General features: G+C 42.5%; 2 protein-coding genes across 4 annotated transcripts; one reads left to right on the forward strand and one right to left on the reverse strand.

The window, feature by feature from the left end:
* Window positions 1-29,043: 29,043 nt before the first annotated feature.
* On the reverse strand, window positions 29,044-104,331 carry Elovl5 (ELOVL fatty acid elongase 5). Of its 3 annotated transcripts, XM_087195975.1 has the most exons (9): window positions 104,013-104,143; window positions 88,358-88,486; window positions 53,860-53,925; window positions 50,643-50,830; window positions 36,923-37,000; window positions 35,833-36,004; window positions 34,110-34,234; window positions 31,935-32,069; window positions 29,044-30,903 (listed from the first exon to the last, which is right to left on the reverse strand). In XM_087195975.1, the coding sequence occupies exons 2-9, from the start codon at window positions 88,362-88,364 to the stop codon at window positions 30,760-30,762; spliced, it is 915 nt and encodes a 304-aa protein (XP_087052101.1). In that variant the 5' UTR covers window positions 88,365-88,486; window positions 104,013-104,143; the 3' UTR covers window positions 29,044-30,759. The 3 variants fall into 3 exon arrangements, with proteins under 3 accessions (XP_087052101.1, XP_004868876.1, XP_087052102.1); XM_004868819.4 differs by lacking the exon at window positions 88,358-88,486 and having other exon boundaries at window positions 104,013-104,331; XM_087195976.1 differs by lacking the exons at window positions 88,358-88,486; window positions 104,013-104,143 and adding an exon at window positions 103,485-103,582.
* Window positions 104,332-112,055: 7,724 nt separating this feature from the next.
* On the forward strand, window positions 112,056-119,112 carry LOC110346482 (uncharacterized). The gene is made up of 4 exons (XM_021247633.2): window positions 112,056-112,157; window positions 112,278-112,627; window positions 116,130-116,193; window positions 116,586-119,112. The coding sequence occupies exons 1-4, from the start codon at window positions 112,056-112,058 to the stop codon at window positions 116,727-116,729; spliced, it is 660 nt and encodes a 219-aa protein (XP_021103292.1). The 3' UTR covers window positions 116,730-119,112.
* The last annotated feature ends 25,067 nt before the right edge of the window (window positions 119,113-144,179 follow it).

The raw sequence follows: 144,179 nt of genomic DNA on the forward strand, positions 1-144,179 counted from the left end.
CAGCCTGAACTACATCCTGAGCCCCTGTCTCCAAAAAGAAGAAGGAGGCGGTGGGGGGGGGGGGGGGAAGAGAGAGAAACACAGAGCAAAAGAAAAATAAAGAAAAAAGAAAAAAATCCCAACCTCCCCCTAACAAAAAAATGAAGAAAAGAGAAGTGATTCAAAAAAATTTCTTCATGTTTTTGAATGAGTGGGTTCTTTCCAAGGTCTACAAGTGTTGGCAGTCATCATATAGATATGGTGAGGGATGGCAGGTCACTATAAGTCCTATTTTTCTTCAGAACCTCACATTTTTGTTTTTGAATCCTGGTTGGTCAGTGGTGTCCACCCTAGGGCTACATTCATTCCAGCTGCTCCCAGCTCCCCTGTCTGTGCATCCCAAGTCACTGCTCTCTCTGCCCAGCTTTATGGCCCAGTGATGTGTGAGGTGCCCCCTGCCCCAAAGGTCCCTCTGTCTGAGGCCCCCAGGCTGTGGCAACCATCAAGCTGAGTCATATCATATTAGGAGATGGAGAAACAAACAGATCACTGAGCTCTATGTTGGACATAGGCAGTGAGGCAGGAGGTCAAGCTGGACTTAATGCCAGCTGGACTTAATGCCAGCCCTTATAGACCTGGCCCTCTCCAAAGACCATGCATGACTGGCCTGGCTTTTCTCTATGGAGGGCAGAACCCCCATTGCCTTCCTGGCTTGAGCTTACACTTCTTGGGGGTATATGACTAGCCCACACCCTCTCTATGACTGTCTTGTGGCCATCTTCACCCAGTCACTGTGACAGAGTGACTCTGGAAACCCTGCTCTATGGCTTCTGATTCCCAGAGTAGCTCAGTTTTAAACAACCCCTGCAGTAATGTTTCTGGCTAATCACTCGCAAATGTGGCCGGTGCTGCACTGGGTTTCTCCTCAAGGTCTAGCCTGCCTTGCAGAGGAGTTTCTTTCAGATTAAAACCCCATGCTCTCTTTGTAGTTTGCAATAACCGAGGGCATCTCTTCAGGCTGGCATTGCAGGCTCACTTTGCTGCTTCTCTTTGGGGCTGCTGATCCTCTCCAGTTTATCTTGTGCTGTGGAAGCAGGACCCTGCCCAGAGCTGGGAGTAGCATTCCAGACTGTTTCCTTCTTTCCCTTGCACTGTCTTGAGATTTTCCAGGTTTGCTGTAGTTTGAAGTTTTCCTGTCAGCTCTTTCTTGATTCCTATATGATAGTCCTATTTTCTTTTATTTTTATCATTTATTTATGGAAATATGGGGATTGAAGTTGGGGCCTTCACACTGAGCTACATCATCAGCCTTTTTGGAGACACATCTTGTGAAGATGCTAAGTTTTTAAGGCTGGGCTTTCATTCATGATCCTCCTGCCTCACTCCTAGAATGCTGAGATTACAGGAATGTGTCATCAAACCTACTTATTCTAATTTTTTTTTAAGGGGAAGAAAGTGACAATGACAGCAGCTGGCAATCAGAGATGCAGGGCCACTGTCCTCTGGTAATGGTATATACCTGACAGGTGCCTCAATTTCTCTGGAGTCTTTAGGGCTTTTTTGTTGTAGTGGTGGTTTGTTTGTTTAGTTTTTGACAGTATAAGGGATTGAACCCAGGACCTAATGCATTCCAGGCAAGCACTCTACCACTGAGCCACACCCCATCTCTGGAGTCTTCTGTTCTTATTTGCAAAATGAGATATTTAGGGAGTCATTAAGATATATCTCAACAAACCAAAAATTCTGCAACTTCAGAATCGGCTCCTAGGAAATCAAGATGGAATATTCTGATCTATCTTTGCTAATGAGAGGAACTAGGTAAATAAAGAAAAAAAGATTCAACAAGCCTTAAAAACAAGACTTTTAGAAGTCAAGAATAGTTTTAAGGAGAAAGCACTTTAATGAATATGAAGGATAGAAGAGGCAGTATTGCATCACGTCCCTAAGCTACTATAATAAATTACAGCAGTGGTTTAGAAAACAGGAACAACTTTACATCTTACAATTTGGGAGGCCAGAGATCCAACAGGGTCACATGGGCCTCAAACCAATGTGTAGGGTAGGCTGCGCTCCTTTCTGGAGGCTGCTGGGGGATCCTCTCCCTGCCTTGTGCTGTGGTTTGGATGGTTTGGATTGGGCTAAGGGTGTGGACCCCAGCATGGTGCCATTGGAAGTGGAGCTTCTAATGAGAGGGGGCTTGACAGTAAGTAGGTTTTAGATCTTCCAGGCAGTGTCTTCCTAATGCTAAGGTAGTTCTCATGTGATCTCCTGGTAGTTCTTGAAAGAGGGTTTTATAAAAGGAGCAGGCCAGGCCCCTCCATATCTCTCTGTTTTCTGATTTGAGATGTGATGCTCTGTTCTGCATGCTCAGAGCCTGGTTGAGATTCTCAGTCTTCAGAACTGTGACCTAACTATATCTCTCACTTTAGAACTGCATCAGTCCTGGACATTTTGTCACAATAACAAAAAGCTGATGAATACAGCCCCCTTCTTCCATCTTCAAAGGCAGTAATAATACTTCTGACCATTCTCCACTGTCACATCTGTGTCTCTGTGGCTGGGAAAGATCCTCCCCCATAGGGGCTGATACTCCAAGACAGTACCCCAGCCATCAAATCTGCAGTCCCCTTCCCTCACTGTTGGGTTAGCATGTGTAATGGTTCTGGGCACATGGAGGCCTTGGGGTGGGAGCATCATACCACCTACTACACAGGTGCAGTCTGTTGTGGGAAGAAGGTGGAAGACGCCCAGAAAGTAAAGCATGCCACAAATACTGAAATTAGGCACACAGTACAAAGAAGTAGGTAGAAAAGGTTAATACCAAAAAAAATCCAAGAAAGGAGATAAAGTGTGACAAAAATCAAAATAGGACAGCACTCATTCACAGTGCCAGAAGCATTTTAATTCTTTGTGAAGTAGCTAGAACAAAGAGCAAAGTCTTGGTGTGGGATTATTTTTCTATTTGTTTTTACTGTTGCAGGAACTCAAGAGACTGGAGAGACCAAGAGGTGAAACAAAAGGACTTAGGTGTACACTGACACAGCAAACTCATGTCCAAAGGCTGAGCCCTGAACAAAGGAAGAGCTCCTGTTTTATACCTGCTGCCAAGGGGTTGGGGCATGACTTGGGGGTGGACAGGCAGAACAAAGGCAGTTTGTCAAGCAGTGACAGTTTTGCAACTTAACATATCCCAGTGGCCTTGGTCAGCTAAAAACAGGATGTTATGAGAACAGGAGGTTATAAAACTTTACTCACAGGGACAAAGTTACTGATTTTATCTGTATTAGAACAAAGAACAACAGCCATATTGCATAGGTTGGGGAAAAATTTTTTTTTAAATCCTGCTTTAATATATCCTAACTTCACAAAATACAGACATACAGTTATACATTTTACACTCATAACCTGCCGCTTAAGACATATGACCCGTCTTTTTCTTTGTGCAGTTCTGTACTTCTTGTTTATAGAGACTTAATGTCTTTTTTTGTACAGTACACCTTGTTTATACAGTGCTGTAATTTTTGCTGATTGCATTGTAGTTTTATGTTCCATTATATATTATAGTACTGCATGTAAAAGTTATGCAAATAACAGCAAACACCAGTTAAGGCAATGAGCCAGTCGTGGGAACTTGATCATTAAAGGAGGAGTGTCTGTAAAACTAAAACTCTAAAATCGCTGTTTGAAAAGCAAGGCCATGAAGCTGTCCCCACAGGGCCCTGTGTGGTTTTCAGGGGTGGGAAGAGGTGAGAAGAGCCACAGAAGGGGAGTTGTAGAGGAGCCCCAGGAACTGAGGTGTTTTTTTTGTTTTGTTTTAAACATAAACAATTTACCGGAGCCTGGGGAGGTAGGCAGCCTCTTTCCAGTGACTTCGGGATGTAGCACTAAGGAGCGCAGCATCCACGTCCAGGATGAGAGCATGCTTGGGGCCAAGTGAAGGAGCTGAAGGGACCCAAGGTGGCCCCAGCTGTTCTCAGCGGGGCTCCGTTGTGCCACACCAGCTCGGTCCTTGTCTCAGTCTGTCCTTAGCATCAGAGAAGGTCAGCAGCATCTTGGAGTTCCACCCCCCAGGCTGCACCTTCCCCAGGCTGTCACAGCTGGAAATGTCAGATGTCAGGGCAAAAGCACCCGCTGAAGACACTGGCATGGATGAGAATGAGCCTGGGAGCAGCAGCCAGAGGCTGGAGCTGGTGCCTGGAGACTCTGGGCCTGGGGGTCAGCGGACTCCTGCCAGACTGAGCTGGTGGGCTGGGATGGAGCTCCTAGCATGGCAGCAGCTGTTTGGAATACTGGGCTGGAAATTGGCAAGGCCAGCTCCAGGTCAAAAGACCCAGAGTCTGATGTGCTCAGGGTTGCACTCTAGCTGTGTCTATTTGTTCTACAAGCAAGCACATGTTTTTAAGGGACTATCAAGCTAGTGATGGTGTAATCCCATGTAATCCCAGCACTCAGGAGGCTGAGGCAGGAGGATTTCTGTTAGTTTGAGGCCAGGCTGGGCTACATAGTGAATTCAGAGGCCAGCCTGCACTATATAGTGAGACCCTGTCTCAAAACAAAGAAACAAACAAACAAATTAAAAACAACAAAGAAATAGCCAGACACACAGGTACAGCCTCTGCTCATTGTCCATTTACTTTGCTTTTTCTTCCCTTGGGATTTTTTCTTTCCTTTGCAGTCCTGGGGATTGACCCAGGGTATTCACACTGAGTTACATCTAATCCCCCTTCCTTTAATTCTGTATTTTGATACAAGTTCTCATTAAGTTGCTTAATTGGCCCAGGCTGGTCTCAACCTTGTGATCCTCTTGCCTCAGCCTCCCAAAGTGCTGGGATTACAAGTGTGCCTCACAACGCCTGGCAGGGCCTATTCATTTTATTTATTTATTTGGTACTGGAGATCAAACTAGGGACCTTGCACTTTCGAAGCAGGTGGTGGAACTACTGAGCTAAATCCCCAGCCCATATTTATTTATAAATATAGGACACAGAGCTGGGCTTGATGGCAGCTGTATCCCAAGCACTGGAAGGATGAGGCAGAAGGATCGCCACAAGTTCAAGGTCAGCCTGGGCTACACTGCAAGACCCTGTCTCAGAAAAAAAAAAAAGAAAGAAAGAAAGCAGGACACAAGTGATGAGGGAGGTAGAAAGCTAAATGAGAGCTATGCTTTTGCAAGTGAGGTGAGACCTTGAAAAGCCCACTTAGAGTGCAGATGGCCTAAGCCTGTTTCATGTGCTTGGTCCAGGAGGTGTTGTCTGTAAAATAACTGGGGATCATGCTGAGCTCCTCACAGGATGTTGTACATAGAATTTCCTCTGACAGTCCTGTAAGAGCCAAATGCTCACCCTTTCCCAGATGGGCTAGATGTCATCCTATGGAAGGGCCAGAACGAGATCGCGGTCAAGTACACACTCATCACGCATGCATGACTTTCCCCTGTCCCTGGAGACCTCAGGCGGCCTCGGGTCCTGAGGCACAGCCCCGGATGAGTGGGTACTTTGCCCCAGATAGCCAGCATTAACCAACCAACGTCTTGCAAATGTACGTCATGGCAACAAAACTGGAGGAAAAAGTGAAATTTATGTTTGTTTTTTTTTAAGACTGAAAGTTTGTAGAAATAAAAAGCAACGCCTGGACTTCGTGATTGCTATGCAGTGGTGGATGCTCTGTTTGAATGAGTAATAAAATAAAGATATATAATTCCAGTATTTACATTTATTCATAAAAACAATGTCTCTCGCTTTCATTTCAGGAAAGCCACGAATTATGTTGTTATGGTCAGTATTTTCACATAATTTACAGTAATGCCAAATAAGATTACCTTTTCTGAAACTGTGGTTTTTAAAAAATTAATTTAGAGAAATTTTACAGTAAGAGGCCACAGTGATAGAAATTCAACAAAATTCTTGAAGCAACTCTTTTCAAGTATATTTTCAATTAATTAGTTACTTTTTGGAGCGCTGCGGATGGAGCCAGGGCCTCCCACCTGGTAGGTACTACTTCACTCCATCCCTAGCCACAATACCTTTTATTTTGTACATATTTCTGGGAGCTGGGGTCACACCCCAAGACATGTGATGTCTGACATGTAGTGTCAGAAGCCCATCACCCCAGATAGTGACCATTTCATTGTGTTGGGAACATCCAACACCCTCTGTACTAGCTATTTTTAAATATTGTCAGCCATAGTGTTGTACTGTGCTATAAAACATTAGAAGTTACTCCTCTGCCCAGCTTCACTCCTGTACCCATTAAATGTCCTCTCTCCATGTTGTCCGACCCACATCATTCCCAGGCTCTGGAAACTACTATCTTTTTCTTTTTTTTTTTCCCAGTACCAAGGATCAAACTCAGGACCTTGTGCTTTCGAGGCAGGCGTGGTGCCACTGAGCTAAATCCCTGTCCCTAGAAACCACTATTTTATCTCCACTTCTGTGAGATCAGCTTCTTAGTTCTATCCCTGACTTGTTTCCTTTACCGCAATGCCCTCTTGTTTCATCCATGTTGCTGCAGATGGCAGACTCCCACTTTTTTAATGGCTGAATAAATACCCCACTTGAGCAGGTACACCATGTTTTCTTTATCGACGGACTCTAGGTTGATTCCATGTCTTGGGTACTGTGAATGGTGCTGTAATAAACATACAAGTTCAGATGTTTCTTTGAAATGCTGATTTCATTTCTCCATAAACATAGGCAATAAAATTTAGAAATCAACAAATGGGACTACATCTAACTAAAAAGCTTCTGCACAACAAGTAAAAAATCAAGAAAATGAAGACAGCCTATAGAATGGATGAAAATATTTGAAAACTATCTAGGCAGAGACTACTATCAAGAATATTTGAGGTATGATTAAAAATACAGTGTATATTTACAATTTTTAAATATTACAGTAAAAAAAACATTGCCATTAATCTCTCTCAAAACACACCTCTCACTTCAAACACACTTATCCCATCATTCTTGTCACTTTCTGAAGCAGTTCTGGAAGTCCTCTTTCCTGAGTGTCTTTAGTTGTGCTGCTGTAGCTGCCTTTATATCCTAAATTGATTCAAAGCATTTACCTTTCATGGTCATTTTGACTTGGGGAAGAGTCAGAGGTTTCATGGTGCCAGATCTGGTGAATAAGGTGGATGAGGAGGCACCATAATTATTTTACAAGCCTGCCTTTCTAGCCTGCTGCACACAGCAGCAGCAATCATATTTTTGATCACAGTTTGTAAAGACACTCATGAAAGAGGACTTCCTGAACTGCTTTGGAAAGTGACAAAACCATGAGATGAGTGTGTTCAAAGTGAGGGGAAGTATTTTGAAGGGAAATGATAGGAAGATGTCTTTTATTGTAAAGTTTGAAATTTTTTTTAAACATTCCCTATATTTCAATAACTCCTTATATGAGGAACTCAAACAAGTTAATAGCAAAAGAACAATTAATCCAATTTAAAAGTGGGCAAATTACCTGAATAGACATTTCTCAAGAGAAGATACATAAATATTCAACAAGTGTGTGAAGGATTCTTGACATCACTAATCACCAGGAAAATGCAAATCAAACCACAATGAGGTAACATCTCACCTCAGTTGGAATGGCCATTATCCAAGAACAAAACCGGATGAGATGTAGCTCAGTGGTACAGAACAGGCTTAACATGTACAGTCAAGCTTCAGGACGTATATACAACCCAATGCATATAACAAATGCTGAGGATGGGGGGTAAGGGGAGCACATAGGCTCTACTGGCAGAAATGTAAGTTAGTGCAGCCATTTCAGAAAACAGGGTGGAATTTTCTCAAAAACTAAAAACAGAACTGCCATATGATCTAGCAACCCCCACTCCTGGGCCCATACCCAAAGGAAATTAAATCTATGCCAAAAACATCTGTTTTTGTGTGTTTATTAAAGCATCTCTTACATTTGGAAATGAATCATCAATTTTATACATGAAACATTGTAACTGGGTTGCATGTGATATATTGCCATCATCACAGACACTATTGCAAAGCATTTTCATTTCATCCTATAAACAGCTATCATATATATCATGTTGTCCAAACTCATAAAATAATAGCTTTAAAAAATCTAGTTGGGCATGGTTATGCACACCAGTAATTCCAGCACTTGGGAGGCTGAGGCAGGAGGATTACCAAAGTTTAAGGCCAGCCTGGGCTACATAGTGAATTCAAGGCCAGCCTGGGCTACATAGTGAGACCCTGTCTCAAACAAACAGATAACTAGACCTTATATGTTTGTAAAGAAATTCTGTCACATTTCATGCATATTATGTGTAAACCTACACACATGTTACACATCCTGTAGAGTTAGGTACTTGGGAGGCTGAGGCAGGAAGACTGCTTGATTGACAGTGAGGCCATGCAATTTAAAAATAATACTGTGACACTGTAGGGAAAGGGGGTCTGTAGGCAGGTAGAGGATAGGATAAAGGCCTCATTAGTTTTTCTAGATAACCCTGACTAGAAGGAGTTAAAACTCTACCAGATAAAAATCCTGGGGAACAGTTTCAAGGAGAAGGGTAGAGAAAAGAGAAAACAAGATAGTATAAAAACACAAGATAGTGCAGGTGGCATTAGGACTTACAGAGAGAGGGACCTGACAGGCAAAGCATAGAGAGCCAAGTACATAAAGCCAAGAAACCAAGCCAAGCCGTCCAGCCCCACCTCCAACGGAAGGCAGGGGAAGCAGGGAAGAGGCTGGCTCACTCGCTTGGTGTGTACTCACATCCCTGGGCCAACACACATGTGCCCACACTAGAGCCACTGTCCTACTACGGTAGAGACCACACATCCCTTACTAACTCTAAGTCAACCATGAAAAGGCACTCCTTTGCCAACCAGCTGCCTGCCCTGGAGATAGGGCATCAAGGACAAATAGACAGAAGTTACACAAAGACCACCGAAGAAATGACACAGGCAGGGGTGCCCAGTTTAATTCAAGGACAAGCCCAGGAAGCCAGTCGGGTTAGGGCAAGTTCTGAGTAGGGGAGGCCCTTACCCCTGTAAGGGAGGCCAAGGAAAAGCCCACGGGGTCCATCTTTCCAGGGCCCCTGCTCCGGTTTGTATCAGCTTAGCTGTCTATCTTTTCCTTTCCAATAAAATCTCTTCTATCTAAACTTTGTTCCTTTCATTTGTTACAGGTCCTGAGTTTACCATCCTGGTGAGTTGCTCAGTCAGCAGAGCAGCAGGGGTGTAACACTCAGCCATCACCACATACACTGCTGTGAATATTGTTGTTCCACGTGTAACTCCAGAACAGTCACCTGGATCATGAAGAGGAACAAAGGTGTGTGGCATTTGGACCATGGGAGAGGGAGGTTTGGAGAGCATCCGCTCCCATCTTCTCCTGCTCTCTGGCCCCATCTGCATCTGATGTCAGCAGGAACATGGCCCAAGCCTTCCACTTTGTGGGCACGAGTGCATTGTGTTTGGAGAACACCAGGATAAAATCAGGAGGCTTGGGCCAGGGATTTAGCTCAGTGGTTCCGCTGCCTGCCTTGCAAGCACAAGGTCCCGAGTTCCATCACAGTACCAAAAAACAAATAAACAAACAAAGAAACAAAAAATGATGAGGAGGCTTCCTGGGACCTGAGTGGAGTCAGTTGTGAGTAGTGTCCAGGGGAATAGTGGCCCTGAGCCTCACCTGACTGCCAAGGGACCACAGCCATGCAAAGCAGGGCCCAGGACCCTGCTGCCCCAGGCTGGGTCCCGTACCATACTGCTTGCTAAATAACTGTGAGACCTAACTAACTCTATTTTAAAGTTTGACTCCATCTTAAAATAAGACAGTGAAGTGGCCTTGACATAAATTCCACTTCACTGAAGTCAACTATTCCCCTAGTCTCCTTTGTGCCCATAAAATAATGATAAAATGTCCTTGCTGTGGGACAACAGATAAAAAAGAGACACAGCTCCTAACTCAATCCTCTGTCTGCCCAGAAAACAGATGCTCCTGGGCCCATTATCTATAGAACATTCTGTCAATGTGCTGATTGTTCCTTTTTCCCATAAACTCTACATGTAGCCACCCCTCAACCCCCCCCCCATGTACACCCCATGCTTGCTAAATATCAACCAATCATGTAACTGCTAAATGAAACATCCCCAAACCTTGCGGTAGCCACTATAAAAACCCTGCTGATTTAAAATTCGAGGCTCTCAATCCTGATCCGCTGCATCGGTGACGGTTAAGTGCCCCTGCTCTAACTTAAATAAACGACCCTCATGTGTTTACATCAAAACTGGCCCCTTGGTGGTCTTTGGGGACTTCGCGATCTGGGCACAACATTTGAGGGCTCGTCCGGGATCCCCAAGGCCCTCAGGATTCCCGTACTGGAGGGTTGACACTGGCTGGTGAGTGTTTCTGTGTCTGTAAAGTCTGGGGCCCATTTTCTGGGAAGGTCGGCAAACGGTCTAGGCGGACGCGCTGCGAGGGCCACCGACCCGGGATCCTGAAAGACGTTCCGGGATCTTTCTGGAGGGGGCGGAGTGCCCCGTGAGTACGAGTCTGTGAGACTCCTAGGGGGATGGTGCGGGTCGCTCCCCCGGTACGGCGTGAGGCCGTTGTCATCCCATTTTCTGTATTGTCTCCGATTGGGCGGAGGACGATTTTGTCTTGCTTTCTGCTTTTCTGCTGTGTTTGTTTGTCTGTTTATTGTGTTGACTTGGACTGAGAAGATGGGACAGACTGTGACTACCCCCTTTTCCTTGTTAACAGGTCATTTCAGGGAAGTTAGAAAACGAGCGCATAATTTGAGTTTAGAAGTTAAAAAGGGAAAGTTAATCACCCTTTGCAGATCAAAATGGCCAACTTTTAAGGTAAACTGGCCACCAGAGGGTACATTTGACCTAGAAACAGTCAAAAGAGTTAGAAAAATTGTTTTTCGTCCCCGAACGGGACACCCTGACCAGGAACCATACATCATTACCTGGGAAGACCTGGTGCAGAACCCTCCCTCTTAGATCAAGCCCTTTTTGCCTCCACAGAAGAAGCCACCTGCGGCAGTCCTAGCGGTGTGCGAGAGAACCACCAGAGGAGACTACCAGAGAAGACAAATCGATCCAAGTGCTGACTGTAAACACAGAAGATGAATACCGGTTACACCAAGAGCCATCTCCACCAAACCCTGAGATGAACAAATGGCTTGCAATGTTCCTGCAAGCCTGGGCTAAAACTGGGGGCACGGGGCTGGCTGTACACAGATCACCCATATATATAAAACTAAAGCCAGGAGCGGACCCTGTCTGCATCTGCCAGTACCCTATGTCCCTAGAAGCTCGACAGGGAATAACTCCGCACATCAGGAGATTACTTGCTCAGGGTATTCTAAGGCCCTGTCAATCGGCCTGGAGCACTCCCTTGCTGCCAGTGCGGAAACCCCACTCAAATGACTATCGACCAGTGCAGGATCTCCGTGAGGTCAACAGGAGGGTCATAGATATCCACCCTACGGTGCCTAATCCATACACCCTTCTGAGCTCACTTCCCCCTAGCCATCAATGGTACACGGTCTTAGACCTCAAAGATGCCTTCTTTAGTCTTCCACTGGCACCCAAAAGCCAACATATCTTTACATTTGATATGGCCTCAACGGACAACTGACCTGGACCCGATTACCTCAGGGGTTCAAAAATTCTCCCACCATCTTTGACGAGGCCCTGCATGAAGACCTGGGTGAGTTCCGCCTCCAAAGCCCCCAATTGACTCTGTTACAATATGTAGGTGATCTCCTTATAACAGCTGAGACACAAGAAGACTGCCTAGATGAAACCAAGAAACTCTTAATCGTTATAGGGGAACTGGGATATCGGGCATCTGCCAAAAAGGCCCAAATCTGCAAACCTGAGGTAAGCTACCTGGAGCACATACTTAAAAAGGGGCAAAGATGGCTATCTGATGCTAGAAAAGAGACAGTTCTTAAGATACCTACACCAGACTCTCCTCAAAAAGTTAAAAAATTTCTAGGATCGGCTGGCTTCTGCCGCTTATGGATACCGGGGTTCACAGAACTTGCAAGACCCCTTTATGAGATAACTAAAAACAATCAGGCCTTTCGATGGACAGAGAAACTACAGAAGTCCTTTGATCAAGTTAAGGCTGCTTTGTTGTCAGCGCCAGCCTTAGGCTTTCCTGATGTCACTAAGCCCTTCTAGCTTTACATTGATGAAAACAAAGGAGTCGCCAAGGGCGTCCTGGTCCAGTATCTGGGCCCATGGCACCGACCAGTAGCATACCTGTCCAAGAAACTTGATCCTGTTGCAGCTGGATGGCCCCCATGCCTGAAGATGATTGCTGCCATAGCCTTGATGGTCAAAGACGCTGATAAATTGACCTTGGGCCAGGAACTACATGTGACCACCCCCCATGCCATTGAAGGGGTTCTAAAACAGCCTCCAGATAGATGGCTCAACAATGCCCACCTAACCCACTAACAGGGCCTGCTCTTAAACCCAACCCGAGTTGTCTTTCAGACCCCAGCCGCCCTAAACCCGGCTACTTTATTGCCTGACCCAGACCTAGAGGCCCCACTGCATGACTGTGCTGACATCTTGGCTCAAGTACACGGGACCCGAGAGAATCTGAAAGATCAACCATGGCCAGATGCTGAAGATACCTGGTACACCAATGGGAGCAGTTTTGTTCAAGATGGCCGAAGGTATGCTGGGGCAACTGTGGTCACTGAGACTGAGGTCGTTTGGGCTGAACCCTTGCCCACTGGAACGTCAGCACAGCGAGCAGAGCTCATAGCATTGACCAAGGCACTGACTCTGGGAAAGGGCTGAAAGCTAAACATATACACAGACAACAGGTATGCTTTTGCCACCGCTCATGTACATGGGGCCATCTACAGAGAAAGAGGACTGTTGACAGCTGAAGGGAAGACTATTAAAAACAAAGAAAAAATTCTTACCCTACTGGCAGCCCTATGGCTACCAAAAAAATTGGCTATTATCCACTGTCCTGGGCACCAAAAGAGTGATACTCCGATTGCCTGAAAAAATAATTTAGCCAACCAGACAGCTCAAAAAACAGCCTTAGAGGCTGATCTGACACTGACCACTCAGCTCCCTGATCCAGGGGACACTGCTTTACCAGAAAAACCTCAGTACACTGAAGCAGACTTAAAATGGATGAAACAATTACCCATGCCCCAATGCCTCAACGGATGGTGAAAATCCTCTGATTGTAAAATCATCCTGCCTGAAGCACTGGGAGAACAAGTTCTCTCCAAAATACACCGAGCCACCCACATGGGCACCCGAAAGATGCAGGACCTCCTGAGACATGCAGAGATAAAGATTCAAGATGCCAACTCCAAAATTAAATGTATTGTTACCACCTGTAAAGCCTGTCAATTGACAAATGCTACCCACAACAAAGCCAACCCAGGCAATAGGCTGAGGAAAAACCGACCTGGAACATATTGGAAAGTGGACTTTACCGAGGTAAAGCCTGAAAGGTATGGCTATAAATATCTACTAGTGTTTGTAGATACTTTTTCAAGATAGACAGAGGCCTTCCCCACCAAACATGAGACGGCACAGGTTGTGGCCAAAAAGCTGCTAGAAGACATCTTGCCAAGGTATGGTTTCCCAGTAATGTTAGGGTCAGACAATGGACCTGCCTTCATTTCCAAGGTGAGTCAAAGTTTAGCACAGATACTGGGGACAAATTAGAAATTACATTGTGCATACAGACCCCAGAGTTCAGGACAGATAGAAAAAATAAATAGAACCCTAAAAGAGACCTTGACTAAATTAACCTTAGAGACTGGCAGTGGCTGGGTGACTCTCCTACCCTATGCTCTCTATAGGGTATGCAATTCACCCTATAAAATGGGGCTAACACCTTTTGAGATCCTGTTTAAGATACCTCCTCCCATTATCCCTAACCTTCAATCTGCGGTAATTGCTGAATTTGATGGTCAAAAACTGTTATTTTCCTTAAAGAGCCTCCAGCTTGTTCATAAAGACGTCTGGCCTAAATTAAAAGCCCTGTATGAGTCCAGACCACCACCTGAGCCCCATCGCTATCGACCAGGGGACTGGGTTTTTGTCAAAAGATATCGACAGAGAAACCTTGAGCCTCACTGGAAGGGACCCTATGTTATTGTTTTAACCATGCCCACCGCTCTCAAAGTCGATGGGATCGTCTCGTGGATACATTACACTCATGCCCACCCCGCAGATCCACACGCTGTTCTAGAAGACTTCATCCCATCATGACAGGTGTCCAAAGACTGAGACAACCCACTCAAACTCAAACTGCACCATCGTTAGTCATAATTATGGTAACTGTACTTTTAACATCGGTAATGAAAAGACAAAACCCACATGCTCCTCTAAACTTAACCTGGGTTATCATTAGTACCTCCACAGGTGACATTGTTAACAGTTCATTTAAAGTGACACCACTGCCGACCTGGTGGCCTGCTATAGACTTTGACCTGTGCCTGCTAGCAGCAGGAACATGAGATATTAGAGACTGGAAAACAAAATCAAAGAAAAAGCCTGAATGTGGACAAAATATCAATGATTATGAGATAAAAATGCTGACCTCTTCTGCCCCCGGGTGTAGTCACCCAGTCCGGAGAGCTGTTTTACAAGTCACCCTGTTCTATGTCTGTCCAGGGGGAGGACACAAATGAGCTCAAGCCAATAGATACAGAGGTCCTGATAAGTTCTATTGTGCAGAATGGGGATGTAAATCCATGGGCACTGTCTCATGGACTCTGCTTGTCAAAGACGATTTAATTTTGTTAAAAAGAGTCCCCGGGCCCACTGGCCTTCAAATGCGCCCCAGTAACGGTAAATTCAAGGTTGTTAATGGTACATGCTCAAGGTTCCTCCGTAACCCAGTTAGACTTTCATTCATCAAAAAAAAAAATACACCAGATGAAAATCGGGCCAAACATGGGGACTCCGCCTGTATCAAGATGGTCATGACAATGGGTTACTATTCACTGTAAAACTAAAAATAGAACCGTATGTTGTGGGGCCTCCCCAACCGGTAGGGCTAAATTCTGCACTGATCCCACTGGACCCCCTAATTCCTCCTAGACCCACCAAGCCCCCTCGAATAACCCCACCAACATCCCCTCAGCTCCCCACTCAGGCTGTCACCAAGAAAACTGGCCAGGACCCCCTATGGGGGCTAATAGTTTACACCTTCAAAGCCCTAAATGCCTCCAGGCCTGATCTCACTCAGTCCTGCTGGTTGTGTTATGATATCAAGCCCCCTTACTAGAAAAAAAAATAGCTTACCTAGACAACTTCACTGAGTCTGATAGCCCAACCCGGTGTAGATGACAACAAAAGGGGACAACCAGACTAACCCTACAATCTGTGACTGGACATGAAATTTGTGTTGGCAGTGTTCTGGCCACTCACCAACACCTTTGCAACCAAACCTATCAGTCTAGTCCAGAAAGATACCTTGTACCCCCTTCTGATGGATGGTGGGCTTGCTCCACTGGACTCACCCCTTGTGCACATAAAAAGGTACTCAACCAGACTGGGGACTTTTGTGTAATAGTACAATTGGTTCCTAGGCTATTCTATCATTCAGAAAAAGATATTCTTAGTCATCTGACTGAGACCCCAGATAGAGTCAAACGAAAACCTATAACAGCTGTCAGTTTAACAGTTCTCCTAGGTTTAGGATTAGCTGGGACAGAAACAGGAGTCTCATTGTTAGTGTTACAAAACAAACATTACAATGATTTAAAAACAGCCATAGATATAGACATCGAGAGACTAGAAAGCTCCATCTCCCACCTGCAAGAGTCACTAACCTCCCTGGAGGAAATAGTTCTCCACAACTAAAGAGGCCTAGATTTAATCTTCCTACAACAAGGGGGGGCTCTGTGCTGCCTTAGGTAAAAAATGCTGCTTTTATGTAGACCACTCAGGAGTGGTCAAAAAATCTATGGCCAAAGTCAAAAAAGGTCTCGCTAAACAAAAATGAGAACAAGAACAAAATCAAGGTTGGTTTGAACCTTGGTTCAATTCCTCCCTATGGTTGACCACTCTGATCTCTACCCTGCTGGGACCATTACTCATTTTGTTACTGCCGTTAACATTTGGACCTTACATACTTAACAGGCTGGTATCCTTCATCAGAGAACACATTAACACAGTATAGCTGATGGTACTTAGGTCCCAGTACGAACCAGTTTCTGAAGACCTTATAAAATTGGCCCCCAGAGGCCCATGATTGGTCCTCTATAACTTCATGAGAAGGGGGGAATGTGAGACCTAATTAACTCCATTTTAAAGTTTGACTCCATCTTAAAATAAGACAGTGAAGTGGCCTTGACATAAATTCCACTTCACTGAAGTCAACTATTCCCCTAGTCTCCTTTGTGCCCATAAAATAATGATAAAATGTCCTTGCTGTGGGACAACAGATAAAAAAGAGACACAGCTCCTAACTCAATCCTCTGTCTGCCCAGAAAACAGATGCTCCTGGGCCCATTATCTATAGAACATTCGGTCAATGTGCTGATTGTTCCTTTTTCCCATAAACTCTACATGTAGCCACCCCTCAACCCCCCCCCCCATGTACACCCCATGCTTGCTAAATATCAACCAATCATGTAACTGCTAAATGAAACATCCCCAAACCTTGCGGTAGCCACAATAAAAACCCTGCTGATTTAAAATTCGAGGCTCTCAATCCTGATCCGCTGCATCGGTGACGGTTAAGTGCCCCTGCTCTAACTTAAATAAATGACCCTCATGTGTTTACATCAAAATTGGCTCCTTGGTGGTCTTTGGAGACTTCGCGATCTGGGCACAACATAACCATGCAGGTTACAGTTGGTTCCCCAAGATGTGACCACATCCAAACCCCAGAACAACTGTTTTGAGAAAGGGACGTTTTTGCAGCTGTGTCATTTGGACAGGATCATTCTTCATTATCTTGGTGGGCACCAACTCTAATGACAAATGTCTTCATGGAAGTCAGAGAAGGGTGAGACAGGGAGAAGAGGAGGAGGCAGAGACTGGAGTGGCAGGGCCACAAGCTGAGTTACAGCCCCACCAGAGACCAGAGAGGCCGGGACAACGTGGAACCCAAGAGAGCAGGGCCTGCCCTGCCTTGAACTTGGACTCCCAACCTCAGAACTAAGAGAGAACATGGTCATTGTTTTAGGCTACCAAGGTGCTGGAGCTTTATTATGGCAGGGCTAAGTATGATGCTTACTAACAACAGCTTCATGAGGCAGGAGTGCATGGCAGGCACTCTGCTAGGCCATTTTACAAGCACCATTTCATTTTTACCCGTGATGACACTGAGGCTCAAGTTGGCCCGACATCTTGCCTGAGACCATATACGACGAGTGAGAGTTTGGGCTGGGATTTGAACCCATGTTGGTGTGACACCAGAGACTTTCAGCGTGCACTGGAGCCTTTCTGCTTGGCCATCCAACTGCTGCCACAGAGACAAAGTCACACTTGGGGCTGTTTGCTGCGTGTTGCAAGTTCTTTGCTCCCCCCTTAAAGAGAGGCCCAGCTCTTCAAGTATCTGCTCCTCTGACCTCAGTGCCTTCCTCCACCTGGGGAATGAGGCAGGCGTGAGAGCCATTCTCTACTCCCTGATCACAGAAAGTGGTATTCTCACTGCAAAGAAACATTCCTAACAAACACGGTCACACATAGTTCTTTTAGTCCATTCAGCCTCTGGGTCATCCCAGGTTATTTGCAAATTTTGCCAAGATGAATCAGATATCTTGGGAAAGGATTTGTCCTTGGATAAAGTATCAGTCAAGATGGTCTCTTATTGGTTGCTTATGCTGATTTTGAATTTGTATGAGGACTATCTTACTGCTTCAGGGGGATATTTACAAAGAAAAGTTTGGTTTTCTAAGACTTAAACTATGTCCTCTGGGCTCACTAGACTGTCAGGATATAAATGCTGGACTCTGGTGACGGCAAGATTTAGAAAGTAAGCATTTCTTTCTTTCCTGCAGGTTTATCCTGTCTTTTGGAGGCTAGAAGCAATCTGCTTCTAGTTTTCTATCTGCTGATAAGACCAAAGCTAAGGAGTGTGAGTGTGTGTGTGTGTGTGTGTGTGTGTGTGTGTGTTGAAATTGGGTATGGTTGTATTTATTTTGTTATCTTTATTTCTTTCAAACAAAATCAGCACTCCACTTTAGAGGTGGAAATATTGAGTCTTGGTGAATCTAAAAGACTATTATCCAAAATGACTCACCAATATATTCATTACCAATGCTGTGTATGTGTCCTCTAAGGAAACCGTTCTGTTCAGTGAAAACAGGAGCTATTACACAATGACATTTCAGGCTAATTTTAAAGCAAGTCATGTGTCCCTCTAACTGCTCTGCCTCAAATATGAGATAGGGATTCAAGCAGTACGTAAAACCCCTAAATGGACCAGCATGCTCTCACTGAGCAGTCCCATGGTTGCAGGAACACAAGCCTCGGTTTCCAACCACCACAAGCCTTCATCATCAGGGTGTCAGGGAGGAGCCCTGAGTTCAGAGCTGGGGTTAGGACTGCCCTTGGGTCCCTTGTTCTGCCTGTGCTTTTTCTAGTGGCAGGGAGATGGGACCCAAGTCTGTCCAGCAAAGATGCCCTTGTCCTGCTCCCACCAGTGATGCTGAGAGAGGCCTGGGCTCATGATCAGGAACTGCTTTGGAGGCTGATGCCAGTTATCCCCAGCAGCCCAGGGCTGGGAAGTATTAGCACCAACAGGAGGCAATAGCGTAAATGCAATGGAAATGAACCCCTAATTTCACTTTTCCTTTGCACACCTCAGGCTGAGCTTGTACTCATGATCCTCCTGCCTCAGCCTCCCACGGTGTGTGTGTGTGTGTGTGTGTGTGTGTGTGCACCATCACACCTGACTCAAACTTCACTTTTATGAACCCCTTCGTCCAAGGCTACTTTATACAACCACTGGGCCCTGGGAAGATTTCTTCCTTTCTTATATTTCCAAGCTGAAACCTACTCTCAGGAAATAGTTTAGCAAGTTCATCTCCATCATGGAGAATAGACAAATGGTCATCTTTGGTGACTATTTGCATCTGAAGCCTTAGAAACAAATGGTTGGGGCTCTGCAAATTCAGGGTCAGGATGATGGGAGGGGGTAGGGCTTTCTCGGGGACAGGGAGTATGAGTGGTAAACTTTTCCTGCTAGGTTAACTTCCTGTTAGTGTTAGAGCAGGGTGGGCATTTTCAAAAAGGAAAAAGTCATGATAGTGTTCTGTGGATGATAAAGTGGAAGCTAAACAAACAAATAGGAGGAAACCTTGAACCCAAAACTCATATTGGGTTATTTGCTTTTTCCCTTAACTTAAAGATTCGGGAAAAGAATTTGTATGTGTGTAAACCACACTCCTTCACCCTCCATCCATGCATCCATGGATCCATCCACCCATCCATGCGTCCATGTGTCCACTGGAATTGTATTCATCATGTGCAAGGTATCACAGAGATAGCCAGGATAAGACAGACAAGCTTTGTCTGAATGAAATTAAGCCAGTGAGTAAGGCTACAATAGACAGTAGCTGCGTGTAGTGAGTGGTCAGGAGAGGCTTTCTATGAAGAGTCCAGAGACTCAGCAAACACAAACACAGGGTGCTCAGTCAAATCTGAGCTTCAGATAAAAGAGGAACTCTTTTTCATTGTAAAGGTGCCCCATGCAGTATGGAGAATATTTGTACTAAAAGTTATTGATCATTTATCTGAATTAAAAATGCGACTGTCCACTCTGACTTTTATCCTGTAGCTCTCTCCTAGGTGACCCTGTGAGTGTGGGGAGGGAGGGCCAGGAGGAAATGTGGCTCAGTGCAAAGGCTCCTGCTTGAGCTGAGCTCGGCTTGCTTAGGAAGACATGGAGTGCCTGCTGGGGCAGAGGAGGAGGCAGGGCCAGATTGTGCAGAATTTCCATTTTATTCTGATCTTTGGAGTTTTCAAGAAAGATTGCAGTACTGCAAATTATTAATTTTCATGTATATCCCAGTTTTTATTGTGTTTCCCAAAGCAAGCTCCACTAACACTGCAAAGAGAACAGACTTTGGCTTGGGCAGAGGCCTGTAATCCAGCTCCTGAGAGGCTGAGGCAGGAGGACTGAGTTCAAGGCCAGCCTGGGCAACTTAGAGGGACTTGGTCTCAAAATAAAAAAATAAAGGGGCTGGGGATGTAGCTCCATAGGCCTTGGGCTCAATCCTCAGTACCACAGACACAGACACAGACAGACAGACAGACAGACACACACACACACACAAAGAAAAAGGGAGAAAAAAAACACAAAAAACAGCAGACTTTAACACTGTTTTGCCAGACCATAGGAATGGCCTAAAGTGCTGCTCGAAGAAGAGACCCAGTGACTTCAATTCTTACTGGTGGGTAAATGGCTATCAGAAAAGTGCAAGTGAGGAAAGGACAGCATGCAGTGCAGGCCAAAAGGAGATGAGAAAAGAATAGAAGAGGGTGTGACGGTGCCAATGTGGAGCTCTGGCAGTCTGAGTAGTTGGCCTGGGTGGGACCTCAAGGCCCGAGTTGTAGGAAGGCCACTCCTCCCTACCCCTGCATTGAGACGGAAGAGGGATTCCTTCAGAATGGGTCAGTGGGGATGGACAGCCCAGAGGCTAAGCAGTCTAAACACGCTGTTTTGGAGTACTCTGGCTGGTGCCCCACCTCAGGCCGAGGAGGGCTTCCTCCTGAGAGCTCCCTACCTCCTTGGGGCAGGTGTGGCGATCCCTGCTCAACTCCACACCTACTTCCTGCAGGATCTGTTGTTCTGCAGCAGCCTCTCCTTGAGATAAAATACAGAGGTAAAAGAGTTTACTGCATTTCCTGAGAGCATGGCTTCGCCCTACTCCCAGATTCAATGCTCATCTTATTGGGTCAACAAAACAGTGACCATGCTCTGCACTTCACAGATGGGGAAACAGTCTGAGAACACTGATTTGCCCCAGGTTTCAAGAGCATCAGCAGCAGAGCATCAACTTGAACCTCTGACATTAGTCTTGTGTCATACCCAAGGGATTGTCAATTCATTTGAAAAATATTATTGACTTGTGCAAGATCACATAGCTACACACATCCCTCTAAAATAAAAATGTTCTTGTTTTATGAAACCACAATTTAGAACCCAAGAGCAATATCTACAAGGGAAAAGAATATTTCTCATTTTCTGACAAGCACTCATTTCAGATAGGTTGAGTCACTAAATGGTGGGCTGATTGATTCCAAAAAAATGTAAGAACACTCCCATTATAACGTAGCAGAAACTTAAAAGACACAAAGAGGAAAATAAAAATCACCAATAATCCTCCCACTCAGGCAGCACTGCTACTGACACATTGATGTGTGTCTTTCCTGTCAAATAGATTGGGGGAAATGTGATGTAAACTGATTGATGACTTGTTTTTCTTCTTTAACGGTATTTCCACGACCATTTCCTCACAGCTGGATTTTCTACAAAGCATATGTGACTGTCTAACCATGGATCTAACCTATGGGACCTACTGGAATTCTGAAGTGGTTACCAACTCTCTTAATTATACAGTGATGCTTCCACATAGTTATTTGTCTGGATCTTGTTTTGAGAAAAACTGAAAGTGCAGGAAGAAACAGAAAATGAGTGGACACTCACTTGCTTTTTGCCTGTGGGTGAAGGAAAGAAGGTGAGGCCACTGCCTTCAAGGGTTGGTTGCCTGCAGGTCCCCTCACCCCCACTTTCCCAGGCTGTCCAGCTGCTGACGGAGGTGCTGTGCCTGCTCAGCACCTGAGATGCTCCTCCTAGGGTGGCAGTGGAGGAGACCCTGTCATAGTCTTTGTGGTGGCACCCACAAAGCTCCTTGGCACACCACGCCCGCCCTTCCCTGTGGGCCCGGCCCCAACTTTGGTGGAAATGGAAAGGCAGCCAGAGAACCAAGCTCGGTGTGACCTCTCTGCCAGAGGGAGTTACTCTCCCTCTACTCTCTCTGATCTGGGGCTGTCTGTGTGCTCCTCCAACAACTACCGAAAAACTGAGGTGCTCATTATTCCCAAACTATAATTTGAAAAATAGCTAAGTCATAAAATCAAACAAGCCTCAACTGAGTGCCTTTAAAAAGAAAAGATCTCCTTGTTGCCGGGTTCTAAAAATAGTTTCCAATGCTGTACTCCACCTTTACAATTATTTTTGACTTCAGGTCCAAATCTGGACAACACAGATCAAAAGACTTTGTACATTGTAGAGGGGAGAGCTCATTAATTCTTAAGAGTGGTGGGATCAGCTTCACCATCATATGCCCCATCTGCTATGTTCTGGCACACTCTTCTGAGAGGTTCAGTTCCTCTGCACAGCTGCAGAGTGAGACAAACACAGCACCCAGGGAAGCCAAGGTGGAAGCTTCCCCAAGAGACAGTGGCTGTGGCATCTGTACTGATCATGCCGAGCTCCTTCATTCACAAAGCCACTATTTCAGATAGAGGACTTTTGTGCACATCTTGGCCTCTGCCTGCACCTGAACGCCACCTACTCAAAGAAACCTTCTGTACCTATGAGATCGAAGACATCACCCCTGTTCTCCTTCTGGGCTGATCAACTAGTAAAGACCTCTGCCTGAAGCCAGGTAGGATATGATGTATCTGAGTGTCGCCACTGCCACACATGCAAATCATCTGTGGATCCATTTGCCCTTGAGTGACATTGGTACCAGCAGGGTAAAATTCATATAAATTTGAGTCTTTATAACGTTTTTTGTTTTTTTTTTTTTGGGTACCGGGGATCAGACTTGTCGGGTCCTTGCGCTTGTGAGGCACGCGGCGGAACCCCTGAGCTAAATCCCTGGCCCTAACTATCACTTTTTAAAAAATCTTCAAAAACATCACCCTAAGATGTAGGGATGAATTCAGTCTCCAGGGCAGGGATTTGCCCATCACATGGTGGCACTGTCGGGAAGGTGGCAGGTGTGGCCGAGGTGTCGGGCCCTCTCAGAACTGCAGCACCATGCATGATGAAGGACTCCACCCGCAGGGCCCAGATCACCCTCTAGAGGTGTGAGACTTCCAGTAACAGCTCCTCCGGTTGAGAACATGACCCACATTCATCAGAACCTCTGACAGGAGGCTGGGGGAACAGCTCAGGGGTGGGGCCCAGGCTTAGCTTGTGAGAAGCCTGGGTTCAACACCCAGTGGCAAACAAAGTTCGTTTCAGTATGCTCTGCAATGTCTGTACTGTGCAGAAGAGAGCACCCTCAACATCAGCATCTGCTTGTTTCCTGCAGAAAAGTTGCTGGAGTTGGCATTTTGTTTGCTTATCATTCCCCAGAATGAGATTATCTTTTCACTGCTTCCCGAGTGGGCACCCGGTGAACCTCATGGTGGAACTACAGCAGGGGTGGGTTGGGGCAGCAGCATGGATCTGAAATGTGTAGACACCCCAGGGACCAACCACTCCTCTCTGTCTTTAGTGTCTAGAAGGAGCTTACAACAAGTTTTATGGCTATGCTAAAAAAATTACCCTATACAGTTGTGTAAGTAAATACAAACTCTAGAACTATGAACATGTGATCTTTTTCTGAAGATTTATTAGACTTACAGATATTATTTGTACTTTTATGAACTGGAAGTTCCATTTACTTGATGGCATCATAGATGAGGGAACTAGTACAAGCAATGTAAAAGCCCTCTAAATGTTTCAAAGAACTGCTAAATGAATTTAGAAAAGCTGCAGGACACAAGATAACATACAAAGAAATTACCATTTCTGTACACTGATAGTGAACTTGCTAAAAACGAGAAATTCCATTCACAAAAGCTGCGAAGAAAAATACTTAGGAATAAATTAAAGCAAAGAAGTAAAAGACCACTATGATAAAAACTAAAACACCAATGAAAGAAATTATAGATCATGCAAAACAAAGAGCTATCCTGTGTCCATGGATAAGAATATTGTTAAAATGACCACACTATCCAAAGAGAGCTAATGCAATTGTTATCAAAATACCAATGACTTTCTTCACAGAAACAGAAAAAAACAATTTATATGAACTACAAAAGACCCAGGGAAACCAAGGCAATCCTGAGCAAAAACAACAATGCTGGAGACATTGTAATACCTGACTTCAAAACAAACTACAAAGCTACAGTAACCTAAAGCATCATGGTACTAGCATGGAAATGGACATATAGGCCAATGGAATAGAATAGATAACTCTGAAATTAATCCATGCACATAGAGCCACTGGTTTTGGACAAAGTCACCAAGAACATATAGAGAAGAAAGGCTACTGTTTTCAGTAAATGTTGCTGGCAAAACTGGATATGTATATGCAGAAGGAAACTAGATCCCCTCCTGCCACCACACATGCAAGTCAACTCAAACTGGATCTAGGACCTAAATGCAGAACATGAAACTAGGACATCACTACATGAAAACACAGGGGAGACTCTTCAAGATATTGGTACAGGTAAGGATCTTTTGGATGGAACCCTAACAGCTTAGGTAACAAAAGTAAAAATAGACAAATGGGATTGTACCAAATTAAGAAGCTTCTGCATGGCAAAGGAAACAATCAACAGAGCTGAGACCACCTAGAGAGTGGGAGAAATACCTGACAACTATCAGCTGACAGAGAGTTAATATCCAGAGAGTAAGTCCTCCATTTATGAATGTTCAAGTTGGGAACAATCAGACACAAATGGACCTCGAATTACGAATGTTCATAGATGTGAAGAAATCATGAAAGTATTTTACCATCATTTTAAGGTAACTGTAATGGTAAAAATAATATATTTACAGTATTTTTGTGTTTGGGTTTTTTATGCTTTACATTGTATATTTTGTCAAAGGTGTATAAGACTCACTTTGTCAGACTCATGAACAAATCCGACTTTTGAACATTCTCTTGGAACAGAACTTGTTTGTAAGTTGGGGACTTATTGTATAAGGAACTCACAAGACTGAGCATCAATATATAAACAATCCAGTTAAATACAGACTAAAGATCTACATAGATACTTCTCAAAAAAGGACAAAGAAATGGCCAGCAAGTATATAAAAAGTGCCCAGGGCCAGGGATTTGGCTCAGTGGCATGCCTGCCTCACAAGTGCAAGGTCCAGAGTTTGATCCCGGTAGCATAAATAAGTAAATAAATAAAGTGCTCAGGCTGGGTTTTGTGGTGCATGCCTGTCTGTAACACCAGCACTCGGAAAGCTGAAGCAGGAGGGTCATGAATTTGAGGCCAGCCTGGACTACAGAGCAAGACCCTGCCTCAAAAACTCAACACAAGACAAACACACACACACACACACACACACACACACACACACACACACACACACCATCCCTCAAACCCTCAGTATCACTAATCAGGGAAATGTGAATCAAAACCACAATGAGGTATCTCATTCAAGTTAGAATGGCTATTATTAAAAAAAGAAACAATAGGGCCAGGGATTTAGCTCAGTGGTTCCGCTGCCTGCCTCGCAAGCCCAAGGTCCCGAGTTCAATCCCCAGTACCAAAAAAGAAACAATATAATTCAGGCTGGTAGTGCATATCTGTAATCCCAGCACTCTGGGGGGCTGAGGCGGGAGGATGGCATGTTCCAGGCCCAGCCTGGGCAACTCACTGAGACCCTTCCTCAAAATAAATAATTTAAAAAGGGCTGAGGATGTAGTTGAGTGTAAAAAAAAGGGGCAAAAATTATAAATACTTTCAAGGATGGAGAGAAAGTACAACTCATACACTGCTGGTGTGCATGTAAATTAGTACAGGCATTATGAGAAACAATATGGAGATTCCTTTAAAAACTAAAAGTAGAACTAAACAATCCCGCTCCCAAGAATACATCTAAAAGAACTGGAGTTAGCAAACCAGATACTTCCATGTCCATATTTACTGTCACTAAGATATGGAATAATAAGGTGTCTGCTGACAGAAGAATGGATAAAGAAAATGTGGTTTATATGCACAGTGGTATATTATTCAGCCATGAAATAAAACTCATTCACAACAACACAGAACAGGAGGTGAAATAAGCCAGACAGAGAAAGACAAATACCACGCTCTAATCTAAGTAATGTGTGGAAACTAAAAAGTGGGTCTCATAGAAGAGCAGAGTAGAACAGTGATCACTACAGACAGGAGGGACAGGCAGGAAGGAATTTGTTCTGTTCTCTACAGGGAAGTAGGGTAACTTTCGGTTTCATCAATTTATACTTCAAAAAAAATTTTTCTTTTTGGGGGGTTACTGGGGATTGAACTCCGGTCCTTGCGTTTGCACAGCAGGAGGTGAAACCACTGAGCTAAATCCCCGGCCCTTATACTTCACAATTTTAAAAGTTCAAAATTCCCGAAGTATAAAAATGGTCCACATTTGATGAGATGGAAGTGCTTATTACTGATTCAATCATCACACTGTATATTTGAATCCCATAAAATGCACACATGTCCCAATAAAAACATTCCAAAGATTTAAATCAGATATTTTAATACTTGGGGATTTCTTTGAAAGATTCTCCTTGTACACATCTTTTTCTCAGTCACGGAATGCACATCCTCACTTTCTGAACAAAGCCACCTGGATGTCACTTAGGAAGGCCATAACCCTGCAGGAGGAAGTTGCCAGCAGGAATGTAGTCTGTGCAGTTTGGTCGGGCCTGGAGGTGTGGCTCTGAGGGCAACTTTCCATGGCATTTGTCCATTCAGGGGGCGGTTGTAACTGGCACCAGCTTTGGAAGAGGGGAGCCACATGACCTCTGGAATGAGCTGTCCTTGCAAAATGCATGTGGGGAGGGTGGTAGCCAGCCCCAGCCATGGGCAGCAAAGTGCCTTGGAGTCCCATCCTCAGGGTGCATGATGCCCTGGGATCCTGCCTACAGCACCCTTGAGCCATTGTGAGTCTGTCGGAAACTGGGAAGGCCATGAAGAAAACACCTGTCTCCAGGATCAAATAAGCTACCCCAGTGCTCCTAGAGCTGAGGCCAGCACTGTGCATGAACTGCTTCAGGAGCAGGCTGGTGGGGTCTGATCACCCAACGACGACACACTCGATGACAACACAGCCTTTCTGCAGGACTGAGATGGCAGCGAGGCCCAAGGGGAAAGAGGGCACAAGGTGCCAGAACCTGGAGCCAATGGTTAGCAGCAATGGACACACAATGCATCAGGAGTCTTGCCAGGGGGCAGGCACACAACTACAATGGTACAATGGTGAAGATCAAAATACAAACCATGGCAACTGCTTTTGTTCCTATTTCTCCATCAAGGCCCATCATCTACAAACTGAGTGTAGAAAAGTGTGGTTAGGTTGTGAAGTGAAAGGCTGATGAGGGCGTAGTGGAAGGTGTTCCAGCTCACATGGAAGGGATCTCAGGCATGGAAACAGCTGTAGGAGGGCGAAGAGCTGCCATCAGAACCCTGCTGAAATGACAAAGACCAAAAGACCAAAAGACCAGAGCCTAACAATCCCCACTGCTTTCCAAACAGAGAAGAAGGTAGATTCTAAAGAACTCTAGACGAGTGAGCTTAATGTAACACTGGCAAGATTTGCAATGTTGACTGTGAACATTTGGACCCCTAAAAGGATTGCTGATTTCTGATTCAACAACTAAAATGTCACCCAGACTAACTCCCTTCTCTCTCTAGACAGGATTGCCACAGCAGCCAACCAGGGAAATGAGGAAAACAGTAGCAGATAATGGAAAAGAGTGAGTGCGCTGAGGCCATAGCCACAGTCTTATAAGCCAGCAGACTAATCCACACTAGGTGTGGCCCTCAGGACTTCACATATGGAATGACCCTGTAATGTAGGGACTAGTATTTACTCCTGCTAGGCAGATAAAAAAGGGAAAGTTAAAGCAGTGTATTTAGGTCATATGGGAAGAATTTCATCTCAGGCAACGTGGTCCCCAACTTGCGCTTCTCAAATGTACCAACGGGAAAAGGAGAATCTCCTTTTTTTTTTTTGGTACCGGAGTTCAAACTCAGGACCTTGCACTTGTGCAGCAGGCAGGCAGTGGAACCGCTGAGCTAAATCCCCGGCCCCTCCCTTTCTTGTACCAGTGTGTCCTTTGCACAAGAAGGGTGCTGTGTAGGAATACACCCGGACTCGATTTGTGCCCTCATCCACTCAAGTCTCAGTGGGAAGGAGACAGATTGTAGTGGGTAAGACTGGGTGATAAACTGAGCTTGCTAATTGCTGCAGTAAACCTAGCAGGAAGAGTCTGAACTACAGGGGAGCCTGTATAAATTCCAGGGATAATTTTTCAAATACCTGACTAACCAGTTCATCACTGGACAACAGCAGAACCATCACTAGTGTGCTAGTGCCAGCACTACTAAGCTCAGTTCCATCCATACCAGCCAGAACAGTATTATAGGTCTTATTTCACTGATCTGGTCTTTTCAGTAAGAAATGTGTGACTTTGATTTCAATTGCTCTGATTTTTAAGTCTTATTTTTTCAATTTGTCCTAGACTTGGGAAAGATCCTCTTGGACCTTTTGCACTCCCAAAGCTCAGTGTAGTGTTTGGTGGCATTTTAAGGTAATCTTTACAAATGAAGACACCCGAAAGTATCAAGCCCACGCTGGGATTGTGCAGTCAGAGGAGAAGGGCAGAAGATGGGAGTCATGCTATGCCTGCTGTGAACATGGGTCGGCTGGGAAGGCAACTGGCTTGGGAGAGGCTGGGGAGGCCAGGAAGTGATATAGCTTTGGGACCAAGGAGGGACCTCAAGTACAATACTCCAAAGCAGAGGCCAGAGCAATAAGGTCGCAAGACTTCATTTTCTAATAAAGTTTTACTGGAACACAGCCCTGCCCATTCATTTACATATTGCCAAAGGGTGTTTTTGCATTACATTGAGTATCTGTTCCAGAGACCTGATGAAGGCCATGTGGGATTCAAAGCCTGAAATGTTTTCTATCTGGCTTTTTACAGAAAAATATGTGGACCTGTGGTCCATAGGGAAAGGCCCTTGTGTCTGAATTACTTACATCCTAAATTCCTAGAGGGTGAAGAGAGTGGGTTTTTTTCCTCCAGCCTTTCAGAAGTAACAGCATATAAACAATATAGAACATAAGCACCGGTAATCAAAAAATGTTTTAATGATTAATATTTAGACATCATTTAACAGTGTAGGTATATCCACAAGAGCTAAGCACACTCTGACGGCACACTACTGAATGCTATCGTTTCTGTATGGAAATAGGTAAAGACATCTGCAAACTAGTACCTAGGGATGGAGAGACATACATTACACACATACACAGTCTAGAGTTGTAAGGTCCATGTAAACAGATGCTGTGACTCCTTCCAAACAGAAAACCCACAAGACTAGTAAGAGAGCCGACTGGCTCTCTTTAATATGAATGTGCAAAATTAAAGCATGGTAAACAGATATTTACATAAATATCAAACCCACAATTAGTTTATACATTGTTAACACCTTCCAAGATGTCATGAGTGGTTCGATGAATTCTGTTTCCCAATGGAGAAGGTTTTAAGAGGCTAAACTTCAACACTTTAATAAAATGACACACGTAATAGTCCTTATTTGACTACTTGCCTTGAGGGTGTGAGACATGATTTTACAATAAGTAGTCTATTATTTTTAAACAAGTAGTTTTAAACAAATCTTTAGGTTCTAAGCAGAAAAAAGTTACAGGTGCTATTAGATTTCCATTAAACAAGTTACTCATCACTATCCAATTTCCAAGTTCTCCTATGCTGTCGCTATCTGTTTGATTTTATCTTAATTTTTAAGGTTCTTTTCCCCCCTTTACTAACTTTAGTAAACTAGGCACATTTAGAAGGAAGTTTGTGTAAAAACAGATAGCATTACAGGAACCAATTCAGACGCAGGCCCTTAGCAGGTGGCTCTCCATGGCTAGGACACGGGACTCTTGTCAAATAGTACATATGCAATCATCTCTCTTTAAAATGACATTCTCTCTCACACTGGTGGAACGCAAAATGGACTTGTTTCCTGTATAAAAACACTTAACACTTCAGAAATTAAAAATGGCCTACTTACCTACACTCTTCCTAAAATCTTGAGGACAAAGAATATATATTTAAGCTTCATCAAGACTGTTTTAGAGCCCCCCCTTTTTACATTATTAATCATGGCACTCAAAATAAAAAAATAAGATCTGTTAAAAAGTTAAACTGACTGCTCCACTAGATTTGAGCCTGCTTGATTGAAAGCCAGTATTATAAAACTGAAGGTGCCGTTTCTGATTTCACATCTACAGGTCACTTGAAATTATGTGTCACACGCTAATTTCATAAATCTCGGTATTTGATTTTTCTAAACAGAGCTATTACAAATGAATACAAACTTGAAATATACCCTAATTTAAACTAATTAAGCTTTGGGCCCTGCTTTTTAAATTTTAAGGCATGTGTGTTTCTCTACTGTAACAGCATTGTACAAATTTACATTTACAATCACATGCATGATCTACAGTTAAAAAAAATTTTGGATTACAGTGTTTTTAAATTGTGAATCACAATTCAGCACCTATCATGTTATAACTAATAAGGCAACAGCAGTGTCATATACTACAATAATATTCCCTTTCCATAGTCTAGCGCAGGGGGTCAATGAGAGCCCAGAAATGTGAGAAATCTTAGCCTACGTGGATAACTGGCATACGTATTCGAGGGGTTTGAATGGATGAAGGAGGCCCTACACGAATCACACTATTGTAGGCCAGGCTAGTACAGCAGCTGCTAACGAGCGTCGAGCACAACGAATTGTGCTTACAATCACAGGCGTGTGGAGGGTTGGGCTCCGCCACTCAGTCCTTCCGCTGCTTCCTTGGCTTCACATTGTTTTCCAGGGAGGAGAAGCTGTTAGTGTGCCCGTTCACGGTGGCCACAGAGCCATTCTGGTGGTCCCTTGGGTGCTCTTTCCGCCGGGAGGCCCCCTTCTTGTTGTAAGTCTGAAACACAGAAAGGCAGATGAAGACTTGAGCACATGGAGCAACTTGTATGACATAAGGTCTGGTTTCCTTTTACAACCAAAACTTATCAAGAAATAATTCAGCTGTGTGGTCAAGTGACCTTGAATAAACAATTTGGCCCTGGCTTCAATCACACTCCCATTTTCTGAGGCTTAGCCCAAGATAAAAAAAAAAAAATTGCACCCAGAAAATCCACTCACATTTCACTTTGCTTGGCCTGTTCAGTACTGGAATGGAGGGCACAGGAGCTATAGGCCAAAGCAGTTGCTCCTCCCAGGCAGCAGCTCTCCCAGCACTGTGTCCCGTGTGTGTCTCCCAGATTTTCCCATTACCACAGTAGCTACTTCAGTGTTCACACACACAGTGCTGCACTGCTACAGGCAACTGGAGAAGAGCCCTGTGTTCTAACCTCCCTTGTAGCTGATGTATGCACCATGTCATTGTCCTTTTGTCCCCTGGGGCCTCTGTCCTAGCTCCTGACCTCCTGCATCTGCCTAGGTCAGTGGGCAGCAGAGCCACCAGGCCACAAAATCAACACCATGCATCATTGGGTGCCAAGGGGTCAGCTTCCTCAGGGACAATCTGCCCAAAATCTGTCCTTCTGTGAGCAAAAACCTACATCATCCCATCATGGGAATGAGCTGCACCCCTAGTCTTGAGCAGGAGTAAGAAAACTGGGATAGACAGGTAGAATATTTCTGTCTCAAGACCATGACATAAATCTTTTCTGAAACCTCATCTAACTATGATGTTTAGGGTAGCCGGGCAGAGATTTCTGCTTGAAAAATCCCCTCTCATGTGTGGCACAGGTTGGAGGGAAGCAGCATGGCATCCTGCTAAACGCTTTAGATTTCCAGTATGATTCATGATGCCCTGTCAGAGTCCAGAACAGAGAGAGCCCCATTTCTGACCCCACAGAAGCCCCCTCAGAACACATCCCCAGCAGGCAGAGTGACAAGTGCTTCTGTCAAAAAGGCCCCGAGCACCAAAGCCTGCTAAGGCGGACCCACCTCATTGTAGAAGTTCATGAAGAGAATGATGAGGGAAATCATGTACCCAATCTGGAAATATAGCCACCCCAGTGGGAACGTGCATGGCCAGATGACCCCGCAGGTGGTCTGGATGATTGTCAGCACAAACTGGATCTAGGGGAAGGAGACATCACTGAGCAGTGACTCAGGCAGGTATGGACTCAAGCCACATGGACAGCAAACCCACAGTTTCTGATCTTTCTGTGGGTACAGGTGTCATCTCATAAACACGGTGCCTATGCTACGTTTATCCTAAACTCTGTGTGTCCCTGCTACTTCAGCCACCTCCACAACTCAAGGACACAGAATAGAGATGCAAGGGCTCTTTCTAAGCATTTTTCTTTAAAAGAAAAGGGAAGGGTGAAGGCTGTGTGTGCAGAGGGGACTCCTGGTGTTGCTGTGGGATGTATGATTGGATGGACCCTGCACCTTTTGGTTTGGCAAAAGTAATGAACAGACTGCAGCTCCTCTTGGCTAATGGCAGTGCTAAGTCCATAGAATGTTCCTAAGGAGTGAGCCTCAGAAGCAAGTGGAACTGCTCGGAGACACAGGGAGGAGGGTGAGGATGGCATCTGGCCACAGGCAGACACACCTTTGGGAAGAAGCACAGAAGTGTAGTTCTGCCTGAGGATTTCTGGCAGTCTCCAACATTTCCATGTAGGCAGTGTCTTCCTCTTGTTGCTTGCCTTTTAAAGGATAGTGCCCTCAGCTTAGGATTAAGTAGGAGTGGAGTTTAAAACAAACCCAGACAGACTGGGCAGTCTTCTACCTTGAAATACAGAGACCACCTTGGCCAGCCCCGTCTCTCGTGTCTGTGTGGGCCAGAGCCGCAGCTGTGTGGCGTGACTCAGCCTCTGCATTGAACCTCTGCAGGTGCTGCATGGAGGCTTCAGGGCAATCACCCCTGCTCGTGGCAGGGGACGAGAGCGAGTCAGGCTGTAGAGTGGCTGGCAGAGGTGATAATGACAAGCACACAGAGGGTTCTGAGGATTTCTCAGATTGTTATTTTTAAATAATTTTAAATAATGACTTGGACTTGAAACAGCTTGGTTTGGAAAACTATGTCAAGAAGGCAAAGCCAGTGCTGACGGCTTGATGTCTATACCTCTCAGTCAGCTGGCTGTGGGCTCTTGACTCAGGGTCCTCATCTACAAAGTGGGGAAATCCGACTCCCATAGCAACCCAAGTTTGGAAATAGACTCTTACTTGGAATCAGTCACTTACTTGGCAGAAGTGCCCAGCATATAGTAAGCATTTGATAAATGTCAGCATCATTAGCAGTAACAATATTAACAATAAGCCCCTGAAAAAAGTCATGAGAACTAGTCATGAGACTAGGGGATCTGTAATCTACTGGCAACTGGCAATGTGGAAAGGCTTAAAAAACACTGGTAAAAAAGGGTGGCAGCACATGCCTGTAATCTCAGAATTTGGGAGGCTGAGGCAGGAGGATCACAGGGTCCAGGCCAGCCTGGGCAATTTAGCAAGACTCTGTCTCAAAAAAACCTTTTTTAAAAAAAAGTTTGGGTGGGGATGTAGCAAACTGCTAGGATTGTGCATTCAATCCCTGATACTGGGGAGAAGGAGAGGAGAGGGGTGAGGGAGGGAGACAGGCAGGGTGGCTGGTGTGAAATAACTGTCAAGGGCAAACAGCTGCCGGCCCATCCTGGACTTGAGGAGGGGCTGTCATCTGAAGCGGTGCATGAGAGTGGTGCTCACCAACAGGTGTCTGCTGCATCGGGTGGGGAGGTCACTGGGCACCTGTCTTAGCAAATCTCCTCACTGCCTACCAAGCTCCACACAGCCTGGAGCCCACAGCTCTGCCAGAACTCCTGGGAGCAGGCAGTCTCCACCCTGGGCTTTGGACTACAGTTGGAAACGCATACCTATACATACGCATGCATCTATGTGCCTATCAACACTAAGAGCAAAGAAAGGAAGCTGGGACATTCTATAATTCAACAGCCACATGCCACGGGCATACTTTCTCCAATGACTAAAATGAGAACACTATGCCTATTTCAAGGAGTTCAACTGGATCCAATGAGAAAAGGTATGGAAGGGACATGTCAGACCCTATCAAACACCAAGTAACCCAGGAAGAGGCGTGTCCAGAACAGGGCATGTCCGAGGCGAATGGGCCAGGTCACTCACCAGCTGCCCCTGTGTGATGTACTTCTTCCACCAGAGGTATGGACGCATGGAAGGGATAGATGACAGGCCATAGTACGAGTACATGAGGACGTGGATGAAACTGTTAAGCGTGGCACCAAAGTAAGCTGCAGGAACAGAGGTGATTTGGAAGGTGACTGTATTGGCATTTTATATACCACAAGTGAGAATGATGCTTTTGAACAGAGATGGTCAACACTGCAGTCGTAAGCACTGCCTGGATGTGTAACAGAATTCACATTCACGTGGGCAGAGAGCCACTAGGATGCCTTAGGCCAGGGCTCCAGTGGGAGCAGTTAGGAGGGCATCTTGCAGGAGCTGCGATTTCACATGCCCTACCCTGGTACCTGCAGGCTTGGCTGCCAGGCTCCTCTAGCTCCCAGAGGCAACTGCTACTACCTTCCATGCCCAACTGCCCCAGACATGTTATTCTGAAGGCTAGGGGAAAGACAACTGAGGGGCAACATGCTAGAAGCAGGCTGTTTCCACACATGTGCTGAGGGCTGGAGAGGCTCTGAAATTACCATCTAATTATTTCCTAGGACTGCAGTGCTCCAGTCATGGTTTTTATTAATAACAGAGGCCAGAGTCAGCTCCTTGGGGATCAAAGGCCCATCTCACCATGACTTGTTTCCTGTAGGGCTACTAGTGTTTCTCAGACTCTGTCCCCTTGACACTGAACAATGAGACAAAGCTACTGCCTTTTCCATGTGTGGCTGGAGGTGCACAACGCTGGTATCAAGGAATGAGTTGTTACTCATGTCACTATGACAGAAACTGACCCCAGAACCCTGGACGAGTTATGTCCATTCTCTGGTCCAGTTTCTCATGGTCCAGGGTAGGGCTGGTTATCCATTAAAGTACCCTTCAAATGGAAGGAGGGGTTGTCTCTACTAGAAGTGGTCAGTTAATCCACAGTGGCAAGGTGCAGTGGGGCAAAAACAGACAGGGAAGGCGCACAACCCACTCTATGGGGTCTGTTTCTTAAGGCCAAAGGAGTTATATTTGGGAAGTCCCTTCTAGTTCTAAAACCTCATGGCTCTGGGAATCGTGGTGGGCTAAGTTAATCCAGGGTAGTGCAATCCTAAGGAAGAAAACATCCATGAGCAGACCCAAAGTTTCTCAAGTTAAATTCTTCAAAAAAAAAGCAACTGAGCCACTTGTTAAAATTCCCAAGCTGAACCTGTAGGTGACAACTTAATTTCTGAAAACTATGAGACTACATCACAAGCTTTCCAACCTCAGAGAACTGACATCAAATGTTGGTGCATGGCACAGAAGTGATCCTGGTAAGCACAGTTACTTAACTACGTGGAGACTTCCTGACATACCATGTACCCAGGGCTGTATTTCATAATCAGCTGTGTTCCTGGTACTCACTGCATGGTGTGACTGCACCTTCCTGGTCTGCCCGGCAGGGCCTTCTACCCAGACAGGACAAGGAACAGCCACCTCTGTGAGGCACAAGGCTGTTATTAATATGGTCTAGGCTGGCATCTGCCTCAGCTATTCCATCAGCTCAGGATGTTCACTAACAACACAAACATTTTGTGCACATGTGCCCCATGATCCAGCATTAAAAGCAACTCAGACACAAAGCCCAAAAGCTTGACCCAGAAATCTACACAAACAGCACATTTTCCGAATGCCTCCCACTCAGCCCTCTGCTCATGCTGACCCCAAAGTGCCCTGCACCAATACTTACAGTGGCCACAGGGAACCCAGTTCATCACAAACCACCAGATATTGAACATGGAGGCATGGTGGTAGACGTGCAGGACTGTGATCTGGTAGCTGTTCTTACGCAGGATGAAGAAGAAAGTGTCCATGAATTCTATGAGTTTGGAGAAGTAGTACCACCAGAGGACACGGATGATCTACAAGAAAAGGGTGAAAAGATTGTTTACCCCCAACATGTCTCTATTGTTGCTTCTGATGTGTTTTACTGACATCCCAGAATCCAGTGTCAACCCAGGGAAGTCAGAGTCTGCTGGCTCCTAATCCCCTCTAGGGATTGTGGGCTCTGATCTTTGTGAGTGCTTTTAACCAAAGAATATGTGGGGCAGGACAGGGGACAGAAATGACAACAGAGACACTCTTCAACACTCTAACAGGAACCAGGAGCTCAGGGCTTACAATCTAGAAGTCACCTGCAGACCTGTTAGTGAGAGAAACCACTGGAAAGCTCTCATATCAAGGGTTGGTGTGGGGCAGGTGACCTAAGACATAGAAGGGACGCAGAATCTGCAACATCTAGTCCCTGCCCATTAGTATGTCCAGCAGGTGCAGGGGGAGACACCTGCCCATGCTAAGCTTGGACTGTCAGCCTCTTAATTTGAAACATCCAGCCAGAGATTTAACTCAGTGCACAGCACCTGGCAAGCATGGGGTCTTGAGTTCAATCCCTGGTACGAAAACAAAAACAAAAACAAAGTAACATCTCAGCATGGAAGTTGGATTCTCTCTGTAACACCATTGCTCAGAGGGCTCTTAAAAGAGTAATTTAAAAAATGTAAGGTATTATCCTTATGATCTCATTCTTGTACATATGGTAAGTGCATGCCTTTTCTCCATCAAGCTTTAACAGGAGCTATTTTTACAGAGAGAAGCTTTAGTTTTCATTTTATACAAGTTCAAGTTCTCACACTGTGGATATATTGCTTATTGTTTTTAAAATGTCAGAGATTTCCTGGGTAGAAAGATGGTCCATTTTACCTTTTGTATAAATTCTCTATGAAAATGCACAAAAGACAACACTTACCTAATAAACACTGCTAAGAAAAGAGAGACAGTACCTTCATATCTGATTCTCCAGCGCAGCGTGTGCCCTGACAGAAGAAGTTGTATCTGCTTTCCCATACTCCCGTCACTAACTGGAAAAGAAAGAGAAACACTCACTCACAGAATCAGAATCATGCGAAGCCCTACACAATTCAACTTCATTAGTTTCGGAGTTTGAAATTTTACTTTGGGCTGTACTAAGGCAAATCTGCCTAAGAAACAAGTAATCCTAAGAAATGTGAAGAAAGAGAAAAATGTTCAGTATTTGAGCCTTAACTTCACAAACGTAGCACGGCTGGCAGAGTGAGAGGAACCTGGCGGCCTCCCTGGCTGCTGCCTGTGGGGTTGCTCCTTTACCCGCTGTCTCAGCAGGATCTTCTGTGTGTTACTCCCTGGCCCCACCCCTGGGACCCAGAGGCCTTTGCCACTTCCCTTGAACTCTGTTCCTCAAACTCTGCAAAAGTACAGCAAGTACAAGGCAGATGTGGACTGCCAGGGCCACTTCTCACCCAACATGTCTGGCATGGGGTCTCACAAGTTCTCAGGTGGCAGTGAGGCTACCAGTCTGGGGATCACATTTTGAGAACCACTAATGCAGGCCTTGGGGTAATTAGGCCAACTTCATCTTCATCCCTCCCTATTTCTGTATCATCCACTGGATCTGTGAATTGGACTTCAGCAGACTGTGGAAATGGTGCCCAGGCATCAGAATTCACCTGTGGCAGGGGCTGGCACTGTGGTAAGAGGCCCCAGAACTGGGGTGCAAGCAGTGGCTCACTGCCCACAGTTAACCCTAGTCAGCAGAGGGCCTGCTTCCTCCTCAGCACACACTGGGAATGAATGGCCAACACGAGGCTAAGGACCTAGCACGGCAGTCTAGGTAGCTTTAATGTGACTGCCCTGTGCACTCCCACGATGCCCAGCCACCACACTCCTAACACCTGTGTGATGCTGTTGTCTGTGTAAAATGTAACTCACCACTCCTCTTCAGAATCTAACACTGCATTTTCAGAGAGTGGTTCCCCCAGCAAAGCTGATACCACCCAGGAGCACGTGGACAGAAACGCCCCAGGCACAAAGCCCAGTGGTTTGTTTTCACAGGTGATTCTGACTGAGGCAGCCCAGGCTGAAAGCTACTAGCTTAAAGCTGTAGCTCCCATCTGAGCTGCACAGCAGAATCACCTTGGGAGCTTTAAAAACATTACCAATGCCTGGCCTCTCCCTTGACTATGAAACTGGAATCTTGAGGAGCCTCTTACAGAATTCCAGGTAATTCCAGTGGGAAACTAAGACCTTGAGCCAGTGGTTTCATGCTATAAAACTTCAGGAATGGAATGGTTTTCTTATATGAGAAAAACTGTGATATTTAAACTTGTGTCTGATTTATTTCACTTAACATTATGGTCTTATAGTGCATCCATTTTCCTACAAATGACTAAAATTTATCCTTTTTTATGGCAGAGCAGTATCCATTATGTATAAATACCATATTTTCATTAACCATTCATTTGCTGATGCCAAAATAAAAATAAAGAGCAAAAAATAAGTTAACAGAAGTGGGGAGGTAGATCTTTTGGAAAAGGGAAGGAGATTTTAAGAGATGAAGGGAGGGAGAAGGAATGGAAAGGAGAAAAACATGAAAAAAAGAATTAAAATGTGTTTATCGTACCAACTCCTTATAATAAATGTAATCGTTACGTGCCACAAACGTACTAATAAAAATAAAAAATTTAAAGGATTAAAAAAAAAAAAAGAAAGGAATGGGCTGCCGACCAGTGGTGTTCTGGAGATGTTAACTGAGCACAGGACCCCAGTGACGCCAACTGTCCCCACAGACCCTGAGCACTGGTGCTTGGTGTGGGGAGCAGCAGGTTCAGACACAGGTCTGGAGGCATGTAGTTCTTTCCACCCAGCCTGATCCTAGGAATCAGCACCAGCTGTGGGTGCAGCTGCTACACTCACACTGAATGCCAGGCTCCACATCTGAGTTTTCTTTGAACTTCCTGTTTGCTGTTCTCCTTTTGCTTTGTTACTTTCTACACATAAAAAAAGTCATACAGAGTTAACATGATTCTCATAGCCTCAGAACAGTGCAGGGCTTTAGGTGCTCTTAGTTTGAGTGGGGAGGCACTGTTTGTGGTGAAAAGCCCTTGGATCAGGAGGACGTTGAGTGGGAGGCCCAGGGCCCAAGCCAGCTAATTCCTGTGGGCCTTCGCATTTCCAGTGTGGAGGGCGAGGTTGGACTAAATGATCTCTACTGGTTCTCTGTAGCCATTTTCAATAATCCCTGTGTCTGCACTTGCAGAACACTGGGCAGCACCCTCTGGCACTTATTAGATAGAAGACATGCATCTCCTCAGTCCTGGGCCCTTTTCTGCATCACAGCCAGGTAAGTGGGTCACATGCAGATCTAGCGGAAGTCTCAAGATTCAAGACAAAGCCCAAGTGGAAAGTGGACCAGGAGGAGGGGCTGGAGGTGGGCAGATGTCCTTGGGTGACCTCGGTGGAGAAAGTGTCACCTGGGCTCTGCCCACGGCTATTCCTTCCACCTAGGAGGGCACTGACATGCAATCTTTTGTCGGTTGAGGGTAAGACAGGAAAATGACACATCATGCTGAAATTTTCAAGGGCTAACACAGAAAGCTTTCATGAAAATACATTTGTGCAATTAAAAACGAACTAACACGATTTACCTTTTGAAATTTTACTATTGTAAATATATGTGGTTTTTTGTTTTTTTTTTGGCGCCAGGGATCGAACTCCGGTCCTTGCGCTTGCACAGCGGGCGGTGAAACCACTGAGCTAAATCCCCAGCCCTAAGTGTAAATATATTTCTGCCTGGTGCGGTGGCGGTGCATGTCTGTAATCTCAGCACTTAGGAAGCTGAGGCAGGAGGATCGCTACAAGTTCAAGGCCAGCCTAGCTACATAGTAAGTTTCAGGCCAGCCTGAACTACACAGCAAGATTCTGTCTCAAAATAACAGCAAAGAATTTTTTCTTCTAGGATCTGCCATCACTTTTTTCCAGCTACAGTTTGGTTTGTGGTGTCCTAAGATGTCCTGAGTTGGTTTTGTTTTTTATCAACTTATAATGGAATGGCTGGTGTGTGTCCGGCATGGGTAGGTCAGAAAATTTCACTTGGGAGTGTTCAGGGTAGTGAAAATCAGAAAATCAAGTTGTTCTCTGGGAAAGAGGACAAATCTTCCCTTGTAACTCTGTAGGCTCTTAATCCCAAAGAAGGTACTGAAGGGATTCTCCTGACTTGACATATGCATCATTTTTGGGGAAGGAAGGAATTCAGGTGGATTGCCTTGACTCTTTAAACTAATGAACCTACAATTCCATTTGCTCTTCCTCACTGCCCCTGATAAATGAAGAAGAAAAGGTCCCCATTTACAACACTGTCTTTGTAGTGCATACAAAGAACGTGATGCCAGGCCGCAAGACCATCCAGGCACCCTGCATGCTGCGCACCCTGAGCCTGTGCTGCTCTCCACAGTGGGGAGCACGCAGGGTCACTGCCATGCTCACTGCAGTACTTCCCCACTGCTGCTGCCACCAACCACCTCCAGTGGGGCCACTGTGCTTCCTGAACCACTAGCTCCATGTCTAAACCCTTCAGAAGTACACCACTACCTTCAAAATGAAACCCCAGGTCCGAGGTGCAGGGTTCAGGCAGTCACGATCTACCACCACCCCACACTTACTGTGCCTCATTCCTCCCTCTGAGCCTCTCCCAGGCTCCAAGTTGGGCCTTACCCTATTACATCTCAGCCTCTGCAAGCTGAGCAAGGCGGCCCTGGGTAAGGCAGGTTCAATCTCTTCAGGGCTTGTTTTCTGCACTCTTCAAACGAATTGATGTGCTGAGGTCAGTGAGAGGAAATGTCACTCTCACCTCCCCCAACATGGTGTACCGGTCAGATAATGAATGCTGGTAAGGACCACTATTTTATTTATCTACCACACTCTCTGTACCCACGGACCCCATCTCCAGCTCTCCAACTTCCATCCTTCAAAGATTTTTTTACTAAAAAATCCTAGTTTCTTCATGATTGCTCCCTTGAACACTGCAGCCTGAAGTCTGTTCTCCTTCCTCTCACCTCACCTTGCCATGATTTTCGGCTATCTGCTCAAATACTGCCCTCCAGCCTCGGTTAGTGGGAACATTTTATGCTTCTCTGTAAGCTTGCAGAGGGTGGTGACTGGCGCCCACGTCAACAGATCCCACACAGCAACTCCCACACAGGAGGTGCTGAGCAAATATTTGAGAAACTAATGACAAAAATCAAGGCCCTGAACTTATTTTCCCAAAATCTACACCCCTTGTTTCATTAGCAGCAAAGTGAAGGGGGCTTCATTCCATTATTTGCTTAGCAAATGGAGAAATTAAAATATGCAAAAGTACTTTAATGGGCTTAGGTTTGATGATAAGCATCTGAATTCACAAGAGGAAAATGATTCCTTATCAAACTTCATGCTGGCAAGTTGGAAATTCTCAAATATTTAGCAGCGGGGATAAAATAACACATAAAACCCAAGGACCTAAGCTAAAGTTAGGTCACCCAAGACTACCCAACCACCATCCAAGGGCCAGAATTAGAGGGTTCTGCTCCCTGCAGCCCCAGCAGAGGAACACGACTGCCCAAGGGTCATGGACCCTACAGATCTCAAAGCAAAGCAAGGACCTTCCCTCTGGGCTCACAAGCAGCACAGCAGAGGATACAACACTCTGGCAAAGCATCTCAGCCAATTTCCTTTCAGCACTCAGGCCCTGCTCTTCTCCACCAAGCTGCTTTGGCCAATGCCCAGAAATTCACCATGCTGCAGGGTAAGATGCCTGGGGAGGCTGGACAAGGTGAGCAGTGAAACTGAGGGCAGGTATTGCACTAGCGTCAAAGAGGAAGCCATGGCAAACAGCCTGCCACTACCTGCAATTCTACATACCACCAACTCTTCCAAGAACCACCAAGGGAGCATTATTTATTCAGCTTTTCCAAGTAACCAATATACAAGCAGCACACTGCAAAACCATATGTGCTTTCTCCTTCCTTGGAGTAAAGCAAATCTTTATTAGGCCAGAGGCATGCGAAGAGCTATAATTACAACACAGCCAGAAGCTTTCTTCTCTCTTTTGGAGACAAATTCAATAACCAGTGGTGGTTTCGTGCATCTTTTCATTGAAAGAAATGATGGGCATCACAGCTGGCCGGAATGATGCAATGCATGGAGTGAGTCATTTTTACTGGCGAGAGTCAACCTTCTCCATCTAACATCACATTTAAACACGAATGAGGTATGACCTTTAGCCTGGAACTTTCTGGAATGATACCGAAGCATCTCAGGAAACAAGGCCAAAGGCCATTTGAAATAAAGACTATACAGAAAAACACTGTCCTGTTGGCCCTTATCACCTTTTACCCAGTATTTCAAGACATTAGAGTAACAGGGTCACTCCTTTCCAAGGGGCTGGCCACTTTCAGCGATTCAAGAGAAAGGAGCTGTGTGGTCACTAACATCAGGCAGCGATGGGGTAAAAGGCAATGAAACAAACTCTCCATACCTGAATTCATCTGTCTCACTGGACTTTTGTAAGTAACACCACCAAAGTGTACAGGGCTGGCAATTTTCACAGTTCCAACCATTTCTACATGAATGTCCGAGTATGATTTTGAGATCTGGTACAAGCCTGCATTTTCAATGAGCCAACAGATGGAGAGGTGATGGGGGGGGCGGTCCAAGGTCCAAGCTTCTTGGAGGTTGTTCTGGGACTAGGACAGAGACACCCTGACTCTCAGACCACGTGCATTGAACACTGCACCTCCAAGTGCCCCTGCCCTTCCTTGTGTTTCTGAATCCTTATGTGGGACTGCATAACCTTTGTTCCTTTTCTCCAGCCCCACTGTGATTAAATGTGAGTTAATGGATAAAGATGCTTGTTAGTTTTGGGACACTAGATAAAAATCTGTAACAGACCTAAAGTCCCAAAGTAAACTACTCAACTCCTTGTTTGCCCGGAACTAATGTTCTGGGCACCACAATTTTTAGAACAAGCTGCAAATGTCTGCTGACCATCAATACGTGACAGTCGACCACTAACCTTTGTCCCCTTTTCTTTAATTCTATATGTTAACTTCCCCCTCAACCCCCTATAAAAACAGCCTCGGACTCTGAGCCAGCTGCCTCTCTAAGCTATTTTGCTTTGGGAGTGCCATCTGGCCAGACTAATAAAGGTCTGTTTTACTTTCCAACTTGTCCGGTGTGTTCCTTCCCGGGTGTTCTTCGCTGCAGTCAGCTCCTCGGAGCATTTGGTAAGGCTCTTGGTCTTACATTCTGGAGGCACCGCTGGGATCCCTGGGTGTGCTTCACTACAGTCAGCTCCTCGGAGCGTTTGGTAAGGCCCCCGGTCTTACACTTAGGGAGAGCATGACAGGATACTCCATTCATGAAGAATACTGGAGAAAAATAGAACTTCAACTGTATCTTTACCCTCAGCAGATGTCTGGTTTAAAATTAACCATCAACTACTCCAAAATTAAAAGCACCTATTTCCTCTAGGGCTTTCGGCTGGCCGGCTTTGGCAGTGCCATTGTAGAATGGAGTCAAGGCAAAGCATGTGACTTTGAGCTGCAAATCCCTCATGCCAAGGCATAAGGAAGTCCATTAATACAGTCTCACACTTGTGCCTTTCAAAAGTGGTTTTTCCTTTTCCAAGGAACACCCTTGGCTTACAGCTGAATGTAATTCTCTAGGTTAAGTCCTAAGGGCAGGTTCTGTACACTTGAGATGTCTTCAGAAGAGAATACAAAGAATTTGTCCTCCAGCCAACCCTCAATGGGTGTGCCCGGCATCTGCCCAGCCCCAGGCCCTGCCGCGCTGAAGTCTTTCTCTCACTCTTCAGGCTTCCTGGAACCTCCCTCAGTAGGAACGGTAAAGTAAGAGTGCAGTAGATATTAAATGAGCAAACCCAGTACCACCATAAGGTAGGTAGTATGCGAGTATTTGATATAATTCTAGCCAAATCTTTGATATTTCTGCTTCTAGTGTCTGAAGTTGTATAACTGGGGCAGAAGTGTGTTGTTCTGACTGTAAGAAAGCCCCTGAAAGCATCCTTTGCATAATTTCAAAGGTTCCAGCCTTCCCTCTGTGTCTTGCTTTGCAGAGCAGGCAGGTTTGGTTGAGGATTTGGAAAGTGCTGTGCACCCAGTGACACCAGCTGCACAGCCAGGTCAGCAAAGGTCTGTAGTCTGCAAGCAGGAGGAAGGTCTGGCCTTGGGCTGCCCCCAAAGCTTCCACTATAGCTAAGTCATTTTCTCCCTCTCCCTGGGCATGGGGAAGAGAGTCTAGCTGCATCCCTATCCCTACAAGGCATTTTCTCAGAGCAGTGTCAGATAAACTGAGGGGCAAATACTTGTTTCCTTCCAATCCCCCAGAGAAGTTTCTGAGCAAGAACTTCAGTTGTACAAGAACTGAAAATCTTTTAGTTAACAATTAGCACCCCCCTCCTTTTTTTTGCTTAAATTCTTCTATTGGTACATTTTAGGTATACAATTTGTTTACATATATCATTGGGTGCTTGTACCTGTACACGATGTATCTTGGTTCTTATTTTTTCCCCATTCCCTGTCCTCCCTTCACCCCCTCCACCCTTCCCTATTTACAAAGACTTTTGTTTCCATTTTTTTCTTTTTCTCATAATTTTTCCTTTCCCTTCTTTCCTTTCCCCTGCCCCTCCCACTTCCCCTACTCCTTTGGACCTTTTCTTCTTATTTCAAGTTATCAACTATTCATTTTAATCATTTTAATCCTTATTTACACTTTCAGTTTCTCACACCAGGGAAACTATTCAGTATTTACACGTGTGTCTTATTTATTTCACTTAGGAGTATGGCCTCAATATGCATCCATTTAGCTATAAATGTCTTTAGTTTCTCATTCTGTATGGGTGAGTAGTGCTCCATTTTATAAAAAAAACCCCACATCTTCTTTATCCAGTTTCCAGTAGGCCTCTTTTTTTTGGTACCGGGGATCAAACTCAGGACCTTACAGTTTCAAGGCAGGCAGTGGCACCACTGAGCTAAATCCCTGGCAATTTCTTGTAAGTACCGGCCTTACCAGATGTTTCAACTTTTCCATACAATGCAAAGAAAGAGAAGGGTGAATAAATATCTTTTCCAAGGTATTTTGGTATACAAAATAATTTTTATAAAATTCAATAGTTGATTACCAAGTTGTTCAATGCTTTTCCAAATCCGATTTCCCCACAATAACACATCTATTCTAGGAAAGCCTGAAGCAAAAGAAAAATAAGATGGTTGAGAGTATGATCCCAAAGCAACTGCTTTATGGCTCCACCAGAGGACCTTCTGAGCCAGGGCAAAAGGAGGGACCTCACAGCCTCACAGATACTGAAGTCAGAAAGCACAAGCAAGCACCCATCTACCAACTGCATTTCTTTTACCCTCCCAGTAAAGAAGCATCAGAAATCTTCAAAGGATGATTCAAAGAAAACAGAAAAGAGAACTAATCCCCCCACAATAAACACACACACCAAACAAAATGCACCCCAGCATGCCAATACCACTGGTGCCTACCTATAAGGTAAGGCTTTTTTTACTTCCCCCACATTAAAATGAACATATTGGGTCTATAAAACATGAATTCATCTCATAATGTAATCTCTGAAAAAAGCTATTTGCAAGAGTATAAACAGTACACTATTTGTGTAAGTCTTTTAAAAAATCTGAGAACATTATATATATAGCAAAAGTAAAAAAAAATTCAGAAAGACACATGCCAATTTTAGAAGAAAGTTTCATCTGGAAGGGGTGAAGGGGCTGCACTCCAGATGTATTTCTGTAATGTCTTCTTACATAAGTGTGTGTGTGTGTGTGTAAGTATGTATGTATGTATGTGTGGGGGTTGAACTCAGGGTCTCATGCATGATAAGCATAGGCTCTACCATTGAGCACATTGTCAGCCCCATGTTTTCTTTTTTAAACAATTAAAAAAATCCAAACCACCAAAACATCAATAACATTGTTAGGTACATAGATGTAATTTATGAGTTTCATTTTCAATGTTTTAAAAACAGTTCTAAAAATTACAATTTAAAATAAAAACTGCAAAGAAGAATAAAAAATAAGTTTGGACTCAAGACAAGTCAGACCCCTCTATCCAGCTATCAATCTTGTTTTTCAAAATTATATTTTATATGTTCTAAATATTTGAGATTCTCTCACACTTTTCACAACATGCAGTTCTAATTACAAGGGAAGAAACACAGATATTAAAAAACTAATCTTGTTTGTAAGCTATGATTTATCTTTGATTATTAAATATAAAAACGTGGCTCTGATACTTGTTTTTTTCCTATCCTAACAGTCAGGATGCATTCGGTGGAGTAATTAGCTGTAATAACAATGGGAACAAGATATGGAAGGAACTTTTCATTACAGGTGTCCGTAGGCCAGTGACCTCTGAGTCACAGGGCAGGAGGGTGTCAAGAGACACATCATGAGGCACGTTTATGGGAACATGTGTTCCTCGGGAACATGTGTTCCTCAGGAACAACAGGGATGCCAAAGAAGCTGGAAAAAAATCACGACCCTAGAGCTGAGAGCTCTCCCTCAGGACTTCACAGAGGCACTGAGTCCCTGGTGCAGAGAACTCAAAACCGAGGAGACACCAGAGGAGGTGGCAGGTCTGACAAGAGGGAGCTCCTCAGTGGTGGAGGCCCAGGAAGACAGTGACCGGTGTGGGTGGGTGTGAGGAGACAGCCCAGGAGCATCCTCCTCCTGAAGAGGGAGCAGCAGTCCTTTCACTGCAGCATCCCGGGGTGACCGAAGCCTGGCATGGCACAGCACTGACCCTACCTCCTCAGGAGCTGCACAGAAGTGTGGGCAGCATGGGGCCAGCAGCAAGGACACTGGATCAGTAACAAAGCATGCAATCAGATCCCCTCTGTGCAGGGGGAGAGAGGGCAGAGGCGGCACGGGTAAAAGGCAGGCTATCCACACAGTCCCACACCAGCAGCACAAAGCAGCTGCCTAGAAGGGATATCACCGCTGCAATGCTACAAAAGTGTCAGAAAAGGCAGATACCACTGAAGAAGGAAAAGTCACAATTCCCAACCATGAGGGAGGGCTTCCCTCCTTGGAGGATGGGAATCAGAGGAAACTATCGATGGTCTGAAAAAGAGGCAGGCTTCTATTAGGGTGAAGTAGGCTCTGAATCTTGGCGGGTAGAAGGCAATAAGGTTTTCATGTTTGCTGTAAGTATAGTTTTACAAGACCAAATAACTAACACAAATGAAGTTCCTCATCTACAACATGGAATTTTATTTCTAAATCATCACCATTGGCTGTGACACAGGACAACACCTGTATTAGTCAGCTTTCCATTGCTGGGCTAGAATATCTGGAATTTCAAGCAAGACAGGTTTAATTTACCTTGTGGTTTCAGAGACTCAAAGCCATGGCTGTCAGGCTCCAAGGCAGAAACATCATGGTGGAAGGTGTAGGGGACCAAGCAGGACACAGGCAGAGGTCTTTATCAAGAGTCATGCTGCAAAGGTAATATACCCTGTGACCCACGTCCCACCGTGTCCCATCCTAGCAGCACACTCAGCCATGAGCATCAGGGATTAATCCAATCAGATCTCAAAGAATCTCTTAATCCAGTCAAACTGATGATGCAGATTAACTGGCATAAATCCACTCCTTGTCAACTTGATGCCTAATCACATCTCCTTAAACCAGACCAAATCTCTAAAATACAATACGAAGGTCATAAATTTGCCTAATATGAGGTAACTACTGTGTATAACTGAAAATGTAATAATTCCTCCCCCAAAGTCTCAACAATCCCAGCACTACTAAAAAGTCCAAGTCCAAAGTCTCTTCAAACTCAAGACTACTTTTAGCTGTGAGTCCCCATAAAATTAAAAAATCTGAAGATAAAACGGCACAGAGTAAACACTCCCATTCCAGAAATGAAGACTAGCTGGCACAGCATCTAACAGAAGCTAAATGGCTTGCCAAAGATTCTACACTTTCAAACAATGTACTACTATTAAACTATTCTTCAAATCAGATTTATTCTTTAAATACTAAGTTCATGAGATCACTAGAAGTATACATCCTTTCAGTGTTTTTTTTACCAGATGCATAAATTATTGTCTATTATTCCTACTACATTTTAAACCCAGTTTTAGTTTTAAAACGAGGATCTAGTTATTTTTCTTCCACTAGTTTTAAAATTTTTGTGACCGCCACTTGCTTACCTTCCTTCTTTCTAGACTTCTCCCTGTCTCCTTTAACAACCATTAATTTTCCTTGTATCAACCCAGAATTTGTCAAAGCAGTTGAGAATTTATGCCACAGAATTAAATAAACAAAATACCAATGACTATTTATTTACTTTAAAAATTCTCTGCAGACTCAAACATGTAAATAAGCAGGAAGAAAAAAAGAATATTCAAAACCTTGCAGTTATGTGACCACATGTGACATTTCTCCAAAATGACGGCCCAGGTGGGCCTATGACCTCTTCAGTTCTATCTGTTGCAAAACTCTATGACTGCCCTTCTGCATCTTAGTATTCAGTGAAGTAGAAATGCCAAGTGAAAAAAGAAAAGCCTAGACCTAAAGTAAACTTAAGAGCTGACCAAGGAACCACTAGTGGCATTACTAAATGGGTCTATGTAAGTATAAAAATAGTCAAATAAAAATCAAAGGTAATTATCATCTCTGAGTTTACTCAGGGATATCTATTCTGATATATTTCATAAATGTGATGTGATATAAGGAGTTATTGCCTGCTTGTCTACTACCCTTCATGTACTCTAAACTATGAGTTAAAAGTATGGTTTCTTTCCTCTGTACATTTCTTAAATCTCCATGGTGCTTATACACTGCTCAAAGTCTTCCATTGGTCTTAACATGGCAGAGGAAAACCTGTTCTTTCCAGTAGTAAAGGGTGTTCAGATCCCCAATCCACCAGATGCAACTTACACAGCAAAACTGGTAACAATAATTTTCTTCTCTTCTTTACTACAGAAGTGTCTGTTTAAGAGAGGTTAAGTTATGAAGTTATGTTTCTATCTCTAGGGGTTGAGAAACACCTGAGGCAAATGCTTAAGTTCTTTAAGATTTGATCATTATAAATATTTTTCTCCAGAATACTCATGGGTAATAACAAACTCTGCAGCTTCCTTAAAGAATGGCTCTATCGTCTATCAGTTATGGGCAGATGCAGTTCGCTGGAGAACCTGGTGGCTGGAGTTTTGTCCCTTGAGCACTGAGAGCTGTACCCCAGCAGGGCCAGGAGTCACTCCTGCACATTCCCTGCCTCCATCCCGAAATCAATCTCCATCCTGGAGGCTAATTACACTGCCTTCATTCTAGAATAGGACAGAAAAAAGCAAAAAGCAGTTGTAAGCATTTCTTGGAGTATTAGGCATAGAGCAATGCTAGGCAAGCATCTACCATTCTAGTCACAATATCTATACATTGTCTTAGGAGACGTGGGAGAATGAGACACAGATCTTGAAGCTGCAACACCTCCAGTGATCAGTGTTATCTACTAGCATACACACCTGTGCACACTCCTGCATGCCAGCAGGTATAGCTAGGGAGACCACACCGTGCCCGAGGCTGAGGGAGAATTCATCTCAGAACACTAACTTTAAGATTCACATTCAGTCTCCTCACTCCCTCCCAAACCCTCCTCCTTTTGAGGCTCCTGGGAGAATTAAAGCCATAATAAAAAGTCAACAGCCTACACAGGAGTGTCGAACATGTTTGTTTTACGGCTTAATTCTCCACCCAAGAGGATTTAGCAATAGGTGAATGCTAAAACCCGAAAAGTGTAGAGTCCTTCTAAAAAAATTATACACAAATTGTTACTCCTGGAAGGCAGTATTCTCCCCCCCACCCCTCGGATTTTACCAGCTATATTATTACTCCTTGCAAAATAGGAAGGATCAAAGTGTTGATTCTAATAAGTCTTTCACTTTCTCTCCCCCCACCCAGGATGGAGGATAAAACCCAGGGCCTGGGGATGCTAGGCAAGCGCTCTACCACTGAGATACACACCCAGCCTTTGTCTTTCATTTTGATTTAAGTTACAATACCTGCTTTTGAAACTATCAAATATGATCTTCAACATCCCAGTTATGTAAAAGAAATAACTGGGAGTGATTTCACACAGGTCATTCAAAACCTAAATGTGGATATTACCACATTAAAAAGAACTTGTGAGAGCTAACAAGTTACCAGCTCAGGACAGATGCCAAACTGCCATCAAGTTTACCAAACTCAAGTTCTACCCACTTCCTCCCTCCCCGACCTGCACAACAGAAACAGGCTATATTGAATGCTTAACAGTACAATGCTTTCAGATCTGTTTTTTATATTTTGTTCAATTTCCACTCTATTCTGCTCTCAAGAGAGTATTTTAGAAAATAATTTAGTTCTGAATATCCCACAAAATAAAAATAACAAAGGGATCAATACTAAAGGCATCTATTCTAAATATTCTAAAAGACATGTATAACCAACTCTGGCATTTTGAAAAATCCATCTCAAAAATACTCAAAATGCATTAATGGGCTTGCTTGCCCACCTCTGACCCACTCCCACCAGCAGGCAGCTGTCCCTCCTCCTCTGCTGATGTGATTCAGGACAGGAGTAGAGTACATTTAAGAGAGAGGAAGCCACACAACATTTCACTTACCTCGACAAACATATAGAGAGACAACAAGGTGAGCCCAAGGTTATACACCACTAAAATTCCTCGGCAAGAGAACGGTTGTTTATTCTTCATGTATTTTGGTCCCAGCCATACAATTAGTAAATAAATGACAGAGCAGAGCAATGTAGGTATATAATTGTCTAGAAGAAACCATCCTTTTACTCTGGTATCTGAAAAACAACAAAATAAAGTTATTAATAAGGTAGGTAAATAACCACAAGTTTTAAAACACTATAAATTTCTCTAACCATGATTTATAAGGCCATCTAGTAATATTTATATGTGCATATGCATATATGTGTCCTCCTCATACATTCAGACTTTTTATTCTAGTGCTGAGGATTGAACCTAGGGCTTTGCACATGCCAAGCAACAGCTCTACCACTAAGCTACTTCCTCAATCTAACCCTGACAAAGCAGCAATAGAGGCATGAATTTTCAATATCAAAGGTAAAGCTCCTAGTTAAATGTTCTTAGTAATAATATCTGTTATTGTGGTTTTTGCTAAGTAAAGTAATAAACTGTGCTTTCCACAACATCTAAAAGAAAACAAAGAGAAAGCTGAGTTTCTCACTAGCTGGAGTTATTGGATTTATTGATACACAGGGTCATGAAACCCACGATACGGCAATTTCCACAAATCTCTAAAGTCCTCTATGTCAGCCAAGTGTCAGCAAGGGTGCCCAGCATGTATAGACTCCGAACTGTGCCTCTGGCCAAACTAGTGACACTGTCCCTGACCAGAAGGCAACATCTGCTGGGAGCAAGTGGTCAACAGCAAGGAGATAGTGACTGAAGACCAAAGACAACATGTGGGTGAAGAGGCCATGGTCACATATGCACCACTCAGAGGACAGTGTGGGGAGGAGCTTGAGTGAGAAGGCCTGTGCTGATCCAGGGGAGCTCCCCCCCGCCCCCCCCCTTCCCCATGCAGGGACAGGGAGGGAGGAGGAAACAGGCCCAAGTGGCCAAGAGCAGCAAAGGAACAGCCTCCCCTCAGATGTCTGGTGGTGGTCAACTCCCCACACCAGATCCCCTGCAGGCTCAACTGCATCCTCTGTCTGACTCCAGGTAGGAAGCCATCACATCAAGATTCACATCCTGGACGTTCAGAGAGCAGCAGCAGCTAACAGGGACAGTTTCTGCCTTTGGCTCCCTGACTGCACCATCTTCCTTTCTCGAAGACACCCAAACTCCCCCAGTGTTCCTCTGGGAGCTCCTTTCCCTGACTTAAAGGGATGCCCCGCCACACCCTCCCTGCTCCTTACCCCAGCGCAACAGATGGTGCGCCTGTCGTTGCTACACCACCGACTATCTTCCAGGGCAGGGGGTCAGCCCCGGAGACTCCACTGAAGGGGACTCTTAGTGTCTTTGTTCCCAGCTCCAGGCCTTAGCATCAATTTTGAGAAAGCAAGGTCCCACTTAAAACTAACATCAGACCTTTACATTTTTATGTGTTATAAAATAAGTACATACAAACACACAAACTCTCCCCTTCCCTTTTCTCAAAGCTGTTTTGCACCTTGCTATTTCATCTTGTCCCAAGTCTTTCTGTGCCTGCACAGGACTAAATTTCCACCCTCCACACCACTGTGTGCTTCCAGGGCAGTAGATCCTCAGCAATCTGGCCAGTCGCAGTGTCCAGCACCCCTCTGGTGGCTGGTGTTTACTTTCTAAAAGACATGGACTGGTGAAGCAACTGTGGCCACTAAGATTCTAGTGATCACAGCTGGTGAAGGGCTCAGGGAACGTCTCCTTGTTTTTAAACCATGAGATGAACACATTTTCCTCTTCCTCTGGACAGGCTGCCTGATCTGTTGCAGCCAACCTCACAGTGGAAAGTGGGGGAGTCACCCTGAAGACAGGCTGGCAAATCCAGGAAATGACGCAAACAAGGTTCTTGGTTAACCACCACAGAACCCCTAGGAGTTGCCCCACCTTGTGCCTTACCTGATAATTTTTATCAGTATTTTAGCGTATTAGCTGAACTTTCTGTCCCTCACAGCCTAAGTCATCATCTCTACCTAAGCAGATCCACACACAAGTGGGTCTAACTTGTTATTTCAATCAGGTGTTCTTTAACTTACTCATCCTGTCTCCTATGTAAGGGCACCCAGATGACATCCACTGCCAGGCCAAGTATCCTCGAATGCACCTTCGCATAGCTGCTAAGGTTCTGAGGAGCACAAGGTGCTGAGTGCACTACCACTGGGGGACAGCACGTGCATTTAATCCCAATGGAAGAGACCCAGCAGCCCCCAGAGGCTGTGCGGATGCTCCCCACCCTATTAATTATCACCATGGTGTCAAACACCATTTCATTTCTACCATACTAGTGGATGAAGCTTCTTTTACTTTCTTTGGTGTTTTAAAAATCATGAGTGACAGGGCTGGGGATTTAGCTCAGTGGTTCCGTCGTGGGCCTCACAAGTGCAAGGTCCCAAGTTTGATCCCCAGTACCAAAAAAAAAAAAAAACCATGACTGAAACAGAATAGTTTCATCTGTTTAAAAGCTGTGTGGTTTTTCTGTGAATCTTTATGTGAACCTAAAATGTTCCTTCTTTCTAGATAAGACATTAAAAGACATAGCTGACATTAAAAGAAGATAATATGGAGCTGATTTACTTTCTAAGAGAATAAAGATGGACAGATATATAACAAGTGAGTTCTGCACCCATGTACCCACTGACAAGACACAAACTGAAGGACATGGAAAAGCCCTGAAGGTTCGGGATGTAGCTCAGTGGTGCTGCACTCGCCTAGCATGCACCAGGCCCTGGGTCCATTCCCAAATATGCATGCCTATGGGAGAAGCACTTGAGTCAAGGAATTTGAAGGCCAGCCAAAAAGGGAAGAGTTTTAATCTCTATTATAGCAGTGCTGTCTCTCAGATTCACAGAAACTGAGAAATGGACACCCTTGACAATGCTGACAGCTAAGGTGTTCTCAGCTAAGGCTGCAGCTTGAGTCAGTCTCTAGCTGACATTAGCAGGAGCCACCACAGCCGCTGTCCCTGCTCCAGAGCCAGGGTCACTGCAGCTTCCACAACTGTCAAGGGTGCTACCAGGGCAGGTCCTGTCTCATCACAGAGAACATGAATGCTTTTTGGAACCCTCACACAATATTCACAAGAAGCTCTAAAGATGGGTGGGTGGGGGGGAGTCTGCAGAAAAGTGAGCAAAACCAGAGAGTGCCTCACCTCGGGGGCCCAGCCATGCCCTGAAATAGGTACTGAGCGAGGCATCGAAATTTTCCATTTTAAAACCTATTAGGAAAGAAGGACACTGATTAGTCTCTACTCGATGCTTTTTATACAGAATTTTCATAACATAAGAACAATTCTTTTCAAGGAATATGCATTGGACACATTTAATTCTCCACATTAAAAATAACATTTTTTAATTCCTAAAAGTAACTCATGTGCCAGTTCTAATTTGAAAACCAAAAGGAAAGACACAAGCCCATGAGTTCACCCTGTAAGTGAAGCACCAGTTTTCCAAACTTCTTTTCTCAGTTCCATAACAGTACTTCAGGTTGAGGAGTGGAGCAGCCTGGAAGGCAGCAGATAGTCGGGCCAGAGCTGAGCCCCCAGTAAACGCAGCCAGCAAGGGGAGCCCAATGGGCAGAGCACCAGGGTGAAGATGGCGTCCTCACTTGGCACTAGGCTATTAAATATGGAGAAAAGAGGTAGAGTGCTTCCCTCCCTCCAACCACAACCCCAGCTCCAGTCAGAGGAAACCAGAGGCAATACTTTCAAAGATGTTTCCCCCTTTGAGAATGAACACATCACATTAAATGGGTGTTTTCGTAATTCTGGGTTGCAACACATTAGTAGATGATCAGGTAAACGTCACATTAAAAATAGTAATTCAATGATCATAACAGAACCAAAGTGCTTTTTACCCTTTAGTGCAAATATTTCATAAGCTTTCATTTTATTATATCCTATTTATGATGTACTCAGCTGTGACATAAAATGTATTCTTATTGTGGGGGTCAGTATAAAAAGTTCAGAAAAGCAGTTATATATAGATGTATATACACTACTTGTTTGCTTTAACTTAATAAAATGTCATGGAGATAGCAGTAACACATTTACCTCCATATTCTAACTTTTTATAGCTCCTTACACTTATCTTCCATTTAAAGTAAGACATCGAGGGTAGGGCCAGGGATTTAGCTCAGTAGTTCTGATGCCACCTGCCTTGTTAAGCGCAAGGTCCTGAGTTCAATCCCTGGTACCAAAAAAAAAGACTTCGAGGATAGCAAAGCACCTTTTCATGTGCATATTGCCAAAGTTTTCATTACTAAAGTTAGGAGGCATACAGTTTCCTCTTTCTGGGCCATTTTTCTTATAGAAATAATTTTCAACATTATATTTGCAGGGCAAAGACAAAAGTCAATCTTAATAACTTAATCACTTAGTAATACTTCTCTTCCTTGGCTTGCCACACTGAAGCATATGAATTCTTTGCCACATTTCAGGATAAACTACTCACAAAATTATCCCCTGGCTATAGAATTACAACTAAGCCATCTGGCTGTGAGGTGGAGACAGGAGCCATCCATAACACTTTGAAAGCAGCAGTGGCTGTGGGGGTTATGTCCCTACAGCTTTTCTATCCCAGGGGCACCTGGAGAGGGCACGGACTCCCTCAGCCTGAGGCTGCAAATCGAGAAAGCACCAGCTCCCACACACCAGGGCAGCCACCTCTGTCACTCACTCACAGCCATCCAATCTTGGCTCTACGTCACTTCTAAAGCAAAGTCTGTGACTAAATATCTAATGGACAAGCTGCTCACCAGGGACAGATTCACTTTCCTCCAACACATTTTAAATCTAGATCTTATTACCTGATGGATAATTCTTACTAATTTAACAACGGATCACACTAAATGCATAATAACCAGGTATTACACCTGAAGGTGCTTTATGGAGGTTTAAAGGCATCACTTGGGCTGGCAAAGCAGCTCTGTGCTGGAGTCTTCGTAAAACAGGGTTTGAAACTTCTTCACTTACTAACAATGTGACTTTGGACAAGTTATTTGATCTCCTTTCTGTAAAATGGGCAAAACAGTAAAGTGTTGGCCTCTAAGATTAAGAAGATACAATGATTTAATACACATTAGGCCCTTCAAGCAGTGCCTTGCATGTAGTAAGCCCACACTTGTTCCCTACTGGTGTCTGTCAGAAACCAGCTCCTTGGTGATGAATCAGCCAAGTATTCAGGGCATTGCTGGTTCCGTGTTGAAGCCATCATTGTCCTGAAGAGTGTGGACTATTAACCTAGCCCTAATCCCTGTCCTCCAAATGCCACCAAGGAGCCCCCAGTCATTGTGACAACCCACAGTATGCATGTTTAAATCTCAACACCCCTATGAAAACAGCAGTAAAAGGTAAGGGGGTTTGCTAACATCCTAGGGCAGGAAACTGTCAGGAAAACATATTACCTAAACATGAAAGGGTCCTAAAATGAATGCATAATTAAATATGCAAATATCAAGCACACACTGTGTACAAATGATTGCCAATAGGGATAAATACAAAGGTGCATACCTGGCCACCTAGAACAAATGAGACACTCAGGAAAGAACCCAGATACAGTAAACCAAAAACAAAACTAGTTTGCAAACAATGAGAATGATACATATGTGTATACATATGAATGTTGTTTTTGGTTCTTTTGGGGGTGGGGGTTGAGGCAGGGTCTCCCTTTGCAGTTCAGGCTGGCCCTGAACTCACTATGTAGCCCAGGCTGCCCTTGAATTCGCTGCAATACTCCTGCTTCAGCCTCGCAAATACTGAGATTACAGGCGTGCACCACCATGTCTGGCATATGAGTGTTTAATAACTTGCTGTAAGAATAGAACTCTAAGGAAAGTATTCTGAGATCTGACATCAGGAATATACCTAACAAAAACAATAAAGGAGTCATTCATTCTACTTTTGAAATGAAAGGCCTTTTAACAGCTGTTCTCAGTTTCAGTTTCTATGAAAGCTAGGAACAAGTGAAGAAATGTCTAAAAATGACAATACAGATTGGTGTGTTGGTGTGGGGTGGGCGGGGCAGGCAAACATCAGTGGATTGGGGAAAAAATAAGGCCTGGAATTTCCAAAAACAACTTGTTCTTGTAAGAATGACTACATAGGACAGAGCCCAGTTTGAGAATCTAGTCTAACATCATGGTACTGGCATGCAACAATCAGCTTGATTAAACAGAAGGTAAAGGGCCAGGGATTTAGCTCAGTGGTGCTGTCACCTGCCTCGAAAGCGCAAGGACCTGAGTTCAATCCCTGGTACCAAAAAAATAAAATATAAAATAACATAACATAAAATAACATAACATAAAATAACATAACATAACATAAAATAAAATAAACAGAAGGTAAAATTTCAGTCCAAGAGTACGAGATGTGGAATTTAGTATCTGGAGCATCAACAAGTCCTGTTACAAGCCATCTGTCCCAAATAACTGAAGTCTAAACTCATCCTGAGTCCAGCCCTGTGGAAGCTGGTGGGCACAAGGGCACCCTTTTGTCTATAAATGCAGTATCTTTGCTATAAAAGCATATATGAGGTGATTTTGCCAGAAATGACACTTCTTAAACTTCATTTTCTTCTCAGCTTGAGAATTCTTCTCTTAGCATTGCAGAACTTTTTACAAACTTTGAGGAAAATATTCAACATATTGAAAAAGCAGAAAAATATTCTTTAAAAGAACAGATATGTGGAAAATAACGACAATAATTTTCAAAGAGCTGCTTGTTGTCCCTCAAATGACTAGGATGGAAAAGGAGAAAGGATAGCAAAGGTGCCCCCCACCCCCAAGACCCCTAATCAGTGGCATCTAACTGCTGAGTCCCAGGCAGATTCCAAGCTGGGCAATGGAATATTAAATCCTTTCTCTAAACTTCCCCTACCAGGCCCACAACTGGACAGGTTGTCTGTGTTCACACAAGTTACCAAGAGATGCCTTCAGCAAAGCCTTCCTTGTACTTTACTCAACGCAGTGGCAGGCTTCTGTCACACATCTCTGCACCACACATCAAGTGCCTACATCCTGGACCAGAGACTGAGGCTCTGAGGCTCTGAGGGATACAAAGAGATTAAGTTAAAGGAGAAAAATATAAATGTATATGGAAGCCCTTTATCAGCTTCAATTATCCATCAATCATGGTACAAAAATACTAAATGAAGGATCCCAGAAACAATTCTTAAATTCTAAATTGTATAACATTCTGAGTAGTGTAATGAAACCTCACACCATTATGGCTGTCCCCCTAAAGCCTCATGCAGTCATAGGCGGGGCTTCTCAGAGGTGGCTGGATCTAGAGTGTGTGACACGGGGATTGATTCATGATGCAATGCTAGGACCAAGGGCACTAGGATTAAGGGTGTGAGTGCCGCCCACCCTAAGTATCCTGGATAAGGTATAAGGGATAGAAAGAACTGTGGTCATCCCTTGCTTGTCTACTTTTGCTGTTTTCTGTTTGCCGTGAACTGTTTCTCCTCTGCCATGCCCCTCTGCCAAGCCACACTGTGTTGGAGCCAGTCAATTATAGCCTGAAACTTCTATATGCTGTGAGCTAAATAAATCTTCCCCCCTGGATCTATACTGTATGTGCTACCTTCTTGACAGTATCTGTTTCAGGTTTTAGATTATCAAGGTCTCACAGTATGTGTGTTCAAGTAGCTTTTGTTTTACTTTAATAATGGCCCAAAAGAATAGCCAGACTGGCAATTTGCATATGCCAAACAGAAGCCATAAAGTGCTTCCTCTAATCAAAAAGGTTAGTGTGTGTTATCAAAAAATTGTGTATACAGGGTGAAAATAGTGTGCACTGTATACAAAGGGTTTTGTAGAATGTGTGGTTTCCATTTTCTGCATCCACTGGAGATCTTGGAATATAGCCTCTGAGGCGTCATGGACCACTGTACTAATTACAGACCAAAACATAAACAGATATATGTGAAATAAGTGTTAGCAAGAAAAATAATGCAAAGTCAAGGAGACAGGACGAGTCATGAAGCGATTTACTTCATGCGGACTTACTGTGGAAATGTGGCTGTAGGGGGCTGCACTAGAAGCAGTAGGAGGGTGGAGGCCTAGAAAGGGCCTGGCCCAGGCAGGGTAGTGCTCTGCCTTCCACTCTGCCCAGAGCCTGGGCTTGCTCAGCAGTGGATGGCGGGCACAGCAGGGGATGCCAATCCTGACTGCTCACACTGCCATGGATCTCTCACCCTTGGCTGCAGCCCACCTGCCAGCAATGAGCTCTTTCCATTCTCACCTCCTCGCTGAGCCCCATATATTGTGCCACACAAACAAGACACAAGGTTCCCTCAAATGACTGCCTCTTTGCAGACCAGGCCACCCCTCTGCTGGGTAACTGGGCACTTGCTGCATGACCTATGGGACAAGCTGTAGACTTTTGTACTTTTCTAAAGGAATAGGAGGCACCAGCCCGCAAACATTTGCCACTCTGCCTTGGTACTCTGGAGTGCTGGAGGCGGCACAGAACACTTGGTCGTTTGGCCAGGTCTGCAGCAACTTCCCGCTTCCAGGCTGCGAGGCCAGCGACATCCCTTCAGAGCAACCCCACTTGACCCGCTGGCAGCTTGGCACCTGGAGCTGTCTGTACAACTGTACTAGCAGAGACCAAGCTCAGGCACCAGGCCTGCTGGAAAGCAGATCTGATCCTGCGCACAGCAAAAGATTAAGCCACTCTGTGATCTGGCAGGTTCCCCACAAAGTGACAGGAAAAGGGACACGGCCAGGAGATCAGCACCTGCCAGAAGCCAGGCCCTGCTGCCACCGAGCCAAAGCATCCCATTCTCTTCAACGAGGAGTCTCTGGCCTCCACTCAGCCAAGGGGTCTTTCCAGAATCACAGGCACAACAGAGAGTACAGGATCTGCTTGTAAAACCTCCAACCTTAGGGGTGTCCCAAAGATGTTCACTGTTTAACAACCTCACACAGAAAATGACCACAAAGACAAGATGACAGGTAGGTAAACTGGAATAGGTTTTCAAGATTTCCCTTTTTTATACACAGACACACTGAGCTGAAAGACACTTCCCATTGTACAACCTTGATGTGTTTTCAGTAATCATGCAGCTACAATCTGTCTCATTTTAGCATCTCATTATGAAAAACTGACTGAGGCTAATTCCCTTTATAAACTACCCCGTTTCAAGAGGCCACCAAAAGGGGAACATGAGAGAGTTCTGCACACCATCAAACCTCACCCAGTGTTAGTTCTGCGGTCCCCAGCAAGTCCTGCTGCAGGTGCATGTGTTAGGGTTTGGGATACTTAGGCCTCAATTTGAGAGAACCATCACAACTACCACAGCATGGAATACAGAAACCTGGAAATACCAAACACAAAAGTGCAAAACCCAAATCCCACAAAGAGCACCGCTTGCTGGTCTCCCCATTTGCTTCCTCCAAGTGCAAAACAGGATTGAGAATGGCAGGTTAAATAAACACCAGCATCCGCAAGAGGAAGCACGTTTGAAAACCGACACCACAGTAAGCTTCACCAGCAACCAGGCCCCTCCACTGGACTCCAGAGGAGGACAACAGGACTGGGAGGGTGGGCAGCAACAGGAGGTTGCTGGGGTTGACAGAGGACACAGCAGAGTGAGCTGCTGCCACCACAGTCCCTGAAGTACCTGAAACCTGAATGGTGGCACATTCCTGTAATCCCAGCACTCCAGAGGCAGAGGCCGGAGGATCATAAATTCAAGGCCAGCCAGGGCAATTTAGCAAGATCTTGTTTCCAAAAAAAAGTATCTGTCTCCATGAGAGGGCAAATGCTAATCCTTGTGCCATTTCTAACTGGTACAGGAAAAATGTGAGAAAGTACTTAGCAAGTGAAAAGTACTGGGACCTTTAATGCAAAATGGTTTGAACAGATACCAAGATTTAAAAATGGATGTATGAGCTAGACACAGTGGTACAAGCCTGTAATCTCAGCTACTCAGTAGGCCGAGGCAGGAGGATTCCAATCTCAAGGTCAGCCTGGGTAATCTAGTAAGACCCTGTCTCAAAATAAAAAATAAAAAGTTAAGGATGTAGCTCAGTAGCATAGCATCTCTGGGGTTCCTAGTATCACACACATGCTCACACACATGCACACATGCAGGGACACACACACATATACCAACTAGAGTTGGTATAGGGATCATAGTAAAGACAGTTGACTTCCTAAGCCTCTAACCATCCATTCACTGACTGACTGGTGAACATCTTTAGGGTCCAGATTTGGTTTTTCTGGCTGCTTGGAAAGCTCCCCCTTCCTGTGAAATCAATCAAGTCACATTCCTTTTGGTTTAAAAATACATTTATTGTAGAAGTTTAACTACTGCCTAGCATAGCTTTCTCATCATATCCTGCTTTTTTTTTTTAATTGTCAGAGTTCACTAAAAATTAGTCAACTGGGTGAGCTTGCAAACCCACGCTGCACGGGCCAGGCTGCAATGCCTCACCCTGCCTGTTCTCTTCTCAACCCCACCAGTCCTTCTCAGGGTCAATCTGTGTTAGGGAGGCTTGGGTGCCAGCTACTCAAAACAGCAAACACTAAATAGTGCTTTAATTTGAATTTGAAAAGTTTTTCTAGACTGGGAGAAATCAGTTCCTGATAAAAGGAGGAAAATCACCACACCTTGCTCATGTGTTAAAATATACAGGCATAATAAGGGAAAGGACACAAATACTAACAAACCTTCAGACACGAGCATAATCTGACAACAGAACCCCTCTAACAGGCGCCTTTCCACAGGCGACAGCGCTGCACTAAACTGGCTCTGCAACAACACCTGCAAGCTGCCTGGGGCGGGGGGGGGGGGGTCCCTGCACGTCACCTTGACCACTCTGGCTCTGTGCTTCCTCAGCTCCTCCTGCACCACAAAATGGTTCACACTGATGAGGTCATTCCTTCCTGCCACACACTACACTCAGAGAAAGGACACCACCCTACTCCGGGATCTTAGGTCAGTAACTGCCATGCAGGGCTCTAGCCATGCTTCAAATTCAAAGCACGGTCGCAGGCCCTACATAAGGAAGGCAGAACACCTTCTTCTGGCAGAATGAATGATTTGGGGGAAAGTCTTAAATGCTGCAGCAATCAGTGTTCCCTTGAACCAAAATGAGACTGGACAAAATCAAAGATAAGCCTCCATGTCCCTCCTTGGCTGCTGCCAATTAACTTAAAAGAGTATTTGAGGGTCTGGGTATAGCTCACTGGTGAACAAACACCTGTCTAGCACATGAGGCTCTAGAGCAGTGATGGTGAGCCTTTTAGAAACTGAATGCCCAAACTGCAACCCCAACCCCATTTACTTCGCAAAGTGTCAACACTGCCCCTTTGTGCACTGTTAATCTAATGCTTGGCTGCTGGGGCAATGCTAAGGCGACTTGGCTTGAGTTCGGACAGAGAGGGCTCTTCATGCCCCTTTAGGCATGCATGCCGTTAAATTTGCCACCATTGCTTTAGGGTCAACTGCCCCGCCCCCCATGCTCTCAGAGTACCATTTCAACCAACTCTGTAAAAGGACTTTCTTCTACAGCAGGAGAATCACCCCCAGGGCCCAGGGGCTTTGCTCTTAAATGAATCAGCTGTGATCCTCCTCTCTGCTTTACCTTGTCCTTCCTCTCAACCCTTTTCCTTTCTCCAAGGCCCACATTAGCTGTCATGAAGTCCCCTCTTGGCCATGGTGACCAGATCACTCATTTCGCACACAGCGACTTCCGCTGTGCTATGACTTGGACAACTCCATGTGTCATGCAAACATACTCTGCACCTCCCTAGGACCCTGCTCCAGTTTTATTCTGAGCACAGTGATTATCTATGAGCAATACTATAAATGGAGAGATGCAGCTGCTACTGCAAAATAAAGAGGGTCAAAGACATACCTAAGCCCAAAAGGCAGCTTCCTAGACTAAATCCTAGTCACAGAAGGCATTTCCTTTGGGAGAACTTCCTTAATGCTACTGATATAGACAGTTATCACATGCTCTGCTCCTATCAATCAGAAGATCAGGGCCAGGGATTTAGCTCAGTGGTTCCACTGCCTGCCTTGCAAGTGCAAGGACCCGAGTTGATCCTCACTATCAAAAAAAAATAAAAATAAAAATAAATAAAAATTAAAAAAAATAAGTAAATAAATTTAGTATTAATTAAAAAGAAAATCAGAAATGGCATTTTATAAGGTGTGAAAAAATACCATGAAAACACACACACACACATACACACACACACACACACACACACAAACATTCCAGGGAACTTTCTAGTTGTGGAAGGTAATACATAAAATACACCTGATCTAAGAAAATCACATGTAGATAACTTTTTCAGGGGCATTTTTTCTAATATAATCTTAGAACTTTATTTTAGGGTAATTCTTTTTTTAAGTGATAATTTTTTATTTGCAGTTCATGTTTACATTCCTTGTGTGGAGTTGGTACATGTACCTAATACATCTTCACTCCTTGAAAGAGGGATGTGCCCAAAGAAAAATTATCCCCAGTTCTTGTTCTTTGGTTTTAAATGAAAATTAAGTTAACATCCCTCCCTCCACTTGAGAAAGACCTATTCCCCTACTTCCTATCTATCTTTTACTTTGCTTGTTTATAATTTGAGTTTCTCCCACAAACGAACCCAAGGCAATTCTTATCTGGAGCCTAAGAACAGATCACACCTTCAAGTTTAAGGCTCCTCCTGGCTCTCAGCAGGGCTCAGGCTTCACATACTGATCCACTCAGCAGACGGCGTGCAGGCTTGCTGCTGCGGAAAATTACTCTTATTATCTCAAAGGTGCCAGCTCAATTTTCACCTAAAACTAAAGAACAAGAACTGGGGATAATTTCCACTTGGGCAAAGCACATGCTGTTCCTGGGAAGACAGTGATAGCTGGCGTACAGGATGCTCCTTGCTGGTGAGTAAAGCACACTGCTGCAGATCATGCAGAACTCGGCTCTCACAGGTAACTCTGCTGACAGGAACTAATCTGTGCCCATAGGCTCAGTGAGGTGAGGGTACAGATCCACCTAGAGCAGGGATCCAGTCATTACTGGCCAGTTTCATTTCTTGTCTCATGACTTCGAGTGTGACTGCTCTTTGTGCTACCAGCCATGTTAATGGCAACTGACTCAATGAGTTAACAAATATTTAGTAAGTGGTTACTGTGTGCCAAGCAGTATACTGCTTGTTAGGAAAAGGACTGTGACAGAGACAGGCATGACCTCTGCCTTCCTGAAACTGAAATAGTAAGCAGTGCGCAAAGACACCAGGGTGGGGGGGTGGTCGGTCAGCTGTTTGCTTAGCAGTGGTTTAGAACACACAACTGAGGGCAGTGGCGGCAAACCTACAGCATGAATGCCCCAGTGGGCTGTTTGTTATCATTGGAATCTCTAAAAGATTTGCCATCATGGACTGAGAGCCAGCCAGCCTGGGTTCAAATCCCTGCTTCACTGCTCACTAGCTGCATTACCTTGGGCAAGTTCCTTATTGATTTTGTGCCTGTTTCCCAGTATGTAAAATGAGTGTAATTATAGTACCATCCTCAGGTGATTAAATCTAAAATGTTTAGAGCAGCACATGGCACACAGTAAGTGCTGCAAAAATGTGGTAGTATTATCTCCACTACTTTGGGCATTGATCAATTTCATATTCAATGTTTTCAGTAGGCATCCATTGGAGCTCCCTACAAGGTCATGGTCAATGAAAACTGCCTACACCTACCCCTCACAGCTCTGTTCCTCTCTACTTTGGATGGAATCACATGCCAATCATGCACCATAATGATGCTTGTGAATCATGAGATTTGTAAGATATGAGATAAGTTCCCTTGCTGGTCATTAGCTTCTCTGCGAGTGGAAGTACCAACTGGTGTCCGATCCTTAGTATAAAACATTAATAAATTAGTAAATTTATGGCTGATAAACCATTTTTGTACCCCTGGCAACTAGCAAGTGCCCAACAAATTTATTATTTTACTATATAAGCGATCCCTGAATTACAAAGGTCAGATTTACAATTTTTCTAATTTGTGATGGTACAAAAACAACAGGCATTCGGTAGAAACCATGCTTTGACTCCTAGTCTTTTCCCAGCTAGTGATACTCAGGGTGATACTCTCTCTTCAGGACAGGCAGTGGTATTGAGCTGTAGCTCCCAGCCAGCCACATACACATATGAGAAAACAACCAATATTCTACAGTGTGCCATGCTGCCATGCTAGGATGGGTTTATCTGGATGTCATGGCCTCTGCCTCTGTAGCTGGACAGGTGGCCAAGCTGCCGAACATCACAGAACTTCGGTAAAGCCAAAACTGAAATCCAAGTCACTCACTCCACAGCCTTCCACTTTTATAATACACCTCAGAGATTTTCCAGGGAGCATCTTCACATGTTTATTGTTTAGAAGACAGAGAAGCACTATGTATTAGTATTGTTTGGATACATACAGCTTTGTTTATGAGAGTAAGATAGAGAATTAATGAAATTTCAAGTTAACTTTACCAAGGGAAAAAAACCCACACAAACCAAATATGCTTGGTAACAGAGATCTTAGAAAACTCTGTAGTTAAGATCCAGATGAGAGGAAAAGCAGAGGTGATCTTCCTTGGCCTCATTTTCGTACTCCCTGTCACTTCCACTGCATCTCTATCAGTGATAAAACTGCAAGGGTATTTGCTCCAGAGTTGGGATCATCACTTAACAATGTAATTATCTGCCCACTCCACCTCAATCCCCACCATGCTCTAAGCTTTTCAAGGGTGGAGCTCCTCTCGTTCCCTTCACATCTCCAAAGAGCCTGGAACTGTGCATGACAAAGACTGATGATTGCTGTGTGGAACCATCAATGAATGAGTAAACAAACACCTTCAAGCCTCTGAGAGGTTCCCACTGATGGATTTCCAAATTTGGCTGTATCTCAAAATCACCTGCTTCAAAAACCACAGATTTCTGGGACCCAAGCCTGGGAATTTTGGCTCAATACTCTAGAGGGTGAGAAATTTATTTTTTAACAGTTCCTTAGGTAATTCTGAGGAGGGTCTTGTTTTGGATACTAGTGATGTGTGTGTGTATGTGTGTGCATGCATGTATATATGCATGCATGTATGTATGTGAGTATATATACGTATGAATATATAGCCTTTGAACTTTTTTTTCTTTTGAGAGTATAGCCTTTGAACTCTTAACAAAATCTTTTGGCAATTCTTGAAGTATGGTCACTCAGACAGTATCCATAATTATACTATGACAGAGCCAGGACAGTGGTCTAAAGGAAAGGCTATTTTTTCACTTCAACAAAATTTTTCACAATTTCTTGCTTGTTCTACACCAGCTCAGGGGAGTGGGGAATCTTATGCTCTCGAACCATCTCTGAAAATGAAATAAACTCCCACCAAGGTAGAGATCAGCTCTCAGATCTTTCAAACACTACACCACACAGTTGATCGTAAACCAGCATGCATTACACAATGCAAGCTCCCGCTCCAGTCTGGAATGGTGCAAAAATACCACCGAAGGGAGGGGAGGTCTCTAACACCTGTCACCACTGCTGAGCTGGCAGTCAGCAGTGGCCAGGTGTGTGGAGCTATATGAGGACAGAGAACTCAACTATTTTCTCCCTGTAATCTCTAGCTGCTGTGCACCATATACAGAAGGAATTTAACAACTGCTTGCTTAATCACAATGAATTGGGGCAGGCTGGGAAGAAACTGGATGGCCACAACCAAATCAAGGTACATGCATGGCTAGTCAACTGGGCACACTCCTTGGACAGAGGCGAGGTGGGCAATGGGAAGAAGCCGGACACCAGCCGGCAGATGCACTCAGGCTCTGTTGCCACCAGTCCTAAGCTGAGCCACTTCCTCCTTCATAACCTGGACTAGATGATCCTGGCTTTCTTCAAGGGAATGTGGTGTCTATGGGAAGCTGCCACTGTCATGATTGCCAGTGACCCCTCCTCTTGATAGGCACTCTTCCGTGGTGCCCTCTGCTACTGAACCAGCATTCTGTGCATGTCCAACAGAACACAGCAAATGACAGAATACTGTGTTTCCTATCTTGGCCAGCTGCTGTGTTTCTGGCTGTTTCTCCATGCTGGCTTTTGGGAAGTCAACTGCCATGATGTGAGCAATCCTACAGAGAGGCCAAGGGGCCAGGAACTAGGCCTTCTGCCAAAGGCCACCTGGATGAGCTCAGATGCAGATGGCCCAGCTAGCTTGAGATGACTGCAGCCAGGACTGTACCCTCATGAAAGACCCTCAGCCACAACAACCCAAAAATAGATTAAAGGCTCAGAAATTATGTGGTCAGGGAGTGGGATGAAGTTCTTCACAGGGAGTTTCTACATGACCTAGCAATAGCAATGCCTCTTGTGGGTATATACTCAAGAGAAATGAAAACATATGTCCATTAAAAAAATTGCAAATATTCACAGCAGCATTATTTACAACGGCATAATTTGGAAACACTCCTAAACCCACCAATTAACCAGTGTATAAAAAAGTGGTATAACCTTATAATGGAATGTTATTTAGCCATAAAAATAATGGAGTATTGATATTTACAATAACATGGATGAACCTAGAGATACAAGATCACATATTGCATGATTCCATTTGTAAAAAATGTCCAGAAAAGCAAATCACTACAGAGCCAGAAAGTATAGTAGTGGTCATGGGGGAGGGAGGGAGGGAGGGAAGGAAAGGAAAGTGGCTATGTGCAAAGTCTCCCCTCTCAGATAATTAAAACGCTCTGATATTAGAAACACATTAAAAATGAAAAAAAAAGAAGTATTTAAAAAAAACTTATGATACTCAAGCCCACTTCTAGAAATCTATACTGAGGAAATAAAAGTAGATAGATATACACTAAGATTTACCTAAAGATCATTAGAGATATTTAGAATTGCAGAAAAACTGTAAAAAGGGGAGCAACCATGAAATATCCATCTGGAAGTAACCCAGCTACAGAAGTTAGGGTAAAGACATACAAATATTAGGCAATCATGAAAATGAAGGTCCTGCACATTTACTCCAAAGAAATGAAAACGTGTTCATTGTGCTTTCTTCACAGTTGCCCCAAACTGGAACAAAGATGTTCTTCAACAGGCGGATAATTATACAAACTGTAATTCATCCCTACCATGAACACTGCACAGCAAAAAAAAAAAAGAACTATTAATATTCACAACAACTGGGCAGACTCTGTCCAGAAAGTTAAACCCAGTGAAAAAAGTTCATCCACTTACATAACATCTTTTTAAAAAGACAAAATTGCAGAGATGGAGAAGAGATTTGTGGTTGTCAGGGATTAGAGATGGCGCGAAGGCAGAAGAGAGGATGGCAGCAGTAAAAGTGAATACATGTGAGGGACCCACTCTGCACCTGCTCTGTCGTGGTGTAAAGGGCCCTGTGGTGATACTGTGCTGAGCCCTGCAGGCTGTCACTGCTGTGGAAAGTTGGGCAAAGGGCCTGAGGGTCTTTGTATTGTTTCTTACAAGTGTAGATGAATCTATGGGTATCTCAAAAAGTTTAAGTTTTTAAAAATTCGTAACAGTGAAAGAAACCAACTAACATGGCTAAGCGTTTGAAGTTTTAAAAATTTCAACCAGCATCTGCAGCCCAGACCACACGGTGGTGACCTTCTGGGTACTGGTACCTGTGTGAAGGAAGGTCTGTCCTGGACAGACCCTCAGAGCTGCACACCTCAGAGCTGAAGCCACTCCCAAACACTGGTGTTTCACAGCCTCTTACCTTTCCAGTAGTCTAATGTAGCTTTCCAGTAAATACTGATCTATTTAGACCATGAAGGTGACAGGGAGACTATTGATCAGACTATTTTCTGATTCCCTTCAAGGGATCATGCATCTCATTCAGAAGCAAGTTTTCAAAAACTAAGAAAATCATGGGGAAAAAAAAAAAAAAGAAAATCATGGAAAAAGCCAAACAAAACCCTTCTGAATAAAATGCTACCTTTGATGATTCAAAGGTATTCAAAGGGACCGTGAAACAGTTCAGTATCAGGATGACGGATGTCAGATCTCATTTTGTAAGACTAGAGGAACAGGCATCTATTACCACTGTGGCTTTCCATGTGAAGCCCTGCAGTCCTCCTGCCACTTCACTTTCTTGTAAATGGAACATAGAACTTTATCAGTAGTTTTAGATTTTAGATTGCATATGTTTCTGATAATGACAACTAACAACAAAAAGGTTACTGCCTTATGAAAAATAAAAACTGTGCTTTCTTCTGTCTTTTCAAAATTTTCTTATTAATCCGCTGAGAAGAGGGTTCTTGATGTGTTTTTGGCGTGGAGCAGTCCTCTGTCCATGTGACTGCTGTCATGGGCCTCCTGCTGCAGCTCGCGCAGATTCCAGACCAGGGAGGCCGAAGTGACTCCTTCTGCAACCCTCTCTGGAGATTCTCTCACAAGATTAGACCTCTTCCTGGCAAAGCTTTTCTTCTGTTCACTGAGTGCTACCCTGAATAAATGAGCCACTGTGTTGGAACCTCAGACAACCATCAAAGGTAAAATACTGAGAATGAGGCCTGAGGGTGATTACACTTTAGTGGAACTGCAAGGATTTCTAGCAAGTCACAGTAATGTAACTCAATATTTTGACTATTCTCCCAAAGTACCAATATTCAGCTCTAAGTGGTCATAAAAGCCATTGCGTTGTAACAGAATGAAGACAGGAAAGCTAGTGATTGAATTAACATGAGATCAGTTAGATGCCCAACTACTGCCAGAAAGCCAAGGGAGAGAAACCAACAGGTCTCAAAGGAAAATTAAGGATATTGTTAAAAAGGAAAAAACAAAACAAAAGCAAAAAACATGCCAATTTGTATATAGAAGTTGTAAAATTTCTTTCATAGAGACATCAATAAGGTGATTTTAGGAAAATAATTCAGATTTGCAAAATGGTTTAACAAAATGCCTTCACTGAGCACCAAATGTGTGCATAGCACCATGGCAGGTGGTGGGGAGAGCGAATGTGGTCCTTTCAGCTGAGCCATCTGGCTGTCATTCCATGGGGACCCGATACAGTATTTTCGTCTTATTCCAAAACAACGAAATTCAGCACAGTTTAACAACAGGCCAACACTCACTCCCTCTCTTTTCTCTCTCTTCCATAGTGACATGTCTATGATGTGTTTTCCCCAATGATTTGTCATATACAAGAGTAATTCAACAAAAAAAATGATAAAAGTAGCTGCTTTTACTATTGAGATAGGGAAGACAGAGCACCTTGGCCAGCTTCGGCTGCTCTAACAAAATACTAAAGACTAGATGGCTTCAACAACAGATATATTCCTCACAGTTTTGGGGACTGAGAAGCCCAAGACCAAGGTGTCAGCGAACATGGCTCCTGGGTAATAAGATGCCTGTCCCCTCACCAGGGCCATCCTCCTCTGATGAAGATACTGATTCTCTCCTGGGGGCTCCAGCCTCCTGCACTCGTATCCACCTAATACTCCCAAGGGACCACTTTAACAGTACTACACTGAGGGTTAGAACTCCAGCCTATGAGCAGGCTATGGGGGACACACAAATGCCCAGACCACAGAGGTGGCTTGACACTAAGAGGTGAAAGCAATGAGTGTCTATAGCATCTAAAAAAAATTACTACGTACTTTATCAACGAGTCCATTCTCCTTCATTTCATTCACTCAGTCAAGTTATCGACAACATATCATCTCTATGCTTCAGATGTTCTTAAGGTAGTCATTTGGCCTTTGGAAAATGATTTTTCTATAGAAATAATATTACTAATTCTTAACCTCTTATGGGTCCCACACCAACTGTGAAAAATCTGATTAGAATGCAAAGAAGATCTGTTCCCTATCTCCAAGAGACAGATTTGGATAAAACTGAGATTTACAAAGTCTCCCAAATCCTGTGAGTCCTTAGTGCCTGAGTAAAGAACCTCAGCGGTCCATACCTGACAGATCTCCAGACCAGCCCTACGCTACTTACTTCATAATGCAGTGGCACTAACGGGTTATAGATTCTCTTTACTGCTAAGAGAAAATGCAATCTGTACTATGTACAATTTGAGCCCTCTGGGGTCTGACTCTACCTTGTAACAATATATACTGAAATGTGGCCTTAAGCAAGCTTCAGAAGCTGTATAGGGTTCCATTCCTGATCCATGAACACCAGAAGGATAATGTTTATAGCTCATGCCAGGATTAAATGAGATGATAGGAGCCCTTGGCACAACACATATGCACTTAAATTCATAGCAGCTACTGTTAACATTTCAGTAACCATACACCAAACATGTAATGTACTCTCATAGGCATGGGAAAAAATAAAATCACAAGAAAATAAACCTGCTTTCAAAGAGGTCAGAGTTCAGCAAGGGAGACTGATATTGTGACATACATAAATACTGTTTTCAAGATCCGTCCCACCACTCGAAGCCCAGAGGAAAGGGCTTTTGGGCCGCCGTCTGTCCCACTGCTCCCAGGCCAGAGGATGGGGCTTCTGAGCCACCATCCCACTGCTCCTGGTCCAGAGGAAGAGGCTCCCCGGATACCATCCCTCTCGCTGCTCCCGGCCCCTGTCCCACCTCTTCCAGCTCAGAGGAGGTGAGCCACGCAGGCTCCAACAGCACGCCCTTCCCCCCAGTCGAAATGAGAAAACACGTAAATAAGTCTCAAAAACAGACTTCCAGATCACCTACAGCAACCCCAAAGGGAAATGAGATGAAACACTCTGATACTCAACCACCTGGACCCACTCAACTGGCAACAAAAGGGGATCTGGAAAAAATGAAATCAGAAATAATTTCTCAGATAACAGAAGAAATTGTGCTCCGAGAGCAACACATGATTAATATATCTAGAGAGGAGCTCAGGAACATGATGGAATCCCAACACAGGAAACAAATGGAATCCATAAAACAGATGCAAATAGATTTCCAGGACATGAAAAACTCCATTGAAAGTCTACACAGCAGAATGAGCCAATGTGAGGACAGAATTTCAGATAGAGAAGATAAGATTGCAATTAGTGACCAGAAAAGAAACATTGCTTCAAAATTATAAGGGAACATGAGAAATCAATCCAGCAGCTGCTAGATGATGCAAAAAAGAATAACATAAAACTGATTGGGCTCAATGAAGAAACAGGAGAGAGTGCAGATGACATAAAAAACTGTTCACAGAAGTAATGGCAGAAAAATTCCCAAGCAGGGGAAAAGAACTTGACATACAGATAAGGGAGGCATATAAGACTCCAAATAGCCCTGTTCAAAAAAAATCTACACATAGGCATGTAATTGTTAAGATTCCAGAAACTCAACAGAAGAACAAAGATCAAGCAGTGAGAGAAAAGAAACAAATCACATACAAAGGAAAGCCCATCGGAATCGCAGCAGACTTCTCAACACAAACCATCAAGGCAAGAAGGGCTTGGAGTGACATATTCCAAGCCCTAAAAGAAAACAGCCTCCAACCCAGATTGATGGACCCTGCAAAACTATCTTTCAAAATGGATGGAGAAATAAGATACTTTCATGACAAAGAGCACCTTAGGAACTTCGTGAATACCAAACCAGCATTCCAAAGAATTTTACCCAATAGCTTAGGAACAGACATTGAGGATCACAACCCTAGGAAGCAAAGCAGAATGAACCCATCTGGCATGACAAGAAATTAAATGTAAAGGGGAAGAACCCAACAAAAAGAAAAAGTCATGGCAATGACAAGTCAATATGTTTCAGTTATAACCATCAATGTTAATGGTCTCAATTCAATCAAAAGAAACAGACTGGCAGAATGAGTCAAGAAGCAAAATCCAACAATATGCTACATACAAGAAACACACTTAGTTCAAAAGGAAACTCATAGACTGAAAATTAAAGGGTAGAAAACAATACTCCATGCGACAGGAACCCGAAAAAAAGCAGGAGTAGCTATCCTCTTGGCAGATCAAGTAGATTTCAAACTAACACTGATTAAGAGAGACAAAGAAGGACACTACATCCTTGTAAAGGGAAGAATCCAAGAGGAAGAGATGACAATCATAAATATCTATGCACCAAACACTAGTGCACCTAACTATATAAAACAAATACTAACGGACATGAAAAGTCATATATGCACTAATACAATTGTAATGGGGGACCTCAACACCCCACTGTCACAAATAGATAGATCAACTAGACAAAAAATAAGTAATGAAATACTAGAACTCAATCAAACTCTTGAACAAATGAACTTAACAGATGTTTACAGAGTCTTCCATCCCACAAAATCAGAATACACATTCTTCTCAGCTGCACATGGGTCATTCTCCAAAATACACCACATACTTACTCACACATAGAACATGTTTAAGTAAGTGCAAAGGAATTGAAGTTATCCCCTATATATTATCAGACCATAGTATGATGAAATTGGAGATCCATAGCAAAAGAAACTCAAAAAATTTCATAAACACATGGGAATTGAACAACACACTTCTGAATAACCAATGGGTCACAGAGGAAATTAAAAAAGAAATCAGACAGTTCCTTCAATTAAATGACAATGACAATACAACATATCAGAATCTATGGGACACAATGAAAGCAGTCTTATGAGGGAAATTCATAGCAGTGAATATGCATATTAGGAAAACAGAATGAACCCAATTAAACAACCTGATGCTGAACCTCAAGCTTCTAGAAAAAGAAGAGCAGGACAACCCCAAAGCTCATACAAGGGAGGAAATTATAAAGATCAGAGGAGAAATCAATGCAATGGAGACTAAGAGAATGATGCAAAAATCAATGAAGGCAAGAGCTGGTTCTTTGAAAGAATCAACAAAATTGACAAACCCTTAGCCAACCTTGTCAGAAAAAGGAAAGAAAAGACCCAAATCCATGCAATTAGGAATGAAAAGGGTGAAATGACAACAGACCCAGCAGAAATCCAGAGGATCATCAATACCTACTTCCAGAACCTATACGTCAGTAAGATGGAAAACACAGAAGAAATGGACAGATTCCTAGATACATATGAATTAACAACGTTGAATGAAGAAGACCTAAAAATTCTAAACAACCCAATATCAACCAATGAAATTGAAAATGTAGTTAAAAACGTATCAACTAAGAAAAGCCTGGGCCCTGATGGCTTCACTGCTGAATTCTACAAGACATTTAGAGAGGAACTGCTGCCACCACCATTTAAACTCTTCAATGAAATTGAAAGGGAAGCAATACTCCCAAATTCATTCCTGGAAGCAAGCATCACCTTGATCCCCAAACCAGAGAAAGACCCAACTGAAAAGGAGAACTATAGGCCAATCTCACTAATGAACATAGATGCAAAAATCCTTAATAAAATACTGGCAAACAGAATGCAGAAGATCATCAAGAAGATCATACACCCTGATCAAGTGGGATTCATCCCAGGGATGCAGGGATGGTTCAACATATGCAAATCAATCAATGTAATACACTATATCAATAGAGCCAAGGACAAAAACCATATGATTATCTCCATAGGTGCAGAAAAAGCATTTGACAAAATCCAACATGCATTTATGATAAAAACCCTACAAAAAACTGGAATAGATGGTCTCTACCTCAAACTGATAGAAGCCATCTATGAAAAACCAACAGCCAATATCACACTAAATGGTCAAAAACTGAAATCCTTCACACTAAAATCAGGAACAAGACAAGGATGTCCACTATCACCACTCCTGTTCAATATAGTTCTGGAAACATTAGCCACGGCAATTAGACAAGAGAAAGGAATAAAAGGAATAAAGATAAGAAATGAAGAAGTCAAATTGTCATTATTTGCAGATGACATGATACTCTATATAGAAGACCCCAAGAACTCCACCAAAAGTCTTCTAGACTTAATAACCAAATTCAGTCAAGTAGCTGGTTACAAGGTCAACACACAAAAATGAATAGCTTTCCTCTACACCAATGACAGACTCACTGAGAGAGAAATAGGTCAAATAATTCCTTTCACAATAGCATCCAAAAAACTGAAATACCTAGGAATCAACCTAACAAAAGAAATCAAAGACCCCTTCTCTGAAAACTATAGCACTCTGAAAAGAGAGATTGAAGATGATATCAGAAAATGGACAGACATCCCCTGCTCCTGGGTAGGAAGGATTAATATAGTGAAAATGACCATACTTCCAAAACTGTTATGTAGATTCAATGCAATTCCAATTGAGATCCCAGCAGTATACTTCATGGACCTTGAGAAAACAATCCAAAAATTCATTTGGAACAAGAAGAGACCTAGAATAGCAAAACCAATTCTAGGTAACAGAGACATGGCAGGGGGTATCATAATCCCCAACCTGCAACTCTACTACAAAGCTACTGTGATAAAGACAGCATGGTACCAGCAAAGAAACAGACCTGAGGACCAGTGGAACAGATTAGAAGATGCAGAAACAATGCCAGACACACTCAACAATCTCATCTTCAATAAAGGAGCCAAACACCCTCACTGGAGGAAAGATAGCCTCTTTAATAAATGGTGCTGGAAAAACTGGGTTTCAACTTGCCAAAGATTAAAACTAGACCTATATCTCTCGCCATGCACTAAACTAAAATGGAAATGGATTAAAGATCTAAGTCTTAAAACAGAAACGCTGAACCAGTTGGAATAGAGGTTAGGTAGAACTCTTGAAGATACTGGTATAGGAAAAGACTTTATGAACAAAACCTCAGTGGAACAGAAACTTGCACAACAACTGGGATCTCATCTTATTAAAAAGCTTCTGCACTGCAAGAGAAACCAACAACAGAGCTAAGATACAACCTACAATGTGAGAAACAATTTTCACCAACTGTACCTTAGACAAAGGACTACTATCTAGAATATATAAAGAACTGAAAAAGATCAGACCCCCCAAATTCAAAGGCCCAATTCAAAAATGGGCATCTGAAATGAACAGACATTTCTCAGACAAAGAAGTAAAAGCAGCAAATGAATATATGAAAAAATGTTCCACATCACTGCTTATTCGAGAGATGCAGATGAAAACAACACTGAATTCCACCTCACTCCAGAAAGAATGGCTGTTATAAAGAAATCATCCAATAACGAATGCTGGCGGGGGTGTGGGGAGAAAGGAACCCTTCTCCATTGTTGGTGGGAGTGCAGACTGGTACAACCACTGTGGAAATCAGTATGGAGATACCTCAAAGAACTAGACTTAGAGGTTCCATTCGACCCAGCTATCCCCCTGCGCTGGGTATCTTCCCCAAAGAACTAAAAAGAATCATACCATAGCAATATATGTGCACCCATGTTCGTAGCAGCACAGTTTGCAATAGCTAAAGCTTGGAAACAGCCCAAGTGCCCATCAACTGGAAACTGGATAAAGAAGATGTGGTTTTTTTATAAAATGGAGTACTACTCAGCCAAAAAAAAAAAAGAGAAATTAGAGACATTTATAGCTAAGTGGATACACATTGAGGCGATACTCTTAAGTGAAATAAATAGGACACACGCGTAAATACCGAATAGTTTCTCTGGTGTGAGAAACTGAAAGTGTAAATAAGGACTAAAATGTATAATAGGTAATGTGAAATAGGAAGAAAAGGGGCAAAGGGGAAGGAAGTGGGAGGGCTAGGGGAAAGGAAAGAAGGGAATGGAATTAATATGAGAAAATGGAAAAATAGGAACAAAATCTTTGTAAATAGGGAGGAATGGAGGGGTTGAAGGGAGGGCTGGGCAAGGGTGAAAAATAAGAACCAAGAGAGATTATGTAAAGGTGCAAATTTCCAATGATGAAAGTCATTATATTGTACACCTAAAATGTACCAATGATTAGAATGAATAATTGATAACGCAAAATAGGAAGAAAGGGTCCAAAGGGGTACGAGTAGTGGGAGGGTCAGGGGAAAGGAAAGAAGGGAAAGGAAAAATGATGAGAAATGGAAAAAATTTAAATAAAGTCTTTGTAAACAGGGAAGGGTGGAGGGGGGTGAAGGGAGGGATAGGAATGGGGAAAAAATGAGAACCAAGATGCATCATGTAAAGGTACAAGTTCCCAATAAGAAATGTAAATGCGTTGTATACCTACAATGTACCAATAAAAGAATTTAAGAAAAAAAAATACTGTTTTCAACCATAGCCCTGGTTATTGCCTAATGACCAGACTAATAAGCATGTCTTTTGTTAGCGTCTGTTCGGTCTTGTTTGTCTTTAGTTCTTTAAGCAGCTTGGGAACAGCTTCAGGTAAAGGTAAGACAAAGATAAAGATAAAGATAAACACAAGATACAGGTAAGACAGTTTTCTCTTAGAATGTTGGGGTGCTTTGGGCCTCAGAAACAAAGTCTCTCCCTTGACCTACACCTGGGGCCCTTTTTCCTACTCCTTTTTTTGACCAAGGAAGGCACAGAAACTAGGATTTTTCTTCCCCAAGGCAGATCACAGAAACTAAAAACATACTCATATTCCCTATAGCCTCTGTCTTGTCTTGGAGCTAACTGCCTCATCTGAGAGATCAGAAGACTCCTATTTCAGAAGCGGTCTTGCTCCATACTTGGAAGGCAGGCATGCTTCGCAGACTGGCCAAGAAGAATCTAAACAGAGGGGCCTTGCTGGGTCATTTCAAAGTCATTCATGTCCTGCTGTGCAATCACATTCTACAGTTGTCCACCCCCTGATCATGCTTATGTAGCAAGGTCTCCATGAAAACCAAAGCCCCCGCTTCCAAGAGCACCTGGACAGCTGAACATGTTTGGTGCTGGGGAAAAGTCCCCAGCACAGAACTTGTCCATGCGCTGGGGAAAAGTCCCCAGCACAGAACTCGTCCATATGCTGGGAGGGGGGCACCCCCAACTCTATGGGGACAGGAGCTTCTGCGCTGGGGACTTTTCCTCTCCTGGCCTATGTACCTCTTCACCTGGTTATTTATACCCTTTAAAATATCCTTTATAATAAACCTGTAAGTATAGTGTTCCCATGGGTTCTGTGAACAGCTCTAGGGAATTAATGAAACTGAAGGAGGGTGTCATGGGAACCCCAATTTGTATCTGGTTAGTTAGAAGTTGCAAACCTGGACTTCCAACTAGCCTCTGACTGGAACCAGACTGGTGAAGGCAGTCTTGTGGGACTGAGCCCTCGAGAGGTGGGATATGATTCTACAGTCAGATAGATAGTGTTAGAACTGAACGGAATCAGAGGCCACCCAACTGGTATCTGCTGCAAAACTGACTGCCTGCTTGCAGTCCTCTTTGGGTAGTAGACCCCAAAAAATCTGGAATCAAAGAACTGGTGCTTTGCGAGCACACAGTAGAACAATCTGAGTTTGTCTTCCCTAAGGTCTTCAGTGGGAGAGAGAAATACTAAAGTGATAGAGGCACTTTGATTAAATACATTCAGGGCCAACTAAAAGGGGGTGTAAGAAGAAACCAGATCCTACATGGGTACCAGCAGGTCAGGTCAAGGCTTGCCAGTGGGAGAATGGGGCAGCCAGGGACAGGAGAGAAAAATGAAAGACAATGCAGGAGGAGGAGGTAAGACTGGCTGAAAAGGAGGTGATATAGCACTGTCAGAAACTCCTGCACTAGTTCCGTTAGGGACAGAGGTTATCCCAGGGTTAGGCAGGGAGGGAAGGCACAGGCTACATGGCAGAGTGCTCCAGGGGTGGGCAGGCCGAGGGAAAGGAGGAAGTCTGTCTTTGGGCTTCCCTCTGCACACTGGATGGGGTGCCAGCCAGCGAGTCGGGAACAGAGGGCAAGCAGGATGACAGCACGTTCTATACAACTACTAATTTTATTAACCGTAATGGGTTATATAGTTTCATTTGTACATGTTTTATAGCCTGTTGAGTTAGAATGCATGCTACCTATTCTGAATTAGTGAGTGCAAATGAAAATTCGCTGTACTGGCATGTTTACTTGTGGGGAGAAAACACAGAAGACGAACTGTGCATTCAGTTCACAATGATAAGAGAGGTCAGCCACCTATTTGCTTTGACATTTTGTCCTGCTGTCCCTCAGTAATTGTGGGGGACTGGTTCCTGGACTCCCAGATAGCGAATCCAGGATGTTGACATGCCTTATGTAAAAACAGTGTTTGCGTGTAGCCTACACATACCTGCCCATGTACTGTACTTTTAAATCACTTCTAGATTACTGACAACATAAAGCTAACCGGCAGGTATTATACTGTATTGTTTAGGGAATAACGCAGGAAAAGAGTCTCTATAAATTCAGTAAAACTTTCTGAATACTGCTTACAAGGAAGCTTTCCAAAGTGCCTTCTCCCGTCTCATTAACAAACATCTCTCAGAAGACTCTGATAACCACTTAGAACCTAACCATAACCACCATGGCAAATGATGTTTTTATTTTTCTTATTTCCAAGTCTTTTTCTTTGAAGGTCACAATGATTATAACAATAGCAGTTAACACTCAGACTTTACTATATGCCAGTCAATTAACTACACATTTACAAGGGGAGTCTAACTTCGTCCTCATTCTAGCCCTCTCCTATACTCGAGCCCCCAAATCCACCAAGGCAGACAGCAATTAAGCCATTTTCCCAAGGTCACACTGACAGGAAGCAAACTTGACACCAGAATCTGCACTTTCAGCTATTACATCTACTGCTCCATGTGTTAGTCAGCTTTCTGTCACTGTAACAAAATACCTGAGATGATAACTTATAAAGATGAAGGGTTTATTGTGGCTCATGACTTTAGGTTTCAGTCTATGGTCCACTGGTCTGTTTCTTTCCAGCCTGTGGTGAAGCAGTACCCATGGGAGGAGGGTGCAGTGAAGGGTGCTGTTCACCTCATGGCCAGGGTTCCAGTGTCCTCTTCCAGGACATGGCCTGATGATCTCACTTCTGTCCATGAGGCCCCACCTCCTAAAGGGTCCACACCTCCCAAAAGCACCACAGGTTTTTAGGACATGGACCCCTGGTGACACATCTAAACTACAATATGTCCTGAGTTATACAAATATGAGAAAGGATCTTCATTTGTGAAAATTTGGAAATGAGAAAAAATGGTTTCATTTTGAAGCAAAAACAAAAATCCACCAGAATACAGCAGAATCCACAATACTCTATTTATAAATAGTCACTGTGGGCCAGCAAACAACTCAGAGCCTCGGCCTCCTCACCTAAACAATCCTTTCATATGGAATAACAATAATGCTAACATGCTCAGATGAGCCAGTGTGTGGCAAGCATTTAGCATGGGGCTATGCTGTTACTAAATAATAAATAAAACATACCTTATTTCTACGTTTTAATAAAAGAATATATTTATAATCTTAAATTTTACACAGCAGCAATAATTTTCTAAATGCTTTTAGTTATCTTTCATTACTGATCATTTAATACTTCTAAGCTTTTATAATTCTTTTTTTTTTAAGAGCAGGAAACATTTTTTGAGAGAAAGAAAGCTTCTAAGAGAGACAGAAGGGGGACTGGAAAGTGGGTTGCTCTATAATTCTTAATATTGAAACAAACAGCTGGGGATTTAGCTCAGTGGTTCCACCACCTGCCTCACAAGCGCAAGGTCCCGAGTTTGATTCCCGGTACTAAAAAAAAAATATATTGAAACAAACATATTTCCATAAAACCTCAGCTATATATTGTTTCCATAGGTGAAACTCAGAAATGGGCCAATTAGGTCAAAGGTTCTTAATATATAGCACAAAAATCTCTTCAAAAACACTTTTATCTATTAATGTTCCCATCAGCAGAGTCTATTAACTCTCACACACAACTGCACCTTGGCCAGAACTGGGTAATTTCATGAAGGAAAAGCATTTTTTCACTAGTTTAGTCTAAGATACAATACTCTATGGGTATATCAAAATATAAACCATATAGAAATCCCAATGGCTGAACAAATAAACACTGAGTATATACACTGAAAATCTGTGTAAACAAAGAGCCATTCTGGCTACACTCATAACAAAAATATGAAGGGCAAATTCTGCATCCTCTGCTTTCTAGAGGATTAATCTGCAAATATAAGCTGGTATTTGCTAATTGGTCACTTTCTTTAAGAGCTTTCTTTTTCTCAGGTTATTACTCAGTAGTAAATAAAATTGTCTGCATTCCACTAAAAAATCTCCCTCAAATCAAGCAGCTAAATCTAGCTATTTTTAAAACCTCTGAGAAGCATTATGCCTTACATAAGTAAAGGGACCTTGAACGCAAGGAAGGATTCTGAGCTTGCCAAATTCTCAATGTCCTGAGAATTAAGTGACACTGAAAGGAAGCCTTCATCAGTACAATGTCCGGCAAGTTGCCCAAAGATGCACAGGCTGAGATGGTATTAACTCTAGACTTATCTGTCACAGCTTTCAACAAATTGTGCATCATTATAAATTACAATGCCTCACCAGTGAGGTAAGAAGATTTAATTAAGAGACCACAATATTCTTCCTCTGGTGACTTCTTGGTTTCAGGACAGTAACATCACTAATATAGGAACACACCAATGACAATAATCATAACAGCAGTGACACAAGCACTTAGTAGGTCCTGAGCATCACCCCACCCACTTACATGAACTACTCAATCTTTGGGATACCATAAAGGGCTGCTTCTCCCACCTGTAGGAGAAGTGGAGGCCTGCATTCTAGAAATTATGGAGAAAATGGGATCCAACCTGACTGCTGGCTCTACAACTTGAGCTCTTTCCTGCCACTCAAAAAAGATTAAATTTAATCTTGTCCACTAGGAAAACAGGAAAGTACACTGAAGGAGCAACCTGCAGATACCTACATCACACTAGGGTCCCATGTCATAATCTAAGCTTCTGTGAGAAACAGGTGACACCCAACACACTGAGGTGCAAATCAGAATGTCAGCTGATGGTTATCAAGCTCAGATGATACACATTGGATTCAGTTTCTCTTCCCCATTCAAATGAACCATCAGACATTGGGTGTCTTAGAGATGGCGTAAATGAGGTCCTATTAAATCTTGGGCAGCAAGCCTGTTGAGAAATAATATAAAAGCAAACACAGTTGCAACATAGTCTCAGTGAGGCCATGACCAGGTAAGTCTGAACACAAACTTCTGGTGTGCACATCTAGGAGGATAGCATGACATGGAGTGAGAAATGTCTACTGTCTTCAGAGCCAGTATGAACAATGGGTTTCTCACATATCCCTTTAAAATATGGATATTCAGCAATAAGTTATACAACTACAGCTATCTATGGATGCCAATTACATAAATTTATATACTAAAATATATTTTAAAACCTAGATTAAATAGAATTATCAGAAAAAATACAGACCAATGGCAATAAGTCAGAGATAACTACCCAGTCCCAGATTAAGACAGAAAGCAAAGGAATGAGTTATCATTACAATTTTTTAAAATTTGATCTTCTTCATTTCCAAAGTGGATCAAAATGAGGATTAACATAAAGTCTGACCTAAGGAAGAACTTTCATAGATGTACAAACAGCCTGTGGAGATAGATGCTGCATAAGTGCACCCCTACCTTTCTTCAGCAGCTGGGAATACAGATTAATCTGAGGCCACAGACCTTTTTTGACCCTGATAACCTTGTCCACACAGCCTGAAACAAGGTAGAAAGGCATTGTGTTAAAGGTCACTTGGTCTCCGTGGTGTGATTCCACACTGTAGGCTAACTCTAGCTAACAGGAAAATTCTATTCTACTGGTAACTTCTTCCAGGAAGGGTTGTACAGAATTTATTGTAAAAATGTCACCCCTCATGCAATTTTTTACCTACCAACTTCACGTGTTTAGGTGCCACATCCCAGGACAGGACAACTAATAGAAAAATCCAGCAAAGAAAATGATTTGGACTTTATATTTAAGTTCAAACCATAATGTCTAAGACATCAGTGCAATGTCTTTAGTCAAATAAATGATGTCCAATGTCTTTTTCAAAAAATGCCCATATCTAAATTATCACTTCTGGGAAATTATGAAGCTAGGATACCACTTACAGCCATTCACACACGTTAACTATTTACAGGGAGTCTTCTGGCTGGAATGGGCCTGAGAGTTTAAGTGCCCCACACTGCTGGAGTCCCACATACAGGGAAAGCTAACAAGAACACAGTGCACCCAACAGGGAAGAAGGGAAGCCTGAGGGTCAGGAGGGCTTCGGCATCAGGACGGCTTCTCTGGAAATGGGGCTTTGCTCCCTGCTGAAGATGCTGGCACTGTGGCCAGCCAAGGAACAGAGTCAGGGAGCTGCAATCCAAGGAGCAGAGGAGCAAGTAAGCACCACTGGGGAATGGCACCATACCTGTGCACCTGCCCAAGTTCCCAGATTCCACCTCAGCTTTGTGAAGCGGCCCTGTGATTGACTGGCATGTGATAGCACTGTGCTTCACCAGAAAACCAAGCCAGCAGCAATTTAAAGCACATTAAAACATATGGACACTCCATAAATGTTTGTTCAATGAATTAATTCCATGCAGAGAACCTGAGGAGAGTTCATTCAATAGGTATTCTGGCCAAGTTATTAAGGATTCTGTAAGACAGAAGGCCTAGGAGGCAGAATGCTGGCAGATATTGGAAGCTGGTGGCATAGCATGGAGAGGTGGAGCCATGAAAGGGCAGGGATCAGAAATCTCTGCCACTCTTACCCTGCTAGTATTTCTCGGCACCTACACACAACCCACTTCTTCCCACCAGTGCCACCCCCAGCCTGAGGCTGCTTCTTTTCACAGGTTCCAAGCTGGCTTTCAGATATCCTCTTACTCCCTTCCTCAACATCCACATATTGCACCAGTGTGTTCAGCTGCAGCATTCTGTTCCCTGTTCTTCGAGACTTGGCTAAGAAGCCCCTCCACGCTGTGGCCCACACCTGCCTCCACGCCCCTGGCCCAGTCCCGCTCCCATGTGCCTTTAACTCAGTCAGATCCTGTACAGGGAAAGGTCCTTCCACACCCACGGTGCTGTGGTCAGAAAGAGTACACTCCAGTCTTTCCCTGGACTCTCCAGAAGCCCTGGGTTAGGTCAGGTCCCGCTGTCTATACTCTCACCTCAAATACACCTCAAATACAAACTACTGAGCCTGGAGTTGACCCGAGGGCAAAGGCTGTGCTCCTGTGCACCAGGAACCACCAGCGCCACATGGCACACAGAAGAAGGCATTAACCATCTGCGGATGAACTTCGGGCTGAGGACAAATCAGGGAAGGCCATGAAGGCTGAAGAACCTGATGTCCTATGACGTTTATCCTGTGATGGCCTCACCCTAAGCACCAGCAAGAACAGCTGACTTGGCTTCCCAGGCTTCATCAGAGGAAACAGAAACTCCAGCCAGCAGGGCAAGCACCAGCACTCGCTCCTCACCCACTTCCTCCCTTGCGCCCTGCTAGCTGCAGGCGGTCACAGGTCCAGGTCCCTGATGTACACCTGGAGACATGAGTCCACTGCAGACAAGCTCACATTCCACATGCACTCTACCCAGAACCCCAACCCACCCAGGGGACACCCCTCCCCCTAAAATCCAAGGGGCACCCAGGACCACTCCCTCCTGTGTCTTCACAGCTGCTCAGTCTGTTCTGGGATCACACTATCACCAGGATCCAGAGTGGTGACCATATTGAGCTCCAGCCCCACAGGGATGTCTCCTGGCTCAGGTTCACACAGCATCAGACATCCCACAAATCCTTTTTTTGTTTCTAGCATCCACATCTGCAGTCTTTTTTATTTTTTCTTTTCAGGAAATGTCTAAGTTGCCCTGGCTGACCTTGAACTTGCAATCCTTCTGTCTCAGTCTCCCATGTAGCTGGATTCCTAATGTGTGTGACGGGGCCCAGCCAACCCACAAGTACTCTTGATGCCCCACCCACTGTGGAGCCTTAATCCTGGTACATCCAACTGGCTGAACCATGGTTTGGCCAAGACTTGAGATGCCCATATGAAGACAATACTTTCAAATGTCACTCGTTACACATCACAACAGTACGGATGAACTTCAGTGACTGACAGGAACCAGATACAAAAGCCCCAGCAGTGCATGATTCCATTCACATGCAACGTCCTGAATAAGGAGTCCACAGAGACAGAAAGGGTGAGGAGTTGCTGCTATTGAGAACAGGATTTCCTTTGGGGCAAGGAAAACAGTTTTTGTGGGGGGTTTTTGGTACCAGGGATTGAACTTGGGTTCTTGTGCTTGGCAGGGCAGGAGGCAGAACCACTGAGCTAAATCCCCGGCCCAGAAAAGTTTTTTTTTAAATTGGAAGTGACTGTGGTACTATTATAGATAGATGAGTTAGGCAGAAATATTATTGGCAGTCAGATAGGGCTAGGTCCTCGAGAGGGTCAGGACAAAGGTGAAACATACCACAGCTGCACCAGAGATGCATCAGCTGGAAACCAGGCCTCAAGATAAAGACAAGATGACCAGACCTACAGACTTCCTCAAAGAACAAACACTGGGCTTAATGAAGTCTAGACAAACATCAACCACTCTGGTGGGTGACCTGAGACCTTTGGACCCACCACTTCCTAGGAGAATCTTTGTTCTTTCTAGTCACACTTGTTATGTGACTTGTTTCCCAGTTGGACCACCATTACCTAAGTGACTGTACTTGTAACCTTACTGGATGTTCATGGCTGTGGTCCACGTTGTACCCATGTGGGTTTCACCCTATAAAACTTCTCTGTAAGGCAGGATTCCCCAGGCTACCCACTCGGATCCCCTCCTGCCCCTCAGGAGCTGTCCTATCAATAAATATCTTCCTACTCTTAACCTCCATTGTTCCTAGGATTCATTCTTCAATTTCTAGAGAACAAGAACTCAAGAGTATCATACAGTTAACAGGTTGGGAGATATATTTCATATTTTATCTCCAGTATTATTTCCTGCAACAGTACAATAATGGATGTAATAAATGCCACTGAAACAAATAATTTAAAGTTAATTTTTTTTTTGATACCAGGGATTGAACTCAGGAACTTGTGCTTATGAGGCAGGTGCAGTGCCACTGAGCTAAATCCCCAGCCCAGTTAATTTTATATTATATGAACTTAACTTCAATAAAAAAATCAAGTATTTTAAAAAGTCGCTATTTTGCCTCTCATGGGTTTATTTTTTATTATTATATTAGTGTTTTGTTTTGTTTGGTACTGGGGATTGAACTTGGGACCTTGCGCTTGTGAGGCAGGCAGCGGTACCACTGAGCTAAATCCCCGGCCCTATTTTAGTGTACTTTTGTTTTTAATAGTGCTGAAATAAACGTGGGTGTGCAGATGTCTCTTCAACTTACTGATTTCTCTTCTTTGGATATATACCAGTGTGAGATCACTGGATCATATGGTAGTTCAGTGCTTTCCATCCCTCTACTTTTGCCTTAGATTCTTTTCCACTTCTTCCAAGAATTTATTCATCTCCCATTCCCTACTTTACCTTCCACTATGTCTCTCCAGAGTCTTTCTACTGTTGGCTAACCAGTTCCAGCCTCTCCAAACTAAAATCATCCCTAGAATTGTTTCCTCCCCAAATCTTGTCTAGAATGACTTCAAAATCTCATAAAAGGCAGCCAATATGAGCACTTTTACACTTCCTATTTCGCTCTAGTTCTATTTCCAGCAATAAAACAGACTAGAGACAGTACTACGTCTTCCTGCTACAAAACATTTAAAATTGACATATAAAATATTTTTAAAACTCTTACTGAAAGGAATGGGTAAAGAAGAGCTTGCAAGAAACTCAGAGGTCAGCAATGAGACAGAAATGAGTCATTAAAAAGAAGTAGCCAGGGGGCCGGGGATTTAGCTCAGTGGTTCCACCACCTGCCTCGCAAGCCCAAGGTCCCAAGTTCAATCCCCAGTACCCAAAAAAAAAAAAAAGTAGCCAGGGACAACCAGTCAAATGGAAGACAGTATTTGCAAACTATTCATCTGACAAAGGATTATTATCCCATTTATTAATAATAAAAAACTCAACAAAAAAATCAGATTAAAATTCAGGCAAATGATCTGAAAGACACTTCTCAAAAGAAAATGGCCACCAAGTATATGAAAAAGCGCTCAACATCACTCACTAATCATCAAGGAAACCATGATGAGGCATCATCTCACCCCAGTTAGAATGGCTATTATCAGAAAGACAAAAGAAATGCTACCAAGGGTAGAAAGAAAGGAGGACATGGCTACACTGTTGGTGGGAAAGTGAATTAGTTCAGCTACTAATGTAAAACAGTCTGGAGGCTCGCTAAACCTAAAAGCAGAACTACTGTGTGATCCAGCAATCCCACTACTGGGTATCTGTATCAAAAGGAAATGAAATCAGTTTGTCAAGCGGAGTTTGGGGATGTAGCCCAGTGGCATTTTGTCAGGCCCTTCCTTGATTTGATCCCCAGCACCACCACCAAAAAAAAAGTCAAAGAGATACCTAACACACATGTTTATTGCAGCACTATTTACAACAGCCATAACAGGCAATAAACAAATGCTTACTAGCAGACGAATGTATAAAAGAAAATATGCATATACACAACAGAGTATTATTTAGCCCTTAAAAAGAATGAAATCCTGTCATGTGTGGCAACATAAACAGAACTGGAAGACATTAAGTAAAGTAAGAAGGTACAAAAAGACAAATAGCCATGTTCTCAATCATCTATAGGAGCTAAAAAAGTTGATGTCATATGAATGGAGAATGGAATAACAGTTACTAGAGGCTGGGAGAAGAAAGTAAGGGAGAGGGACTGGTTGGCTCACTAGTACCAATGTACAGTCAGGTAGGAGAAATATCTTCTAGTATTCTATAGCACAACTGCAAAACTATAGTTCACAATTTATTACATATTTCTAGGAGAAGTTCAAAGGTTCCCAATAGAAAGAAATGCAAATCATCTTGATTTGATTAATACACACTGAATGCATGTGCAGAATTATCTCACTGTACCCCAGGACCATGTGCAATTATTATCTGTCAAAAATTTTAAAAAAGAATCTGTGAGGATCTCCCTTGGTAGTGGACTACTGAATGTGATAGACATTGGCTACGTGTGCCTATTTAAATTCATTAAAATAAAAATCCATCCTCATTTGCATGAGCCATTTTTAAAGCACAAACTATATCTCAGAGAAAAACTATCCATTTTTAAAGCACAAACTATATCTCACAGAAAAACTATCGGTATCTAGAAACAGATTATTACATTGTACTGGCTGGTACCTGACTCAGTTTGCCCAGAACCCTGAGGTCAGAAAAATCTAGAAAGAATTCTCTGGCATGAAATCAAGGAAAGACTGATGCTACAGTCATATACCCTCATGGAGCTCTACTGATCTGCTGTTATACAAGGGGCCAGAGGAGTCTTCTGTAACGCATGAATAGGGGTTAAATGGTCACACAGAACAAGATGAGATGTGGGACGGGCAGGAGCAATTTTCACTAAAACAAAGGCATTATCCAACATCAACGGTAAAAGAAAAAGCCAAGCAGTATGGAACCAAACAGGCATGAACAAAAAAGAGGTTAGCTATTTTTAAAACCATTTCAAACATCAGACAACCTAAAAGCCCAAATATTATGAAGAAATATATAAAAAAAGGGATTGAAAAAAAATAAAATGAACATGTAACAAGCCATTAATGGAACACTGACAATCCCATTTACTCCTGCCTTCGTGCTTTAGATATTTATTTTGAAAATCAACCACTACAATCTTCCACTCACCCAAGCAACAGTGCAGGTAAGAGGCATGAACTTACTTTGCATCTCATCCTGCCCAAACAGGATACATTCATTGGACAAAAGGACCTACACCAGGGGCCTGGGGACGGTAGCGCAGTGGTAGAGTCCACCTGATGAAGTTCAAACATAAAGCTGACCCACACATCCTGCAGCGCAAATCAAGAAAGTTAGGCAGAAGATAGATAACAGGAGACAACAGCTGCTGAAATAAGAAAGGAAAAATGATATTTTAATAGCTAAGTAGAATGGTGGTCCTTCTTTAAAATGCAGTAAACAGGACCAATTTGTACAGAGATTCTCAAAGTGGGGTCCCAGCACCTCTTAGGGTCTAGGGCCCTTGTCAGAGGTCACCTTGATTTCACCTCACTCACCTTCATCAAGCTCTCCAGACGCTACGACGCTACATGATGTGTTATTTCAGAGTGTATAGAGGTGGACAAGGTCAGCTATTTTTCATTAAGCCAGACACTTGAGAGACTGGCAAAACAGTCAAGCATTGTCTGTTTTCACTAAAATTTTGTTTTGTAGAGTCTATCTTTCATAAACAAATAGATTATTAATGTTATCAGGTAATAAATGTTACTTATGCATGTACTGGTAAATATTTTAAAGTTTTTATTTAAAAATAATTTAACATTAATATCGAACAGGTAAATAGCAATAGATATAACCCACACAAACAAAACCTCTTTGAGGTTCTCAATAATTTTTAGAAGTCTAGGTCATGAGACCAAAAAGTCTGCCAATTCTTGTATTAATAACTATACAGAATTTATCCCCCACTAAAAGCTTTTACTTCTAAAGGGGCATTATAAATTTAGTCCCAAATTTAAAAGCAAATAGTTCAAATACACCTCAGAAAAAATGAGTCTCTATACTTGACTTCAGGAGTTACATGTGGAGTGCAGAGTTTAAAAACTGAACACTCAAATACTTGAAGTTTGTTTAAATCATCATTTTGAAAATGAGCCAGGATTAATGAGTAAAACTTACAGTAAATACATTATAATTAAAAGCATTTGTGAGGTCATTATGTTCTTGCTAGTTCCCTACTAACTTATGACAATACATGTGTTAAGAGAAATTCAACATGACCAAGCAAACAGGAATGAGCCAACTTTTATATCACTGTGTGGGAATGAAAACAGCAAAGTCTCTTCAGCCAAAGCATGAAAATAACTCCCCTTCCAATGAGGATTCTCCTCAGGGCAAGTTTCTTGTGGCTAGATCATATCAGATATTATTGCAAAGAGAACATATTTAATTATCAACCTCTGCACAAAGGGTGGAATGCTTATATTCACACTACATCTGGACAGAGAGAAGAGAGGCGGAGAGGAGGGAGGGGAGAGACTGGGAGGGGAGGGAGGCAGAGAGAGAGAAGATGAGACCAAGGAGACAGAGGAGGGGGACAGAGAGAGAAGGAAAGAGGAAAGGAAGTGGTGGCAAGGGAGAGAGAAAGAAGGAAGAGGAGAAAATAAATGAAGGAATGAGTAAGGCAGGGAGAAAATTACATGACACTGCCTTCTCCAAAATGAATCTGCGAGTGGTGACATCTCACCGCTCCAAGCACATCTACATGGTCTGGAGGAGGGCGAGGGCACGGAGCATAGCTCCTGTGTGAAGCGGCACTTGCCTGCAGTGCAGGCCCATTTCATACCCTCGTGCCCTCTTAAATTTTAGCACAGAGCGCTCATCTAATATTAGGGTACAGCCACAGAGCAGATGTGCACAGGTTTCTTCCTGCAGAGAAATGTCTATAAGCCAGGTAAACCATCTTACTGAGGGAAAACAACCTGACCTGAAGGAAGCGATCTGGATTGTTCCCAGTGGACAACAGAAAGCCCTGTTAATGAGCGACCCCCCCGCCCTTCCTCCCCTTGCCATGCTCAGGCACGCTATGTTTGGCTTAGCTTTCTGGATATTGGGGGCTTTTGCAGAGATACTGATTGATGTAAGCGACAACCCACAACTTTACAGAAAGCCTATTTTAATCAAACCCAAAGGCAAAAGCAAAAGAAAACAGAACGTTTAGCTGGTCAACTCTGAATGGATGTGATCTCTTGTTTCAATCTTCTCTCCTTTTCTGGAGAAGGACAATTAAGTAAAGAATTGTAATTAAAGTGGATTTCATGTGCGGCTTATGGAAGCCATTACTTTCATATTAGTCATAGCTCACATTCTATAGGATTTAAAATTTTCAGTTACATTCAGCAGGTTTCACTGAGAAAGCTCTTGAGCTGTAAGGTCACGTGCCATGGTGCAGATGCCGTCAGGCAGGACAGTGACCAAGGAGAGACAACAGCACCACACACAGGTAAAAGATGATGTGCTGCCCCCGGGGGAGAAATATTTGATGCCAAACATTCTGTATTGGTGTCCTCTCCCATTTCTCAGGAAACAGACTAATTTTAGTCATTATTGCCAAGTTAATTATGAAGAACAAAGGAATTTAAAAGAACCAATAATTTAAAAACAGATGTGACAATGTCATAGCAAGTGTCATCCATGTGCCCTTTACATCAAAAGCCATTAAGTTGTTTCTTTTGGAGGGGCGTGTGTCTACCTGGTAAGATCTAGTTGGTAAGCTCTGATAAAGTGCTGGCCCAGAGTAGTAGTCTTGGGACCTGGCGTGACCAGGTGACAAAGAGAACCACCAGAGCCAGAGGGGGTTGGGGAAAATACACTAGGAGGGCCACTGTTTATTTTAAACTTTTAATTAATTAGCATTATTGTATTTTTATTTATTAAAAATTTTTAGGGTCCACAGTTACAACTTCAGCAAAAATTGGTTACATGCACGGGAGAAAAGTAGGTGTGGAATTCTGATACACAGTCATACACCTCACACATCTCTGTTGTGCGTGATACCCACACACCTGATGATGGACCCCTGACTAGACCCTAACAGGGTGGGAGACTTCCTGCTGTTCAGTGACACTGGACCTAGCGTGAAGCCTGTACTGATGTTGGAGTAAACAAGCTTTTGGCACTGCTAGTCTTACAAAAGCACATCGCATACAATTACATCCCATACTTAATAGTAATAGATGACTCTGTTACTGGCTTATAATTAACTACATTATATTTAGTGTTCATTTAGAATGTGCTCCTACTTATAAAAAAGGGAAGTTTCCTCTGAACCAACATGCCAAGTTAATCCAGCAGTAGGCTCACCCACCCTGGGTTAACCGGTCTCTGGATTGCGTCAGGCGGCCACACAAGCAGGCAGGGTGGGGTGTGGCTTGGCAGGACAGAACATCCCACATCCCCCTATGCACAGAAGGCCTGGGTCTGATCCCCAGTATTTCTAGAAAATAATATTAAAGTATTTGACCTTTTGTCTGTGGTTCCTGAAGCAGCATGGGAATAGAGCCAGAGCCATAAGGACAAGAAAGTCTGTTAAATCACTGGGATGTGTCAGGACTCAGGCAGTCTCTCAGTCCTATTCCTGACCATTTTTACCTGCTCTTTTTTTTTGCCCAAGGAAGCTCACACAAACTACAATTTCTCTTTTCCAAGGCAAGTCACAGAAATGAAAACACACACCTCTCCCCAAGTCTTTGTCCTGGAGCTAACCACAAGGAAATTCTGACCTGCCTGGCCTGAGAGTAGATTCTAAGACTCTGCTGTAGGTAGTCTTGCCCGTGCCTGGAAGGAAGGACTGCTGCACAGAGGCCAGGAGGAATCCAAACAGACAGGCTTTGCTAGGTGCCCCAACCCAGGCCTTTAACATGAGGCCACAGCCTGCTGTGCAATCACATTCTACAGCTGTCCACACGCCAATTGTGCCTATGCAGCAAGGTCTCCATGAAAACCAAAGCCCCTGCTTCCAAGAGCATCTGGACAGCTGAACACACAGAACTCGACAATGTGCTGGGAGGGGAGCAACCCCAACTCTATGGGGACAGGAGCTTCTGTGCTGGGGACTTTTCCTCTCCTGGCCTATGTACCTCTTCACCTGGTTATTTGTACCCTTTAAAATATCCTTTACAATAAACCTGTAAGTATAGTGTTCCAATGGGTTCTGTGAACAGCTCTAGGGAATTAATGAAACTGAAGGAGGGTGTCATGGGAACCCCAATTTGTATCTGGTTAGTCAGAAGTTCCAGAGGCCCAGACTTCCAACTAGTGTTTGAAGGAGACAGTGTTCTGGGAGAGCCATGGAGATGTGAGACCTGGTGCTACCTCCAGGTGGACAGTGTCAGAGTTGAACTGAACTGAGTTAAGAAGACATCTAGCTGGTGTCCACTGAGGAAGTATTGTTTGCTCTGCTTGTGGGGAACCTTCCCACAATCTGGTATCAGAGGTAATCTATGTCATGAGTAGGAAAAACTGGGTTCTGAAAGGTCATCCTCCTTTCTGAAGGTTTCAGAGAATCCTCTCCTTTGCCTTTTCTGGCTTCTAGAGCTACGTACACTCTGTGGTTCTTCTCAGTGTCGTCCTCCATCTTCCAAGGCAGCAACAGTGGTGAGTCTCCTTACACTGCCATCTTTCTGGCCATCTCCCTTCCTCTAGCACAGTCAGGACTCCTGTGACCATGGACTGGGTGCCATGAGTAATCTAGGTTACTCCTCCAGCCCTAAAGTCAGCTCGTTAACAACCTAATTCCACTTGCAGCCTTAGCTTCCTCTCCTCATCAATGAACATATTCACAGATGTGCAGAGCTAGGACATGGACAACAACTATGGCATGTGTGTGGGTTGTCTCCCCAGGGTTCACATGTTGGAAGCTTTGTTCCCAGCACGTTGATGTGAGAGGTGGTAGAGCCTAGTGGAAGGGGATTAGGTCACTATCTTCAGAAAGGATTAAGGTACTTCTCCTGGGACCTTGTGAGAATGGCTGTTATAAAGAGCAAGACTGCTCCCTTCCTGCCCCACCACCTCTCCCTCTTGCATATGCTCCGCATGACGTCATGTGCTACATACAGTCAAGGGGCCACCCAATCATGGACTTTCCAGCTTGAAACTGTGAGTTAAATAAACCCCCTTTCCTCATGCATTACCCAAGCTCGGGTATTTTGTTACAATCACAAAAAATGGACTAATAAAACTTTGGAGAACCATTATCCTGATAACCACAACCACCCACTACTATAAAAAGCATGCTAGTCCTCCAATGTTAACTGGTTCCCCTCTGCTTAAAGAATTAAGTTTAAACTACTCTTTTTTTTTTTCTTTAGTGCTGGGGATCAAATCCAGAGTCTTACACATGCTAGGCAAGTGGTCTACTACTGAGCTACATCCCCAGACCCTTGAACCACTTATTCTTTTTTGGGGGGTGGGTATCTTTATGGGGTACATTAGGGTAATTCAATACATTTATACATTGTATAATAATCAAATCGTGGTAATTAGCATTTCTGTCTCTTCAACCATTTTTACATATTGAGAATTTCATATTCTTTTCTCTTTTCTAGTCATTTTGAAATATGATATAGCCTGTTTCAACCAACAGCTAGACTCTAGTGCTAAAGAAGAACATAAGTGACTCTTTCACTCTTGTGTTTTCAGTGCCCTTTACTGAACTACTTCCACTTGCTGCCCCTGTTCCACCCCGTTCTCCCCAGTCTTTGGAGGCCACTCTTCCATTTTGTTCTTCCACAAGGTTAACTTACCAAAATGCCAACAAATGCCCTGTCCTCCCAGACTGGCTTATTCAACAGAGACACAGAGGAAAGAGAAAGAGCTGAAGCAATTTCTATTGCTGCTCTCCAGCTGTGTGACCCTGAGCAAGCCACTTGGACTCTCAACCTTGGTTTCATCATCTGCAAAGTGAAAAAGCAGAGCAGCTTCTTTCCCACTCCTAAGCACTATGAGATTTACAGGGTTTGTATCTACTGCTCTCAATCCCCCAAGCCACTGTCTGAGGATGCCCCCTCCCCTGTCTGAACTGGACTCACACATTCCCCAGTGGCTCTTCCCTGCCTTTAGGCTTGTGTTGCTCTTCACCCCGTTGAAGCCTCTGTCTAAGTCACCCACATGGTCTCATCAGTTAGACTCAGGGAAGTGCAGACTCCTCCACGGGGCTCCTGTTTCCTTCTGTGGTTTTCCTCACATGATGCTCTGGCCCTATCTACTTGTCATTTTCTCTTTCTACCAGTCAGATTTCTCCTTAGTCTTGGTTTTCCAACCTGACCAGAAGCCTTCCAGATTCCTCCATGGCATGCAGGTGGGGACTGTCACTCTTCAGTGCCTCTGGTACTGACAGGAGGTTGTTACCTAATACACACCCTAGCAGGACTTGCAGCTGCACACAACCACTCAGAATCAAGATGGGATTTCTTCAATCTCCTGCAGCTTCATGTGGCCACATATTTAAGTTCTAATGAGTATGACATAGCAAAACTGTCCAGAAGTTTCCGGGAACTTCTCTCAAAAGAGAGCGCCCATCATGCTTCTAGTTTTGTTTTGCTTTTTGGGTACCAGGGATTGCACTCAGGACCTTGGTGCTTGCAAGGCAGGCGCAGTGCCACTGAACTACATCCCCGGCCACTATGCTTCTAGTTTGTCTCTTCTTCCACCTTGCTGCCTGGAAGGTAGGAGCCACACGCTAAGGTTAACATACCATGTGCCAGAAGGAGCCCACGGAGGGTGCAGCAGACCTGGACTGTGTCTCCAGCCTGCCACCACACATACATGCCAGACAAATTCTTAGGAATCCAGACTGATTCTAGGAAATCACTAGTCATTCTCACCTTAAGACTAAGGAAACGGAGGCACACTGAAGTCAGGTGTTGGGACCAAGGTCGCATAGCCAGGAAGGGGTCAGAACACCTAATTCAGCCAAACACCTAATTCAGTCAAAGGTAAGTTCTGACTTAGGAAGAACGGGGCTTCTGTGTTACTATTTTATTTGGCTCTTGTGTTGCTGGCAGGCATGGGTGAGGAAGTCACCCCCACACAGCACGTGACCGCAGAGAAGGGAGCAGGTAAGGTGTACCTGGGGAGTGCAAGTCTCGTGTGTCTAGAGTGAAAGGTGCAGGACACTGGACTAGAGAAGAGAATGGACTCACTGAAGAGAGACCATGGGAAACTCTCAAGGCAGACTGAAATGACTCTACCAACATGCTAGGAGGCAACTCTAACACAGAGGACGGCCAGTATACAGAAGGGTCCAAAAGGAGCCAGAAAGAAATCGCAGTCATCAGGAAGGAACTGGAGCTGAGAGGGTCAGAGAGCCTGAGTGGACAGTACTTGGCAATGGACACTCAGGACGGGAAGAACAAGGCTGCTGATGAAAGGAACAAAGGATTGCTGTCAGCAGGACAGCTGGGGCAGACGGTAGACAGTGATGCTCTTGATCATGTTGGTCAACAGAAGAGTTTCATGGGCATCCATGTAAGCCTAATGCATGAGAGGATGTTAGCATGAGAGCTCAGGAGAAAGATGAATCAGAAAGAAGTATCTGAGATGGACAATGCGTGGAATCTTGATGCTGCAGCAAGTGAGATTTGGTCTTCCAACAGTATTCGTTAATTACCTACCTCAATTTTGAATTCTGGGAAGTCTTTTCAAATATGGCAGTCTCACTTTTCAAAAAGACAATAAATTCAAGCCTGAACTTGATGAAAAGCTGGGCTGGGAATGTAGCTCAGTGGTAGAGCACATGCATAGCATTAACAAGACCCTGGGTTCAACCCCCAGCACAAATAAAAGAAAGGAAAAAAAGAGAGAGAGAAAGGGAGGATAAGAAGAAAAGCAACTACTTCACTTCTCCACAGTTACAGCCAGGCTCCTTCACAGTCAGCATGTATCAGCATTCCAAACCCAACTGCTCCTTGCAAAAGAAACAAAAAGAGTTGCTCTGAAAAGAAAATCACCACAGTATTCAAAGCTTTTTCCTGGGACATGGACATCCTGAAATCCTGTTTTTCGAGGGCTGTTTAGAGAACCTTCCACCTGCTTCACAGGGCAATGACCTTCTTGGATGAAGCCTATTTGTGGAGAAGACAACCACTGGCCACCGTGGATCATGGGCATCTAGATACTGCATGTGCCTCTAATGGTTCCCCTAAAGAATGGGTTTCTAGAGGCTGGGTCCACTTCAGTCACATTCTGAATATCTAAACCAACAGACTGCAATTGCAATTGGCTGACAGACAAATATTCAAGAGGCTTTTAAGCAACATTTTCTTCTACGGGCAACTACTTATAATTCTTATCTGATGGCAGTCTCATAACTGATGTGATTACCTAAATATTCAAAGCAAATCATCATGTTCTCCAAACTAATTTGTACAAAATGTACAAAGGCAGTATTATAGACTCAGTTGAAATTAAAAGAGGGAGGAGAAATGCAATTAATATAGTTATACAACCCCCCAAGAGGAAATTTTCAAGAGATTTTAATTCAAACCTGTGTAATAAGGCATGTAACATGCAAACACATTTCTTTTTTGAAACTCAATCCAAACACCTACATTTAATGACTATTGTTTGGGTACAAGGGTGAACGAGGAGAGGTACAGTTAAAATGTTTTTGAGGGGCTATGATGCGGCATTTTTTTAAATCAAGCACAATCTGGTAATTATGTGTTCATCTCCCTATAGAGTACAGCTAAAACCAATGGGTTTTATCACATGGTCATACTAATATCAGCCATCACATGAACTTGTGATTTTCTTATTTCAGCAATCACTATATTTTTAACCATCACAATCCTGTCAGACCTAGTGACTCACCAGAAAGGTCAAATTCCGAAAGGGCCTAAGAATCTCAACAGATCTAAAGGTGGCTGGAAAAGGGTTTATAGCCTGAACACTGTGGCCAGCATAGCACCCCAAATGGGGCTTGTATCAGAATGGTCCAGTGGGTGTTTTCAAAATACTCATGTCTTCCATCTCTACCTAAGGGAAATTAGACCATCTGGAGATGTAGAGACAGAAGCTCCCAGGGAATCTGGTATCCTTCCTGCCCAGCCTACTCTCTCAGGTCTTATACACCTATAAATCAAACCCAGATGGTGTTGGGGCCAGGTAAGGACACCAATACCAGATTCCCTAGGTCAGCCAATCAGGCTGGGCTTTTGAACTCTGGTTTCTCATGCCAAAAGAGCTCTGCGTTTGTACTTTTTTTGTTTTTGAGGCGCTGAGGATAAAACCGAGGGCCTTGTGCATGTTAGGCAAGTACTCTACCACTATGCTAGCTGTACATCCCCAGTTCTGCATTTCTGATTTCCCCCCAAGAAGGTTTAAGCTCCAGCTCTGAGAATATCTAAAAGAGAAGGCAAGAGATAAAAGGTCACCCTTTTAAGGACTAATCAAATATTACTCCCTATCAGCTTCTTTTGTTGGTTTAAACCGTTTACTGTCAGCAAAAGCCCTATCAACCTCCCAGAATGTACTGATAGGAACTCAACTTTATCTTCTCTGGCTTCTGAAGCCAGCTCCACTGCACATGCAGATGACTATTTCAGTCTGAGAAGGATTTTTGGGGCAAGCTAGCTCCACAGGGTGGCTAGGAGCAGACGCTAAAGCTGTCTACCTAGGTCCGAATGCTGGCTCTGCTGCCTACCACCTATGGAGTAAGGGACAAGTATGGTTAAGTTTCTCCATCTATAAAACAGAGGTTCCTATCTCACAGGACTTTGTGAATCCAAATGAGCTAGTCTATGTTGAGCACTTCAGAATAAAGTGCCAGTGTGTGGTGCCCAGTAGCTATCTTCAGCGCCGGAGAACAGCCTCATTCTCCCTAAGGTCTGCAGAGGTCCCTTGCCCAGTCACACACAGCTTACTCTTCTGAAGGGCTTGTTCTACACTAGCTATTCTGATTTCGTTTTGATAAATATCTTGGAGAAGAGGGATCTTATACCATGTTAACCAAGCTAGTTAGTGCCCCCACCTAACTGTCAAGTGCAGTACCGAAGCAGGGACAGGTGCTATCAAAATGACTTACCTACTTGAGCCCACGGAGCCCTAGAGGCGAAGACAACCCAGCACAGGTGCATTGGTGCTGTAAACCCAGAGGCAATCTGCCTCCTACAGCCTTACTTACAAGCACAGCAGAGCCCTTTCATATGCAACTTAGATCCGTAACAAGCAAAAATTCAGAGGTTCTGTCAGAAGAAAATTCAAATTTTCACAAAAGTGTGCATATTAACTAGCAAATACAGCTGATGGAGATGTCAACAACTTCTGTAAATATTAAATTGCTTTCCTCTGCCAAAGACTGAAGAGGCACCCTGAACAATACCCTAGGGACATCCATCACAAGGCCAAACTCCAGGGAAGCAAGCGAGTAATTACTGAATTGGTGTCATGAGAACTATTCTTTAGGGAAGGAGAAATTCATAATAATCACTTTGTTGTAGCATTTGCTATACCAAGGCAAAAGGGGAACAGAACCCTGGGGTTCGGAAACTCAGATAAAATATATACCTGAGAGGCCAACTCTCCAGCATGACTTTAATTAGGTCTGTTTAGCATGGACTTACAGAGATTAGTTCTGACAGGATGAAACTGCTGACAGGAAAAAGAAAGGAACAAAGATGAAGCTAATAGAGATGGACCCTACAACCAGCATGTGCTAGCAGCCTACTACAAACTAAGAATCAGTTAAAATTGAAAGGATGTTTCAAGAAAATGGTTATTCTCCCAATGAAAAGTGTAGGCAGTATCAGCTCTAAAAACCTTAAACTACCTCCTAAATCCTAGACAGTAAAGACATCAAACAAAAATACAAAAGTCTAATTTAAAGTACAAGCAATGTGAAGACATTCACTCAGCCTGAATGCAGCTACAACTGCACTTCAGACAGAACTGGCAGGGGAGGGAGGAAGAGGGAGGAAGGCAGTCTTTCTAAAAACTCATCAAGTATGAATACTGAAAACCCAGAGATCACACAACTGTAGAAGCAAATGCCCACAAGTCAACTAAAAATGTTTCTGTGTGGGAAAGTGGGAGCCCAGAGGAACTAAAAAGTTGGGTGACAGTAACATTTATGGATTCTGGGCTGGGAGGTCCTATTACAGAAACTCAAAGTTAGGTCAAGTTAGTTTCCAGAACAATTTGCTTTGCTAGATCAGAACACCTCCAGTAGTTAGTTATATTTTAACTTTTTAGAAGACAAAACCAGCAGCACCTTGCTTCTACTGCTTCAATCTCCTTCACTGATTCAGACATCGACCTTCCTAGGACCTAAATTATTTCAACTCTCATTCTCTGTCTCTGGCCAAAAAGGGGGGAGGGGGGTTTACTTGGCAAAAAAGAAAATAAGAAATTTATTCTTTCATTAAAAAAAAGAGAGACCAATGTCCCAGAATTGATTTTCTCATGTTTGAGGGCAAGTTAGGACACGACACCATGTCAGCAAGTTTCTGCACAAGAACAGGGCTCCCTCCTTCAACCGCCACACCTTTCACAGCAGCCTCCACCAACCACTTCAGTCTCCATGAGCAGACAGACCAGCATGCACTTTACTGCGCCCCTAGAGCATGAGGCTATGTGCATTTTAATATCAATTACATTCTGCAAGGTAACTGAGCGAGCTGGGGGGAAGGGGCCCAATGCCTTGGTTTTTACTCCTGGCTCTGCCAGTCACTGGCTGCATGAGCTTTCCAGTATCAAGACTTTCCTCTCCTTGCCAATGGTTCTCCAGTAAAGGTGGAGGAAGCACCCCAATCTCAGGAGTAATGAAATGTGGCAAAGTGCCTACAGTGAGCTGAAGATCCACTGATTACAAGCTGCATCTCCACCACGTGTTAAGTTATGAAAACCATCTAAGAATGGGTGACATAGAGCAGCAACACCTACCTGCAGTGAGCAACTGAGAAAGGGGCCAAGACTGAAGCTGCCGAAGAGGAGGAATTTGGACTCAAGAGGCGGCAGCGGTTTTTCCGAGCATCTATCTGGCTGCTAGGATATTTCCATCTAGCTAAAAAGCTTCCTCCTCTCTTTAAAATATGTCCCATCTACCACCCAGTCTTAGGGTGCACTTCCTCTTCCTGGCTCTTGAACCAACTGGTCGCCAGGTTCTCTCATGAACAATTTGTCCTACAGTTAGTTCTCACCGGTCTACATACCACGGCTATGGCTCCAGGACAGGCCTTATCACTTCCCAGCCACCTCTGGCAGCCTCTCAATCCTCTCTCCATTCCCAGCCTCAGTCCTCACCAAGCCATCCTACACACTCATAACATGCTCCTTCTAGTTCAAAAGTGCAGGGATAGTCTGCAACCAAACACCTCAGCAGAACACGCTAAGGGAGTCAAGAGGTCTGAGCTGGAATGCTGTGTGACCTTGGCTAAGTATCAACTCCTCTCAGCCTCCATCTCTGCACCTAAGAAAGTGCAAGTGCTCTAGTGCCAATGAATGATAACTGAGATAAGCCCTTCTGACCTGGTTTTTACAGGCCTGACACATATCAGTTAATTGCTTGATAAAAGATAACTATCATCATTGAGCCCCTGTCACACCTATCTAACCTTTCCACTTCTACCCTCTCTACCAACAGGCTACTTGATTCCTGCCTAAGGATCCATCCCACACATTTTTGCTCTCCAAACTCCCTCTCTTTATAATGCAAATCCTCCTATCACTGCCTGCTAATCTTTGTGAAATGGAATGCTAAATGTCAATTCAGTTCAGATTAGTTTAATCCAATCACCCGTTCAGTACCAGCACCCTGGGGGGTCTTGAAGAGACACTGTGGCTGACTTTTTGGTGTCCACACAGGCCTTCTCTACAAGTAAGCAGGCAGCTAAATGAGGCGGGACTTAATTTCATTTCTGGGATGGGTCCCACATTATCAGATTTCTATTGTTCCAGGTATCGCTTCAAGTAAACAAGGCCTAAATCAATCACCCAGGCCAAGAAAAGGTAGAAAGTCCTCTTTGCTACTATAGCGACAGCTGCTAGCAGTCCTTTTGCAAAATCAGTCTAAGAACAAAATCATTATTTAAGAGGACTTCAGAGGAAAAATACCAAAAAGTTTTGCCATCAAGGATTTCTCAGGCCAGCAAGGAAGTTAGGCCCATCTGAAGTGGGTTTTCTGTTTCTTGCACCAAAAGCATCCTGATTGATTCAGCCACATTAGGCATTAGTCTAACATGGACAGTTCTGCCATTAAACTTTCCCAGATATACAGTATGTAGCAAGTGGCCCTGAAATCTGCTTCAGACTCCTTTTTGCTCTAAGGTGTAGACTGAGTATGTGTACAAAAGACTTAAAGTATAAATTAAATTGGGCCGGGGTTGTAGCTCAGCAGTGTAGCACCTACCTGGCAAGCTCGAGGCCCTGAGATTGATTCCTGGTACTGAAAAAGAAAAAAAAGACACCCCCCCCTAAAAAGTATAAACTAAATCAAGAAGCCCTCTGGAATCAGGAATTGTGCCATTCAGTTGTGTATCCAATGCACACCCACCATGAACACATTAAATACTAATAAGTGAATTAATAAAAAGAATGAATCAAATGTGGGCTTAAAAAAGGGAAGACTATAAGCACAGTAGAAAGTTGACAAATTGTCAGTCTTGGATGGTTCCAGATGGAGCTTTAAGCACAAGTTAGATTTTTAAGTTAAGGAATAACATAGTTACATAAATGGCACACAGTCAACCGGACAGAGTCCTAGCAGTACTACTAGGATAGGTGAAGGAGCAGATATGTTGCAGGAAACAGAACTATGTGAATTTGGAAGTCATTTGACATTGCTAGGCCTCGGTTCTCAATTGAAATGAAAGAAAAAAGAAAAGGAATGGGATGGAAAAGAAAAAGAAAAGAAGAGAAGAACGGAAGGGAAGGGAAGGGAAGGGAAGGGAAGGGAGGGGAAGGGAGGGGAAGGGAGGGGAGGAGAGAGAATGGGGAAGGGGAGGGAGAGGGGACATAAGACTTCTCATGGGGTGTTACAAGGATTGTGTGGAAAGGAGTCAGTTAGTAAGTAGATTCTTACATCAATAGTACCTAAAACACAATCTATCCAAGGAAAAACTTCCAGGCTAATGGGAGGGTTATCCTATTGGTTACAGAAGAGTTGGAAAGCACAGACAGGAATCCAAAAAACTTACAAGATTTACCGGGAAGGGGAAGTATGTGGCCAGGAAAGGAAGAGGTAAAACGATCTACTCACACTGTTCCCTATCTTCCTTGTTACCCTAACTGAGGGTAAACAGTTTTGCCTCGATTTGTATAATTAATTTGGAAATAAGACACCCAAGGATGAATACTCACCCCTAAAAGGAGAACAAGCAATAATTGTGCTGAGCCAAAAAGAAAGTAGAGAGGGTTCTGTCAACATCAAACATCCAAAAAGATCTCAAAGTGCTATTCATCTTAGCATTAAAAAAAAAACCTTAAAGAAAACCATTTGGCAGAGCTCATGCTGGGTGCTTTGATTTGTATCCTCTCTTGAAATCTATATAATAAATCAGCAACACAGAACCTCCATTTGTGGACAAGGAAATTGAGTTGAGGGAGGGCAATAACTTTATACAATGCCTTTCTTTACAATATCTGACAACCAAATTTTAATATGCTTTCCAATATAGAATAGAATCTTTTCTGCAAGATTCTATCCTATAGTGCGTAAAATTATCCATCTGTAACCCTCAATAATGTCTTCCCTTTTGTCTTCTGTAAAAATGAAAGAAAAAGAGAAAATACAAAGAGATATAGTAGAGAAAGTTCCTGGCAATAAGAATTTATAAACTGGGGGTGAGAATATAAAAGGAAAAACTAGAGCAGAGCTTTGCTGTAGAATCCCAGGCAGTTTCTAAGCTAACTACAAAAGCGATTAACTTGTCTCCCACCCACAGACGGAAACCTAAGTGTTTACCCATCTAATGCAAAAATGGCTGTCTGTATCTGTAGATTTTGCCCTAAATGCTGTTGGTTGAGAAGTGCAGGCAAAGTAAGTGCAGACCAACAGGTTATCTGCCAAGTGGTTAGAGGAACAAATTACAAATCCTAACAAGCAACATAAAACACTTCCTACCATGGATCCCGCTATTAAAAAAAAAAAAAAAGAGAGAGAGAAGACTGATCGTTCACTGAAAATACTCACCAGCACCTCTCGGTCACCCAGCCCAGCTAAGTCACTTACAAATGGGATTCCCCACTCCTAGCCCCATCCCTATGCAAAACTCGACCAAGTGCTTTCTCCAAATTTGCAATCAAGGAAGGAGCCAGGAGATGAGTTTTACTCACAATCTTGAGGAGGAGGAACTGCGTACCAATTGCAACAGAATGCAACGGTTCAAGACAGCCGGAAAAGAACAGCTCGTGCTCTGGGCATTACCAGCACCTCCACCTGAGATCAGGGGTCACGGGGGAAGGTATAGGGTAGGTTCCCCACGACTCGGGCGCTCTCGCCCCGTCCCGGGACGCTCCGGTCCTCCTTCGCCCGACTCCCCCAGGAGCCTGATCCCCGCCTTCCGAGGCCTCACCAGCTCATCCTCCCCAGCCCCGCGAGCCGCCGTCCGGGAACGGGCGCGGGCGAGGAGGAGGCCAGGGCCCGACCCGCCGCTCAGGCCTCCTGCAGCCGGTCGGCCCAGAGCGTGGCGCCTCCGATGGGCGCAACCCATCCTCTCGCGCGGGCCCAGGGAGCCGGCACCGCCGGCAGGGCACGACCCGCCCGTGAGCAGGTGCGGCCGCTGGGGACGGGGCAGTCCCACAGGCTCGGACCCACGGCCGCGGCGCCGCAGTCCGGCGAGTCCCGGCGGGCGCGCGGCTCACCTCTTCCAGTTAGCAGCAGCTCCAAGCAGCGCGGAGACGGCGGCAGGACGCCCGCGCCCAGCCCGAGCCAGAGAACTGGAAGCGGGAGGAGCGCTGGCCGCGGGTAAGAGGAAGGAGCCGCTGTCCACAACCAGAGCGTGGGCTGATCGTGACGTCACAGCGGCGCGGCCAGCCAATCCAGGCCGCGAGCAGGGATCAAGCGCTATGACGTCACGCGGCCCGGGAGCCAATCCGCGGGCGGTCGAACTTTCGTGATCGTGAATTCGGGAGTCAGATGCGGCGGGAGTGGAAGCCGGGTTGGCCCCCACGCGTTCACGTGGCTCTGGGCAATTTTGACCTCTTTCTTTCTAATAAGCCTGCGTGGAACGCAGAGTCTGCGCAATAGCAGCAGTGAAGTTCCCAATGCCCTGAACTGTGTTTTCAGCCGGATACTGTGGCCTACCAGGCACGGCCCCACCCTGTTAACGATGCCCTCGGTTGCGGCTCTGAAAGGCATCCCAGCCTTGGATACGACTGACAGGGCTACGTGTCCATGGCGACCACCGAGGGAGGATGCAGCCAAGCAAGATAAAGAAACCAGAGCACCACTCTCTGGGCTATGACCCTAATTCCTTTGCAATAGGTTTCTTACGCATTTTTCTTAGGGAGTCTGATTTTTCTTTAGAGGTTACTGCTGCTCCGTTTTTAGTCTAGAAAATTATCCAAAACGCTTTTAAAAGGAAGGACGGTGGCATCTCGCAGGGTGGCAAATACAAGAACTTAGGATAATTTAAGGCCTTCATCATCAGTATCTTTCAGTTTCCCCCTTTTCAAGCCCTAGAAACTGGCCTATTTTCTTGTGCTCTTTTTACTCTATTTCTACTACTCTGAATCCAACGACCCAACACCTTTAATGTAAGCAAATAATATTGTTTTACATATTTGCAGTGTAATGCTTATCATGTGCTAGCTAGTCCCAGTCCTGGGCTATGGTGATAAAAATACAAGCACACAAACTACATGCAAATTAGGTAACTTAAACATACACAAATAATTGAGAGTGTTAACAGTCAATTGTCATTCATCTGCACAACACTCAACCACTTGGGCTTGTCAACCATACGGTGCCATGTGTTAGAAATAAAATCAACAAATAAAAAGTGTCAAGGACCCTTCCACCTATAAATGATACTGAATGGGAAATGCTGTAGTGAAAAAGATACAGAAGTTTCTTTCAAGAGCCATATGAAAAGCATATTTTGGTGGTGTAGAAGATCTTGGCATGGTATCTCCTTTAGTTTTTGCTCTCTTGCTAATATTCCAGGCCAGAGCTGGTTCAATTCCCTGTTGCTCTAACCTCTGTCTTTCTGGATTGATTGATCGATTGACTGATTGATTTTGGCTTTTTGAGACCTGCTCTTGCCATGTAGTTCAGGCTGGCCTTGAACTCGTGGTGATCCTCCTGCCTCAGTCTCTAAAGTGCTGGGATTACAGCCGTGTGCCACTAAAACCAGCTGTCATTCTAGATTTTAAAGTTTTCGTAGGTAACACAACTCCAAAAATCTCAAGTTTTACACTATACACAACTGTTTGTATTGTCCTTGCCAATAAACTATTTAAGCCTATTCTCCCAAAATTTGTTTATTTTTAATTATAGGCTCACAACTGTCAAAGTATATCTTCAATGTTAAGTGATTTTCTTGTATGAAAATAAAGTTTTTCTCCAGTCCTCTAAACAATGCCTTTCACATGCCCCTTGATAGATAGCCCTTAGCCCTTTGTGTATGTGTCCACTTTGCTGTTTCCTGCTTACACTTTCTCACTCAAACCACTGCTTTAGGTTGGAAACTCCATTGGAAGGGGAAATGTGTTAGATTTTGCTCATTATTTATCTACAGATCTTAGTACAGTCCCTAGTACATAACAAGAGTTCAGTAAGTATGTGTGGGATAAATGAAAAACTCTCATCACCATTGTCAGCTCCAGGGTTCCAGTCCTCTGTCACTCACCCCAGGACTATCAAGTCTTTCTCTCAAACATAAGTTGGGCCGGGGATTTAGCTCAGTGGTTTCACTGCCTGCTACACAAGCGCAAGGACTCGAGTTCAATCCCCGGTACCAAAAAAAAAAAAAAAAAAGTCAACAAGATGCTGGGGATTTAGCTCAGTGGTTCTGCCACCTGCCTCGCAAGTGCAAGGTCCTGAGTTCGATCCCCGGTACCAACCCCCCCCCAAAAAAAACATAAGTTAGTTGGGTCATGTGCTCCTTCTTCCCAAGACGTAGGGTTCCCTGCAAAATGTAATTTCAGGAGGTTTCCTTTACCCCAGTAGCTAATCTTACACTCTAGGGTGTGAACTAATGTGGCCATAGTGAGTCTAAAACTGTGTAGAAAAGTGGGAAAGATCTATTAATTCCAGGACACATGTGCAGAACAGTGGACTTCTCTGGAGAACCCAGCAGGTTTTTGATCTATGACTTGGACCTGATGCTGAGGTGGGAAATATAAGAGGTACAGGTGTTGGGAAGCATTTGTTATCCTGCCTCTTCAAATGGCCCACCCTATGCTGTAAGGTGTATTTAAAATTTTTTTCTTTTTTCCTTTTTTTCCCTACTTGGACCAAACTTGCCTGGTAGAACCTACTTTTTCCTGCCTTTAATAAATGTAAAACTTTGCTATTATTTCTGCTTATTTCGATCAATTCTTTGTTCAGGACAGAAAAAACTTAGAAATAACCTCTAAAAGGAGACTCCAGCACCCTAAAGCCTGGTGACAGTGATGATATAACTACTCTATATTTTGGTATCACTTTATAGTATCCACCTAGTAGTCCCCTAAGAAACCATTATTAAATCATCTTCATTAAATATTTTATTTTCTCTGTACTTACTGTAAATTCTGGTCCCATTTTTCCTTTTCTCTTAGTTTACATTAATAGGGTGAAATCTCTTCCCACACACTTCCAAGTATATTAAAAGTTTGCTTCAAAATTACTTTTGAGAAAGAAAGTATTAACATACTGGGCAAGTTGTTTTATTTTTAGAGCATCTGCAGGTGAACTTAAAAATATAATTGAAAGTGTATTAGAATACAATTTTAATTAGTGAAACTTGCATTACAAGGTTATTTGCATAACATAATGAAACTTTGTTTAAAATAAGATAGAGTCAAAATTGGTCTCTGAACATTTCAAAGTTGACTAAAATATAGGCCAAGTAAAAGCTGATTAATGCTGAGGATGAAACTGTTTAGTCTTGGTTGGTTCATACCTTTGTGTTCTCTCTCTCTCTCTGCCTCCCTCCTTCCCTATGATCTTTCTTCTCTTATAATTTGTGTTTTCTTTTATCTTGCTTCCTGATTTCCCCACCAGTTTGGTTTAACTTTTCTGGAGGCAGATGGAGAGTAGAGTTCCGTTTGCTCTTCAGACCTTGGAGTCAGTTCTGTACTTCCACTGTTGCTGTACTACTCCTCCCTCGCATTCTGTTCAGCAATAAGCCCAAAAGTTTATCTCTGTCCCTGTCCTTTGGTCATGATGAATGTGAACTTGGAAGCACTTGCCTGCTCTGCCATGTTGGTTTCTTGATGAGTAGCACAATTTCTAGCAAACAGACATACTCTAAATATTTGCTGATTGAAGGAACAATCTGTATTATTTCTGGATTCTCTAGCCCAGTGATGGCAAACTTTTTAGAGCTTTCAACAATAAGAAACAGCCACTTGTGGCAGGCGTACTATCAGTTCGCCACCACTGCCTCCACTTCCTCTTCTGGTCTTTAGGGACCCTGGGCCATGCAAGGATCTGCATCTGCAGTCTTTTCTGTCTGCGTTTGCCTCTAGGTCAGTGGGAAACCTATGGCATATGTGTTATTTTTTTTTTCTATAATTCAAAAGATGTCAATGTTCGAGTTATTTTTTTCTAAACTAAAACATCAGTATTCTGGTTTAACTGCAGTGTTGACACTTTGTGATAAATAAGTGTGTTTTGGGTTGCAGTTTGCCACTTGGGCTCTCAAAGGTTCACCACCACTGCCATAAGTGATATCACCTGCTTTCATGCCTTTGGATCTCATCTGAACTCTGCTGATTCCCAAACTTATGTCTCCAGCCCACACCTTTCCCCTGAATTTCAAACTTAGATATTTAACTATCTATTAATGACTTCTCCTCTCGGATCTAAAATGCATCTCAAACTTAGCATAACCAAAACGAACTGATTTGCCCCAGATCTGCTCCTTCCATAATTTTCCCCAGATTTGTAAATGACAACCCTATGGATCCAGTTTCTTAGGCCAACCACCTTACAATTATGTTTAGTTCTTTTTCTTTCTTTTTTTTCCACCTCCTTTACACAGTGCAGCAGCAAAACCTTATTGCTCAACTAGGGCCAGGGATTTAGCTCAGTGCCGCTGCCTGCCTGGCAAGCACAAGGTCCTGAGTTTGATCCCCAGTACCAAAAAAACCAAAAAACGAAAACCCTTATTGCTCAACTGTCAAATTACATCAGGAATCTGTCCACTTCTCACCAATCTTCACTGCAATCAGCAAGGGTAAGTCACCACCAACCATTGCCCAGCAGTTTGTAACGGCCTCCTGTTCTGGTCCATTTTCTGTGGTTGTAACACCTGAATCTGAATGATTTATAAAGAATAGAGATGTGCTTAGCTCATGCTTCTGGAAGCTGGAAGATCAGGCATCCGGTGGGAGCCTTACACTGTGTATATGGCAGAAGAGCAAGTGGGCACATTTGGAAGAGAGACAAGCAAGAGGACCTTGCCTGGGTTCAATTTATAGCAACTTATTCTTGTGACAAAGGGATTAATCCCCTTAATGACCTAATGGTCTCTGACAGGCCCCACCTCTCAACAGCACCACAGTGGCATCACATTTCAATAGGTATACAGAGAAGACAAGCCATATTCAACCTTAGGTCCTCCGGTCTGGACCTCTATTCTGCCTTTGCCTCCTGTGTCTATTCTCAATCCTGCTGTCAGACTGAGCCTTTTAAAACCAAAGCCAAATCATGTCATATGTCTGCTCCACACATCTATCAACTTCACTGGAGAGTAAAAGTCCAGATCTTTCCAGTGGACTATAAAGTCCCTTATGGTTTAGCACATGCCATTTCTCTGACTTTCTGAAGCTGTTTGCCTCCCCCACATGATAGCTGCCTGCTCGCTCTTTGAACATACAAACCATTAGACTGTGCCTGGGCCTTTGCATACATCGCTCCCTCCATGCCCACACGGATCTAATCCACTAACTTCTAAAGCTTATGGCTTTGTTTATTCTGATCTCCACATGAATGCTATCTGCACAGGGGAAGGCCACCTCTCTTTAAGTTTGCAACACCTTCCTTTTTGCCTCCTACATTCTGGAATCCCTTTATGCAGTTTTTTCTCCTCAGCACTTATCACTGTCTGACATACCATGCATTTCCTTTTTAACACTTGTGTGCTATTCCTTTACCCAATAAGCTTATTGAGGGCATGGACTATTCTCTGCTATATCTCCAGCACTCTGAACACTGCTTGGGACCTGATACAAGCTAAATAAACATTTATTGAATGGATGAATGAACAAATGAGTGAATGGAAAACTGAAATTCAAATCAGTAAAATAAGCTTTAACCAGGTACCACTAGACAAAAAATTAAGTCAAAGAGAAAGAAAATACTGATCACAATAATTTTAAAAGCACTTTCAATGGGTTTTATTTTTTTTCTGTTCTCCATTACAAGAAGAATGATAGATTTTTACTTCTACTTTTCAGAAATTTTAAAATCTGAAAAATCAATGTGCTTCAAAAGAATAACATTTAAAAAAATTCATTTCTCATACAAGCTCTTGCTATGTTGGCCAGATGGGTCTCAAGCATCTGGGCAAACAATTTACCTCAGCCTCCCAGTAGCTGGAACTATAGGCACATGACACTGTGCCCTGCTCATATTTAACACTGTAAAAGTCTATAAAGAAAGCCTGACAATGCTTTCATTATTTGAAGATCAATCACTTTTGAAATAGACACAGTTATATTTATTTCAAACAAGAATCAAATTTGGTACCAATTCTCTCCCTTTTTATTACTTACCGGTCTCTAAGGACTTTCCTACCACTCTCATTTTATTCTCTCAACATCATAATGAGATGAGAAAATTGAGCCCCAGATTTGCAACTTACCCAGGACAGGCTACAAAGCCAGTCAGTACAAAATTAAGATGTGAATGAGCTTCAGCTCTCAACCTTTTGAAATACTAAGATAAGCTAACAATCAGATTTTTAACTAAGACAGTCTCATTGTGACTTTTACTTGGCTGGTGATTAACAGAGATGCAGTATGAACATAAAATAGGAGCAATTTTAGACCCTTAAAAGCCTAGAAAATACAGAATACAAAATGTGACTTTTGCTGATGTATAAGATTAACTTCTTAGTCTGATTCTTTATATAATCTTTTCATTTTCTTTTTACCTCTCCCTATTCTGCTGACTTCCCTAACCATGACCTAGAACAAAATGTTTCATTTGTCCTTTTCCCACAACCGGAACACTCTGTGCAGGCCTTTATCTCTTACAATACCAAGACAGCAGTTGTCTGCTTACATCTCTCTTACTCAAGGGCAGAAAATGTGTCATTCAATTTAGTAGCCAAAAACTAAGTTTCATGGAACTAGACTCTCAGATAACTACTTTCTTCGTGATAAAGATAGCACACAGACATACTGTTTCAAGATGTGCAAGAAAGACTCTTGGAGGCTCAGATTCCTAAAATCAGTGTATTGTGCTTTGACAGCATGGTAGGTGGCTGCTGACATGGTTCTCAACAACCTCCGTTGGACCTGGTAACTTGCATCTAATAGAACACGGTAAAAAAAAAAAAAAAGGAATGTCATTTCATAATTAGGTAAAAAAAAAGAAGGTAATGTCTATCTTACTACTGGCACTCTTCCTACAGTTTCTTAGTTTGCAGACTTTGCTCAAGTAAGGTGTCATACTGGAGAGAACCACATGGCAAGGAACTACCAACGGTTGGTCTCCCAACGACAGCTAGGGACTGAGGTCCTCGGCTGCCTGTGAAGAACCAACTCCTGCTGAAGACTTGGAAGTGAACCCTTCCCAGGAAGGCCTTGAGATAACTACAGGGGGCTGGTTGAAACTTTGTGGTCTGTGAGGAAACTGAGAGAACCCAGCTAGGCCAATAATGCCCTGTTCCCTCATGTGCAGGAACTTTTGAGATTAAAAATGGGTTAAGCCACTAAGTTCGGGGATAATTTATATAGGAGTAGGTAACAGATACATTTACCTTTTAAAACAGTAAGAGACAGAAGAGTTGAAATAAATAGTTTACTTATCAGGACATCCAAGGTATATCTAACTTTTGATAACTATGTCAATATTTCAGTTAAAAAATCTCCCTTTCCCAGTACGGCTTGTTCGGGTTCCCGAAGAGCACCAGCATGCACGAGTGCGGATTGGCACACTTCGTGGGCTTCTCCACTGGGGACTTCCTCGGCAGGGTTTCTCCTTCCTCAGCCAGTTACCTAACACCAGCTGGCATTTCCTCAGTCAGGCTGGTCAGGGACCTCAAATTCTCACTTCGCTTATTATTCGAAGCGGCACTGCGGGTCACGATTGTTTCACAAATGAAACAAATGTAAGCGCTCTCTGCGAGCGCGGCGCTCTGCCGTCCTTCGCTAAGGACTAGATCCAATGAGTTTATCCGATCACCCAACTAAGAAGTAAGTCCGCTCTGAGAGCCTGCAGTTAGGGTGAAGTTAAACGTTAAAACGAAACAAAAAAGGCCTTTCCAAGGGGGAAAGACGAGGGTGCCAGGCGGGCGTGCAGGTGGCAGTGCCCGAGTCGTCGGTTCCCGCACCTGGCCACAGCCCGCCCGTCCAGGGCCGCTAAACGCGCGTCTACTGCTGTCACCAGCCACAGACGGTAAAACCGCCGCCCGCGGAGAAGAGATGCGCCTTTAGGAAATTAAAAAAGAAACAAGGCGCCGAGACAGTGGCGACGCCGAGGTGGGTGAGGAGCCGCCTCGCCCCACACCCAGGTTTCGGGGTCTCAGCATGCGGGTCGCGCTCCGGCCCCACCGACCCGGAGGACCGCGCCTGGTGCGGCACGGGCAGGCTTCGGAGTCCGAAGCCCCGCACCCAGGAGGACCCCGCCAGGCCGCTGCTCCAAGGGCCCCGCGCGCCTCGAGGTCCCGGTAGGACCCCGCCCCCTCAGCCCTCCGCGCAGGACCGTTAGCCGCGGCCCCGCCTCGCCGTGGTCACCCCATTCATCCCAAGGCCGCGCCCACCAATCACCGCTCGTCGACGGCGACGCATGGGCGATGGGCGGGGCCTCCGCGGCGCCCCGCCCCGCCCCAGCCACCGCGGGTTACTCCGGGTCGAAACCCGAGCAACCCCTGTCGCGACCCCCACTGGCTGCAGAGGGACAGCAGCGGTGCGGGAGGAGGCCAGGGTCCAGCGGGGTCGGGGACCCGCCCGGGAGAGGCCTCGGCCGAGGGAGTGTTAGAGCCGCTGTTCCCTGTCTCAGTCCGTTGGTCCTGGTGCAGCAATATCCATCCCGTGAGCCCGCTTGGAACCTGTGCCCGACGCTTCCCAGTTCCTTCTTGCAGACTCTTAAACTGCACGGTGTAAGACGTTACTCTTGCCGTGTTAAGTGGGCTTTTTTTTTTTGCGGTACCAGGGATCGAACTCAGGACCTTGCCCTTTGCGAGGCAGGCGCGGTGCCACTGAGCTAAATCCCGGGCCCCTAGTGGACTTTTTCTTGTTAGATCGTCACCTGCTGCTAAGTATTTTCGCTTCCCAGTGACTCCCGGGACCGTCCTCAGGAATAGGTGTTAGACCAAGTCTGTGAGAGAGGCCATGAGGACCTTTTCCGCAGGCATTTCCGCCCACAGTCAATGCAAGGAGAAGGAAATGCAGTGTTCTTGGCCTTCTTAGATGAGGCCTTGCGTCTGGCCAAGGCAAGCGCTTCTTGGTGCTGGGTTTCACGTACAGTTTCCTGCCAGAACGTGGAAGGGTAGAAGGGAGAATTCCTGGAGGCTTTTAAATACCAGGTCACATATGGGCTGATGCTTTTTGTAACCCCAGCCTGACCTACAGTAAAACCGCCGGGTTGTCGAGTATGGCCAGCCAGGCTGCTGAAGGGCTGCCCAGGGCTTGTGCCAGGACACCGTCTGCGTGGCAGTTAAAGACTGAGTGAGCAGGCCCCAGAATGCTGTTGGGGAAAAAGGAGTAAACTGTGATCAGACTTAGCTTTGTCAGGCCTACCAGGTGGGCTGTCTGTCTGTTGTGCTCCCTGTGTTCCATGCTGTAGGCTCAGAGGTGAGAAAGCTTTCCTGCACACCCACCAGACAAGGCTCCAGACCTCAGGCGGGTCAATGAGTCAAGCATAAGGAAGGCAGTGCACTGAATAAGTAGGTAGCACTAAGCAAGAATTTTGGTGCAGGTAATGAGTTTTAATGGATCAGTGGAGGCCAGAATTCAGGGGCAAAGAGAGGAGGCCCCTTAAGAATCCAAGCTGAGTTGGGATTTTTCCTTATCAAGCAAACCAACTGGTCTTTGAAAACAAATGCCAGCTCAACATCCTGTGAAAGGTTTCCTGTTGCACTTGGTACAGAAGTCTCAAATGCTTACTCTGGCATGAAGGCCTTCATGGCTGGGCTCTGCCTACCTGCTCACCGGGCCCTATCCCAGCACCCTGCAGCCTCTGTTTCTGAGGCCCAGGCCTGTTACCTGCTGTCTCCACACCTCGATCACTTCACAGCCTGACCCCACTCTACCCCTTACGCCATCTCACCTGTCCTTTTAGCTTCAAATTGTTTCCTCTGAGATTTCCTTCGAAATCAGGTGCACTTTTATAACTCTCATCAGATCCTTTTTTCAATGTACTTATCAAAATGTTAAGATAGTTATTCGTGTTATTCTTACCTATTTTTTTATCTGCCTGTCCCGTTATCACATCCTTCTCCTTTAAGGGCTTGTAATGATTTATATCTATGTATTATATTTATCTTTGTGTTGTCGATGTTTACTTCTGATGGCCCCACTTGTTTGTGCCCCAGGAGGACACTGTTTCCCACTATACCCAGTGTTTAGTGTATTGCCTGACATGCAGTACACTCAGTGCTCAGTAAATGTTTGTAGAATTAATGTTCATGGTCAGCTGGTCTACGGTCCATGCTGGGGAGTCATGGGGGCAAGTGGGATGGTGTTTGTGAGAGGTTAGACAGAGGCATTTCTTCCCAGTTACCTAGACCAGCCCTGATCCATACAGAAGCCATTAGCCACATGTGGCTACTGAGCACATGACATGTGGTTATGCTGACCACATAACTGAATTTTAAATCTATTTACTTAGTTTGGTTTTTTGAGACAGTCTTGCTATTTAGCCCTGGCTGGCCTCAAGCTCAGAATCTTCCTGCCTCAGCCTCCTGAGTGTTTGGATTATAGGCATATGCCACCATGCCTGGCCTAATTTCATTTAATTTTAACTGCTTGTTGTAAAGAGGGTTTGGAACAAGTTGAATATATGAATCTATGTTTTCAACTATAGGTTTTATGAGATATAAGTATGGATTAAGTATTTCTGGTAAACATTTAGTGTCCAAATTGCACTGTAAATGCACTAGATTTTGAGAACTTACATAGAAAACAAGTACTACATCTCAGTTTTTCTATTGATTGCATGTTGAAATGGTAATATTTTGTACATATTGAGCAAAGTAAAATATATTGTTAGAATTAATTTCACTTATTCTAGGTGTAGATTGGAAGAATTAAAAACAAGGAGATAGAAAGATACTTTTACACTAGTGTTTAATGGCAGTATTATTCACAAAAGTGTGCGGATGATAATGTCCAGGTAAATGGATAAACAAAGTGTGTTGTACACATACATTGGAATGTTACTTGACCATAACAACAATGACATCCTGATAAAGATTGAGTTGTCTCTTATCCAAAAAGTTTGGGACCAGAAATGTTTCAGATTTTGGAGTTTTTGGTTTTGAAATATTTGCATGTGTGTCAAATATCTTGGGAATAGGATCCAAGTCTGAACATGAAATTCATTTATGTTTCGTTCCAATTTTAGTATATGTGCTGCAGAAGCGAGCACTCATTTATGTTTCATACACACCTTATCCATATCACCTAAAGGTAACTGTGGAATATTTTAAATAATTTTGTGCAAGAAACAAAGTTTCATGGTATGGAATTTTCTACTTGTGGTGTCATGTTATTGCTTAAATATCTTTTGACTTAGGAGCATTTCCGATTTCAAATTTTTGGATAGAGATGATCAACCTGCATATGCCGTAACATGGACAAACTAAAAGCATTGTGAGAGAAATAAGCCAGATGCAGAAGGACATTTTATGATTCCACTTATGTGACGTACCCAGAATAGGCAGATGCTTAGGAAATGAAAGAATAGAGGTACAGGAGGGAAGTCATTGTGTAATAGGTACAAGATTTCCATTTGGTTTCTGGAAATGGACATAGTGGTGCATACTATTGTGCATGTACTTAATGAAGTCAGTTGTACACTTAAAATGATTAAAATGGCAAATTTGTTGTGCATATTTACTACAATAAAAATTTAAATTAATTTCACACACACAACTTTAAAAAATGGGCTGGGGATGTAGCTTAGTGTGGACAAGGTCCTGAGTTCAATCCTCATTACCCCCCCAAAATATCACAAATGCATGAGTGGTGTGTGCTCAGTAAACATGCTGTCCAGCACACAGAGACTTGGAAATTTGCCCTGCAGGTAATGGGATCTTCAGATATGTGCATTAATATCAAGCTTCATAAAGCTGTCCAGGCTAGAGGAATAAGGAATATCCCACACCACATCCAGTGAAGTTTAAAAATGAAAAAGTACTGAGGCTGAAGATTTGCCAAACAAACTCTATACTTTGGTTACCTATGTACTTATTGTCACCTTAAAAAATTGGCAGTTAATTGGATGAGAACTAACTGTCGATTGTCAAATAAAGTTATAAATCCACAAAGTAAATTAAAAGTATGACTTTCTCAGTATATTTCTACTGGATAGCTCTGAGTAGAATTAGAAACCCTTTGAGAGGATGAGTAAATTTTTGTGATGAAGGTTTTCACTCACAGCTGTTGTGGCATCAAGAAGGCTGCTCGAGATGAGGTCAAGAGAGTAGCTGCTAATGATGAACTGGTGAGTTTAGGATTTGGGGACAGAGTGGCTCATGTGGAAGCCTGGTGGGAGGGGAAGCCCTATAAGATGGAATTTGAAAAGAGCTTTCCTTGTGGCTTAAATGGAAGCCTGCTAAGAGATACTGTCTCCTCTGGGTAACACAACAACTTGGCCATAAGCCTGGAGTAGTATCTCCTTTATTGTGGGATCAGATGAGCTAATGTGTGTGAAAGGTTCTCTAATCTGACTGAGCTGAGAGGCATGGAGTAGATGTCAGGGAAGTTGAAGCACTAGCAAGAGATTGCTTCAGTGTGTTCAAGTTGAGATTTCCTCCTGCACACTTTCTCTTCCTCAGAGAAACTGTGGCTTTGGGTCTTTTTCTCCCAGTGATGTGTATTCTATCTTTTTTGTAGAACTTTTGGAAGGATTGTCCATTACAACTGCCTGATATTTCAACTACAGAAACCCACTCCTCCAGAATGACACCATCAGCCACTTTAAGAACATTGCTCTTGGAGAATGTCCTCAAGTGTTCAGTATTGTCTAGCTGTTTCTGAAGTTTTTATCCACCCAGAAGCTAGGCAAGTACTAACTCAAATTTAGGCATGGGCAGAGGGTTCAGGGGCAGAAGACATATGAAAAGGCCACTAGACAATGATCCAAGGCAAATTCAGTTGTCCAACCTAGCTTGATTCTGAAGGAAGCCATTGTGAGGTACATGACATAGGAAGGTTACAGGGCTCATCTTGTGGGTTCTCTGGGGTTGGAGTCAACTGTACACCTCAACCTATTTCTCATACATCCTCACAGCCATTCACCCAGTTCACAGTTTAGCAAGTGTTATGAGTGTTGGCATCAGTCTCAGAGTAAAAATGGCCATGCCTGGGGCTGTCACACCTGTTCTAACCTGTTCAGAGCAACTTATGCTTTTCTGGAATTAAAAGTCTGCTTGAGTCTGCTGAAACTTGCTGTGACCTTTGGACTGCAGGAAGAAATCACTAAAGCTGACTGGACAAAAATTATTGTGTCCAGAATGAGTTTACAATGCTATGAAGCAGTGGTGGGGTGTTCTCTGTCTAAATGAAATTAGGAGCATAGTAGAACTGTTGAAAAGCTTACAGCAAGTAAATTTTTATTTCTATGTATCTGCCATCTTTGTCCCTGGTTTTAGATTAGTTAAGTATATCTTACTTCTTTTTAAATATCCCTGTCTCTCAGTCAGACCATTCCAACAGTCAGCAAAAGCCAATCCTATGCCAACCCATCCACAGCATTGTCCCTGGTCTGTGATGAGGGAAGTATATATTTAGCACTGTCTGAATTCCTTTATTCTACTCCTGGCGGGTCAAATAGTACTTTTACCTGTGGCTCCTTCTGTAGTGGCCTGTCATGGCCAGGACTTTGCATTGTGTTTCTAGATATCACAAGTAATTGAGCTGTTGGAGTAAATTTTTCCATTGTGTCAGTTCTGAGAAGAAAGTTATTTCTGTGCTCTGCTATATTTAAGGCATTGCATGCCTGTTTATTCTTGGCAAAATAAGCAATTAGGGTTAGTTATCTGAAAATAATAAGATAATTTAAAAAATAAATAAAAAGATAAATAAGATGAAATAGTAAGAAAATAATAAGCCTGCTCAATTGGTTTGAGTTAATCTGCTTGCATCTTCAGTGCCTGGTTTAATGGGAAATGTGAGCATTACAGTTTTCCAGGTAAATAAATGAAGCACAGGAAAGAAAAGCTCACCTGTTAAATGCTTTAATTGCCCAAGATTGACCACTAAAATTTGGCTCCAAATATGAGACTATTTTAAGTAACTGTTTTATATATTAGTGAGCTTTTTGATTCATTCCTTCTTATCTATAATGCCAAAGAATGCACTTCAGTTGATGATGTTAGGGAATTAAAATACACCAAAACTTTTAATTTAGGAATATTTAGATAAATACTAAAGTTCTTTAATCTTTGGGTTGGTTTTGAGAGCACTACAATTGTATTATATATGAAATTATAAACTGTCATGGTATGAACATGTCTGGGTTTTAAATTTGCTATAACAGTTGATTAATTTTTTATGAGAGTGGTTAATTATGACTCTGTATGTTTTAAACCTTTGCCTATTGACAAATCTAAGCTATTTTCCTAAGACTAAGCATTATTCTCTAACATTAATTAAAAGCCTTTACGGAAAGGGCAAAAACTACTATAGCTACTTTTCTTCTAAAGGGTGCAGAGAATCCGAAGTCTACCTGTTGCTTGATGTGAAGAATACAGATTTTAAAATTTTCTGAACAACAATATAGCACACTATAACACCTAGTCCTCAAAATAAAAGGAAGTCAATAATTCATTTTGTATGTTTTAGATTAACTTTTTTTTTTTGGTATCAGGGATCGAACTCAGGACCTTGCCCTTGCGAGGTAGGCACGGTGCCACTGAGCTAAAACCCTGGCCTTAGATTAACTTTTGAAAAATCTGTCTTGCACCTTTCTTGTCCACTTGCAAGTAGATCTTTTACACAATTGTGCAACTTTGTTTTATGCTTTTTAACTTAATAGTTACTATAATATTTTTCCATGTTGTCCCATATCCATTGCTTTTGCCATTTGTGCTCTGTGAAAAAATTTAGGTCTTCAACGAAATCTACTGAGTGAACTCCCAAACCTCCAAGAACTAAGTTCTTCTGCTCTACCAGGCTAAAGCCTGAGATTTGAGAGGGCGTCTCAGAGACCCCTACTGCTGAATACACAGGTCAGCACTTTCTGCTGTTGTAAGTAACACTGCAATGAATCCGTATATTTTACTTTTTGGATTCTTTCTTTAGTATTTGCTAGATCATAGTTTCTACATAAGAAGAACCAAAAGTATGCAGAATTTTTATATACTTTCCTGACTTATATTCTTCTTCTCTGATTAATCAACAAATATTTTCAGTAACCTGATTTTAGCTACATTTTAAGTTGTAGATGTGAGACTGCCAACAGTTTTAATTTAGGAAGTTAACAAAAAAGATCAAGTTCTTATACACACTACTGGTTGGCTAACTGGTTGGGGAAAAAAGTAGAGGAGGTGGTTGGCTGGTCTGCAGGCACGCATGAGGAGCTGAGGAGTAGAAATGGCATTAACTAACAGTGTGAATGTTCTTTATACTTAGCCATTTCACGTCCATTATCTAATGGGGTTCTCTTCATTCTTTGAGGAGGCTATTCCTCTTGTATTTATGAGGAAACCAGTGCCCAATTGCTAAGCAGATGGCACAAAGCAGCTAGTAGTTATCAGAATGTAGAAGAGTTTGTGCCTCATAGCATTATTATTTACTGGGTACACCATTGTTTAATCTCTAGGGGCCGTTTCTTATTAGTTCCAATTTATTAGTTCTAATTTATTTCTGTTTGAAAATTAGGCCATTTCAGTCCCATCAGTTCAACTGAAAAACCAGGTAATAAGGAAAAGTTATTTATTTACCGAGAGAGAGCATATTACCAGGGCCTCTAGGAACTTGCATCTGGAAAATGTAAATAGTGTGTTTAAACCAACATACTCTGAAACACAATAGGATTTTGAAATTTCTTCCTTTACAGTTGAAGAAACTAAACCCCGACATTGAAAATTCCTCACTTGAGCTACTATACATAATTTCATGCTGGTCCCCTGGCTGTGCTGCAAGGGAATGGCTCCAGGGCAGGGAATGGCTTCCTTATGCCTGCTGCTGTCCCCAAGACTTATGCCTGGCCAGGGACTGAGTGAGTACACATGAAGTGCATCTTGACCTCATTCTTCCACAGTTTCTACTGTGTGGCAGACACTGTTCTAGGGATCAGGGAACAAAACAGACAAAACTATTACTTCTTCCACAGTCAAAATGTATAGTGATTTATTTGCTTTCCAGGAGCTGGGTCTCTACCTGGAATATTTGTCAGGAGTAATGTTAAACATGTCTCTGCTTCTCAGTTAGTTCTTCTATAGTTTTACTGTTAAATAGGTACGTGATTTCTAATGGCTGAAAAGTTATGTCCCTTCTGCCACTGTTAATCTTGACTATATAAATATAGACTTCACGTTGAGTTCTTTCAATTGTAGGGAACTAAGCAAAGACACAGAGTGTTGAAATTGTATAAAATGCTGGGAGCTGGTGAATGACCATGGCCAGAGTGTGGGGCTTGTGTAAATATTCACTGGAAATGAGGTCAGAGAGTTGGCTTGAGATCACACAGAGGGCCTCGGAAAGCCTTGTAGCTTTTGGGTTTTTGAGGAAGAAAACAAATTGTATTTAGGAAGGTTATGATGGCCATTATAAGATGGGTCAAGATAAATTAAGCGGCTCTACTATGAAATAACAGACCTGGATAGCAAGGCAGTAGAATGACAGGAGGGAAAATATATTCCAAACAGAGAAACAACAGAACTTGGCGGCCGATGGAGTGGAGAGAATTCTTGAAGGTGATAGAGAAATACCTGGGAGGTTGTGGGTGAAATTATTACAGTGCAAGACAGTGAAGATACTTTTAATTGATGGGTGTGAGTATACAGTGAATACATTTGGGACATTTTGTACCAGTTATCTAAGACAGCATGTCATTTTTATCAATAATTATATTAAGTTCAGCTCAACACATCTTTTAGTGTTCCTGTCACTTTGCTGAGATTATACAAAGATAGGTAAACAAATCTTGCAATGAGCAGCTTACAGCATGGTGACAGAAGTAAACACAGACCAAATCATAATAAGAAGTTAGCTGTGGTATTTCATAAGTGGGATACAGAAGCCATCAAGACCTGAGTAATGGAAATATCACAGTCCTGAGGTTGTAAGCTGTACTGGTTAGAATAGGATCCCATAAGAAATCAAGTTTTTACAGTATTTTTTCCAAAAAAATCTACAGAAATAGTCATATTCAGAAATATCTAGTAAAAATTGAGTATACACCCAAGTATAGTGGATTTATTATGAAAATTTCAGTGAAGTCCTTCCGAGGGGATGACACAACATGTGTAAGTTAAACTTCATGCATAGAAACAGATAAGAAAGAGAAATGGGCAAAAAGATGGGTATTTTTCAACTTCCTGTAAACTGTAATTATAGATGAGCTGTGCACACTCTTATAGTCCTTCTACTTCAGCCTCCCAGAGTGCTGAGATTACAGGCATTCATCACCCCACCCTGTTTCTGGAAGTCTCTTGACTCTACTCTTGAATATTTTGCTAGAAATACTAGAGCCTCAGCATTCAGTAGACTGGTCAGCTCTCAGGCCATGTGGCTAATGAATGACTTCTTTAAAACACTGTTGGTGGACCTTGTAAGCACTTGGACAAACCTCTTCGAAACTCGTAGAGTTTTTCAGTACGACTTTTCTGAGTTTGATAAAAACAAATTAGCGTTTTCTTCCAAACCATCATTAGAGAATTCTTCCAGTAAGTGTAAGAGATAGCCAGCTCATATTGAAAGTGTCTCAGGAAGCTCATGACTCATATGGTTGAGTCTCACAGCATATTTTTAAATTTTTTCTTAAACACTTTGACCATTGCCTCAAAGATAGCAAACACTTCAGTTTGAGAATCAAGTCTCATGTCAATTCCTGTGCTTTCTACCAGGAAAAGAAGTTTCTATGTGCCTTCTCTTCCTGTCTTGTCCTTGTCCTCGTCATCATCGTCATCAGCCTCCTACTCCTGCTCCTTCCTCCCTCCCTTCCTTCCTTCCTTCCCTCTTTCTCTCTCTCTCTCTCTGTCTCTCTCTCTGTCTCTCTCTCTCTCTTTCTTTCTTTCTTTCTTTCTTTCTTTCTTTCTTTCTTTCTTTCTTTCTTTCTTTTTCCCTTCTCTTTGCATAATACCAGGTTATTTTCTTCTTGCAGCTGGACAATCCTTTTTTCTTATCTCCAGAATCAGAAGTTAGAAATATTGTTTATGGTTTGATTGGCTTTTCTTCATGCTAGATAATACATTTTGTTTTTTTATTATAATTGTGAAGCTTTATATAATAATTGTAGCCTGGTTTCCAATGCCATATGTATTCATTGCAGAGTGAGGAGGCCAAGGCAGGAAGATTGATGCAAGTTCTGTGCTACCCTGGGCTACATAGTGAGTTCAAGGCCAAAATGAACTGCATAGTGAGACCCTGTATCAAAAGGCAAAACAAACAAAAAAAGCACACAAAAATCTATAGAGTGAGACAGATCAGAAGGTATGGTCCTGTGTCTTCTTAATACAGCTGACATTTTCTGTTTCTTTTTTTCCATTTTGAGTCAGGGTCTTGCTATGTTGCCCGGGGTAGTCTTAAACTCTTGGTCTCATGCCATCTTTCTCCCTCAGCCTCCTGAGTAGCTGGTACCAGCAGACTCAGCTATCTCATCATTTTCAATTTGAGTGTATCTGACCAACAAAAGGGAACATCTTGAGCTCTCCTGCCTTTTTTTGGGAAGCAGAGGGGTCTTGTTAAGTTGCTGCCTCTTGCTTTTTGTCTGAGAACTAGGAGTACTTTTGAAATCATCAGCCAAATTGGACTTAGCCACCTCAGGAAGCTGAGGCTGGAGGATCCTGAGTTCAAGGCTAGCTTTAGCAGCACAGTGAGACCAAGTCTCAAAATAAACAACAAATAAAATAGAACAAGAAAAGGAAACCTCATCCATTGTACAAAATTTCAAAATACTAAAGTTTGAAGAAAATAACCCAAACAACGGATCAGATAACAACTCACCATTAACATTTCATTTTATCACCTTCCTGTCTTAGTCTTTTCTCTAGAAACTGCAGTTTACAAGTTAGATTTTAGTTATCATGCATGTATGAGCATATATGTTCCCAGTTTTCTATGTTAGTTTTGCTTAGCAAATTTTGAGTTTTTTATGTTTGAACGAGTCCTTTGCACTCTGGTTGTGTTTGTCTCACAGTTACACATTTACTTGGCAGAGGATCTTTGTTTCTGGTCAGCATGGGACCTTTGGCCACATTTCATTTATACACCAAATGCCCAAGTGGGGACATTATAGCATTATAGCACTTTTCCAATTCTTATCAGAGTATCTTAGCACATATTTTTCATTGTAATCTAATGTATAATCTGATATAGAGTAGCAATTCTAGTTTGTTTCAGTAACTGTGTTTCATAAAGGACTTGGACTTGCTCTCAGGCCATTCCATTAAACAGACCCATCCCATGTTATGCAGTCTTTAAAAATGGTTTTCAGAGAAGCCATTATCATTTGTTCAAGTGCTCAGAATCGCCAGTTGTCACAGTCATGTTTATATAAATTGGTGACCTGATGATGGTCTCAAGGATTCGTGGTTGGCTGTGGTTGTAGGTTGAATGCATTTAAAGAATTGTCAATGAGGAGAAAGAATCAGCCCCTCTCCCCTGCCATGGGTCATGATCACTTTAGCGTTCTAGACCTAGAACATCACTTGTGCGATTTGTTTTTTAAATTTTATTTTATTGGTACATTTTAAGTATACAATATAATGACATTTATCATTGGAAATTTGCACCTTTACATAATCTCTCTTGGTTCTTATTTTTCCCCCTTCCCCTGCTCTCCCTTCAACCCCTTATTCCTCCCTATTTACAAAGACTTTCCTTCCATTTTTTCATTTTCTCATATTAATTTCATGCCCTTCTTTCCTTTCCCCTACCCTTCACACTTCCCCTTCCCCTTTGCCCCTTTTCTTCCTATTTCACATTGTCTATTATACCGTTTAGTTCTTATTTACACTTTCAGGTTCTCACACTGGAGAAACTATTCGGTATTTACACATGTGTGTCCTATTTATTTCATTTAAGAGTATCGCCTCAATGTGCATCCATTTAGCTATAAATGTCTCTAATTTCTCATTTTTTATGGCTGAGTAGTACTCCATTTTATATTAAAAAACCCACATCTTCTTTACCCAGTTTCCAGTTGATGGGCATTGGGGCTGTTTCCAAGTTTTAGCTATTACAAACTGTGCTGTTATGAACATGGGTGCACATATATCACTGTGGTACGATTCTTTTAATTCTTTGGGGAAGATCCCCAGCAGGGAAATAGCTGGGTCAAATGGGACTTCCAGTCCTAGTTCTTTGAGGTATCTCCATACTGATTTCCACAGTGGTTGTACCAGTCTACAATCCTACCAGCAGAGGAGCAGGGTTCCTCTTTCCCCACAGCCCTGCCAGCATTTTTATTGGTTGATTTCCTGATAGCAGCCATTCTTTCTGGGGTGAGGTGGAATCTCAGTGTTTTTTTCATTTGCATCTCTCAAATGACCAGTAATGTTGAACATTTTTTCATGTGTTTATTTGCCATGTCTACTTCCTTGTCTGAGAAATGTCTGTTCATTTCAGATGCCCATTTTTGGATTGGGTCTTTAAATTTGGGAGGTCGGATTTTTTAAAGTTCTTTATAGATTACAGATAGTAGAGCTTTGTCTGAGGAACAGCAGGTGAAATTTTTTTCCCATATTGTGGGTTGTCTCTTCAAATTTCTTGTGGTTTTTCTTGCTGTGCAGAAGCTTTTTAAATAAGAAGAGATCCCACTTGTTGATTTTTTGTGCTAGTTCACAGGCAACTGAGGTTTTGTTCATAATATCTTTTCCTACACCAATGTCTTCAAGAGTTCTACCTAACCTCTGTTCCAGCCGGTTCAGCGTTTCTATTTTAATATTTAGATCTTTAATCCATTTCAATTTTAGTTGAGTGCATGGTGAGAGATATAGGTCTAGTTTTAATCTTTGGCAAGCTGAAACCCAATTTTTCCAGCACCATTTATTAAAGAGGCTATCTTTCCTTCAGTGAGGTTGTGTGGCTCCTTTGTCAAAGATGAGGTGGCTGTGTGTGTCTGGAGTTGTTTCTGCATCTTTTAATTTGTTCCACTGGTCCTCAGGTCTGTTTTCTTGCCAGTACCATGCGGTTTTTATCACAGTAGCTTTGTAGTATAGTTTCAAGTTGGGGAATGTGATAACCCCTGCCATGTCTCTGTTGCCTTGAATTGCTTTTGCTATTCTAGGTCTCTTCTTGTTCCAAATGAATTTTTGGATTGTTTTCTCAAGGTCCATGAAGTATAGTGCTGGGATTTCAATTGAGATTGCATTGAATCTATACAGCAGTTTTGGATGTATGGCGATTTTCACTATGTTGATCCTTCCTACCCAGGAGCAGGGGATGTCTGTCCATTTTCTGATATCATCTTCAATCCCTCTTTTCAGAGTGCCATAGTTTTCAGAGAAGGGTCTTTGATTTCTTTTGTTAGGATGATTCCTAGGTATTTCAGTTTTTTGGATGCTATTGTGAAAGGAATTATTTGACCTATTTCTCTCTCAGTGAGTCTGTCATTGGTGTAGAGGAAAGCTATTGATTTTTGTGTGTTGATCTTGTAACCAGCTACTTGACTGAATTTGGTTATTAAGTCTAGAAGACTTTTGGTGGAGTTCTTGGGGTCTTCTATATAGAGTATCATGTCATCTGCAAATAATGACAATTTGACTTCTTCATTTCCTATCTTTATTCCTTTTATTTCTTTCTCTTGTCTAATTGCTGTGGCTAATGTTTCCAAAACTATAATGAACAGGAATGGTGATAATGGACATCCTTGTCTTATTTAATGTGAAGGATTTCAGTTTTTGACCATTTAGTATGATATTGGCTGTTGGTTTTTCATAGATGGCTTTTATCAGATTGAGGTAGAGACCATCTGTTCCAATTTTTGGTTGGGTTTTTATCATAAATGCATGTTGGATTTTGTCAAATGCTTTTTCTGCATCTATTGAGATGATCATATGGTTTTTGTCTTTGGCTCTATTGATATAGTGTATTACATTGATTGATTTGCATATGCTGAACCATCCCTGCATCCCTGGGATGAATCCCACTTGGTCAGGGTGTATGATCTTCTTGATGATCTTCTGCATTCTGTTTGCCAGTATCTTATTAAGGATTTTTTCATCTATGTTCATTAGTGAGATTGATCTATGGTTCTCATTTTGGTTGGGTCTTTCTCTGCTTTGGGGATCAAGGTAATGCTTGCTTCCAGGAATGAATTCAGGAGTATTGCTTTCCTTTCAATTTCACTGAAGAGTTTAAACAGTAGTGGCAGTAGTTCCTCTCTAAATGTCTTGTAGAATTCAGCAGTGAAGCCATCAGGACCTGGGCTTTTCTTAGCTGGTCAGTTTTTAATTACGTTTTCAATTTCATTGATTGATATTGGATGGTTTAGAATTTTTAGGTCTTCTTCGTTCAACTTTGGTAATTCATACATATCTAGGAATCTGTCCATGTCTTCTGTTTTCCATCTTATTGGTGTATAGGTTCTGGAAGTAGGTATATTGATGATCCTCTGGATTTCTGCTGGGTGCATTGTAATTTCACCCCTTTCATTCCTACTTACATGGATTTGGGCCTTTTCTTTCCTTTTTCTGATAAGGTTGGCTAAGGGTTTGTCAATTTTGTTTATTCTTTCAAAGAACCAACTTGGCTTCATTAATTTTTTGTATCATTCTCTTAGTCTCCATTGAATTGATTTCTGCTCTGATCTTTATAATTTCCTCTCTTGTATGAGGTTTGAGTTTGTCCTGTTCTTCTTTTTCTAGAAGCTTGAGGTTCAGCATCAGGTTGTTTAATTGGGCTCGTTCTGTTTTCCTAATACACATATTCATTGCTATGAATTTCCCTTGTAAGACTGCTTTCATTGTGTCCCATAGATTCTGATATGTTGTATTGTCATTGTCATTTAATTGAAGGAACTGTCTGACTTCTTCTTTAATTTCCTCTGTGACCCATTGGTTATTCAGAAGTGTGTTGTTCAATTTCCATGTGTTTATGAAATTTTTGTGGTTTCTTTTGCTATTGATCTCCAATTTCATCGTACTATGTTCTGATAATATATAGGGGATAACTTCAATTCTTTTGCACTTACTTAAACATGTTCTATGAGTCAGTATGTGGTCTATTTTGGAGAATGACCCTTGTGCAGCTGAAACAAATGTGTATTCTGATTTTGTGGGATGGAACACTCTGAAAACATCTGTTAAGTTCATTTGTTCAAGAGTTTGATCAAGTTCTAGTATTTCATTACTTATTTTTTGTCTAGTTGATCTATCTATTTGCGACAGTGGGGTATTGAGGTCCTCCACTACAATTGTATTAGTGCATATATGACTTTTCATGTCCATTAGTATTTGTTTTATATAGTTAGGTGCACTAGTGTTTGGTGCATAGATATTTATGATTGTCATCTCTTCCTCTTGGATTGTTCCCTTTACAAGAATGCAGTGTCCTTCTTTGTCTCTCTTAATCAGTGTTGGTTTGAAATCCACTTGATCTGCAAAGAGGATAGCTACTCCTGCTTGTCTTCGGGTTCCCATCACATGGAGTATTGTTTTCCACCCTTTAACTTTCAGTCTATGAGTTTCTTTTTGAATTAAGTGTGTTTCTTGTAAGCAGCACATTGTTGGATCTTGCTTCTTGACCCATTCTGCCAGTCTATTTCTTTTGACTGGTGAATTGAGACCATTAACATTGATGGTTATAACTGACACCTATTGATTTACCCTCGTCATGACTTTTTCTTTTTGTTTGATTCTCCCCCTTTGCATTTAATTTCTTGTCATGCCCAATGGATTCATTCTGCTAGGCTTCCTGGGGTTGTGATCCTCATTGTCTTTTCCTAGGATATTTCCTAAAATTTTTTGGAGTGCGGTTTGTTATTCATGAATCTCCTAAGGTGCTCTTTGTCATGAAAGTATTTTATTTCTCCATCAATTTTGAAAGATAGTTTTGCTGGGTACTGATCTGAGTTGGAGGCTGTTTTTCTTTACTGCGTGTAATACATCACTCCAAGTTCTTGCCTTGAGGGTTTGTGTTGAGAAGTCTGCTGTGATTCTGATGGGCTTTTCTTTGTATGTGATTTGTTTCTTTTCTCTAACTGCTTGTAGATCTTTGTTCTTCTGTTGGGTTTCTGGAATCTTAACAATTACATGCCTGTGTGTAGATTTTTTTTGATCAAGGCTAGTTGGAGTCCTATATGCCTCACTTATCTGTATGTCACGTTCTTTTCCCCTGCTTGGGAAGTTTTCTACCATCACTTCTGTGAACAGTTTTTTTTATGTCATCTCCAGTCTCTCCTGTTTCTTCGTTGACTCCAGTTAGTCTTATGTTATTCTTCTTTACATCGTGTAGCAACTGCTGGATTGATTTCTCGTGGTCCCTTACAATTTTAAAGCAATTTTTCTTTTCCTGTTCACTAATTGTAATCTTATCTTCTATATCTGAAATTCTGTCCTCACATTGGTTCAGTCTGCTGTGTAGACATTCAATGGAGTTTTTAATCTCCTGGAAATCTATTTGCATGTGTTTTATGGATTCCATTTGTTTCCTATGTTGGGATTCCATCATGTTCCTCAGCTCCTCTCTAGATTTATTTATAATGTCTTGCACTATGAGCAGAATCTCTACTGTTATCTGAGAAATTATTTCTGATTTCATTTTTTCCAGATCTTCCTTTGTTGCCAATTCAGGGAGTCCAGGTGGTTGAGTATCAGAGTGTTCCATCTCATTTCCCTTTGAGGTTGCTGTAGGTGATCTGGAAGTCTGCTTTTGAGACTTGTTTACATGTCTTCTCATTTTGCCAGGGGTGGGGGTGGGGTGGGGTCGGGTGGCAGGCATGTGTGTGTGCTGCTCGTGCCTGCGTGGCTCACCTCCTCTGCACTGGAAGCAGTGGTATGTTGGCCTGGAAGCCTCCCATCACTTGTGTGATTTTGTTTTTAGAAACCATAGGTAAGTGGGCACTAGGAAGGATGCTTGTCAGGGTCAGTTGGGAAGAAATAGCATTTTTGAGCATTTAATCTCTGTAAAATTCACTAAGCAGTGTGAGTCAATAATTAAAGACAGTTATCCGAAGATGGACATAGTGGCCCATGCCTGTAATCCCAGTACTCAGGAGGCTGAGGCAGGAGGATAGCCACAATTTTGAGGCCAGCCTGAGCTATCTAGTGAGTTCAAGGCCAGCCTGAATCACATAGTGAGACCTTGTCTCAGTACATATGTACAGACAGCTATTTCAGAAGATTCAGAAAAGACTCCACCTTTGTCTCATTCCCTTATAGAACAGCTTGGCTAATAGAAAACACATCAGCAATCATCATTGCCAAATCCATACTTTGTGTCAATTCAATGGCCAGTTGTAGGCATTATGTGCTTAAAGAGTTAAATTTAGGCAGAAAATTTTTGTTTAAAATTTTTTTCTTGTTTTAATCACTTTTGGATGGGTCTGCTACCCTGGTTCAAAAGTGCTTCAGCTTCTGACAGAGGAAAATGTTATAATAGAGCAACAGACAGATTATTATTTTTGAAATTTGTGTGTGTGTGTGTGTGTGTGTGTGCGCACACATGTGTACATGTTTTTGTGGTGCTTTATACTGAGGTCCATCCTTACCCTTTTAATTTTTTTGTTTTTTGAGACAAAGTCTCACTAAGTTGCCCAGGCTGGACTTGAACTTGAGATCCTCCTGCCTGGCTTTAATTTGTGAGCTTTCTAACTCAGAACCTCCCAGTGAAGGCTGACTTACTACTTGATGGTTAGCCGAGGTGGATCAGACAATGAGGGCATAAGCTTTTCAACTTAGAAGCACCTATTCCTACACTGGACTAAAATGGGCTTCAGAGCTGTAGACCTTAACTTTAGAAGATTCTGAAAGAAAAGTGGTGATAACAAACTACTCTTCTATAATACTTGTTAAATTATTATATCTAAGACCCTGAGTATTGCGTTAACTGCTTTAATATGTTCTCTTAGTCCATCTTCCTCACAACCTCAAAGATAGTTAAGTGGTAATTCCCATCTTGTAGATGCAGAGAAGCTAATGGTTTTTCTAAGGTTATGGAACCAGTAATGGCAGAGCCACCTCACAGGTTTACCTGTTGCAAACATGTGGGCTTGAGCTTTCAGATTGTGCATTATTTGATGGTCATTATCCTTTACTGGTTGACAAATCAAAGGTGAGGCTATTTTACTTCAAGTTCACTGACATTTTCATAAACCAACATTAAGCCATGACCTCAGGTAGAGGGTATGAACCTTTTCTTCCTTACTCCTGTTTCCTTCTCAATTCAGGATTGTGTAGGACTAAAAATACTAAATTGATATGGCTTTAATTGCAAGAAATGCATGCTTTTTCTGACTATTTAAATAATTTTAAAACACTACAGACAAATCTCCCTTATGCTCGAATTCTGAATAAAATATTAGCAAATAGAATGAAGGACTAAGCTGGCCATGGTGGTGCACACCTGTAATCACACAGCACTTGGAAGGCTGAGGCAGGAGGATTGCTGCCAGTTCAAGGCCAGCCTGGACTACATAGTGAATTCAAGGCCAGCCTGAATTACATATCAAGACTTATCTCAAAAAAACCCCCCAAAACTAACACATAAAAAACCCACCACGACCAACAACAAAAAAATGCAGACCAAAAACAAACACATACAAAAAAAGAAAGAATAAAGGACTAAATTTAAATTTCAGTGGAATTTGAAATATTAGTAAATAGAATCCAGAAGCTCATTTCAATAGAACAAAGTTCTCTGTACAAACGCACAGTTTTAAAATGTTATTCATAATATATAATCAGCCATTAAATAGATTTAAAACCTTATGATCAACATAATAAATGAAAAATGCATTTGACAAAATTCCATGTCCTATTTATTTATTTATTTATTTTTAAAATAGTAGTACTAGGAATTGAAACCACCAGGGAGCACTGAGTTACATCTCCAGACCTTTTGATTTTTATTTTGAGATAGGGCCTTGTTAAGCTGCCCAGAGTGGCCTTGAACTTGCAATCCTCCTGCCTCAGCCCCACAAGTAGCAGGGCTTTCAGGCATGTCAATCACATACAGCTCAAAACGTCCCTTTTTGATAAAAGTTCTTATAATAAAATAGGTTTAGATTAATATCCATCCTTCACTTGGTAAAATGTATGTATTTTAAAGCAAATATATTAGTATCATACTTAATAATGAAACACAAGAAAATGACTTTTGTCATGAAATAAGTGAAAAAATACAAGATGTGTATTATTGCACCATACAATTAGCCCAGTTCTGAAAACAGGGTTCAAAGCTAGTAGATTCAGGCTTGGTTCAATGCCTGACACAGTAGAAATTCAATTATTTGTGGAATGAATTAATGTCAGACAGAAATAAGAGCTATAGAATTTTAAATAAAGGAGACAAAATTATTATTATTTGCAGGTAACAGCTTTATTTCAAGAGAATCCACTATAATGACTAGAAGTAATAGAAATAATCAGAGCAGTAGCTATTTTCAAACTTAGTATAACACAAACCATTTAGAGAGCATAATGGGAGGAATAATCTCTTTTAAACTAACTACAGAACTAACTGTTAATAAGAAATACATCTTCCCTTTGCCTCCTGCCTCGCAAGCGCAAGGACCCGAGTTCGATCTCTGGTACAAAAAAAAAGAAAAAAAAGAAATACATCTTCCCTATATAAAGAAAACTTTAAAAATTCTACTGAAGATATTAAAATGTACATCATCACAAATAGAAAGCTAATAAAAATGCTAGTAGAGTATTTCAGAGCCACATAACCAATGAAAAATTTTGATAGTACTTGATGTGGCAAGGAGTTTGGAAACAGTACTCCCTGTGGAGCAAGGTGAAGGTTGTGATAATTTGAAAGAGCAATTTGCAGTACCTATCAGAATAAAACTGATCCAGTAATTTCACTGTGAGACATTATCCTCCAGATAATTCACACAGCACACATAATTAGTTATATATATGTAGTCATCAGAAAAGGTATATATATTTGTACAAGGTTCTTTTTTTATAGCTTTGATTTTTGTATTGCTTAAGCTGTGGTGACCCCCATTCATTACCATGTATGTATTTTTGAGACAGGCTCTCAGTATGTAGCCCAGGTTAGCCTCACACTTATGATTTCCCTGCCTTAGCCTCCTGAGTGCTGGGCAGTTTTCATCTTCCAGAAGACAGTCGTTTTTTTCTTTTCTTTTTTAAAATTGTTGTTTCTTTACAATGTGTTTGCTCCCAGGGCCTCTACAAAGCAGAGCCTGAGGCAAAAATAAAGTGCTGGTGCTTTATTTGTAATGTGCTAATAGCAAGACTGGAGGGAGAGCAATGAAGAGAAATTAGGCAGGGAGACTGGGAAGCAATAATATGAGCTTCCGTGTGGGCTGTTGTTTCCCAACAGAGCTTTCAGCAGGAGTTTGACTGCAAGAAGACTGCATTTTCAAGTAGTCTACAGTAGCTGGGGGCACTGCCCTACTTTCTTCTAAGAAATTTTGAAATGGAGAGACTTTCTGCCTGGATGCTATTAGTCTTGCATTTGTAATCAGTTGAGGGCTACCCCAGGAGGATGCCAACGCTTCCAGAGTGTCGTGGCTCTTCAGGGCTCCTCAGGAAGCCAAACCCCATACCCCAGAGTGTGGTGCTTCATAACTGAAAGTGGGGGCTGACACGAGGAGGTAACAAGTGTCTCTGATAAGGCATGCAGGGCCTGTGTGCAGTGAGACTGAAAGACACGAGCCTTGGGCGGGACCATGTTGCTGTGGACCACAGCAGACACGCTGGCCATTCTCAGCAGTGGCCCAAAAGCTTAGATAATAATGGCCCTGAGAAATAAGCTCCGAGCCTAGAAATAGGCAGTGAAGATGCTGTAGAAGTGTTCAGTCCCAACGAGGGATTGTTCGTGTGCAGTTACTGAGCTGTTGTCTCCAGATGTCCACGTGTCATATGACACTGCAAGCTGTAGTACTGTGAATTGCAAGCAGCTGCTGTTTGCAGCCCTGTTTATAATAGCAAGATGTTGAGAACAATACTTTCAGAAATGTTAGAGAATCCAAATGAGAGGATTCTACCTAGTGGTTAAAAAAAAATTAGATATCTGTGTTCTAACACAGGAATATATTCAAGTTTTTTTAAAATAAAAAGAAAAAATTATATATCTTTTATTTTGGACTATATAATGGTATATATTGGTATATACAATATATGTGTATACATGTTATGATTATATGATGACATACATGTTGCAAGGGAAAAAGTTAACATTATACACACATATATGCTTTTCAAAGTTCTCTAGGGTACAGAAATTCTGCTAAAAGATATTATTAGCATGAAGGCTCTGGAGAGAAGCCAAGGGCTAATAACAGGGGGAACCTTTCATTATTACCTTATGTACTTCTCTATTATTTGAATTATTTTTAATGAACACATACTATTATTTAAATGAAGATAAAAATAAAATGAAAAAGTATGAGTGAGACATACTCAAGATAGAAATTTAAAAATATTTTTTAATGAGCAAGGAACAAAATTCACCTCTGATTCTACCAAATAGGGACAAATATTATTAATATTCTGTGATGTTCTCAAAAAAGACACACAAGAGGCCAACAGCCATCTGAAAATATGCTCAACTTCATTAATAATCAAGGAAATGCAAATCAAGAGCACACTGAGATAACAGCTCAAACCTGTTAAGGTGCTTGTTATCAAAAAGCAAAGGACAGTAAGTACTGGGAAGATTGTTGGGAAACTAGAACCCTTGTGCAATACTGCTGTGGGAATATGAAAAGGTGTAGCTGTGATTGAAGACAAGTGTACAGGTTTCTAAAAAATTTAAAATGGAATCACATGGCTTTGATGTAGCAATCTTACTTTAGGGTATATATCAAAAGAAGTGAGACTAGGATCTCCAGGAGATAGTGGTAATCCCATTACTGAAAACAGCCAGGATATGAAAATGCTCAAATGTCAACAACAGATGAATGGGTAAAAAAGAAAACATGACATATACACATAGTGAACTATTATTAGGCCTTTACAAAGAAGGAAATCTTATCATTGGTGACATACTACTGGGCTTGGAAGACATACAAAATGAAATGTTAGCCACAAAAGGACAAATATTGAATGATTCCTCCTACTGAGGCATCTAAAATAGTCAAACTTAAAGAGGTGGACAATAAAATGGTGGGTACAAGAGGATAGGGAGAAGAGGCATGCAGAACTGTTCTTAATTGTATATGAAACTACAATTGTACAAGATGTATAAACTTCAGCAGTCTGCTATGTAACATAGTGTCTATAGCTAACCATAAGATATGGCACAGAAAAATTTTGTTAACAGGGTAGATGGAACATTAAGTGTTGTTAACACATAATACACCTCAAACCAAAGCAAAATGCAACAAACAAAAACACAACACAGCAAAACCAAGCTCCCAAAACACAAGGAAACATAAGGAAATGTTTGGAAGTGATGGGTATATTATCTTTCTAATAGTGAGGGTAACATGAGCGTATACATATGTCCAAATCATCAAACTACAGACATTAGTTACATTCAGTTTTCTGCATATCAATTTGTACCTTGATAAAACAGGGAGAAAAAAACCCTTTAAAATATTTTGTGATTTTCTTTTCTAGAATACTTTCTTTGCCCATAAACACATAATCATAATTTTAATGGGGACGAGAACACACATATGTATAGTTTGTTTCTCAGTATTTGGAATCTGTATTTTTCCAGGTTAAAAGATAATTTAAAATACTATTTTAGTGACTTTATAATATTCTGAAGCTATACTTTAGTTTGTTTATCCATTCATGTCTTTCTTCACTAGTATTCACAAGTTCTTTCATTATTTAACAATCAAATATGCCCTGCCTAGGCATAACGCTGGGGTCTAACAACAATCCAGTGTCCTCCTTCTAAACAATGTGAAGAACATAGAGACTGCCCCAGAAGCAACTCTTCCTGCCTTGTTAGTGTTCCTTTATCCAGGTCTACACTGAGGACCATTTCTAAAACAGCATTGCCTTTCATCCCTCTCTGGTTCCTTCCTCAGTGTTATACTCTACATCTGAGATGTCCCTGAAGGCAGCTGATGAGATTTGGGAAGGTGATTGGGTGATGTGGGCTCTAGCTACATCAGTGGACTGATTTACTGATGAGCTCGTAATTTGAGGACATTATTGGAAAGAGATGGAAACTTAGGTGGGGCCTAGTTGAGAGAGTGGGTTGTGGAGTTGTGACCTTAGGAACGGTGTCTTGTCCTTGGTCCCCTCTCTCCAGGCATTTTAAGGAGAGCCATGGCCATCATAGACATGTATCCTTGAACTGCTAGATATTACATTAGTGCTTATTGAAGACTCTTTTTAGGCCAAGGTGGGGGCAAAGTGAGGAAGAGGGCTCAGAGGAGCCTGGCTAAATATTGATCAAATACAGTCTAGGTCAATAGGAAGGAAAATCAGGAGCAAGTGGGAGAATGTCCACTCTAATCTCAATGAAAGGCCTTGAAACCAGGAGGAGCAATACAGAGACATGAAATAAGGGGTACTTTCGATTACACTGGCCACTGAAGAGACTGCTTGATCCCAGTCACCAAAAGCTAGGCATATTATTCATAATGTGTGCTGCTAAAGTCTAAATTAAAGTTACTTACTGCATATATATCTAGCCTCTCAGGAAAAAAAATTAATGTTGAAAGTTGGATTTCAGTTTAAGTATCCTGCAAATTATCACTAGTCCAAATGAAGCATAGAAAATTGACCTGTTATTTAAGACATTGTTTGCTAGAGCTAGAGTCTTTCAGATATCCAGACTTATCACTTAAAAACACTTAAATATTAATCTGTTAGCTTTTACCATTTGCATTTTGTAAATTGCTCGGGATTTCAAACAGATTTGGTTCTAGAGCATAATTATTGATGCACTGCCGGAGACAAGTAAGGCCCACCTGAGTGGGCTTTGTGAAGACTCCAATCCCTTTGGTACCCTTATCAGAGCTGTAACAGTAGTGCCAAGACATGCTGCATACAAGAAGCAGGTGCTTAAGATCCACTATGCCGCCTGCTGTGCAAGCGCAAGGACCCGAGTTCAATCCCCAGTACCAAAAAAAAAAAAAAGATCCACTATGCTGGGACATAGTTCATTCTAAACACTAATAACTTCTCTTTTTCTAGTTATTGGTAGTTCTGAATGTTAGATAATTCCTCTCCATGGGGTCAAAAGGTACTTAAGTATATGAATGCGGGTTGAAAAATGTGGGACAGAAATCGGGCATTGGCCACCTTTCCAGTTTCATTGGTATGTAAATTTTAAAAATATGAACATGGAGATATAAAGGTTTAATGTAAGTCAAAATGTTTCAGTGAACAATGCCAGCAGTTCAATTTTATAACAATTATAAATTAACTGTCAAATTTTTCTGGACAATGCTAGCATTTGAATTTTTAAAAACAAATTTTTTATTGAGGGCAACTAAATGGTGTTCATGGCATTTTTGTCAAAAAATAACTTCTATTTATTCACTGTACTTTTCTAACTGAGTTGTCCTACATGCAAGTCCATGTTCATTTCTTTAAACAATACCGGGGATTGAACCCAGGGCTGTTACACTGAGCTACATTTCCAGATTTTTAAAAATTTTTTGAGACAAGGTCTCACTAAGTTACCCAAGCTGGGCTTAAACTTACAATCTTCCTGCCTGAGCCTCCTGAGAGGTGGGATTACAAGTGTGCGCCACCATGCCTGGCTTCTTCCAGAGTTTTAATGTTTGTGTCATCTGTGCTATTCCTGTACATTTGCTATTGAAATACTTTAAACCATACTTTTAAAGTAAACAGTATATTTGCATCAACCAGAAAGTTTACTTATGCTCAGCCAGCCACTTTTGGAAACAACCAGTTTTCTAATTTTTATAATAGATTTATATTCTTTTTTCTACAAAATTTCATATACTTGGGAATCCCACAGTACGTACTCTTGTTTAACTTCCTTCACTCAGTGTAATGTTCTTGAGATTTAGTCATGATTCTGTATGCATCCAGTAGTTTGATTTTTCAAATTACTGAACTGTGTTTATATTGTCTGAATATACCACAGTTGTATGTATTTACTTATTTAAAAAATTTTATTCTTTGTGGACAGCTGGACTCTTTTCAGTTTGGAGGCTGTTATGAGCGATTCTTGCACAAACTTTCTGTGGAGCAATGTCTTCATTTCTTTCAGACCAACACTTGAGTTAAAATTGCTGAGTTATAGAGAACATCCATGTTTAACTCTTTAAAAAACTGCCAATTTTCCAAACCGGTGAGACCTTTGCACTGTACTTTCTCATCAGCAATGATGAAAACATGTGTGGACATCACATTCTTCTAACATTTGCCATTTTTTTTGTCTTTGAAATTTAAATCATTTGAATGAGTGTCCAGTAAATCTTACTGTAGTTTTATTGGCATTTCCCTCACAACTAATGATCTTAAGAACCCTTCCATATACACATTCAAAATCTTTTGTCAAATGTTTGTTCACATTTTTGCCCATTTAAAAAACTGAGTGATTTTTTATATCATTGTACTAGAGTTTTTAAAAATATATGCTAGTTAAACATCCCTTGCCAGATTTATCTGTTGTGAGTTCTTTCTCCTGGACTTTAACTTTTCTATTAATCTTTTTTTCCCCTTAAATTCTTTTATTGGTACATTTTAGGTAAACAATACATTTACATTTACATTGGGTGCTTGTACCTGTACATGATATGTCTTTGTTCTTATTTTTCCCCCATTACCTGTGTGCCCTTCACCCCTCTACCCTGCCCTATTTACATAGACTTTATTTCCATTTTTTTCTCATAATTTTTCCTTTCCCTCTTTTCCTTTCCCCTTCCCCTCCCACCACCCCTACACCTTTGGACCTTATCTTCCTATTTCAAGTTAACAATTATTCGTTTTAATCACTTTAACCCTTAATTACATTTTCAGTTTCTCACACTAGAGAAACTATTTGGTATTTACACATGTGTGTCCTATTTATTTCACTTAAGAGTATGTCCTCAATATGCATCCATTTAGCTATAAATGACTCTAGTTTCTCGTTCTTTATGGCTGAGTAGGACTACATTTTTTTAAAAATCCACATCTTCTTTATCCAGTTTCCAGTTGATGGCCACTTGGGCTGTTTCCAAGCTTTAACTATTGCAAACTGTGCCACTATAAACATGGGTGCACAGATATAGCTGATTCTTTTAATTCTTTTGGGAAGTTCCCCAGCAGGGGAATAGCTGAGTCAAATGGGACCTCTAGACCTAGTTTTTGAGGTATCTCCATGCTGATTTCCACAGTGGTTGTACCAGTCTGCACTCCCACCAACAATGGAGAAGAGTTCCTTTCTCCACACACCTCTGCCAGCATTTGTTATTGGTTTATTTCTTGATAGCAGCCATTCTTTGTGGAGTGAGGTGGAATCTCAGTGTTGTTTTCATCTGCATCTCTCAAATGACCAGGGATGTTGAACATTTTTTTCATATATTTATTTGCTGCTTTTAATTCTTTGTCTGAGAAATGTCTGTTCATTTCAGATGCCCATTTTTGAATTGGGTCTTTGAATTTGGGGGGTCTGATTTTTTTCAGTTCTTTATATATTCTAGATAGCAGTTCTTTGTCTAAGGTACAGCTGCTAAAATTTTTTTCCTACATTGTAGGTTGTCTCTTAGCTCTGTTGGTGGTTTCTCTTACAGTGCAGATGCTTTTTAATAAGATGAGATCCCAGTTGTTGATTCTTTGTGCTAGTTCCCATGCTACTGAGGTTTTGTTCATAAACTGTTTTCCTATGCCAATGTCTTCAAGAGTTCTACCTAACTTATGTTCCAGCAAGTTTAGTGTTTCTGTCTTAATATTTAGATCTTTAATCCACTTAGATCTTAGTTTAGTGCATGGTGATAAGTATGGGTCTAGTTTTAATCTTTGGGAGGTTGAAATCCAGTTTTTCCAACACCATTTATTAAATAGGCTATCTTTCCTCCAATGAGAGTGGTTGGCTCCTTTGTCAAAGAGGAGGTGGCTGAGTATGTCTGGAGTTGTTTCTGCATCTTCTAATGTATTCCACTGATCCTCAGGTCTGTTTCTTTGCCAGTACCATGCTGTTTTTATCACAGTAGCTTTGTAGCATACTTTCAAGTTGGGGATTGTGATATGCCCAGCCATGTCTCTGTTGCCTAGAATTGCTTTTGCTATTCTAGGTCTCTTCTGGTTCCAAATGAATTTTTGGATTGTTTTCTCTAGTTCTGTGAAGTATGTTGTTGGAATTTCAAATGGTATTGCATTAAATCTATATAGTAGTTTTGAAAGTATGACCATTTTCAATATATTGGTTCTTCCTACCCAGGAACAAGGGATGTCTTTCCATTTTCTTATATCCTCCTTGATCTCTGTTTTCAAAGTGCTGTAGTTTTCAGGTAGAGGTCTTTTGCTTCCTCTGTTAAGTTGATTCCTAGATATTTCATTTTTTTAGATGCTATTGTAAAAGGAATTGTTTCCCGAATTTCTTTCTCAATGAGTCTGCTATTTGTGTATAAGAAGGCTATTGTTCTTTGAATGTTGACCTTATATCCAGCTACTCTACTCAATCTGTCAATTAGGTCTAGAAGGCTTTTGACCGAGTTTTTTGGGTCTTCTATGTAAAGTATCATATCATCAGCAAATAATGACAGTTTCACTTCTTCCTTTCCTATCTTTTTTATTCCTTTTATTTCTTTCTCTTTTCTAGTTGCTGTGGCTAATATTTCCAGAACAATATTGAACAGAAGTGGTGATAGTGGGCATCCTTGTCTTGTTCCTGATTTTAGCATGAAACTTTTCAGTTTTTGACCATTTAGTATGATGTTGGCTGTTGGTTTTTCATAGATAGCCTTAATCAGGTTGAGATAAAGACCTTCTATTCCAATTTTCTGTAGGGTTTTTATCATGAATGGATGTTGGATTTTGTCAAATGCCTTTTCTGCAACTATTGAGATGATCATATGGTTTTTGTCCTTGACTCTGTTAATATAGTGTATTACATTTATTGATTTATGAATGTTGAACCATCCTTGCATCCCTGGGATAAACCCAACTTGGTCAGGGTGTATGATCTTCTTGATGACCCTCTGTATTCTCTTTGCCAGTATCTTGTTGAGGATTTTTGCATCTATGTTCATTAGGGAGATTGACCTGTAGTTCTCTTTCAGGGTTGGGTCTTTCCCTGGTTTTTTAATCAAAGCAACACTTGCTTCCAGGAATGAATTTGGAAGCCTTGCTTCCCTTTCAATTTCCTTGATGAGTTTAAAGAGTAATGGTGATAGTTCTTTAAATGTCTTGTAGAATTCAGCAGTGAAGCCATCAGGACGTGGGCTTTTCTTTGTTGGTAAAGTTTTTATTACATTTTCAATTTCACTCATTGTAATTGGGGTGTTTAGAATGTCTATATCTTCTTCATTTAACTTTGACAATTCGTATGTATCTAGGAATCTGTCCATTTCTTCTGTGTATTGATGATCCTCTGGATTTCTGCTGGGTCTGTTGTGACTTCATCTTTTTTGTTCTTAATTGCATGGATTTGAGCCTTTTCTTTCCTTTTTTTGATAAGGTTGGCTAAAGGTTTATCAATTTTATTTATTGTTTTACATTAGTTTTCTCTATCATTCTCTTAGTCTCCATTGCATTGATTTCTGCTGTCATCATTATAATTTCCTCTTTTGTATGGGCTTTGTGTTTGTTGTGCTGTTCTTTTTCTAGGAGCTTGAGGTTCTGCATTAGGTTATTTATCTGAGTTCTCTCTATTTTCCTAATATGGGCATGCACTGCTATGAATTTCCCATGCGGAACTGCTTTCATTGTGTCCCATAGATTCCTGTATGTTGTACTGGCATTGTCATTTACTTGTAGAAACTGTCTAATTTCTTCTTTAATTTCCTCTATGACCCATTGGTTGTTCAGGAGGATGTTATTCAATTTCCATGTGTTTGTGGGAGTTTTGCAGTTTCTTATGTTATTGATCTCCAATTTTATTGCACTATGGTCTGATAATATACAGGGGGTAACTTCAATTCTTTTACATTTTCTTAGACATGTCCTATGAGCTAGCATATGGTCTATTTTGGAGAATGACCTGTGTGCAGCCAAAGAGAATAATGTATTCTGATTTAGTGGGGTGGAACACTCTGTAAACATCTATTAAGTCCATTTGTTCAATAGTTTGGTTCCGTTCTAGAATTTCATTGTTAATTTTTTGTCTAGATGATCTGTCTATTTGTGATAGTGGGGTATTGAGGTCCCCCACTACCACTGTATTAGTGTTTATTTGGTTTTTCATGTCCATTAATATTTGTTTTGTATAGCTGGGGGCATACATACTTGGTGCATATATATTTAGGATTGTCATCTCTTCCTCTTGGATTGTTCCTTTCACAAGGATGTAGTGACCATCTTTGTCTCTCTTAATTAGTTTTGGTTTGAAATCTACTTTGTCTGCAAATAAGATTGCTACACCTGCCTTTTTTTCTGGGTTCCTGTCATGTGGAGAACTGTTTTCCATCCTTTTACTTTCCGTCTATGAATTTCCTTTTGAGTTAGGTGTGTTTCTTGTATACTGCATGTTGCTGGATTTTGCTTCTTAATCCATTCTGTCAGTCTATTTCTTTTGATTGGTGAATTGAAGCCGTTAACATTGATAGTTATAATTGATCTATATTGACTCATCCTTGTCATAATGTTTTACTGTTGTTGGCTCTTTTATTTCTTATTTTTCCCCCTTTCCCTTAAGCGTCTTACCTTTCCTGGTGGCTTCCCTCTGTTGGGCCTCATGGAGAAGTGACCTTCATTGTCTTTTTCTAGGGTATTGCTTAGAATTGTTTGGAGTGCCGGTTTAGTGTTTATGAAATTTCTCAGGTGTTCTTTGTTGTGGAAGTATCTAATTTCCCCATCAATTTTGAAAGATAATTTTTCAGGATACAACAGTCTAGGTTGGAAGTTATTTTCTTTTAGGACTTGAAATACTTCACTCCAGGCTCTCCTTGACTTGAGGGTTTGTGTTGAGAAGTCTGCCATAATTCTGATGGGCTTTCCTTTGTGGGTGATTTGTTTCTTTTCTCTAACTGCCCGTAGGATTTTGTTCTTCTGTTGAGTTTCTGGGATCTTGACTATTACATGTCTAGGTGTAGATTTTTTTTTGATCATGGCTAGTTGGAGTCCTATATACCTCACTTATCTGTATGTCCAGTTCTCTACCTCTGTCTGGGAAGTTTTCTACGATTACTTCTGTGAACAATTTTTTTTATGTCAATTGTACTTCCTCTTTTTTTTTCGTGGACTCCTATCAGTCTTATGTTATTCTTCTTTGCATCATCTAGCAGCTGCTGGATTGATTTCTTGTGGTCTGTTACTATTTTTAAGAAATCTTTAGGGCCAGGGATTTAGCTTAGTGGTTTCACCGCCTGCTGCACAAGTGCAAGGACCTGAGTTTGATCCCCAGTACCAAAAAAAAAAAAAAAAAGAAAGAAAGAAATCTCTGTTTTCATGGTCCTTCACTGCAATCCTGTCTTCTATATCTGATACTCTATCTTCAGATTTTCTTAATCTGCTCTGCATGCTTTCAATGGAGTTTTTAATCTCCTGAATATCTGTTTGAATCTGTTTCATGGATTCCATTTATTTCTTATGTTGGGCAATCATGGTTTCCATTTCTTTGTTATGCTGGGCACTCATGGCTTCTAGGATGTTTCTGAGCTCATCTATTTTTTTTTATCTGTTTCTGTTCTAGAGCCTCTAATCATGTCTTTCACTCTGCTCACCAACTCTGTAGTTATCTGGCAGATTATTTCTGCTTTCAATTTTTCTAGAGACTCATTCATCTGTTTTGTTACTTCCTGTGCTATCAGTTCAGGGTGTCTAGGTGGTTGATTATCAGACTTTTCCACCTAATTTCCCCAGAATTTACCCTTGGTGGGGTGGAAATCTGAGTTTGTGCCTTGCTTAAATGTCTTCTCATTTTTATTTTTGGTACTGTCCTTGGTTTAGTTCCTGGGTTGATACTTTGAAGTTGCTTATTTTAAGTATTTTCGTTGATGTATTTAGAACTCTTATGGAATGATTGCTTCTCAGAGGTGTCTTCCCGATATAGCTGGTCTTTAGGTTTTGAGTCTCTAATGGCTCTGAGGCTGTCTCATTTTCATTTCAGGAAGGACAACTGGATCAATCACAACACCCTAGCCCAAGTGATACAGTCAGCAACACAGTAGCATCAAGTACCCTTTAGAAAATGACAATTTGTGGTAGTTATTAATCTATCACTTTTAAATGTGTGCATTAGATCAAAATCAAGGACCAACCCAACATATGTTTATAGTGAATAAACTTTTCTATATAGCAACTTTACCCTTCGGAATGGGGAGTTAGAAGGAGTTCGGGAGGGAGGGATAGGTAGGTGGAAGGATAGGGGAAAGTTAGCATTGAGGCCTGAGGAAACAGTTGAGAGAAGGAAAGAGAAGAAAAGAAAAAGAAAGAAGAAATATGAATTAGGGCCAGAACAGGAACACAAAGGGAGATGAAGAACAACGTGGGACAGCAAGGGAGTGAGGGAGAGAGAGAGAGAGAAAGAAAAGAGAAATGAAAGAAAAAAAGAGAAAAATAAAAATTTTAAAAGAGTAGAAAAGGAAAAACTTTTAAAAAGAGCGAAAAAAATAGTGGTAATTTTGAAAATAACAAATAAAAGATACAAGTGAAGGGATTCCTTCATGGTATGTCTCTGCTGTCACAATAGACAACATGGGCAGTAGTGTGCGGTTATAACTCAATGAGTCTCAGTAAGCCAGTCACAGACCCATGAGATTCAGGCAGATTTCTGGCTGCAAGTCCCAAGTTGAGCTCCCTGTCCTCCTGCAGGGTTGAACTGTGCAAGGTTCCACTGCAGGTTCCAGGTGCCTTTCCCCTGAAGATAGTCCAGATTCTGATGGGAGCTGATGATTCCTCCAACTTACCAAGCATGGTGGTCTGGTGTGCCTTTATCGCAGAGATTCTCTTCACTTTTCCAGTGGGCTTCAGTTATCATCAGGGAGCCTGAGAGAGGCCCTCTCTCTTGTTCACATCTGCAGCTCAGGACAATGGCCTTTATGTCCCCCTGTGCCTCTGTAGTGTGGAACCAGGTAGCTGCACAGCCAAGAGGCCAGAGGCGAGG

This window comes from Heterocephalus glaber, unplaced genomic scaffold, assembly GCF_053883595.1.
Source record: "Heterocephalus glaber isolate CG9 unplaced genomic scaffold, H.glaber_assembly_v1.0 deba00001610, whole genome shotgun sequence".
NCBI lineage: Eukaryota > Metazoa > Chordata > Mammalia > Rodentia > Bathyergidae > Heterocephalus > Heterocephalus glaber.

Bases quoted from the DNA above. Each gene is read 5' to 3' on its own strand.
- LOC110346482 (XM_021247633.2), top strand. From the start codon at position 112,056: ATGCGGGTCGCGCTCCGGCCCCACCGACCCGGAGGACCGCGCCTGGTG. The intron at 112,158-112,277 runs GCCGCTGCTCCA...ATTCATCCCAAG, and splicing joins ACCCAGGAGGACCCCGCCAG to GCCGCGCCCACCAATCACCG. The intron at 112,628-116,129 runs GTAAGACGTTAC...TTTCACTCACAG, and splicing joins AGACTCTTAAACTGCACGGT to CTGTTGTGGCATCAAGAAGG.
- Elovl5 (XM_087195975.1), bottom strand. The intron at 50,831-53,859 runs GTGAGGCACTCT...GTTGTTTTTCAG, and splicing joins GGCATGGCTGGGCCCCCGAG to ATACCAGAGTAAAAGGATGG. The intron at 32,070-34,109 runs GTGAGTGACCTG...TCCTTCCCCTAG, and splicing joins ACATCACACAGGGGCAGCTG to ATCCAGTTTGTGCTGACAAT.